The sequence below is a fragment of the Periophthalmus magnuspinnatus genome, chromosome 7 (genome assembly GCF_009829125.3).
Source record: "Periophthalmus magnuspinnatus isolate fPerMag1 chromosome 7, fPerMag1.2.pri, whole genome shotgun sequence".
Classification (NCBI taxonomy): Eukaryota; Metazoa; Chordata; class Actinopteri; order Gobiiformes; family Gobiidae; genus Periophthalmus; species Periophthalmus magnuspinnatus.
This window is the reverse complement of record NC_047132.1, coordinates 2,690,348-2,820,280: the sequence shown is the minus strand read 5'-3', so window position 1 is coordinate 2,820,280 and position 129,933 is coordinate 2,690,348. Positions and strand designations below refer to the sequence as shown.

General features: G+C 40.4%; 6 protein-coding genes across 8 annotated transcripts; 2 read left to right on the top strand and 4 right to left on the bottom strand.

Moving 5' to 3' along the window:
• The first annotated feature begins 9,868 nt into the window (after positions 1-9,868).
• On the top strand, positions 9,869-15,508 carry si:ch73-70k4.1 (uncharacterized). The gene is made up of 4 exons (XM_055223078.1): positions 9,869-10,060; positions 10,841-11,030; positions 11,783-12,477; positions 15,114-15,508. The coding sequence occupies exons 1-4, from the start codon at positions 9,933-9,935 to the stop codon at positions 15,184-15,186; spliced, it is 1,086 nt and encodes a 361-aa protein (XP_055079053.1). The 5' UTR covers positions 9,869-9,932; the 3' UTR covers positions 15,187-15,508.
• Positions 15,509-18,767: 3,259 nt separating this feature from the next.
• Positions 18,768-74,317, bottom strand: LOC117373556 (protein kinase C iota type). Of its 3 annotated transcripts, none has more exons than XM_033969612.2 (18): positions 74,075-74,316; positions 69,075-69,196; positions 67,725-67,814; positions 63,426-63,476; positions 43,358-43,443; positions 42,173-42,304; positions 40,890-40,971; positions 39,655-39,710; positions 36,955-37,317; positions 33,378-33,475; positions 33,074-33,160; positions 31,888-32,023; positions 31,076-31,163; positions 30,174-30,293; positions 29,069-29,148; positions 28,702-28,791; positions 23,718-23,833; positions 18,768-21,750 (listed from the first exon to the last, which is right to left on the bottom strand). In XM_033969612.2, exons 1-18 carry the CDS (start codon positions 74,146-74,148, stop codon positions 21,663-21,665), a joined length of 1,959 nt encoding a protein of 652 aa, XP_033825503.1. In that variant the 5' UTR covers positions 74,149-74,316; the 3' UTR covers positions 18,768-21,662. The 3 variants fall into 3 exon arrangements, 2 of the variants coding, with proteins under 2 accessions (XP_033825503.1, XP_055079052.1); XM_055223077.1 differs by having other exon boundaries at positions 18,800-21,750; positions 42,173-42,301; positions 74,075-74,317; XR_008648739.1 differs by having other exon boundaries at positions 21,664-21,746; positions 23,638-23,833; positions 74,075-74,317.
• A 7,176-nt stretch (positions 74,318-81,493) lies between these two features.
• On the bottom strand, positions 81,494-86,573 carry LOC129456392 (uncharacterized). The gene is made up of 4 exons (XM_055223079.1): positions 85,393-86,573; positions 85,266-85,316; positions 84,437-84,631; positions 81,494-82,079 (listed from the first exon to the last, which is right to left on the bottom strand). The coding sequence occupies exons 1-4, from the start codon at positions 85,454-85,456 to the stop codon at positions 81,565-81,567; spliced, it is 825 nt and encodes a 274-aa protein (XP_055079054.1). The 5' UTR covers positions 85,457-86,573; the 3' UTR covers positions 81,494-81,564.
• Positions 86,574-89,049: 2,476 nt separating this feature from the next.
• On the top strand, positions 89,050-103,976 carry renbp (renin binding protein). Its single transcript, XM_033969613.2, has 11 exons — positions 89,050-89,305; positions 91,111-91,222; positions 94,521-94,596; positions 94,670-94,745; positions 97,918-98,096; positions 98,326-98,553; positions 99,297-99,378; positions 101,376-101,551; positions 102,050-102,181; positions 103,409-103,496; positions 103,575-103,976. The coding sequence occupies exons 2-11, from the start codon at positions 91,122-91,124 to the stop codon at positions 103,685-103,687; spliced, it is 1,251 nt and encodes a 416-aa protein (XP_033825504.1). The 5' UTR covers positions 89,050-89,305; positions 91,111-91,121; the 3' UTR covers positions 103,688-103,976.
• Positions 103,977-110,518: 6,542 nt separating this feature from the next.
• Positions 110,519-114,743, bottom strand: igf3 (insulin-like growth factor 3). The gene is made up of 4 exons (XM_033969884.1): positions 114,711-114,743; positions 113,326-113,467; positions 111,034-111,200; positions 110,519-110,716 (listed from the first exon to the last, which is right to left on the bottom strand). Exons 1-4 carry the CDS (start codon positions 114,741-114,743, stop codon positions 110,519-110,521), a joined length of 540 nt encoding a protein of 179 aa, XP_033825775.1.
• A 765-nt stretch (positions 114,744-115,508) lies between these two features.
• si:dkeyp-110g5.4 (uncharacterized protein LOC561637 homolog) lies at positions 115,509-122,588 on the bottom strand. Its single transcript, XM_033969912.2, has 4 exons — positions 122,476-122,588; positions 120,536-120,808; positions 119,990-120,243; positions 115,509-116,874 (listed from the first exon to the last, which is right to left on the bottom strand). The coding sequence occupies exons 2-4, from the start codon at positions 120,804-120,806 to the stop codon at positions 116,491-116,493; spliced, it is 909 nt and encodes a 302-aa protein (XP_033825803.1). The 5' UTR covers positions 120,807-120,808; positions 122,476-122,588; the 3' UTR covers positions 115,509-116,490.
• Positions 122,589-129,933: the final 7,345 nt, after the last annotated feature.

The window sequence follows — 129,933 nt, the reverse complement described above, 5'->3', positions numbered from 1 at the left end:
CAGTCACCTTAATAAGCAATGTTTGCACTGTTGTTATGATGTTGTTGTATATATCTACCTCTAAGTATTTAATTTTATTTTTAAGCATATCTTTTTTAACTTGCATGCATGCCCCTATTTGTACTTATTCAGTGTTTTTATGTTGCACTTTATCACCAAAGAGAGTTCCTAGTTTGTGAGCTGTGTTCACGCACAATGGCAATAAAAAGTCTTCTGATTCTGATTTATACGTTATTGTGAATTTTAAAAAAGCATCTAATGTTCAGCTTGTTTTTAGACTAATAACTATGGGGGAGAAATCTTGATTGTGGGCGGCCTCCATAATCTCCTCTATTAATGGCAGACACTGGATTTTGTGTTCTGTTAAAGTGTGTTTAAAACATCCACCCCTTTAACATTTGATTTTATTTTATTTTTTCTAAATCTTAAAAAATAGGAAGGCTTGCATGGAGTTGTGTTGATTTGTTTTCATATTTTTATATTGTTCAAAAGTATTTTTTACAGTAGCACACACAGTTTCTTTGCAAATAAACTAAACTGTTTCCTGAATAGCTTTTCATTGTTCAAATGGCAAATATTTGCTGGTAGGCTAATAAAAGCTTAATCATAATAAAACATTTATTGAATTCATGATTAGGCATCATTACAACGCCATTTGAAGCATAGTTTGGTTTATTGTCGTCCATACATTGTTTTCAGTGGAGGCTTAAACATGGGCTACGTAGTCTTTAATATATTGAGTTGTCTTCAGAATCTGCACAGGCTCTTTAATAAGTCTACTCAGATTTGTTCAGATAATTAGATAATAGTTAATTGGTGTGCACTGTGCTGAGCATATTTTCACATTAGGTTAAAAGACAAAAGAATCAAGAGTAACACAGGACAGATGCAACAGCCCAAATCTAGACCACAGTTTGCATTACAACATATAAAGCAGACAAACCCACACACAACACCTGTATTGTTCTATATTGAGCTTGTTGCCTGTCGTGCACCATGCGCATTGAGAAGGTAGACTATCCTCTATGTCAGGGATGTCAAACACATTTTCACCGAGGGCCACATCAGCAAAATGGCTGCTCTCAAAGGGCCAGATGTAAAATAAATCTAACTACTTTTTAAACTTGTTAATTAAATATTTCTGTATTTATTACTTATTCAAGTTACAAATATTGTATATGCATTTTCCTGGATGTAAAAATATGTGTGTAACTGTGCATGTCCTGATAAAATTACATTTTAAGACCATCATACCTTTCAATTTACCTTGTCGAGGACCACATAAAATGATGTGGAGGGCCACATTTGGCCCACGGGCCTTGAGTTTGACACATGTGCTCTATGTGACTGTGAGAAATCATGGAAATTCTCTAAGTATAACAATCCTTCAGAGGCAGCAAAGCACAGTGTCACTCCACTTTGGCCCACGCTTGGCTCTGAGACAAATTGCAGTCAAACACGAAGTTTTAAACAGTCGATATATTATTCATTTCTGAATTTATAAAAGCTTAATTCTTTTATTAAGAGCCCACAAAACCCTCAGTACTCGTCCATACATTCACCAACATTCACGTTTATCTGTATTTTGCTTTTGGTTGCTTCTAAATCGAACGGGTGGGCGGGGGCAGACACTCCTCTACAACCACAACCAACAGGTGTGTGGAATACACCTGTGTGGGCTGTGCGGGCTGTGCATGCACACACCTGTGGGGGCGCACACCTACTAAACCCGCGGCCCCTCTCAGCTCTGCTTCATCTACACTAAAGCTGTCTCAATTCGCCAAATGCATAGTTCAAAATACTCCTCAAAGTATCATTCGAAGTACCCAGCCCAAAATGGGTAGTCCTCAGTGTAGCCGCCATCTTGCCGAAATAGGACAGGCCTACACCATGGATTGCATTTCCACCGCTGTCTTTGCTTTGTTACTTACGTCATTTTTAATTATTTATCATTTAATAGAAGAAGAGTAAAGGTGTTGTTGTCGCAGCTATTTATTTCTGTTTAGATTGAATGGAGTAAGGAATTAATCTTTCCCTTTGAATATCAATAGGGAAATATAACGTTCGAGGTGATTTTTTTTTCCCCAATTGTAACTAATTCATAACTTAATTCATAACAAAATATACCTTGTTAAAACATAACAGTATGGAGCCCCGCACAGGACATTTGGGAAATGTAACATTATCGCGTGGCCACAAAATAATATCACAGTCCCACACGATATTATTTTGAGGAAACTAATTATCATGAGGTAACAACTTAATTATCATGAGGGAACGAGATATTATTTTTATTTTTTAAGTTAAATATCTCGTGCGCACATGAAAATATATGTATAGAAATTAATATTAGATAATTTTGACAGGCAGGTACAGCAGGCAATCTTGGTGGTGCACATGTGCTAGAAGGTCCAAGAAAAGGGAAAAATGGTAAAAAGAAGGGAAGAGATGCTTGTATGCAATGGATCGGGACAGTCGGGACCTCAAAATCAAGCATTATTTTATGCTAGGGATGAGCTACAATGACATATTAGCAACGCTTGTTTCGGACGGTTATATTTTAAGCAAAAGAGGATATTATATAGTATATCATATATATTACGCACTTATGGACTCTACTGTCGTCAATATGCGAACTTAGAGCTAGGTTGATTTCATACTTGGGCAATTGGAAGGACCAGGAAGACTCAGTGGTTATCGCTGGATGTATGCCAAGTGTTTGGGATATGGTTTACATCAGGAAGGAAGATGTGAGATTTCTGCTTTCGCTTCTTGATCCAGTCAACGTTCACGCTTGCCAGGGAAGACATCTCATACAGCAACGCTATTTTTCATCTGGGCCCAACTTCATATGGCACGCTGATTCTTACAATAAATTGAAGACTTACGGAATTTGCATAAATGGATGCATAGACGGCTCCCAGAGGGTTATGTGGCTTAGAGCATCGTTCACCGAACGGGGTGCGTGCTCCGTAGCCTTGAGTGGACCGGGAATGAGGATGGTCATGCCGCGCCATATGGTCAGTGTGGGTTTAACATGACACCCCGCATACAGATGAACCAATGTGCCAGCCTCGGACAGTGAGTACCGTTCTGCCCCTTCTCTGTCTGAAGGGGATCGCAGAGCGCATATCCACGATCTGCCCAGATTTCCTCACCTGCCCGCGCTTTTGCCTCGCCGCTCACTGGGCACTTGGGCACGGGGCTTTTAACAAGGACAACATGAACAAAAACAAATATATCAAATTTCCAAACAACTTCACCACAAGGACTTGTTGTTTTGAATTTAAAACCAAACTTTGAAAACGAACAAATCCCCCCAAAATCCAGATTTTCTATTTAGTTTTGAGATCGGGGAAAACGGGCAACAGCAGTTTTTCTATTTTGGATTTACCGTTTCAAAAATACGACGGAGTATAAGGGTCACTTAAATAAAAAAAAATATGCGGGCGCTACGAGAATAAAGTTGTAGCATTTCGAGATTAAAATCGTAATTTTATGAGAATAAAGTCGAAGCCAGAAAAAGTCGTCATGTTACGAGAAAAAAGTCATAATATTACGAGGGGGAAAAAAATCGTAATATTACAAGAATAAAGTCGTATTTTTATGAGAATATAGGCTGCTGTGCGTGAATGAGTGACCAGTGCGTTATGAAGAATTTGGAGCATTTTGTTCAGATATAGCAATTTCTTCCAAATCTGTCTGGTTCCTCCGACTAAACAAACTCAAATGCTTGCAGTGTCCCTTCAAAGTACTTATACTAATGATAGTGTGGTGATGGTGGGCTAAAAGACACAGTATTTCATCGTGCGTAAACCCCTGTTGAAAGTTTATCTGAACAAAATGCTCCAAATTCTCCATAACGCATAACGCATTGGTCACTCATTCTCGCACAGCAGCCTATACCCTTATTTTTTTTAATTTAAGTGACCCTTATACTCCGTCATACAAAAATAAAATGTATGTATGATTACTCGCTGTGTAATCCAGAAACAATTTAACTACATAGTCCAATTGATTAACAAAATGAAACAGCTGTTTCAGTTTGGAATATGCATATCAAGTACAGTAACTCAAGAGACTAGCTCTTTTAAGCCTAAATATGTCACTTTTGAACGCACCAAGAACAAGTTTTAAGCATTTTTGGCCGCCTCGGTGCATGATGGGATATGGATGCAAGCTTCGGTTAGGGCAGATCTCCATGGAAACGCTGGAACCGCAGAGCACATGTGTCTGGCACATTTGTCGGGTGCATTGAAATGAGACAGCCCCTCTCGCACCGGAAGGTACGTAATTGCCCTTTGACAATCACTTCTAACCTTGCATTTAAGAGAGTTTTTATTGGGGGCGGTCCAAGATGGCGGCTTGAGCGGTAGCTTTTTTTCAATCGGCTGCGCCAAAACTCGTATTTTGCTATGGAAAACTGCTTTTAAACGCTACTTCAAATCTTTTCGGTACTGATAAACTGCTGGAACACTTTCTGAAATCTCAATGTTTTCTCGGGACAGGAAAAGATCCTCCAAAGAGAAAACAAAATCTAGCTACTTCCACGGCCATGGCTAAGGCTAGCAACAGCAAGACTACAGCCAGCGCGGAACACAACTACATCAAAATACCCGACGACAAAGATATGATGACGGGAGAAGAAGAATTTCCTTCCCTGCCTCTCTCAGTCGAAGGAACCCCCTCTAAAGAACCAGCACACAAAAAAGCTCTGTTTGCGATGCCTGGAGGAGAAGGGAAGAAAGAATGTGGCTGTGACCAAGATGTTATTGGAGTTCTGTCAAATCTGATTAACACCCGTTTTGACGACTTAGAAAAACTGATCAGTGCGAACACAATGAATATTGAGGGTCTTAAAAAATCTGTAGACTTCGCCTATGATCAGATTAAAGACATTAAACAAAGAGTTGATGTGATTGAAAATAGCACTATCCTCCAGCTAAAGGAACGACTTGTTGAATCTGAACGCTACTCTAGACGCTGGAATCTGAAACTTTACGGGGTACCAGAGACTGTGTTCTCCCTGAAGCTAAACAAAAGCTCCCCGATGTGATTGACACTGTGCACCGCTTAGGGAAATTGAAGGAGAACGAGAGCTGACCAAGAGGGATCATCCTGCAATTCTCGTCCAGAACCTACCGAGATACTGTATGGAAAGCTGCAAAAAATAATTCTTTCCTAAAAGAGCGCCATCTTTACTTCACGGAGGATCTTTGCCCAGCGGATCGCGAAAGGAGAGCAGCGCTATGGCCAGTGGTCCAGGCGGCCCGACGAGAGGGAAAGATCGCTTACTACGTTGGTCCCCGCGCGTACATCAACGGCAAAGAAGTCGGCCTCCCAGGAACCTGATTTTGTGAGGGTCTGATCTACACCCGGTATAAGCTCACGTTTGTTTTCAACTGTTTACAACTTGAAGAATGCTGACCACTTGTTCCAATATTCTTAATTTTTTTTATTTATTTATTTATTTTTTTTTTTTTTTTGTGGTCCTAGATGCAAACTTTTTGTTCTATATTATTGGTTTGAGCTTTTACCAAATCTCACTAGCAGCTAAAAGGTTGTGATGCACTTTGTTAGCATCTTTCATTACTTGGTATATGAGGTAACGTTAATTCTCTTCACTTTTTTTATATATTTTTTTTCTTCCACTCTATTTGTTAATAATGGTGCTGGATTGAAGTAACACAGCACTTCTGTACTCAGGTTCTTGCTCTTGTTTTTATGTCTTTATCCTTAGGTTCCTTGAATGCCAGGGGGTTAAAAAATGCCATAAAACGTAAAGCATTATTTCTGTTTGCTAAAAACTTAAATACAGACTTTTTCTTTTTCCAAGAATCCCACTCTACATGTGATGACACTAACTTTTGGAGGACTCAGTGGGGTGAAAATATTTTCCCTTCACATGGAAGTCAACATTCGGCTGGCACTCTCACGGTAAAGCACAAATTTGAAGGTGATATCCTCTCACACAAATGTGACAGTGAGGGACATTTTGTATTCATGGTGTTGGACTATTATAATAAGACTTTCATTATTATTAATATTTATGGTTACAACTTAAAACATAAAAATTCCGAACTCCTATCCACCATAGAAAATAATTTAATTGACTTACTAAACCAGTACCTAATGCAATAATAATTATAGGAGGAGATTTTAATATGGTACTGAATAATCAATTAGATAGATGGCCACCACAGACCAATAGTACTGATAATCAATTACTTACATTTATGCAACGTTTCAGTCTAAAAGACTTTTGGAGAGAAAAATTCCAAACAGATTTACTGTTTACATGGAGTAACAATAATGGTTCCAGGCAGTCACGAATTGACTACTGGCTGGTGTCTGATTGTCTAGATACAGATGATGTTAACATTGATATTCTCCCTACTCCACTCACTGATCATAAAGCTATCTACATTAACATCAAATTACCTCAAAGTAAATCCCAAAACAAGAAAGCCTACTGGATGCTAAATAATTCTTTACTTAGATTGGAGACGGTACAACAAAAGATTTCTGAAACTATCTCTTACTATTTTGATAAAGCTAACTCTGAAAACTGTTATAATAAAAACTGGGAACTTTTCAAATATGAAATAACAAAATACCTAAGAAAACATAGTTCAGAATTAAAGAAATATAGGAGAGCCGAAGAGGATAAAATTATCCAGGACATTATGACCTTATCCACAATAAATCCAAAAGATCTCTCAGAAGAAAACAAAATTAGTTTAGCCTCTTTACAAAATAAACTAGATTATCTTTATAAAAAACAAGCTGAAGGTGCCTTTGTAAGATCTAAATTAAAGTGGTTAGAAGAGGGTGAAAGTAACTCATCTTATTTCTTTCAATTGGAAAAGCATCGTGCCAAATCAAATACACTACATCAATTAAACATCGATGGCCAAGTAACTTTTGAACCCCCCAAAATTGCCAAATTTGTTAGTTCTTTTTACAGCAAACTGTATGCTCCAAATGATTCATCTGAAATTCCTGAACCATTCTTAAATAATATAAATTCTCAAACAATTCAACCTTCTGAACGTGATTTATGTGATCTTCCTGTTTCCACTCATGAGATACTCATTTCTATTAGTAAACTAAAAAATAATAAATCGCCTGGCCCAGATGGACTAACAGGAGAGTTTTATAAATTATTTAGTGACCGAATTGCTCCCTTTCTAATAAAAGTATTCTCAGAAAGCCTTGGCCAAGGCACACTTCCTCCAACATTAAACCAAGGAGTGATCACCCTGATACCAAAACCGAAAAAAGACATTCTTAATATTGATAACTGGCGACCTATTTGTCTACTAAATAATGATTACAAAATTTTTGCTTCAATTTTTGCACGACGATTAAAATCTGCGTTGGACTCTATCATTGGAGAAACACAATCTGGGTTCATGCAAAACAAACACATTTAAAATAACATTTGGCTTGTACTTGATATTTTAGATTATTCACATCTTATATCTGATGAGAGTTTTATTCTCTTCTTAGATTTCTACAAAGCTTTTGATTCAATTAATCACAATTTTATCTCCAGTTGCCTTCATAAATTTGGGTTTGGTCCTGTCTTCTGCAATGCAATTAAATTATTATACAACAATGCTAATTGCTCAGTTAAATTAAAACATGGTACTTCTCCGCGTTTCTATATTAACAGAGGAATACGGCAGGGTTGTCCGATTTCGCCATACCTATTTCTTTTAGCCACTCAATCCCTCGTCGATTACATATCCATGAGTCAATTAAAAGGTATTTCTGTATTTGGCAAAGACATTCTAATAAGTCAGTTAGCTGATGACTCCACTCTTTTCTTGAAAAACAGTAGCCAAATTTCTTGTGCACTAAGCCTAATACAAACATTCTCTAAAGCTTCAGGACTTCACCTTAACGTTAAAAAATGTCAACTCCTTCCAGTCAAAAACTGTACTTTAGGATTTATTTGTGAAATTCCAGTTAAAGAAAGTGTAACATACTTGGGTATTACTATTTCTAAAAATGAAAAGGATAGAACTTTATTAAACTTCAATCCTTTAATTGATAAGTCTCTTTGGAGCCATAAATTAAACTGTTTTTTAGTCTTAAGTTTAAAAGGCGGAGTATTACTCTCTAAGGCAGAGGGAATTTCTCGACTCACTTATCCCGCACTATCTCTGTATGTGGACAATCAGACACTTAAATCAATTGACCAAATTCTATATCATTTTATTTGGAAAAATCGCATACATTACTTAAGAAAATCAGTCTTAATGAACTCCTATGAAAATGGAGGGCTGAACTTCCTTGACTTCACAACCCTAAATAATACTTTTAAACTTAATTGGATTAAATCATATCTGAAAAACCCAACCTCCATCTGGAATATATTTCCTCACTACATCTTTTCAAACTTGGGTGGCCTTAATTTTCTACTTCTTTGCAATTATAATGTAGACAAAATTCCAATAAAACTCTCAGCATTTCACAAGCAGACTCTCTTAGCATGGGTACTTGCATACAAACATAATTTCTCTCCTCATAATTTTTTTATTTGGAATAATAAATACATTCTATACAAAAACAAATCATTATTTTATCCTCACTGGTTTAGCAAAGACATCCTACTGGTGGGTCAGTTATTTGACGGACATGGACACTTGCTGAGGTACAATGAGTTCAATTTGAAATACAACCTTGCTGTAACTCCTCGGGAATATGCCATTGTGTTTGATGCAGTGACCAAAGAAATATGTGAATTATTTAAAAATACTAACATTGATAAATATATGTAATCACTGAATGTAACTAAAACCACCGTAGGACAAATTTGTTTTTCTACTGTTTGTAAAAATAATCGAAAAATACGTACCCTACTACAACAAGATGTTATCTCTGTGCCCTCTGCTATTTTTTATTGGAGAAAATTTGTATTTGTATAATAAGATGAGAGATGTCTCCTTTAAACTAATGCATAGAATTTATCCGACAAATCAATTTATGCTCAGATATATCAAAACAATTGACCCCAATTGCACTTTTTGTAAAGAACACCCTGAAACACTATGTCATCTTTTTTGGGAATGCACTATTACAAAGTCCTTTTGGAAAGACTGCTTAAAATTTATAAAAGAACATATTGATTCTAAATTTTTACTAAAATTTGAACATATCATTTTTGGTATACATGATAAAAACTTAGATTCAAATAAAAAATAGCAATTAATTTAATTATTATATTTGGCAAATTTTATATTCATAAATCTAAATTTTCTTATGCATCCTTATTTTTTCCTGTTTTAATTAATCAAATAGAATCGTACATTTCCACTATTTCCAAAAGCTTAAACAAAAAAGCGATGTTAACATTTGAAAGCTGTATGTCTTTAAACATTTTTGTTAAATGTCACAGTGGATCAAATTTTTTTTTTTTTTTTTTGTATACCCCCCTGGCATTATGTATTCTGTGTTCTTTTGTTGTTCTGTACTTTCTATTGTTAACTGTTAATCTAATTGTATAATAATAATAATAATAATAATAATAATAATAATAATAATAATAATAATAATAATAATAATAATAATAATAATAATAATAATAATAATAATAAATAAATAAATAATAAAAATAAAAAAAACAACCTTGCATTTAAGGGCATTTTAGCGAATTGAGACATGGCTTAAGCGATGTTCGATAGTCGTTTGCATAAATGTTCAACATTTGACAGCTACCATACTCCATATGCCAGCATCAGCCTGCAGTGAGTCTAAAGGAAATAAATGAAATAAATTCCTGTGAGGCTTTTATTTTCTTATTTACTGGCGGAAATGGGCGATCTTAAATAAGAGACTAGAAACAGGATGCGGTGTACGCAGACGAACACGGAAGTTCTGTTTTGAAAAGAATCCGCGAAGTGTGCGCGCATGGAGAGGTGAAAATGAGCCAGATCCACCGCAAACTGAAGCTCAAACGAAAGAAGTCCTGTGCGAATCCCGAGCTGCCCTACCCGGAGAAACAGCGGGGTGTGAGACCGCGGTCAGAGAGAGAAGACGCGCAGGCTGCAGGGTAAGAGCCGCCTCAGACCCGGGGCAGACCCGGGGAAAATTGTGCTGGTTTTCAGTTTCCCAGATGAGGGCAGGAGACAGTTTTCTCCATTGATTACATTGCCATAAAATATCTGAAAGGTAAATGCACAAATGTTGAACCTGATAATTTCTATCAGTGGCTGGACCCAAGGTCTCACTCAACACAAATCTGCATTTTAACTGTAATACAGATGGGGGCAACTAAAATGATAAAATAGTATCAGTCAATAGAATGCCGTGATGTCATCTGAAACCCAGCTAAAGTTATGAATTACTTTTATTAAAGTTACGACTTTTGTTGTAATACAGTGAGTTCTTGGACCTAGTCACTGATAGAAATGATCCAGTTCAACATTAGTGAATTTACCTTTTGTATTTTTCTTTTGAAAATAGCATGCTAACAGCATTATTTCAGCGTTACTTTTTCCCAAAGTATGAACTATTTAGTTTTTAAATGTTTAATTGCTATGGCAACGGTCCTAATTTTCATATTTCTGGACTCATGGATAGGAAAGTTTGGCTCTCACCACCATTTGAGAATATGACATCACATTGAAAACAGAGATAGAGTGACTAGACCTAGGAACTCACTGGATTATAAATCAAATTCATGATTAATATTCATTTTAGCTGCCTCCATTTGCATTAAATATTATTATAGAATGTTGTGATGTCATCTAAAACCCACCAATAGAATAGGCCAAAGGAAAGACAAGAGTAGCCTCTGTTGTAAATGATGACATTTGTTGTTGTTCTCCAGGCCAGTGCTCCCCTCTGCTCCTGGCCCTGCCTGTGTCTCTGCCCCTGCCCCTGGCCCTGCTCCTGCGTCTGCTCTGGGCTCTCTCTGCTCTGGGGTGGACAGACTATGGGTGCTGTCACTCAGCTGGATCCTGCAGGAGCTTCATGACCCCTCGGGACAGGTGCCTGAGCTACCCCCTCCCTCTGCTGCTGTAAGCTGCACACAACTCACAGTTATAGTTGACAGTCACTTTATAAAAATTAAAGGAGACATAGTCTGCAAAATTTTCAGAGCTTTCAAGCATGTTATAGCTGTTTCCCCTCACCATTTAATCACTCAAAGTTGTATTTGGAGTGATTAATGCATGTTTGAGTAATCTTTATTCTCCTATATTCAAGACATCATTGCTTCGATCTACTCCCGTTTTGACCTCCACCACGTTTTTAACCGGCCACTGCTCTGTAAATACTTAGTGCTCCAATTTTATTTTCTTAATTGGTGATAAGCGTAAGATTCAGCAGTGTTGAATAGCCATTTTGTTACAAATGCTCGCTAATGTGATGTGGAGCTATCCATAGGAGGGGCCAAAAGCAAGCAGCAATTTGTTGTGATGCCATTCACAGTGTCGTATGTAAAGGGGTAGGCCGGAATCCGCTCCTAAATCCTCATTTGACACTGCAATTTTCCAACCTGAAAGTCACTGGATTTCTTTCTTTCTGGATTTATCACTATTGTGATTTAAAATATCCAAATTATAACATCATTATGTTATTATTTGGACATTTTAAATCCATGGGTGTAGTTTATAACAATAGCAGACACAACCATAATAGGTCTTCTTTAAACATTTCTTATATGAAGTAATCTATATGAGAAAGGTTTGAAGTATTGAGTTACATTTCAGTATTATAAAATGAAACGCACAGATTCACATTTATAACTTGTGTTTTGAACCTGTTTCAGACCCCCCTGCCTCGTCCCTCCCCTGCACACTGGGGCCTTACTGATGAGATCCCCCCCTTTCCAGAGCCCTCTTCCTCTGTCCAGTCATGTCCCGAGTCTGACGCACCCATGGACTGTTTGGACAGCCAAGACATATTCTTGTCCCCCGACACTGCTGCTGTGGCACCTTTAATCCAGCAGAGGGACACCTGCGCACCTAAAGCTCTACTTCCACAGAGCCAAAGGGGCAGAGATGCACCATGGACTTCGGGGAGGACAGAGGAGACAGGAACGACGGACGGGACAGGGATGATGGAGGGGCCATGGAGGAGGACTGGGAGGCTAGGAGTTACAGAGAGAACAGGGAGGATAGAGGAGGCACAAGGGGGGGCACGAGGGACGAATAAAAGAGGTGAGATGAAGGGGACATGGATAACAGGAGAGACAGGCAGGACAGAGGGGATAAAGGGGACTGGAGAGACGGGGAGAACAGAGATGTTGTATACAGATGGGACAGGAGGGAAAGGAAGAATAGAAAGCACAGGGGGGACAGAGGGGACAAGGAGGACCAGTCAGTTAGGGGGGACTGAGATGTTGTGTACTGAGGAAACAGGTAGGATAGGAAGGTTAGGGGGGGCAGGAGGGACAGGGGGGACAGAAGGAGCAGAGGAGCTGTTGGCGAGCTGCCCCATGTGCTTGATGGTCTTCAGTCTGGGGTAAGGACACGGGAGTGGTCAACAGGACAACAGAATGTAATTTTACAAGTTGAATTTATTATTTATGTTTTCAGTCAGTATTCAGTCAGCATAAATCTGAAACACCTCCAGCAGCTCATGAGAAATTCAATTTTATTTCCGTATGATCACTTGTGAAGTAGAAATGCAAGTAAAGGTTAGTAAAAAAAATTTTAACAATCACAAAAATAGTCAGTGATTAGTAGTCACCTAGTCAAACACTTATTTTAGCTAGAGAATTAGTCAACTGGCCAAATAAGGTCTTTGTCAGGTGCTGGGGAACAGCACCTTTATAAGAAATGGGCTACTAGAACAATACGGAAATGGAGAGAACAAGGCTCTGTTGGAATGCTACTACTCTATGAACCTGAGTCAGAGGGGTTAGGGTTACATGAACAGGATGTGGAAAAAGTGGTTACTTCGAAACCCACAGTCCAAGCTTACAGCTAAGCAACTAGTAGCTCAGTTTTCAAAAATCCACAAATCATGATTTGAGATTGATGAGGTACAACACAAATGCTACGGCAAGGGGGAGCTAGGACGCCAGGTCAGAGGGAAGTTAACATGAACTCCCCAACCAGAGATTGAAGCCTCTGCCTCATTCAGAGGCAGAGGCCTGAAAGATAAGTAAAGTAAAGTACCATCTGAAAGTCTCCTTGATGTGACCGCAGCATTTGAGAGCGATCCCTACCTCAACCATCACAGAAACCAATCAGCTAGTAAACAGTGATCCTAGAGATGCTTGGCTATAAGAGCAACCATGGGAGCCATGAGACACAAAACCCACCATGGGAACGACGGTTAGAGACTAAAATCAAGGCAGTGCAGCTAGAAGTGAGCCACCTGTCAAAGGAAAGGTGCAATGAAAGAACAAGTACCCAAGAGATATAGCTAGATGCCCATACCTGAAGCAATGGAAACTACCAAACAAAGGCTCCAAGTCTTGGCCAGCTGCCTAAAGAGGTACACACAAGATAATAGTTCGGAACACAACTGGTGAATGTATACGCTCAATGGCAGGGTAATGACACCACAGCAGACCCACCAAAGCTGGAAACAACAGTACTGGAAAGGCATATGGGAGATAGAGGCATCACATAACAACAATGCACAGTGACTGGGTGATCTGAGAGAAGACTACAGCAACCTCCGTGAACAGAATAAGTCACCATCACAATGGCAGACATCCAGGAAAGAGGCTCAGGTATGAAAAACTGGACTGCACCAGGCCCTGACATGATCCATGCCAACTGGCTAAAGAAACTCACTGCTCTCCACGAGCGTCTGGCAGCACAGATTAACCAGCTGCTAAGGGATGGGATTCACTCTAAATGGCTAACCAAAGTGTGTATGATCCTGATCCAGAAGGATCCCTCAAAGGTTACACTCCCATCCAACTATCAGCCAATAACCTGTCTCTCCACAACATGAAAGCTCATGTCAGGCATCATTGAGGCTAAGATAAGTGGGAACATGAATCAATACATGAGGACAGCACAGAAGGGCATCGACAAAGATACCAGGGGAGCTAAACACCAGCTCATGGTAGTCGAACAGTGGCCCGAGACTGCAGAACCCCTCAGACCAACCTGTACACTGCCTGGATTGATTACAAGAAAGCCTACGACTCAATGCCACACACATGCATCGTTAAATGCCTGGAGCTGAACATCAACAGGACTCTTAAGAGCTTTCATTATGAACTCGATGAGGTTGTGGAAAACAGCCCTTGAGGCCAATGGCAAGCCACAAGTGACCATAAAATGTGGCATATACCTAGCCCCCACTGCTGTTCTATTCTCTCAAAGTTCAAACCTTCGTAGGTGCCTTTGTCGGTGCACAATGTTTCATCGACATTGTGGATTTTGTCGGGGAAAAAACTTGCAAACATACAGCACTTCAGAGTCACACTGTGATCAAACATTTATGTAAATTTGGCTGAACACATTCTGTACTGTACAGGAGACGCGGCACAGAGGAGATTGATTGACAATGGTATACAGTCCCTTAGCCAATCCGGACGCAGAACACAATGCATGTTCATACGCTGTAAAAAAAGTATGCAAATTTTCAAATTCAAAAAAATCTGTGAAACAGTGATACCGCGAAAGTTGAACCATGTTATAGTGACTGACAACTGTATATCTCTCTACCAACATATCATGCTTCAACATTTGTTATTGTGACAGGCCTGGGTATGATCAGATCCAAACTACACTCACATGACCACAAACTCACAGGATTTGAGGCAAAAATAAATATTTATAGTGAAACTAGATATTTACATGTAATAGAAATTTTGGACGACTAAGACATCATGGACCAACAGACCTAGAGTCATGATTATTCACATGAATCTTTGCAGTACTATTGTCCAGAATCTAGGGCTGTGCAGTTAATCCGATTTTAATTAAGATTAAGATTCTATCATTTCTAATGCTCAGTGATCATGGTCTTTCCAAATGAGAGGTCTACAGCCAATCCTCTATTAGTAACTATTTTTGTTTTATATGGTAGTAGTTCGAAGTTTGTACATTGTACTGTTTATGTTAAAAAAGTACTATTGAAAGCCAAATAAAGTAAAACGTTGAACAATTGTGACCCTGTGCTCTCTGCAGACTCTCGCAGCTGGACCGGGATAGTCACCTGGCTCAGTGTCTGTCTGATGTCAACATTGACGTGACCTGGTGAGTAGCCCTGAGCACCAGGAGGGGGCGCTATGGAGGGACGTCCAAAGATGAAACTGCAAACTGTGAGAGGATGCCCTCAAGATGGAAATAAAACAAGACCTACAGACACAGAAGGAGACTGGGAATCACACAACCTTCTCTCTTAATAGTATATCCCTCTGTTTAAGTACTTCACAGGAGCCACATGTTACATGTCACTATAATTCAAACAGCTGACGAAGCTCGCTCAGAATCCTGAAACTAGTTACAACACTGTTCTGTTCCTTATTAGCCCTGACCAAAATATATTACTTGTTACAAATTAAAATATGACACGTGCCTTAATGGGCTCTCGTCGTTCTGTGAATGTCCCATGTAATGTCAATAAGGATGTCAGCATTATTCGATTAACTGGTCATCATGACTTGCACTGTATAATCATAAGAAATCAAAAATTATAACTGTAAGGAGCAAAATTATCTTAACCCTAAAATGTGTCTTTTTGTCACTTTAACTTTCTTCATTCAGAAAGTGTGATTTGATAAAACTGTTCACTAGAGGAATGCTGATCTATTAGAAAATCTGAATCAAAGTAAATTAAATACCGGTAATATATTGTTGTTTGGTCATGGTGTCAATAATTGTTGAAAAAAGTTTGATGCTTCTTTTCACAATATTTGTAATTAAATTACCTTTACATTCATACTTGGGGATTACTACATGATTATGACACGCTATGACTGTACTGTAATTATTATTTGATGTTTCTGCACAACCTGAGATTGGCCTCTTCTTTCAGAGGAGGGTTAATGTAAGGCAAAAGAAAGAGGGTGTAGGAGAGAGGGGCAGAGAGAAACGGTTCTCCTCTTCTCTCCCCTTTCCTTTCCCCTCTTCTCCTCTCCTCTCCCCTTCTCTCCTCTCTTCTCATCTTCCCTCCTCTTCTCTCCTGGCCCTGTGCTCCAGCTCACAGCCTGGAGCTACAGCCCTTTGACTCCAGATGGCCTCATTAATCCCATTATAAATCCCATTCGTAATCCCATTATGTTCTTATCAAACAAACCACGGTCGGATTTCATCACAGGCCTCCAGCTTCTCTGACGAACCAGCCAAGCCCAGCGCACACAATCAGTTTGAGTTCTTCTGATGAAAATTATACTTTAGTCAAGATTTTATCAATTATATTTACTTACTTAACTAACTAAACCCGTAACAACTTTTAATTTTAAGTTATTTTAGTCAAATGATAAAAATGTGTATAGCATTGTTTCATGGGTGGTCTTGTACACAGATTAAGGGCAGCTTGGATCTATTTTTTGATGGTATCTTATCTATCACAAATATATATAACACTGAAAATGAAGATTTAATAATTTAGTAAATTAAATTAAAGGAACTTTATGCAAGTTGTTCTAAAAACATACAATCACAACATAGCATTAATCTGCAGATAGAACACATTTTTTTCTCATTCTCAGTATATGGACAGGCCACACCTCATGTGAAAGCTCAGAACCTCCAGAATTCACTCACTGAGCTGCAGAGGCTGCACTAGCACTGATTCATGATTGGCTGCAGGTGCTGGAGGATAGCAACTCAAATCTTGATAGCCTCATGTGAGGCTGTCTGTTTTCTGCTGAAATGTAACTGCCATCATTCTTGGTGGTTGAATCCCCACTCACACTGATACTATTGCGTCCTTGGGCTTTTAAACCTTGTGCACAGTGGATAATGATGCAATTATGTTTTAATGGTTCAGTTCCTTAAAACAACAATATTAGACTGGAGATCAGGGCCATTTCTCAGTCCATGTACTTGTGTACACTTGCTTGTGGACTTGTGAAACTTCACACCTCGCGCCCTTAGTCTTGTTCCAGTTCAGTCCTTTGCCATTTCCTCCACACACAAAGTGTGTTTGCATGGAAATCAATGCCCTAACTAATGATCTAATGGTTTTACAATTCTCCTCAAAGCAGCACGTTTTTCACATAGTTTATTAAACCTATGTAGGCTTTGTTTGGAATAATACTTAGTTTCATTGCTTCCCTTTCCTCACAATTAGTTTACAATATCCAATTCTATGCAATATGAGGACAAATGCAGCAGGGTTTTCATCACGCCAGAAACTTTGAAACAATTTGTGTCTTAATGTGAATAGGGAATATATTGAAATAGTCTAAGGCTGAATATTTTCATTTTAGCATAATGTATTTAAATAATTATTCATATTTAAATGATTAATAACTAGCAGTATTACATTTCATTTATTTCAGCAATATTTATTGTACTATGTAGGCCCCAAGAGTACAGTATCCTAAATCCTTAAAACCAAATGAAACTACCTGTGTACCAGTTACTCAAAATGTTTTTATGTATTTGTATTTTGTATATATATTTTCCAAATATGTATTGAGACAATGCGTGCAATGTATATTAGCCTTATATTCCTACACAAGTTCAAATATAGTCTTTTCTGACCAGAGCAAACATAACTGAAGATGGCTCAAATATTTGGCCTAAATGATGAAGAGGGCCGATGGGTGAGAATATGTTTGGTTATATTATCGATAAGGCTCATGTTTTGCTTTATTAAGTACTTATGGAAGCCCGTTTCCGCCATGGAAAAAATAAATAAAAGCCCCACAGGAAGTTGAAATTTTGAGTTTAAAACTCATAATTACGAATTTTAAACTCATAATTAGGAGTTTAAAACTTATAATTAGAAGTTTTAATCTCTTAATTACGAGTTTTAAACTCAATTAGGAGTTTTAAAGTCTTAATTAAGCTTGTAGCCAATGCGCACATTGCAAGTCAGTGCACAGAGCAGAAGAGACAGGAGGAGGACTGTTGTGTTTATCACCTACATACTTTTATAAATGAATAAATTAAGCTCTAGTAAAGATTCTGGCATCTTGAACAAGTCAGTGGGCCGCTGATCTGACCACTGTTTTATGCCGTGAGCGCTATTCTGGCCACTCATGAGCTCTGGTCTGGGTCTGTGAGCGCTCATCTTCCGTGGTCTGAGCAGAGTGCTAGTTTGGTCACAACCCTTGCTGGTTTGAGGAAATTATTAAAATACCAAATTCATTTAATCAAAATTGATAAGGTTCATATTTTGTAAATGTTACATTCCCACAATTACGAGTTTTAAGCTTATAATTATGAGTTTTAAAACTCCTAATTACTCATAATTAGGACTTTAAAACTCATAATTTCGACTTCGGGCTTCCATAAGCACTTTTTAAGTAAATTTAGATTTTATTAAAACGAGTACCTACAGGAGCTTTATTTTTTGTCACGTCATCAAGTCTGCCTTTCCCAAAAGCTGAGAGAGCAGAGTGTGCTGGTGAAATCCTCAAGTCAGTCTGCAGGCTCCATACTCATGTACTCCTGGATACAAAGAACTGAGAAACAGCCAGGAGTACTCAGCTGAGGATTGCTCTAAAGTACATGATGTAGAAAACCCACCCACTTAGCTAGACTAAAGGGTCGCACACAGTCTGGGAACTGAGCTGGAGACCATCTTGCTGCGAGGACTCTAACCACTGTGCTACAGGCTATCAGAAAAGGTAGATTCAGTCATGGACAAATCATGCAGGAGGAAGTGAGCACTTAGACAGGCTTTAATAAAACAATGAGAAGCACCATGTCTGACTGCTCGGGAATGCACTCTTCTGTTCAAACGCTGCTTTAAAACACCTGTCACTACACTGCAAAAACAAGAGGTGCATAGTAAATGAATTCCGTTTAATCATAAATGCATATTATGATTGTGTGCATTTTTTGAGTCAATATCTGACATTTGCTAATTAAATCCATAGTCCATCCAAGTTAAAGAGGGGGTATTATACTTCTATAGAATATTAACTGCTAACACATAACACATTCAGATCATCATGTTACCTTTTATTGTTTTGAAACAACATATTAACCTGTTTTATTTTTATTTTCAGTTTAAGTTTTGACCCTTTGCTCTCCGCACCAAGTCAGTCCTACTGGCACATGGCATCAGGTTTGTGAAGATGTAGTTCATACGGTAAAGCAAGTTCGATTAGGGCCCGGGAGAGAGCTCTAAAATAGTCAAACATGCGTGGATGATATCTAAAACCTCTTCAGGTATGGTTTTGATGAGTGAACATTATAACATGGTAGAAAGCTCCAAAAAGTTAATTTTTACATATGTCGTCTTTAAATTCACAAATGAAGTTTTCTAACATATTAAATCATTTGTTGCATAATTGTGCAGGCAGCCATGTTTTAGTGCAACTGCTGCTAATTAGTCTATTCAAAAAGACGAATTTGATGAACTGAGGACTCTATAAATAACACAAAGGTACACAAGGACTTGTTTTCAATATCAGACTGATACCATCCTTAATTTGGCTTGTAAAAATATCTTGAAACCATTCCAAAATATCGTCAAAATCATGGTTATAATTGTGAGAATTTTAACTCATGTACACATATTGTTTTTGCAGTGTGCAGTTCATTCATCTATGCAAAAAATGTACTGTAAAAACTCACTTCACATATGAACAATCAGCTACTTCAGACATTTCTCTTTTGAAAGGTCCCATGTTATGTTAAACTGAGTGCATCAAACCAGTATTGACACAATATAAACATTTCAAACTCAATTTCGAGAGATACTCAATACCAATTCTGATACCACAGTTATAATAAGACACTTTTTCTTAAGACAAAAGAATGTGATTTTCAACATTAAATCATAGGACTCTACTTTATATTGTTTGCTCAAATGAGTATCTAGTTACGATACTAGTTTTAGTATTGATTCATATCTGATATTCAATATTATTGACAACCCTACATCAAACTCCTTACTATTACTAGCAGGTGGAGGAGCTATTTATTCGAGACGTTTAGCATTATTGTAGAAATACTAGTTTTCTCTAAAATTGACTGTGCTACTGTCATTTTCTCAGAGATTAAGATTTTAAAAGTTACTTTATGTTAGCTGAACTGAGACGAAACAAGGGATAATGGTCAATATAGTTGCTTTTTAGCAAGTTCAGTGACAAAACAACACAACTAGACCTGGAAGCTTGTATTTTGAGTTATCATAATAGTCTGAGAGGGGAGTCCTCGAGTATCCTTCTCAAGTATACTTTTACTTTTTAATAAAATAGAACACCAATCATTTACTCCTATGCAATACTCCATCTTATATTTTTGTTTATTTTTGGGCTAAAAGGTTACATTTTTTACATTTTTTTATTGCTACCCTCCCCAGCTGATCATAATGCTACAATATTAAAGCAGACAAATTGTGCTTGTGTCTGCTATTTAGTTATAATCTATGACACCTGTGGATCATTATATTATAATTTGCACATTTAAAATTGGAATATTAATCTAAAACAATTTAATAAAAGAAACGAGTCCACTGACTTCCACATTAAGAAACTGCAGTGCTCAATGGGAGCAAATATTGCCATAAACATCATCATAACAAAGATCTGTGAAGTTGTCAGCCCCTTCTATGCTACACATCACAGTAGCGCATACTGGATTTTTTTTTTCCATTTGTACCAAAATGCCGAATCCTATGTGTATCGCCAATTACAAAAATAAATAAAATTGGAGAAGGAATTAAATCGACAAAATGGCGTCTTAAAAATAAGTGATTAAAGACTGCTCAAACATGTATGAATCACAAATATAACTTTGAAAGGGTAAATGAGAAGGCGAAACAATTACAGCATGGCTAAAAGCTTTGAAAATACATTTAGCATAATAGGTCTGCTTTAACATTGCTAAACATTTCAAACAGTAAAAACTATTGCTAAAAGCCAGAACAGGTCATAACATGGGAACTTTCACTTTCTATTAGCATGGACATAGCCTCCGAACTAGCGTCACTACATTCTGGTGAAATAGTTTGAACATTTCTCCTTTTTCTCTGGGCAGCAGTGGACACGGGGCTGGAGCAGTGATGAGGCGTGGAGTGATACGGCAGGACTGTGCTCAGGTCAGCTGGCTCTTCTCTGGACAGCTCTTCAAACCTCCATGGACCCACATGTGGTCCCAAAGCAGGAACAAATACACTGGAGGCACTTCTTAAATTAAAATCCCACTGACATTTGAAATCGCTCAACAGTATTTAAAAAAAACAAAAATCTAAAAACAGACAAAGTGTGAGCATCGATGAAAAGGCATCATTCATTCCACTCATCCTTAACCATAATTTAAATTACACATTTATATCGGATTCTAGAGTACATTCTTATTGTGTGGACAAGGACAAAATAGAAAACGCAAAAGTGCAGTTGATGTTCAGGACGTGATGGGTGTGTCCAGCTCTGTCCTTCAAAGTCTGGGACATCTGGGACATCTGTGACATCTGGGACAAAGAACCCCCCAAACCTCAGCCACCCTCTCGGTACAGTATCCACAGTCTCACCCCAAAGACATGCGCCAGGCAGGTCCAGCAGAGTTCAGGAGGCTAGGGGGGACACGTGAGGACATGGGGGGTAGTCCTCAGACTGTGTCCTCTGAGGACATCAGCAGAGGGTTGATGTAGTCAAAGCCCTCAAACTCAGACTGGTCTATTCTCTTGATGATGTCCCTGAGGATAGGAAAAAAACAGTAAGTGACAGATTTTCATGGTTTTCCAATTCTGACTGGGTTTCGTGGGATAGTACCTGTGGTGAATATTTATTATAGTTTTAGATCAGTGAAGAAAAAAAAACACAGGAAGTAGCACTGCGTTTGAAGTGTTATTTATCAAATAAAATAGGATAAAACTGATCCAAGTGTGTTATTGACTCCAGTATCTGACACCAGCATCAGATTAGTGCATCCCTAATTCCAGGGTTGAAATGATCCAAATGATTCTAGTGAAGATGTATGGAGTTTAAAAACACGGTGGAGCACTTCTTGTATTACCACATCACATCACATGGTGGAGTGTTTTCTGTTTGAGGGAAGAACACATAGATCAGAAAACAGCGTCTTTAAAAAAAGACATGTTATGTTTTTCTGGTGCAGACAGAACAAAAGTAGATCATCATTTTACTTTGTGTCCTTTGCAAACTGGTATTATTGACTATTGAGTTAAAATGGCCTAATAGAAATGGGACAATTGACTTTAGCAAGTATCAGACCATTGTGGTAAAGGAGCTGAGTCGAAAAGCAAAGCTCTCGATTTACCGGTCAATCTATGTTCCTACCCTCACCTATGGTGATGAGCTTTGTGTACTGACCGAAAGGACAAGATACAAGTGTTTTGGAGTGGCCATCACAAGTGATACAAGTGGTCAAAATGAGTTTCCTCCGCAGGGTGGCTGGGCACACCCTCAGAGATAGGAATGCAGAATGCAGTTTTGAGTAGGCAAACTATTAGGGTAAACCCTAACCATTTTTTGAATCAATCTACTTAAGGTGTTCCTCTGGAAGGAGATGAGTTCTGTACCCCAGAGATGAATGTGTTTTGGTCTGAAATGTGCATATCAACCCAAGAACAAAAGCAAAAGACCTTGTGAAGATACTGGCTGAAGCTGGTAAGAGTGTGTCATTATCCACAGTGTAAAGATACTGTACCAACATGGGCTGAAAGGCCTCTCTTCAGAAAGAAGCCATTACTCCAAAAGAAAGATTTTTAAAAAAGCCAGATTACAGTTTGCAAATGCACAGGGACAAAAACCTAAATTTTTTTAGACATTTTTGGTATGACAAAACTAAAATTAAACTGTTTGGCCATAATGACTATCGTTATGTTTGGAAGACAAAGGGGGAAGCTTGCAAGCCTGAGAACACCATCCCAACTGTGAAATACGGGGGTGACAGCATCATGTTTTGCTGCAGGAGGGACTGGCGCACTTCACAAAATAGATGGCATCATGAGGAAAGAACATTATGTGGATACTGAAGCAACATCTCAAGACATCAGTCAGGAAGTTAAAGATAATGATAGTGAAAATGGGTCTTCCAAATGGACAATGACCTGAAGCATACTGCCAAACTGGTTACAAAGTGGATTGAGGATAACAAAGTCAGAGTTTCGGAGTGGCCATCACAAAGCCCTATTATACTTGGCTCAGTTACCCCAGTCCTGTCAGGAGGAATGGACCAAAATTCCTGTGAGAAACTATTGTGAGAAGCTTGTGGAAAGATATCCAAAACACTTGACCCAAGGCATACAGTTTAAAGGCAATGGTACCATTACTAATGAAATGTATGTAAACTTCTGACTTAGACAAATTTTCATTGCTTTACTAAACTTCATTACTAAAATAAATACTTCTCTTATTATTCTGAAATTTAGCAAATAGAAATTATTTTGGTAATCCCAATTGACCTAAAACAGGAGAGGTTTAATCTGATGTCTTGTCAGATGGTGAGAAAAAAAGGGAATGTGTCTTTTTATATAAAATTTTTACACATAAAATGCCTTATTTTTACATTTGGATTTTTGGGGGGATTTTGACATTTATGTGAGTAAACTACAGAAGAGGTAGCTTTAGCAGAGCAGAGGCAGCAGATAACTGGCTTTAGCATTAACATTAGGATTAGCAGAGGCAGGCGATAACTCACTGGTCGTCAGGTGTCAGCTGCACAGGCTCATTAGTGAACTGAGTGTCAAAGTTCTCCAGACCTAGCTCGTCTGAGATCTGAGGGACGAAGGGAGGCATCACCTGTTTCTTCTCCAGCTAAAGCACAAACACACACAAACATCATGTCAGTCACTTCATATCTGCTATTTACTATCTGCTATCTACTATCTAGGTAGTAGATATACTATCTACTTACTACTATCTACCATCTATCTACTACTAACTACTATAGATTACAGTTAACAGTTAACAACAGTTAATAACGTTAACTATGTTTTAGATTTTTTAAAAAGTAGTCTAATCTCATATACACTTTAATTTGGTATTTTAAAGTCTATACACATCTGCAGCAACTGTAATCTATGGCAGTTTAGAATATTGTGATGTGCCGTTAACCAAACCTATTGTGCACATCACCATAACCAAAACCAAGACTAAACTGGGCCCAACTAATGCTGGACCAAACCAGGACTAAGACTCCTCCTAAATAGTTTGAGCTCAGGGGCAGAAGCAGAACCACATGTTGAGAAGCAGACACCTTACAGAAGATACTCTCTCACACAGAGTCACATGTCTCTGGGTGCAGACAGTTCTGTGCTTGTTGTTGCTGTCCTTGTTTTTGTGGCGTTAAGAGGCCCCCTGCTGCTCCTGCTCACAGCGCTTCATTAGTGCCCTCCTAATGCATCCCAGCTCAGAGACAGCCCCAAACAAGCACCTCCTCTGCTGTGTGTGTGTATGTGGGGGTGTGTGTGCGTGTGTGTACCTACAGCTCACACAGTCATACTCTGGACCCCCACTGTGGTTTTATTATGGTTTGTATGTGTCTTGCAGCGCCTATATAGTCACGAAAGAATTCGGTATACGGATGAGCAGTACTGGTTCCATGATAAAATAAAAATCATGATCTGGCTCCATAAAAATCATGATATACATTTTGTCCCTCAAGGTGTTTTATTTACATATGAAGAGTCCTGACATATAGGATGAAATTGTTACATATTTATTTCTTTGTACCTGTAGGTAGGTGCAGTAGAGTGACACAACTAGTGCTGTGGCAGAGTTAGCACTTTGTCAGGATAAGCGCTGGACATAGCTAACGTGCTAACCGTTGCATTTAGTGAAGGGTGATATCACCATTTTTGGTATGGATACAATACCAACTACTTTTGGGGGCATTTTTTCAAAACCGCTACTTAATACCTCATGGGTGAAGGCATTTCAATAAATATATGTATACAAAGAGCTTCATACAGGCTCACAAATGCTGCTGGTGAAGGTGTGTTGACACAAAACAATGAAGAATCCCCCCCACTATGCCTAAAATTGATGCTACTACTTCACTGATAGTCCCATCCCTAGTCACGATCCAAATAGGAGGCAAGCATGGTCACGAATTACTTAATAATTTTCTATTGAAGAATGTTCTCTCCAGCTGCTGTTGATATTAAAATGTTCATATTGACCCATTATACATGATCCTGGTGTTATTATTTTGTAAATCAAAATATGGACAATAATAATGCTGAGGTTATTTCCTGATAGTGTTCAAAATAGGTTTGATTTACAGCTATCGTGCCTCGATGCTAAGTGCCTGCCCAGTGGAAACCAATGGTGCAAAACGGAAGAGGTGCGTTCAACAACCTCAATCCCGATTGGCTCTTTGGTTGCAATGAAATGCACGCTCAGAATTTCAAATATAGAACTTAAGATAAGATAAGATATGCCTTTATTAGTCCCACAGTTGGGAAATTCCAGTATTGTACCGCACAGTTAAAGAACAGAAGGAAAATGGTACATGCAATAAAACAAGATAATAGATAAATAGTTTAAAATAATTTAAAATATATACTTAAAAATAAACTAAAAATAGACTCTAATATAACATCTTCGGAAAGTGACTTAAGTATTGCACATAGGTGTGGATGAATGACACATGTTCAGTGTTAACAGTGTTGATTGTACAGTCTGACAGCAGCAGGAAGGAAAGACCTGCCAAACCTCTCCTTCACACAGCGAGGGTGAATCAGTCTGTCACTGAAGCTGCTCTCCAGGGCAGACAGAGCGTCCTGCAGGGGGTGAGACTCATAGCCCAGCATAGAAATGACCTTAGCCAGGACCCTCCTGTCCCCCGCCTCCTGCACTGAGTCCAGAGGACAGCCCAGGACAGAGCTGGACTTCTTGATGACCTTGTCCAGCTTCTTCCTCTCCCTCTCTGTGATGCTGCTGCTCCAGCAGACCACACCGTACAGGATGGCTGATGCCACCACAGAGTCATAGAAGGTCTTCAGGAGTGGCCCTCTCACTCCAAAAGACCTGAGTCTCCTCAGGAGATAGAGCCTGCTCTGGCCCTTCCTGTACAGTGCATTTGTGTTGTGAGTCCAGTCCAGTTTGTTGTTCAGATGAACACCCAGGTACTTGTATGAGTCCACTCTCTCAATGTCCCTTCCCTGAATGTTCACTGAGAGGGCAGTAGAGTGGCGTCTGCGGAAGTCCACCACCATCTCCTTGGTCTTCTCTGCATTGATGATCAGGTGGTTCTGCTGGCACCAGTCCACAAAGTCCTGTGTTAGTCCTCTGTACTCCACATCGTCATCATCCTTGATGAGGCCAATGATGGCAGAGTCATCAGAGAACTTCTGCAGGACGCAGCTGTCCGTGTTGTGTCTGAAGTCTGCAGTGTAAAGGGTGAAAAGAAAGGGCGCGAGGACAGTGCCCTGGGGCGCCCCCACACTACAGGTCATGAGATCAGACTTAGCTTGAAATTTACTCTTAGCGCTAACTGGCTTTAATTGGCTGGAGCTGAACAGAATGGCATCCCTCAGTCCACTGAGTTAGTGCTGTAGCAGAATTAGCGCTGTGACAGGTAAATGATATTTAAAGGTGTCATGTCTTCAGAGAGCTGCTCTCTCTGGACTGTCTAATGAATATTAATGCTGGTGTCAGGTTGAGACGTGCTGAGCTGCCAGGGCACGCAGCTCCAGCGCTGCCTTTGATTCGTTCCCGTCCGCCTTTGGTGCCTTTGGTGAACATATCAAATGCTCTCTGGCAGCTCTCATTAACACGGCGCCAATTGTTGTGCTGCAGTTTGACAGGTACACAGCCTTTCACCTGCAGTCCCGAGGGAGAGCAACAGTGTGCTCACTACTGTAGCTGTCACTGAGTAGGAGGAGGCTCTCATATCAAACATGATCCTTTTTCTTTTAAATGCCCTGTCAAGATTATTGTGAATCCAACAGGCATTACAGGGGCTCTATGTTGCAAAGTAAAATTTGCTTAAAGATATTTTAAAAGCATCTCATATGATCAAAATTAGACCATTGTGTGCCGCCTGCATCTAATTATGAAGCGTTTTTATCACTAGCATGCTAGTTGTTTTTTCTAGCACTGGATTTTTATCCCGCTATAGTCGGCGAATCAAACCACGATGTGGGCCAAGAATTTCTTATAGTGGACAACAGCCCACTTAATAATGATTTTGGTTGCTGGTATCTTGTAGATCATCCAATATCCAATATAATCCAGTCCTTTAGGCCTTTTTGGACTTCTGCTCTCAATGGTAAAAAAAAAATTAAAATACAATCAGAACCACCAGCATTGGCTGACTGGAGGTGCTCTCTGCTCTGAATACCCATACCTTATCTCCCCTGGGCTGTGGCTGACAGCTCCGTAGTACCATTGACGTCCACAGTGGAGTGGTGAGTGGAGGGAGCTTGTTCAAAGCAGCTCCTCGTCTGTGACACGCGGCGATAGACACTCCACTGTACAACATGAATATTGAATAACCTGTATTTTGCTTTCAACTACTTTGTGCATGAGACCGGCACAATTACCCACAGAGGCAGTACACCGCTCTGCTGGTCCTGTGATCAGGAATTCACTTTAGTCAGAGCTGAGGCACAGTCTGTACACACAGTCTGTACACACAGTGTACCACGACACAGAGCCAACAGCTCCAACCATGCCCTGCTATCACAGCCGGAACAAGGATTTAAGCAGGCCAAAAATCACTATATCTACTTTAAAGTATTGACTTTCAAAAGAACTGTGAGCACAAAAGTACTTGCATAGCACTCCAACCTATGCACGGCACACTTGCCGAATGCTTAAGCATCCTGCCTCACAGCATGAGGGTCCCCAGGGTGGTCTGGTTTCCCCCTAAAACATGCATAATCTAGGTAGGTAGTCCTGCAGTGGGCACTGCACTGTGGTCCACTGCACTTGACAGTTTAGCTAGCCTTTGAAGGATGGGTTAAAATGTCTTATAGTAAGTTGTCTTGCTGATCTCCCAAACCAGGTCTAAACCAGGTTTAAATCAGATCTAAACCAGGTCCAAATCAGGTCTAAGCCAGGTCTTAACCACATCTAACCACATCAGTAGAAGAGACTGAATTTGTAGCATTATTATTCTGATCTTTCTTGTCAGACCTACTTTACTGTTGCTTTTGTCATCAGCTGCTGCAGGTCTACAATGGGGATGGCCAGTGTTGGGAAGTGCACCAAAAATACCAGATCAGAATGCTAATTTTGAGTCAGTGTGCACAGCAAAAATGTTTGGTGGTATTCAGAATTAAGTTACTGGGGGGTCTTTGGGAGCTTAGATGACAGTTCGTCTGCAGTGTTTGTGCGTGAGATGGGCCTGTCGCTGAGCTTTATCCTAGCACAGAAGCAGCTCCTGTGGGTGTGCTCCTCTTGAGGACTGTTGTCACTCTTCCACCTCTGAACTCAGACATGTCATGTGTCAATCACGGACACGTTTGGGATCATACATAAACTACAATCAGAAAGAGCCAGTCACAATGTTCCATCACTGAGCCTATGCAACAGGATACACAATGTAACTGGAAAATGATCAAACCAAGGATGCCTCAGTCTGCAGATGATGCCCTTCGTGGTCCCATACTTCAGACAATGTAAGAAATACATGTGCAAGTGGTGTAAAACTGTAGACCTGACCAGAGACTTACTTGCTCCCAGTCTATACTGCGGAAGAACGTGTGTGACTTGATGTCTGTGTAGCCCGTTTGAACCTGGCACCCCAGCCGCTCCTTGGGATCCTGAGGACATCAACAGAACAGTTACTTCACAACTCACTCACATTACACAGATATAGATAGACAGACACAGAAAGTGCTCAGGTCCAGCTCAGACAGAGCTGTTAAGAAGTATAGCCACTGGGGCGAGCTCTTACTGTAAAACTTTCTGTTCGCATATTATACCTAATTTGTAGTAATTTGTGTGTAGTGAATGAGTATGACATGTGAGGTATGAGGTGTCCCTGAAATGGCACCATAACAATAGGAGTTCAAGGCTGTAGCTGCAGAGTGCACTCACCTTGTTGAGGAAGCCCTTGAGCACGCTGGCTGCCTTCACCGACAGAGACCTTGGAATCCGAATGGGCTTCTCCAGGATCACTGTGAACAATAGCCATACACACAACCACACGCACACACAACACACACACACAACCATGCGCAACCACACGGACACAACACACACATACAATGCATTGTTTGTGTGTGGTTGTGCATGTGGTTGTTTGCAAACAACCACAGGCACAACCCAACCACCCAAACAACCACACGCACATAACAGACACATACAACACAAACAACCACAGGCACAACCCAACCACACATGCACAACAAATACATACAACACAACCATTGTGCACAACCACACAGACAATGCAAACAACCACATGCACAACCACACACGCATTCAGGGGTTGGGGACAAGCAAAGGGAATCATTGTTGAAATGGCATGTCTTTGATAACCTAGTGGGGTAAATATGTCCTCCATGTCATCCCAGCTAAACAGAACTGGAAACAGCTCCAATAAAAGGAGATTTTGTGACTAATTCTAGTAAAGGCGCAGTTTATTGACATGCTGTGTGGACATGGACATATGCGGATGCAGCCATGTATGCTGTAACATAACTTCTGGCTGAAAACTGCCACTCTGATTTCAACCTGCATCTTTACAGCATGTCACAATAAACACCATCACAACAAACTGCTGCTCTGTTGGAGTGTGCTGACCGCCTCTCCTATGAAGATCACAGAAGTGAGGTTTTTTTTTACATTTGAACAATTTGGGGGGAAAATGTGATTGTGATTGTGACAAGTGCTGCTGATTTGCCTTTTAGTTTTAATAATAAGGTTTAAGTAGTAAGTGCACATATTAAATGCTAATAGACCTTTGAACTGACAAACTAATACAAGAATCATGTTTCAGAACATGTTTGTACAGCTTTGAACTAGAGTTAGCAGTTTTAGAACAGAAGAGTTTGTTGTGTGGGGAGGAAATTATGGAACTTCAAAAATTACAGCATTTGCTAACTCCATGCATTAAAATTGCAATTTTAATTTGATTGTGATTAATCTTGCGGCCTTAACACCATGAACTGCTGAATAGGAGAAGTGAGGGCAGACGTACCCTGAAAGAGGTACTCCTCTGTGTTCATGTCCGGGTTATCTGTGATGATGTCAAACGGAGAGCGCCCAGCCATCATCTCAAACATGAGGACACCCAGAGCCCACCAGTCCACACTAAAGCCTGAACACAGAGAAAGGTCAAACGTCAGTATACACACGCGTGTGCACACACACACACTGTCATTCACACACACAGACACACACACGGATGTTCAGACAGACTTCATCTGCTGAGATGCAGAGTGTCGGGTTTTTTGTACAAGTCCCTCCATTTATCCCACCCAGAGGTGATACCAGGTTTCCCGAGTATGGGTGGGTCAGCTGTTTGTCCAGCAGGAGCAGCTCCATGAGCAACACTTGTGCCAGAGGAGGGCACTGTGTATACAGTCTCCCCATGGCACATGGACAAACTTCCCCAACTCGCCATGGACTGGCTCCTCCCACTGTCCACAATACACACAGATTCACTCTCCCTGCAGCACACAAGACTCAATCCCCTCACTTCCTGTGCAGCACACAGATTCACTCCCCTCACTGCAACACACAAACTTGCTCCCCTTACTCCCTACATGGCACACAAATTCACTTCCCCCTTAGCAGGGGAGTGAGTGTGTCGCAGGGGAGCGAGTCTGTACTCATTCCACCTGCAGCACACAGACTCACTCTCCTCACTCCCCCTGAGGCACACGGACTCACTCCCCTGCGACACAGACTTACTCCCCTCACTCCCCTCACTCCTCCTGCAGCACACAGACTCACTCCCCTCATTCCCACCCGCAGCAACAAACTCACACTCCCGTCACTCCCCCAGTGGCACACAGACTCATCCCTCAAGCCAGGTTCTCATAATGTGAGTGTGTGCACAGATTGTTATAAATCCCAGCCCTCGCACACAGGCCTCACCATAGTCCTCTCCTCGGAGAATCTCAGGGGCAATGTAGTTTGGAGTTCCGCAGAATGTACTGGTGGTGTCTCCAGGCTGGATGCCTTCCTGAGGAGAGAGAAAGAGGTGAAAAAGGAGAGGAGAGAGAGGAGAGAGAGGAGAGAGGGAGAGGAGACAGAGAGGAAAGAGGTGAGAGAGTAGAGGGAGAAGAGAGGGAGGGGAGAGAGGAGAGAGGGACAGTATCATCAGGTCAGAACAGCTCATGTAACATCCCAGAGAAGAGCGTGTCACAGTTTTTGCCTGGTTTTATCTTATTGTTCAAATTGTACAATTTGAACAATTTGTGGGGGGCAGAAGTTAGGGTGGGAGGTAGGCCACGATAACAAATTTTGGAGTGTGATATATTGATGAATAAAATCTTGATGATAAACGATAATATTGAAACAAATTTATGACACTGACACCAAAACGTGAGAGCAGATTTAAACAGTAAAAACTATTCTAAATGTACAATATTGTAAAAAAAAAACATGAAACACTTCCATACTTAGTTTGTATCTATATCTATATTGTATCTATCTATATAGTTATAGAAGTGATTCAAGTTCATGGCTTAAAACTTAGCATACAGCCAAAAATAAATAAAATATAAAAAATATTGACCCAATAAAAATATTGTTCCAGCTTCCATATATTGAACAGTAAGTCGATACAGTAATTATCATGACAGGCCTCGTGAGAGGGTGGGGCAGGGGTTAGGGTGAGAGCATGTGGGGAAGGGCAGACCTTGCACATGGCATAGTGGAGGTTAGGGTGAGAGGAGCACTCAGACCTTGCACATGCCGTAGTCGGTGAGCTTGATGTGGCCGTCATGGTCCAGAAGAACGTTGTCCAGTTTCAGGTCACGGTAAATAATGCCTTTTTCGTGCAGGAAATTCAACGCTATACAGATCTCTGCTGCGTAGAACCTGCACACAGCAGAGGAGAGACACGGGGCACAAGGAGGTGAGAGAGAAATAGGAAAGGGGGCAGGAGGGAGAATTTAGAATAAGAACGAATCAAACTTGCTTTTTCACATTTCAGATATTTAAAGTGACAAATTCAGCATGTTTCCATTGATTCTGGTACCTTGTGTCCTGAGAACGTTTTCACAGTTAGCGGCCTACGTTTCCATGCTTCAGGCCTGACTGAGCATCCAAACATAACTAATCATTTCTTAGCAAAAAAATGCACATCTTACCTATATTATCACAAGAATAATTTAACAATTCCCCAAAAGACAATTAGTAATTTGAAATTCTGTTAAATAACATTTAACAGAAATTCTGTTAAATGTTATTTAACAGAATTTTAGGTTTATTGTCAACTTTTTCTGCATTTATTTCACTCTATGCTGTTTTTAAACATCTCTTTCTCTCTATGCACTGGAAATCTCTCTTTTTATTTTAATACGAGTGCAGTGCATCAGTGGGAGCAATTGCAAATTGTGAAACCTTAGTAACAAACACCTCTAATTATAGTATGAGGACTGTACAGTAGAGGGCATGAAGATTATGAATTCATTAATAATAAAGTTGAATTTCAGATAACTGGACTGAAAAACCATCACCCCTCTCTCTGTAACTGCTGCTGTCAGGCACGTCATTTTGGTCTTAAAATGTTTACATTAACCTGCTCTACATGATCCTGGTGTTTTCATTGTGCTATTTTGTCCTTAAACCAAGATATGAACATAACAACAGACAAATTCAGGTGCCCTCTTCAGCCAAGGTCTAGCGTTAGCAATGCTGTCAATTAAATCTGTTACTAAGCACCCGAATGAGCAACAACAGTCTTGTTCCCAATTGGCTCTTTGGATTATATGATAAACACCCTCGGTTTCCAAATATGGCCCCGACTGCAGATTAGACACTATAACTGCTAGACTCGATGGGCTTCATTTGGCTGTAGCCGAACACTGTGGGTAACGTCACACTCCATTAGTCCACTTCTTTATACTGCCTATGGCTGATACGCACCTGGCATGTTCCTCCGGGAGCTTCCTCTGTCGCTGCATATGGAACATCAGGTCTCCTCCGTTCACATACTCTATAACCAGGAATAACCTGCAGAGCATAGAGGTCACACAGGAAGAGAAGTCAGAGGTCCTAGCACAGAGGAGGAAAGGTCAGAGGTCACAGGGTAAAGGCACAGATGAAGAGAGGTCAGAGGTCACAGCACAGAGGAGGAGAGATCAGGGGTCATAGAAGGGGAGAGGTCACAGGTCCCAGTACAGTGGAGAAGAAGGCACAGCACAGCAGGAGTCAGAAAACAGAGGTTTACCTGCTGGGCGTTTGGAAACAGGAGTGCAATCCCACCAGAAAAGGGTTTGTGGAGGCCTGCTCAAACACATGCTTCTCCGTCTGCACCCAGTCAATGTCCTGCACACACAGGGCAGAAGTCTAAGATGTAAATAAATAGGTGACACAATAATGACTTGTTGACTTGTTGTTCAGTAAATGACAGAGGGAAATATATTTTGAGGGTCTTGGTTTCTTAAAGTAAAATATCCCCTCTTTAAAAATGTACCATTTTTGCAGTATCCATGAGCAAACATCTGCACCAAAAAGAAACCAAAACAATCATCTTTGCCAGATTCAAAGATTCTGACAGTGAGAAGAACCATATTCATGCCTTAACATATCTACGACTTTTCTGAGTGTGATTTGATGTCTTTTCAACCAATAGTGTGTGCAACATCTCAAAAAGATTGATTTAGTTAATTAAAATTTGCAAAGAACAAAATATCGTCTATTTAAAGGCCCGATATTTTGCAAAAATGACTCTACATCTCCAAAGTTAAAAATGCTCTGTTCCACCTTGTGATGTCATGAAGTGGTAGTTTTCAAGTTAACAGCTACTTTTTACCTTTTGTTCAGTAGAGGCAATTCCAGGGCTGAAATTATCCAAATGATTCTAGTGAAGGTGTATGGAGTTTAAAAACATGACATCGCAAGGAACAGAGTGATCCCTATACGAGAACAATACAGCCTAAATATGTTTGTGCATTAAACATGTGTGAATGAAACAAATACAGGTATGCTTTTGATGAGGATACATCATTATAACATAGGTCAGAATATAGCCTGATATAGGCCCTTTATTGAAAAATCTTGCTGTACCTATAGTTACCTATACAAACATGTTCTGAAATACATGGGAGTCTTGCATGAATTTATCAGTTCATATTTCTCTCTCAAATGTTAATGCTTCTTGTGTTGTTTACAATGTGCATTCTGAACAGAGCGCAAATCTTATCACAACTGCAATACTTTACCAATCCTTACACTGTCTATTTGTCTTACACATGCATTCTAATAACTTGGATAAGCACAATAATACTACTTGTACTACATCACCATGCTGGGTAAACACAGAGACACACCCATGTGGAGTAGATGCATACAGGAGGAGGCAGTGAGGGGCTTTGGTTGTTTGATGTCCCAGGCTGCCAGTGCTTAGCCCGAGGGCACATGTTTTATGCCCTTTCATACCAGCCATTCTGCTGCCGATACAAGGGAGCTGTCCACCCAGTGACGTCCACACGCTGCACCCACACTAAACCCAGGCCTCATACCAGCCCCAGAGCCTGCACCAACCCTTCACCACACCCCTCCTCATCCTGCACGGGAAGAAACATCGCTATGAGGATGTTGTGAATAGATTATGAGCTAATCACAGAGTTTCGGCAGTGAAAGTGCTCGGTCCTCACACATGCTGTTTGAAGTCCACTGTAAACTACTACACCCATGGATTATTTACAAGGCGCCGTGCATATAAAAGTGAAAATATAACGTGATTATAACTTTATTATGAATGCATTATGCTGATTTGGGTCTGTTTTGACACAACATTTTACCTTTAAATCACCCATATCACATGGATAAGAAAACCAACAGACCTGGAGTTGTGTTTTGTTTCATTCACACATGTTTAACACACAATCTCTACATATTTAGGCTTAGTTCTTCTCTCAAAGAGAAAACAGTCTGTTCCACCTTGTGATGTCATGTGGTAATACAGGACATGCTCCACTGTGTTTTTTAAAGTCCACACACCTTCACTACAATCATTTGGATAATTTCAGTCCTGGAATTTCCAATCTCTATTGAACTAAAGGTAAAAGGAGCTGTTAACTTGAAAACTACCATTTCATTACATCACAAGGTGGAAGTAGTTTGAGTTTTGGAGATGTAGACATACTAATATTAAAGGGTTACTCAAACATGTGTAAATGAATCAAAACACAACTCCAGGTATGTTTTTGATGAGGTAACCCCATTCTAACCTGGCTTAGCTCACAGGAATCAATTTCTCATAAGACAGGACTTTTAATAAAGCAGCAGGGTTGACTTCCACTTCAAAGTGCCAAAGGAGGGAAGGCTCATAGACCTCAGTGCCAGGCTATACAGCAGCTCCATCTACTGGTCATTTGCTGCTATGACAGTTTAATCAGGGTGTGTTCGTTGGTGGTTCATTAGGCCATATGATATCCTGGTGTCCCTCTTTCTCATGAGGAAAGAGCTCTTGTATCCGTCATGTTATTTTCAGGACTATCTACACATTTTGATCCTCACTGTTGCATGTAATCTTTCCAAAATACATCACAGTGTGCAGAGTTGCTCACACAGTTTATATGCTAAACTTGTCAAGTAAATTTAAGTTCTATTTCGTCTATACAGTGCAATTTTAAGTAAAACAAGCTTGAAGTGTACTTTATTAAACAAAGACTAAGTGGACGTAGCTAACCTGCCAGCCACCGCGTTACAAACAGGAAGTGAGGACAGCCATGAATTGGCTCCAATTCACTTTCTATTGAAAAAACGTACCTCCTCTCTCTGTAACCGCTGTTGTCAAGCTTGTTATTATGTTATTATGTGTAAATCAGTATGTTTATGTAAATGTTTGTTTCAACCTGCTCTTCATGATCATGGGGATTTACTTCAATAAATCAACCCCCCCCCCCCCCCCCCCCCCGCTCACATTTGTTTTCGCAAAACTGCTGAACACTGTATGTATACATGCATTTGCTATTTTACTTTTCTTATACATAAGCTCTGTTGTAAATATATTGTGTACGTGCTCTGAGAGGTTTGACACTGGTAATGATGGCGGTGTAGATGCAGTTTGGGTTTGCCAACGTTCCTAACTATAATCTGAAACACAAAGTTGTTGAAAGTAAACACTATGTAAATAAATAATAACATTCAAAAGTCCCCCTGAAATCTCAAACAGGTTAATCTAACCAAAATGCGTTACTGACTCGGGCTGACTTTACATCGAGGCTAAAGTTGCTCATTGCTACTTTTACAGACTGACTGACAACGCTGACTGCCAACAAAGAAGGCACCCAGCTGCTAAAACATATAACCTTACTGCACACAAATGAAAGATCAGTCTGTCAATTACAGAAGAAATCTTGACGTGACAAGCAGTTTTATCACATGCAAATGCGTTACCCGTTTGATGCTGGGCTTGAAATTTGCCCTTGCCAGATAGCAAGCACATCAGGGATAAATTTGCACATTGCTCTTGTTTACGCACTGACAACTGTTTTAATAACAGACTGATCAGGTGTTTTCTTTCCCTGAGGTCTGCTCTTGCTACCATTAGCAATGGGTTTGGTAGATAGTATGCCAAACCAGCATTGTGAGCAGGAAGGGGCGTGTGCCTTTAACAACCTCGCTCCTAATTGGCTCTTTGGTTGCTATGAAACTTTCACTCGGAATTCCATTGTTTTATTTAATATTTTATTTGAGTTTTTTTTAGATTTTGTATCAGCTCTCTTTTGCATCCATCCAAAACAACAGCCACTCCTGCCTCCAGTGAGCTTGAGAGCAATGTGTCCCTGTGCACTGACCTCATCATCGTGCACCAGCTCCTTTTTGACCACCTTCATGGCGTACAGTTGCTCGTCCTTCTTTAGCCGCACCAGCAGGACTTTGGCGTAGCTCCCCCTCCCAATCACCCGCACCAACTCGAAATCCGCCAGCCCCAGAGACACACCTGGGGACAGGCTCTGAGACAAGCCTGGGGACAGACTCTGGGACAGTCCTGGAGAGAGCCCAGGAGACATTCCAGGGGACAGGGCAGGGGACAAGGCAGGGGACAGGCCAGGGGACAGGCCAGGGGATAGACCAGGGGACAGGCCAGGGGACAGGCCAGGGGACAGGCCAGGGGAGAGCTTAATGCCATCGATACCGTCCACCACTGCTGAGAGCTCCTGCAGGGTAGAAAGATGCTTTATTAAACCCCAACGGGTAAAACTAAAATGCCATGGACTCACATACAAACCACTTACACACAACTTACACACAATACATGAATATAGACAGGAACAGACACTAGACACAAGATTATGGACTCTGCTACAGACCCATTGCAACATCAACGAACAAAGATATAGCATGTCAACACCACACTTTCAGACAAAGTACTTGTCATAAAAATGCACAGTGGCTGGTATACAAGTGTTTTTGAGCTATAGAACTCTGGGACATCAACATTCACTGAGGACTAGACTAATCCAGACTCATGTAACATATGATGAAAATTACTGAGCAAAATTATTGGAGAACTGGATGTCATAATTGCAGATAGAGGACAGAGACATGGCCAATCCATGAGTTTCAGAAACATTAAATATTAGAAATATTGCTATAGTGATTATCGGTCCAGCACCAGAGTTTTTCCATATATTTGGGCAAAATGTATCCTGCTCCAGTAGAGACATATTGAATAAGCAGCTCTTCGAAATTATTTAAAAATAAGTCTGCTGTGTACTGTCTGCATCTAATTATAAAATGTTTTATTGTCCGAAAATCAGGAAGTGCACGTAAATAATAATAATAATAATAATAATAATAATAATAATAATATTGCCCTACACTTGTTATGTGCTTTATAGGCTTGTTGAAGCCTTTTAAAGGGCTACACTCTAGTCATTATTCATTCATTCGTATTATACCACAGCTGCGCTGGGACAGACTGATGGAAGCAAGGCGCAATCAGCCCCTCCATCCACCTCAAGCACACACCACTTTCATCCTAGGCAATCTGGTGAAGTGTCTTGCCTGAGAACACATTGCCAGAACTTGGTCTGAGAGGGAACTGATCCTCCGACCTTTGGGTTGGGGGACCACTAGCCAATGAACCACTAATCACTGAGCCTCGTCACAGTAAAGCTAACAACAACTAGCATTAGCATGCTAGTTGTTGTTAGCTTTACTGTGACGGCTCTGGTCTCTGAGAGTTGTGAAAAGTACAAACTCATTGCGGTAAGTGACGAATAACTTTGGGTCACTGCAAACTGCTCAAAATTAACTAGTCCTGTTCTGTTTCTTGATCTTAAGATCATAAAAAACAGGTACAGCACTTTTAACAATTTAAAAAAATATATTAAATCTTAGGAATGGGAAAAAATTTTCTCAAAATGTTGCATATAACAGGAAGCTGAGACCCATGAATACAACTGTATGTATCTGTATATAACAGTATGTGGGATTCATGGTTCAAGGATTTTTTTTTATTTATTTATTTTTTCAGTCAGTAAAACTAGTTAATTTCACTTTGACACATTGCTAGTATTCACATTTTTGGGACGACTATATAGCTTCAGAACAGATTTTTCAGACAATGGAGTGACGCAATTTGGATAAAATACTTCACTCGTATTAAATGCAGACAGTGCACAAAGGTTTGATTTTGTCACATTAAGCTATAATTAACATTAAACCTGGAGACCTTGGAGAAGAAAAATGTGCTAATCTATAAGAAGAGCTTTAAACACATATGACGGGTTAGACTACACATTTCAGCAGATATGACATATATAGAGGTAAGTACCTAACTGTAACCTAGCAACCATACTGTAAACAAGCTCCTTTAATTCACAAAATAGTTACTATATGAAAAAATGACAGCCCTGAGTTTTGGGCCCTTATTTTGCTTGATGAATGTTTAAACCAGGGACGTCAAACACATTTTTACCAAGGGCCACATCAGCAAAATGGCTGCCATCAAAGGGCCAGATTTAAAATAAATCTAAAAAATTAAAAATAAATAAACTACTTTTTTAACTGTTTAATTAACTGTTTCTGTATTTATTACTTATTACTTACTTAAGTTGCAAATATTAAATATGCATTTGTCTAGATGTTAAAATATGTCTGTAACTGCGTATCTCCTTGACACATGTGGTTTAAACTGTCAGTAAAATGTGTTCCCTGTGCTTCTTTGCATTTTGGATGGAATTTTGAATATTGGTCCTTTAAAAACTCAGTGCTTCTTGTATTTCTTCAAGTTTTTAGGTTCAACATTTCTTCGCAAACTGCCACTGGACTGATGTATAACTATGAACACGTACAATTCCACCAAACAGAAAAGCATACTTAAAACATGATTAAAAACATAATTAGAAAAACACGAAACCCTTTTGTATGCATTCATATGATCATTTGTGCTAACAGAGAAGACATTTACTTTGTGACAGATTTTGTTTCATCATAGGCCCAATTATTATAGAAAACATATACTATAAATATAACTTAAGTCGTCTCACCTGAGTGTTCTGATCCTCCGTTTTGTCCACGGTGCAGTTGTGTGGTATAAACGAGACTGAAAGAGAAAGAAACAAAAAGATACATTTTAATATCATTCATATTAATATAAATTGGGTGAAGCTGTAGCAGCACATACACAGAGATTGTGAATGGCTGTCATTGTTATTGTTGTTCCTCATTCTGTCCACCAGAGAAAGCAATCTAGCTGTGTTTCACTTGAGAACCAATCTTATGCTTCATGTTCCATAAAAGTGTTCATGAATTGAAGGCTGGCACTAGTATTTATAATTTTCCCACTTAAAGGTGTTACCTATTGTGCAACTCTTAGGTTGATGGAAACCAAAGTGTAAACATAGTGTGAGCATGCAAACTCTGGGAGGCAAACCTTCTCTCATCCACTCGAAAAGTTACATAGTGCAGTTTTAAAATGAGTGTATAAGTATGAGTCAAGTTTATCAGTACTTATACAGTGCTATTAGCCAAACAAGCTGTTGTCAGCGGACTTGTTACTTTTAGTTTATTTTGATAAATGTTGCAATTTAAAAAGTAATAGTTTATATGGCAGCAACACCGTTGGTAGAGCAGTCAGATTTACTGGCCCACAGATGAATCCTGCCATTGGGCCCTGGGGCAAGACACTTAATAACCCACTTCATGCCCAGTGTATGCTGTTGTATGAATGTGTGAGTGGTTCCTTGATGTAAAGCGTTTTGAGTGCCTTGAAGGTAGAAAAGTGCTGTATAAATGTGACCATTGATATTGAATTAGCAGAAAGGAATGCAATATATGTTCTTTAAAACACAGATTAGTAACTGTCAGGATGTAACATGAAGTTGATTTAATACTAAGGACAAAACATTAAATATGCAAAATCCGGGATTTTCAAACTAAACTAAACAAACTAAAACATATCTGAAGGAGCGGTGCAAGAAACACAAATGTTCAAATCATTTCATATCGTCAACATAAAGCTTTTGTCACTTGTAGACTTACTCACAGTGGGAAGAGCAACCACAACCTTTACTCAAGTAACAGTACTGTTTCACAATTGATTACTCAAGTATGAGTAAAGGTATGTGGTCTGAAAACTGTTCTGAATAGTACCATTTCTTTGAAAAGTTACACAAGAAAATTTAACTCAGTAAATGTAATTGAGTACTACCCACCTCTAATAATCATTCCTATCATTCCTGTTTACTCCATACACAATCATCAGCCTGAGCTTCTGACTTACTTCCATCTCTACCATCCATGTGCTCCGGGGGGATGTCCACCTCCTCGGCCCTGGAGTCTGCAGGAGAGGGCATGCCTGGATCCTGGAGGAACACATTCAACAATGTGTGGAGATGTGTGGATGTGTGTGAATGTGTGTGGTGGTGTGTGGAGGTGGGTGGATGTGTGTGGAGCGGTGTTGAGGTGTGGAGGGGTGTGGAGGTCTTTGGAGCTGTGTGGAAGTGTGAGGCTAGTAAGAGCTCAGGGGTCCTGAGCTGTCTCTCAGATCCAGCCCCTGTGCCTGTCACATACTGGTCAATAATGCACTCATTTCACATTGATTATTCAATCAAGAGTACCTTTGTGTCATGTGGAGGAGGTTTGGGAGAGGAGAGCTGTTATGGGACAAGCAAATGTGTCAAATGCCTGTGGAGACTGTGTGGTACTGTCTTTAAGGTCATTTCAATAAGGTACTCTCTGTGTGGTATTCTGTGATGTATTTTCATTTTATTTAATCTTTATTAAGGACACAGGTGCAGACACATAATCACAGAGGTACTTTATATAAGGAACACTCTGTGAGTTACTTTCCATGAGGTCAACTTAATAAATAAAATGTAAATCGTACCTGAATTATGTATTATCATATACTGTTCTATCATAAGGCCTATCTCAGCAATTAACAAAATTGTGTATTGTAATCTTATGCACTGGAAATATAACTTTTTCGATCTTGGAGAGACTGCAGTGAACCAATAAACAGGAAACCGCTGTTGCCAACATACACTAGCTTTGTTTTACTAAGCATGTTGGTTGAAAATATGGCAGCATGACAGTTCATCACAAGATAAAGTCAGTGTTTGGTGAGAAATTAGGATTTTCTCTTTATATCTGCTTTTTGTATTTGTTCACTTATCCAAACATCTCACTGTGATGTGTAGCACCTCCATACGTTAAGCATACTTGGAGCTGAAGAAAAGGCCATCTGAGGGGGGACCCTTAAAACAGGCCAATAGGGTTCACTTAGGACGGTGGAAACACTTTCAGACCAAGCCGATCTAATCCCAAGTAAACTAGTGGAACAATTTTTTGTAGTGCTCTCTTTGAGGCACTCTCTGTGTATTACTCCGTGCTGTAGTCTGTAAGCTACTCTTTTTTTTTTGTAACTTATATTTTATTATGTGAGCTACTCTTGATGTGGTACTCTCGATGTAATATTCTCTTGATGTAGTACTCTCTTTGTTATACTGTATGTGGTACTCTCCGTGTAATACTCAGGCGGTGCTTCTAGATGCGGGTACTCACCATGCGCCCAGGGCAGGTCTGGGAGTAGAGTCGGTGGCAGCGCTTATGCAGTAGCAGTCTGCAGCTGATACACTTGTAGCCCTGAGCGGTCAGCCCCCATATCCTCTCAGCGCAGTGGGCACACGGAGCCTTCTGAAACAGAAGGCACACACAGGACAGGTCAGGACCTCTTCACAACATAAGTTCATAAATACTCTCAACAACAACGCAGGTTCTCAGGGACAGACACCCACAACATCACAGGGGAGGGAGATATAAACATCTGTGTGTGGTACTGTCAGTGTGGTACTCCCAGTGTGGTACTCCCAGTGTGATACTCCCAGTGAGCTACTCCCAGTGAGCTACTCCCAGTGAGCTACTCCCAGTGAGGTACTCCCAGCGAGGTACTCCCTGTGTGGTACTCTGTGTTGTGCTCTTAATTTAGCCCTGTGTGTCATTATGCCTCCCTCTGTACAGACAGGATGATAATCAGCACACTTGAGCTTGTGAGCTAGTGCAGAGATGATGGCTTTAAGTACTCACATATCACGGTTGAAATACTTATTGCTTACTGGTTTGTTCCTTTATTTTTTATTTGAATTAGGACAGTGAACAGTGAGTAAGAACTGTCTGAGGTGGACAAATTGTGTTGTTGCCACTTCAGGGCGATAATAATGTTGCACTAACCCTGAATCGCTGTGTGCACCGAAGTCGAGTCCTGGGTGAGATCGGGTTTAGTCCTTGTTTAGTCCTGGGTGAGATCAGGTTTAGTCCTGATTTAGTGCTGGTTTAGCCCTAGGTTAGCCCTGGTTGATCCCTGCACTAGCCTAGCCCTTTGTTTGTCCCGAATTAGACTTTGTTTAACCATAGGTTAGCCCCGAGTTAGAACTGGTTTAGTCCTGGTTTAGTCCTAGCTCTGGGTTTAGTCCTGGGTTAGTCCTGGGTTAGTCCTATGTTAGTCCTGGGTTAGTCCTGGGTTAGTCCTGGGTTAGTTCTGGGTTAGTTCTGGGTTAGTCCTGGGTTACCCTAATTGCTAATTACTAATTGATAATGTTTAGTATTAGATTTAAGGTGTTTGAATCCAAAGGTTAGTAGTAACATGGCTGTATCATATCTGAGTATGTAGCTGAATGGTTACAAGGCACTCATGGACAGAGGTCATTGCGTGCTAGTGAAGAGAGGTCAGTGATGCGGTCAGTGGCTCACCCTGTTAAAGCGCTTGGCCTGGAAGAGATGTCCATGCACGTGGTACAGTTTCCTCCATCTCCGAGCTCCACGCCGGTAGATGGACTCTGCACATACACAATGCACAGTGGTCAGCAGATCAGTAGGCAGTAATGTCAGGAACTATACAACAAGATCAGAGTTCCAACTTTGAACTTCTTCAGGGTCAATTCTTCTGACTGAGGATGGCTGCTTTACTGTGTTGTCTCCCTGAACAGTAGTGTGTCCTTTTTTACTAGAGAGAGCCCTCTGCTCTGCACCACTGTCTGAGCTCCACTGTAACGAGCGTTTCTATTTTTAGCAGTGGTGCAGCTACTGGAGCATAAGCTGAGCTCCCTGTGGAGCAGGAGAGGTCCTCTTCACAGAGGCCAGAGCACAGTGTCACCGTCATTGCTATCACACTGTTCTCATATACTGTACAGCGGTCTCATACACAGCGCTTTCACAAACATGAAAACATGATTAGGATTATTTAAAGCACCATCTGCCTGAACAGATGCAGAACACAGAGCCTTTTCTTAGAGGAGCAGCAGGTGAAGTGAAACTGACATACAGAGCAAGCGCACCCTCTGCTGCTCACTCTCATGAGTGAACTTGAATAGTGCTCTGTGTACCTCTTCTCTGTTATTGCTCTGTCTGAATGTTCCACATTAAACAATACCTTTAAAAACATGCATTCTCTGCCAATCCACAGATCTAACCAGTAAATTGTCCTGGTGGTATCACCTGCTTGTCTCCATGGAGACAGACACGTTTAATGCATGCATTGGAGGTTTGGCACATTGGTAACAACATTCAAATATTATGTCAATCCAATAGAAATGTGCTGAAATGTAAGATAAGGTATACTTTATTGATCCCTCATGAGGGAAATTCATCCTCTGTGTTTGACCCCCTCTTCTCTACTCCTCCTGCTCCTCCCCCTGCTGCTCCTTCTTCATCTCCACTTCCCCCTGCTCCTCTGTCTTGGTGTATATCAGCTGGCTGTGGACACTGGGAGGCTGTGTAAGCATTTTCAGCATTCTTTCACACTGAGTCTGACTCTACTCCAACATAAAAGTGTGTTTTATCAGCGAAGCCTTCAAACATGAGACACTGGCACTGTTCACATGTGCAGAAGACAAGGCTTCCCTTAAGGTCCTGAACAGTGCATTTATCTTTAATATCCGTGGATAATAATGCATGGAAAACACTGTATAAAAGGTTTATCCCATTTACATTTACTTGAGTAATGTTTGTACATTTCAGAATGTTACTTGTGATGAGAATGTAATTATTGATGTCACAACCTTTACTTCTACTTGAGTGTTTTTATAGAAACACTTACATCTTACTCAAGTAAAAATTTTGGCTCTTTACCCACCTCTATTTATACATACATAAGGCTGTTGTTGCAGGAAAAGGACATGGACTGGAGTGAATCACATAAGGCACATTCAGCTGATGAAATGCTTTGGAGGCATTTTCAGCTCAAAAATAATCAGGTGGAAAAGAAGGACACCACCTCATGACATCAGCAGGTGGAACAAAACATTTACAGTACATAAATTAAGGGCTATTGGATTGTGTGATTTGAGCAATTATTTTTTCCTTTATCCATGGCGACCCTGCGTGGAGCCAGCTATGCTAACCAGCTAGCTCTGAAAAGCTACAGACTTTTTACAACAATGCAACAAGATTTCTACATCAAAGAAGATGTTATAGAGGAAACACTGCTGTGATGCTGCAGGACACAAAGGAGGGACACGTTTGTCCTGAGGGCAATTGCACCTCTCAAACTGCCCTGACACTGGATTTGATGACCCTACCTGTTGAGACTTTTGTTTGAGCTTTTCTATTATTATTATATTTTACTGCTCAGTGTGTTTAAACTGACCCTCAGGAACAAATAAAGTAATACTGATTGATTGATGAAAGTGTAGAAGAGGCACAACCAAAGTCCGGCCCGGGGGCCAATTGCGGCCCGTGTAGAAATTTCCACTGGCCCGCAGCCTCTGGAATAAAAATGATTATGTGTGGTCCATCAGAACTGTTGCCCAGTGTAAAATACACATGTACAAGCAATATTATATTTCACCAATAGATGGCAGCAGATCCGAGCTGTCCTCTGAGACTGCGCTCCGAGGCTGAGCTCCGAGGCCGTGCTCCACGGCTGCTCTCATTGACTTTTATCATCAACTGGATGAACAGGTTTAAAGAGATTTAAACCTTAGCTAAGAAAATGCTGAGTTTGTTTGTTTCAACATATTTGTGTGAGAAGACATTCTCACTCTCACCTGCGTTACGTTTTGGTGACGTTTTGCGCCTCAAAACTACTGTCTTTGAGCCAGACCAGTCTATTTACCACAGTCCAGATCTCAGTTTCAGCTTCACATTAGTGTAGTTATTTGTTGCCTTCTGAGGTGAATACGTTCTAAAATCACAGTGAATTTATTTTATTGTGATTATCAAAACCACAATTTAAATGTTCACTTTTTCATATTTATAATCTGCGTATCATTCATTTCATTTTTGAAAGGTAAAAGCCATTTGCAATAAAAAGTAAAAAATAATGAAATAGTTCATTTGCATTTAATATTAATGGTTCAAAGAATGATCAGGCCCCCACACATTTTCACCTCACCAAATCTGGCCCTCTTTGCAAAAAGTTTGGACACCCCTGGCTTAGAAGGTTTAGAGCAAGACTTTGTAGGAAAAAATTGTGTTTTTTTTGTTGTTTTTTTAAGGCCCTGGTAATTACATTTGTTCATATCGTGAAAATCTATACTAAAAGTTTTTATTTTGTTTTAGGAAAAAAGGTAGAGATGGATCTAAGGAGGAACATTTGTAGAGCTGTAGTCAACTAAAAAAAAGACGTCGTGCCAGTTGATTAGCTGACTAAAAACAGGGTGTGGCAAAAGCTCTCAAAGCCAGTGTGTATCTCTGTGTATCTGACCCAAACTGCACTCACAAGACTACACCTGTATGAAAGTTCATGCAAAAACAATCATTTATGCAGAAAAAAGTGCTACAAAACAATGCATTTACATAAAGCACCTTGAATCATGAGTTTAATGTCTTTTTGTATATAAATACAGAAAAATACAAAATCTTTAGTTAACTCGCAACAAGAAAAAAACATTTTGGTCAACCAAGACACCATCGCCATATAGCCAGTCCCTCTCTTTGGGCGCAATGTTTCTTATTAAAATAGCTCCAGAACAATTGTGTGTATGGTGCCATTGTCCTGAGAGTGACACAGTCTGTTTCATAAGGGCCTGCTCTACCTGGGTGTTCTCACTCTAAACACTGGTACAGAGAGCTACCCGGTCTCTCAGGTCTGCCAGGCTGGTCAGGGTCAAATATGGGCTCTAGATACTTACTGATACTAAAACTGGTAAAGAAACTGGATACTAATCTGAACATACTGAAAAGTCAGATTCACAGGACAGAAATTAACCTTTCCTGAATAGCTTTAGAATGATCGTGAGCTGTATCAGAACAAGTATAAGACACATAGAGTAGTATACACACATGGACCACTATGGAACCTGCCTGGACAACTGACGGATTACACAGATATAAGGCCACATGGTAATACAAAAGAAAGTACTATGATTTCTGTTACTGTTCAAACAGAAAACACTACTCCACCTTGTTGTCATGTACAGGGAATGCTCCAATGTGTTTTTAAAACTCCATACACCTTCACTAGAATCATTCGAATCATTTGCAAATCTCTACTGAACGAAAGGTAACTGTTAACTTGAAAACTATCACTACATGACATCACTAGGTAGAACAGAACATTTTGAGTTTTGGAGTAAATAAATAGACTAATAATAAACACAACTCCAGGTATGTTTTTGAGGAGGTAACATTCTAATGTGGCTTAAAGCTCACAAGAATCAATTTTATTTTGCATAATACCTTTAAGGTTAAGGTACACTTTATTGTCCCCGTGGGGAAATTTGTTCTCTGCACTTGACCCATCCTTCAGTCCTACTGGGCTGGGCCACCTCATTAACAATATTCATTTTAGCTATACCCCTCTGTCTTAAATATTACTGGCCAGTAGAATGTTGTGATGTCATCTGAAACCCAGCACTTCACTAATTGGACATTACTGTGTTTAGATACCAGAAACCCTGCCTCTCCAGGAAGAGTCACAGTGCTTTTCCAAAACATGTGTCACCACCAGTACTAAGCTAGACCTCCAGTAACATTATCACTTCACCTGGGTCCTGCAGTATAGGCTGGGATCCAGGCTGGTTCTCTCTATATTTTCTAGAGAAGATCTCTCAGTCTGGTCACCACCTCCTCCTATGTGTATCAAACCAAAGTCAGACAGAGCCATCCAATCAGGTTTGTTTATTTCAGTCACACATGGGAAGCAGAGGAGCTCATTGGTCCACTATCATTTAGAACAAACTTTGCTGGCCTTAGATTACAGTGCTAAAAGCTAAGAGGTCAGAGAATTGAATGACATGTTACAACTCAGTACAACATGATAGAACAATATCACAAAATGATGGAGATTCTGAAATAATCCATTCTAATATATGTGATGGCATAACGACTCAGACAAGTTTCCATTTTCCTATCCATGGGTTTCAGAATGATCAGGAAAAAAGTCTGCAAAATGTGAAACCAACAACAAAATGTCAAAATGTAGACTGTAAAATGAAACGTCCGAGAACCACCCCTTCCAACCTGCCTTTTTCTTACTCTTATTATGTCATGGATAACGGGTTTGGAGTCTTCTATTTCAACTCTGCCCCGTTTGGATCGAGCTTCAGATGGAATTCTGTGAGTGAGTGAAAAGTGGTGCTTCAGTCATAAACAGTGCCACATAGTAATGAAGGTTGGAATGCAAAATACCCATATAATGGGGATTAGAGCAATATAACATAAGGGTTTATGCAATTCATGTAATAGCCCAAGGAATATACTAACGATACTAATTAAAAATAATAATGGTGGCGGAGGGGTCTGGCTCAGGGACTGAAAGTCATGTTGAAAGTGTCATACTAATTCAGTGTGCTACTGGAAAATGTGTATGTGTATGTGTGCTGTATCACAATATATACAAACAGTGATGTTTGGCACGGCAGTCTTTTTATGACAAATGTAAAACATCTGATTTAGGACTGAAACCATGAACATGTACTTTTTTAATGTCCTACATGTAAAGATTCTCTATGATACCGAGTTCACTCAGTGGCATCCAAAACACACCAAATGCCTCTAGTTGGACTTTTGTTTGAGCTTTTCTATTATTAATGCATTTTACTGCTTCAATGTGCTTAAACTGCCCCTCAGGAACACATAAAGTGATATTGCTTCATTGATTGATCAATAAAAGCATGTGGTTTAGAGCAGATGCAAGACTTTGTAGGAAGAAATTCAGTTTTTTGTTTTTGTTTTGTTTTTTTAAATGGCACTGGTAATTTCATTTGATTACTAAAAGCTATTTTTATTTTGTCCCACTCACTCTCTTCTCCTTTCTGTCGTTGTCTCATATTAATCCTTATAATGTAAATATCTAAAATGTTGTGAATGTATTTGAAGGCGATATTATATTGTGATGCCAAGTGCACCATGCCATGTCAAAATCAGGCCATCTTGTCAGGCATCTTGTTGGAAACGTTTGCATTTAAGGGTCATATGGCAAGGCAAGGCAAGGCAAGTTTATTTGTATAGCACAATTCGTACACAAGGTAATTCAAAGTGCTTTACAGAATAAGAAATACATTAAAATCACACAAATCAAAACATAAATAATCACCCAATCTGCAACTCTCTCACCCACTCGCTTGCACCCTTTAAAAACTCTCTCTCGCACTCTTTAAACACTGTCTTGCTCAGTTTAAGAACTTTCCCATTACTTTACAAAAAACTTTCTTGTCACTTCTCAAATACTTTCCTGTCACTTTACTATGTCTAATAAAAGTCCGTCAGTCCATGTTTCTTTTGTCATCATAAAATTACCATTAAAGGAGAAGAGTGCAGAATAAAAACCTTTCAGTCGTATGCACAGCTAAACAGAACCGTTTTGAGCCTGGATTTAAACATTGTCAAAGTAGAGGCCTGTCTCACATCTTCAGGAAGACTGTTCCAAGTTTTAGCTGCATAAAACTGAAACGCTGATTCCCCATGTTTAGTCCTGACTCTGGGCACCAGCAGGAGGCCCCTGAAGTCCTCAAATTGCGAGATGATTCATATGGCACTAACATGTCGGAGATGTACTTTGGACCTAGGCCATGGAGAGACTTATACACAAGCAGAGCTGCTTTAAAGTCTATTCTTTGAGCTACAGGAAGCCAGTGCAGAGACCTGAGCACAGGACTTATGTGCTCGTATTTCCTGGTTCTAGTCAGGACCTGAGCAGCAGCGTTCTGGATGTACTGCAGCTGTGTTAAGGCTCGTTTGGAGAGGCCAGTGAGCAGGCCGTTTCAGTAGTCTAACCTACTGGAGACAAATGCACGGATAAGTCTCTCTAAGTCAGTCTCTTTGACAGTATACATTTGATTTTTGCAATGTTTTTAGGTGGTAAAAAGCTGCAGATGTTATTGATTTGATGTGGCTGTTAAAGTTCAAGTCTGAGTCCATAGTTACTTGCTTGAAACTCATTGACACATGGCAAATTTGGCAGAAAGGTCAAAATTGTGAGCTTTGACATTTGACACCTGTGGCATCGGCGCTCAAATGTGCCACATGAACACGGCGCAGAAATGTTGGCTTGCCTAGATGCGCGTCCCCTGTAAACTTTGCATGTAAACTCAAAGCCCCTGACACAGTGGTCTGAATATAGCATGAGGAAAAATGTCCTCTGCATTTGACCCATCCTTCGATCATAGCAATGAAACTCGGTAGCTTCTGTGCCTGTGGCTCATGGCTAGTGGGCAGTGGATCTGCATCCGGGTGACACCACACATTTCTATCTTCCACTCAACATCCACTCACATCTGTCTGATATGTGAAATTATTATGAATTTGAAAAACAAGACCAACAAGAAGAGCCACCAATCTGCCGAGCCTGAAGGAAAAAAGTTGTGGCTCAGAGGGCAAACACGAGCAACTTACAAGCACATTCGTAAAACAACCATCCTGCACTGTTTGACAAACTTGAGCTGAAAACATCCATCGTCAGTAACATACCATCTGAAATAAACTACTGAATGTAGTATGGGTTAGTTTGGATTTGTATGATAGATGGTACGTGTTTGTGTTGACTTTGCTATCGCTAGGTTACCGCTAACTAAATAGCATTTTGCACAGCTGATGGCTGCGATGCCAGCATGTCCTTTATCATATCCTTTTTTGTGGCTTTCTCAGGTTGGTTCATGTGTCAATTGTATAACTCCTGACTATACAAAACACATTTATTACTCATCCATTGTTAATTTCACTTGCAGCAAAAAAAAAAAAAACAATAATCACTCAGATACCAGCAAATTGTATGGTAATTGATGATTTAGTGACTTTTAAAAACTGTAAACCTTGGTTTAATAATTATTGTGATAATATCGTTAATAGCAATTATTTTGGTCAAAATATTCTAAAGTCTAAATTTTAGTATTGTGCCATCCCAATTAACAATAATAATAATGCAATAATAGCAGTTTCACTAACAGTTTCCATTTCATGGTTATGGTAAGCTTATATGACAGTTTGGTGGTCATTAGTGTAGAGCAGTTCATCATCTCAGAGAAATGACATGATGTGATAGCACTTTGGTTCTCCCCATTACATCATAATCCTGCATGTACGTATATATTACATAACGCCAGCACTGTGGTGGTCAGGGCAGTACTGTGGTTAAAACTTGTTGTAGATTCGGTTCACAGTAGGTTTGTCAAAAATATTGATAATTTATACTAAAAGTAGTATCAAAACTAGATACTCATTTGAGCAAGTGAAACTAACCATTCCTGAATAGCTTTAGAATGATCTTGAACTGTATCAGAACAATTATAAGACCACACGGGCTAGTATTCCCCATGGACTACTATACGGCTGAGGGAGTACACAGATATAAGGCCACAGGTAATATAAAACAGTGCTATTATTTAATGCTGAAAGCCACATTCTATTGTCTAAAGAAAGAGTGTTCTTTATTATTAGTCTCAACTCACTAACAGAGCACTAAGGTCTGTCTCAAGGGGTGACTGCAATGTTCCCAAAAGAAAGTCTGCTTTTTCCCAATCTGCCTTCTCCTACAAAGCCATTAAAGAATGGAACAGGCTCCCAGACAACTTAAAGAACATGGCAGATTTTCACAGCTTCTCACAGGCCGTCAAAGATTGGCTTTTAGAGCACCAGTCTTGTGCTCACTAACAATACCAGACGGGTATCCAGACTATCAGACGACTCTTATTATACTGCTGTATCCACACCAGTTGGATATATAGCTACCGGATGCTACCCTCGTGGGTACATCTGGTAGCTATTGTTATTGCTATTGTTTTTTCTGACACACTTTAAACATACTGAGGCACTTTACTTACCTCTTGCACTTTAAATAATACTGACCCCCTGCACTTTAAGTAACTGCTGCAGTTTTACTTCTATTTGACTATTTTATTGTTGCTTTATTACTTGTTTTATTAGTCTGTTGAACATTGAATAATCTGTACTTTTGAATTCTTGCACCGATCTGTACTGTATTGTTTTTACATTGTACATGTTAATTGTTGTTTTAATTGCTGTTTAACTGTTATATTAGTTGTTTTTTAGGACTACAGATGGAAAGTAGCATTATGCTAAATCTGATGCAGCCATCTTTTAATGTAACTGCACATTGTCCTTTAAATAAATAAATAAATAAGTCATAGTAGCATTAAATGTTGAAAGATAAACTATTGAAAACAACAACCTGAACATGAGACATTTAGTTTGCAGTTTGTCATTTTTGAGAAGGATGAGCCCAAAGAAAGTGGAACTTGAAAATTTGACTTCTAACTAACAGCGTAGAATCCCATCTACCACCACTGGTACATGCACCACACATCTGCCACCACTGGTACATGCACCAGAGTACCAGAAAACCACTGGCCTAAATAACAGCAGCCTTTATCATTAGCTGATTGCACCATTCTAAATGTAATTGTGTATTGTATTGCTGTTAATCTTTGTGAGTGGCCTGGTGATGTCACAGGAAGTGTACTCTGGAGGAATGGATGGTCACACAGATCCTTGTTTTGTTCCAGACCCCTCCTCTTGGCTATTACGTCAACAGTATCTTTGTCCTCATAGGTATAGTATAAAAATCAAATAATGCTTTTATCAATTGTAATGTTGATTTATTCACATGTTCAAACACAGTTTACAGAGAAAAGTTGTTTATCCATTTTGTGTTTTGGTTCTTAACATAGATGTTGTATTAGCTGTGTACTGTCTGCATGTAAGTATGAAGCATTTTATTTTTCGAGAATCAGGAAATGCATGTTAGCATGCTAGTAGTTGTTAGCTTTACCAAGCAAGGAGTTGCATGAAGTATCATGTTGTATGAACAAGTTCTGTTTTTCTTTTTTTTTTTAAAGAGCAAAAATCAGCTAAACCACCTTTAAGCCTCTTATCCAATCAAAAAGCAGAATGAGCTCCTGACTTTAGCTTAGAGCCAGTTTGTGATGATGAACTGTGCCGATAGCTAATGGCCTCCCAGGTTCTGTTGTGACTGTGATGTTACGGGAGAAATGCAGGGCATAGCTGTTACTATACACTTATTGTGATGCAAAATGATGTCATTATGGTCTATGGAAATGTCAATCATGAAATTTCTGAGGAACCATATTCACCGGGATGAGTTTACAAATGCTTTTCATAACTTTCAGAGAACAGACCAGAGAGTTTTGCCATGACGGTAAAGCTAAAAGCAACTAGCCAGCTAACATGCACTTCCTGATTATCATAGAATAAACGCCATGATTAGATGCTGATGCACAGCTGACTTATTTTGACCTCAAGAGCTGCTTATACAATAGCTCTGTAAGGGGGAAAGACCTGTTTTGTTCAAATACATGAGAAAAATCTGGTACAGGCCCTGTAATGCAAGTCTTAAATGCAATCATGCAGTTAACCATGCTGTACCACTTACTTTAACGATGCACTAACAGTACATAAAGGCTGGGAGATCAGTTTGTTAAATTGTCTACAAACATAGAGATCACAGAGCATCAACCTAAACTGTGAATAAAAGAAAACAGACACTGGAGTGAATGCCCCCAAACACACACACACACACACCCCAACACACCCCCACTAGCCCTCACACACACACACACACACACAAACTGGACAGAACCAGTGGCACTCCACAAAGAGCTGCTGTGACTGTCCCACACCAGCACAGAGGACACATGTGGAGACCAGAGTCATGCTTTAGAGACACAAAGACCCAATATGTGCACGATTTAGTATCAGCTATAGGCCTTAAAATGAACTGTATGTAAGATTTTGATTTTAAACTTCATAAAAATTTACCAATCTGTGTCGCCAAATGCTAGGTAGACTTGTCCAAATCAAATATAGCTTTTACTGATAAAAATAAATCAGCATTAGAATTGTTCATTACAAAAACATTGGACATGATGGACAAGTTGTTTATGTTATAATTTTGCCACATGAGTCTCTTATTTGGGTTGCCAGTTTCAACGCTGAAATCCAGTTGGTTTAAACCTGAAATGCCTCTCTCTGATCTGAATGGTCACTACCTAAACCCCAGTACCTGCAGCCAATCATGACTCAGTGCTAGTGCAGCCTGTACAGCTCAGTGAGTGAATTCTGGAGGTTCTGAGCTTTCACATGAGGCATGGCTGAGAATGAAAATCTTGTATGTGTCCTCCATCTGCAGATTGAGGCACAAGCAAACCAGGTTCAGTTGTGATTGCTGTACATTTTAAAAACAGTAAGAGCACAGGCTCAAAGTTTAATGAGTTAATTTGCTTAACAGATTGTTCAATACATAGCCCTAAAGTTCAGTGCTTGGTACACTTGGTAAGTGGTACAATCAGACAGAAGGCTAGTCTTGAAATGCCTCACCTCAGACACTCCACTGAGAAAGGCACTGTGCAGTCAAGGAATCAAAATCAGAACCCGCTTGCTGTGAGCAATAATGTTTAGCAACAATAAGCCCCTTACCAGTCCTGACCTGAGCACACAGTCTGAGGATGCATCCTCCCACTGATATAAACCACTGTAAACGTTCTCAAATGACATGACTGCACTGCAGCACACACTAGATTCTACTCAAGCCTCTATTAATAGTGCAGAGTCCAGTCAGAACAGAGAGGTCACACCATCACTGGACACATGAGTTACACAGCACTTTTAGGACTTGGTAAGATTCTATGGTGTCCAAGCTACCTGGGGCAGACGATACCTATAATCACTTCAGCTATCACACAGTGACACAGACACATTCATAAAGGCAATGGTGAGTGTCTTGCTCAATGACAGTAAGCAAAGCTGGTAGTAGGACTCAAATCTCCAAGCAAAAGTTGGTTCTGCCCCTGGACCCAAACAACAGAACTACTGAGCACCAATTTGTTTAATCTCATAGCACTTTGTACTACCTGGTTGGCAGTCACATTAACTGTAAAGAAATGAGTGTAGTCCCTGTCATCCTCATAAGGTTATCAATTCTATAAGATTGTGAGACCTTAGTAAGATGTCAGAAAACTTAAAGCAGCCCTATTGTGCTTGTGTCTACATTGTAATTATAATCTATGATATCCATGGATCATTCTGTTATAATCTGGATATGTTAAATCGCAATATTCATCTAAAATTACTAAATCCGTTGACTTCCGCATTAGAAAACAATGGTGCTTAATGGTAGCTGACATTGCTGTAAATATCATCACAACAAAGAGTCAACAACGCCCCGTCTAGCTGCACATCACACGAGCAAGCAGTGGATAATTCCATTTTAACAATTTATATCTTTGGTCAGTGAAAATTTTAGCAAGTACCATTTAACGATTGTATAGCTGATACACTGGGCACAGTGGTTTCACAACAACGACGTCCTGTGTTCTATTCCTGGGCCATGTGAGTTTTTCTGAGTGTTCTCCCTGTGTAAAGAGGCTTCATTTGTAATACATACAAGGACATGGCAATGATCCACTGCAACCGTGTTGCAACCTGTGTTGTTTGGCTGAAGTGGAAACTGGAACACCCAGAAGAAACCAAAATGGGGAGAACATGCAAACTCCACAGGCTCTTGGAAGTCCAACCTGGGACCTCCTAGCTTTAAATTCCCAACCACTAAAATGGGTCTTACCCCAGTACAGATATGTTGTATAAGCAGCTCTTGAGGTCAAAATAAGGCCGCTGCATGCTGTCCACATCTAATTACAAAGCATTTTGATATCCTATTTTCAGGAAGTGTGCATCAGCATGGTAGTTGTTGTAAACTCTACTCTGGTTTCTGAAAGCATATAATCTAACCCTAATCATTATCGCCATTATCATTTTGACTATATCTTGCTTCATTTATCCCATAATCATGTTTCTTCTCATAACAGTTCACCAAAACATATTACTGTAACATCTCTCTTCTCAACATGCCAATCCAAGTCTGAGATAAGACTGTCATTACTGCTGTCTTCTATCTCCGATTAGTGTCATCGGTACTGAAGGTCAAACTGTCTACACTGTATCCCTCCATCACTCCACACAGCGCCATACAGTCCTCCATCCTACCCCACAAACAGTCCCTTCATGCAGGCTACAGCTCTCCGGTCTCCCCCGAGTGTGGCCTTCAGGCTGCAACTACAGGCACAATCACAGGTGCAGCTGCTAGCCAACAGCACACCTCCATGCTAAAAGCGCTAACGGGGCTAACAGGGCTGCAGAGGGTGACGCGGCATCCAGACTCCTCCAGGCGGGAAGAAGGTGAGAGTGATTGGGATGGGAGGGAGGGTGGTGGATGGATGAAGGGGGGAAGGATGGCAGGGCGTGTGGGGCTCACCGGGGCAGGCTGCAGGCTCCGGTGGTCCTCTTCGCTCAGCACATGATCTTGGGAGCGGAGAGCGTGGATGCTACATCCCCCGTCTCCTCTCCTCTCTCAGCCTCCCTCCTCTCGGCTGCCTGCTCTGCTGTGGGATTAATTTAGCAGCTGGTGGCTAGCTAGCTGTCCCCGCATTAGCCCGCTTTCCAGTCACAGCCTGCTCACTCTGGGCCCGTCTGCCATGGCTCCTTCGTGAAGTGAAGCTTTCTCACATTTTTTTTTTTATTCTGAGGCGAACACAAAAAGCTGCATTGAGAGGAGAGCAGAGCCGTGTCTGATGCAGCTGAGCAGAGCTGGCTCCTCCCGAGAGACAGAGCAGAGGGAGGAGGGAGGGAGGGGCTTTGGGGAGCTGGTGCCTGGTGGTGGAGGGGATTCTGTCCAATGACTTGAATAGAAAATATTAGGAATGCACTAATTCTGGTATCGATTTCAGTGCAGATGTCTGTGTAATCCCTCAGTCGTCCAGGTCTGATCCATAGCAAAAGACGAAGTTAAATCTGTCAACTGGACAGATTGTTGTAGGAGTGAAGACGTTTCGCTGCTCATCCAAGTTCTGGTCAGATTGCTGGTGGACACTGCCATATATCTATCTGAAGGGAGGGACTAACTACACTGAAACTGTAAACAGCTTTTATCTCCAGTTTCAGCTGAAACTACCCTATTCAACCTTTAACGACCGTGCTATTGTTCTCCTTTTTTTTGGGTCTGAGGATAGAGTTATAGATGGGGGAGAGATGATGTCTAAGGCAACCCCCATTAGACAGATGTCTTTTGCTTTGGTGCAGATCCAGAAGAAATTGGTGGATCGGTCTCAAGATATTACAGCTCATATTGTAGTTGAACCTTAAAGCTAATGACTATTTACTGAATGTCTCATGATTGAACTTTAATTTATATGAAGCTGTCGTGCATAATGGAACTGTTCAAATATGTTATTTATGTTTTAAGGAAATAAATGTTATTTTCAGTCTCTGCTCTGGTATTGGTGGATATTGGTACTATGGGCACTCACTTAAAAGGGACAGTATATAAGAATGAGATTTTAAATTTCATAAACTTGGTCTATACGCATCCATAGATAGAAGACAGGTTAAAATTAAATATAGAGCATACTGATAATAATTACATTGCTTATGTATTCTTAATCAAAAAAACATTAGACATGATGGGCAAGTCTTTTCTGGTTATAATTTGGAGTTTTGGTTTTCAAGATGACCGTCCAATCAGAAAGCAGAATGGTCAGTCTCTCATTTGGGTTGCCGGTTTCAATGAATTTTAGTTAGTTTAAACCTAAAAGGACTCTCTCTGATCTGAAGTGTCACTACCAAAACCCCAGCAGCTGCAGTCATTCAGTGCTAGTGCAGCCTCAGCAGCTCCGTGAGTGAATTCTGGAGGTTCTGAGCTTTCACATGAGGCATGGTAGATTAAGGCAGCACAGGTTCAAGCCTGGCATTTCAACCACAAACGTGTTTTGTCCCTGAGCCACAATAAAGTGCCTCGAATTTAAATATTTGTTGTTTCTTCAATCGGCTGCATACCTTTTGATCCTTTGAAGAGCGCTGATCTTTGGCCTTTCTATATGATTAAAAAATTGTTTCCCAAGAAAGGAAAAATGTAGATTTAAATGAGATCATAATGTCATAAAAATGTCAATCTTATAAAACTATTTTGAAACATTAAATGGGGAAAAGGTTTACAAATTCCAAATACTGACTGAAGTAAATCCTTTATAATCAACATGATGTAAAGTTCATAAAGTTCAGATATGGGTTAAATATGGTTTGGGTTTAGGTTAAGATTCAGTTTCAGTTTCAGTTTCAATGTCCACGCCACAGAGAGTCTCTGTTCACAGCCTGATAGTGAAGGCACAGCTCCTCTCTCGGTACAAATACACATCTGTATCCATTCATTGCAGCATGTAGGTTTACGAGGAGGCATTTTACTTCTGTGGGGTATTAACAGCTCACATATAACATATTTAGATTGCCAGATTACCTTTTATTCTTTCAAAAATGCTGTATTTGGCCAAAGCAATGTATTAACATGTTTTATGAGTTTCACTTACATTTTTACCTTTGTCAAAGTCGAGTTTTGTACCATAATTGAGGGAGAGATCGTTAGATCGCTCTTCAGGCATGTTTTTGATGAGGGAACAACGTAAAACAAGCTTAAAAAAAAGAAAAGAAAAAAAAAAGAGCATAATACCCCTATATGTACTGTATGAGAGCTTTACACCCACATATCTGAGGGCAATGGTCAATACTGATTGGGAAAGCCAAGAAGTAGTAATCAAGAAGTAGTCAATCACAGGATTACTTACTTTAAGCCCCTCCCATTGTCTTCATATGAGCAGTTAAGACTTCTCTAAAGTCTAAGCAGGTATGAGGCTAGGGTGGGTTATTGTGAGGAAGTTTCACTAGACCAGTAATTTTCAACCTTTTTAGTCACAACCCTCATAACCTATAATATTTGTGTCCCCTAATGTGTGCAGCGTGTATACCACAAAGCCTCAGTTTAATTATCTTCTTGAATAAGGATGGGCGATGGTGACAAAAATTTATATCTTTATTTCTTTGGATTATCTGATATTTATTTTAAAGGGCTTGTACCCGATTCAAATGTATTCTTGTCAAGATAAATGCTCTTTACATCATGCATTGTATGGTAAAAGCTGCTAAATAACAAAAAAAAAAAATGAAGCCCTCACATAGTATTTTACTATAGAAGCTACTGAGGGGGACACCGTTTTTATCCAATCAGGCACACTGTTCCTAAGAATTATGGGAAACCAGATATATGATTCTGACATTTTGCATTTTCAAGAGTTACAAAAAACAAACAATAGCAGGGATCGCAGAACTATAAGGAAACAGCTCCAGGACTCTACCCCGACAGTAGTTTCTGTGTCATGGTACAATATCAAAGCAGCAGAAATGTTGAAGTGGGTGGGGTTAACAGTTCAAGCTGAAACATGTTTATTTTGAAACATAGTTGAAAACACTCATGGTTTGAAATAAGGTACAGACCCTTTAAGGTACACCTATTATGCAAAATCAACTTTTCACAGCTTTTAACTCTTGTAGGAGCCATATGGGTGTTTGGTTGCCATGGCAATGTGTAAGGGGCGGGGTTCATGGGTGATATGCTGGGCTATTCAAATGCACCGGGTTTCCTGCTGTCTGGGAGGTGGAGAGGGGAGACGCCGGGTAGCCGTATTTTTCGTTGACTGCTTTGTTTTTTGCTTGTTAGCATACCATTTTTTGTGTAGGCCTCCAATTCAACATCTCTGTATGTGTAAACTGCTTAGACACTGATAAAACCAACTGATAAAACCACCAGAAAACGCACTTCGTGAGTCATTCCATTTTTCCAAACAGCAGCGCGTCAGATCGAGACTGGACCCGGACTCCTCTCAAAGCGACACAGGCTTAAGGTCGCTACAACTCTGCTAGTAGTTCCCCCTCACCATTTACTCACCTGATGTTGTATTTGGAGTGATTTGTGCATGTTTGAGCATAAGCAATGGCTTATTTTCAAGACACAATTATGTCAATCAACTCCCGCTTTCACCGCCACTAGTACAATCTCACTGCTCTGGATTAATTTACTGTGGTAATTTTATTTTCTTAATCAGTGTACATAGGATTTGGCAGCATTGCATAGACATTTTTGTGCAAATCACAAAAAATCTGACTATCGGCTCTTTGTTGTGATGCCATTTATGGTGATGTCAGCGCCCACTGGCACCGCAGTTTTCTAACATGGAAGCCAGTGGACATGTTTCTTTTATTAAGTCGTTTTAGATTAATATTGCAATTTAAAATGTCCAAAATATTATAATAATCCACAGGAGTGTCATGGAGTACAAATATAGAGCACAATATGTCTGCTTTAATGTAACCTATTAGAGAAGTGCCTGTAAATGTCTTTGTTGAGGTTCAAGTATTGCACAAAAATGAATGGAGTGATGTGGTTTATCACAAAAGTGTAGAGATATCACCTTATACCCATTCGTATGAAAACCTCCAGTAGCCTCCATGCGATCATCAGCTGACATAGAACAATATTGAATACACTGTTCTTATCGCATAAGATGTTATCTCATGTATTTGCATAGTTGAATCCAGGTAGTGGTATTTCTGACCACTGAATGACTCTAGTTTGTGACTGTGAACATGTATTAGCCCATTGAGAACAAACGCATCATTGACCTGACCAATGCTCTGTTGCTATAGTAACATCTGTGTATTCCCTCAGGAAGTGTTTGGTTTGACTGTGCAGGTGCTATTTCATTTGTTCCTATCACTAAAGACAGCTGATAATTACGTCATCTGATATTACATTGGCCAATCAATGGTGGAGCTTTTTAGATGATTCAAGACAAGACATTGGTTAGGCAAACTCCTGATTCTAAATCAAACTGAAATTGACATGAAGTGAAACTGAAGACTGCATGGTCAGTCAGTAATACTCGCTTCTCCAATACTTTACAAAGATCAGTAGTCTGTAGTTTGTAGTAGTTCAGATGAGCATGATTGACAAGTCAATCACTCAGCCAAAGACATGCATGATCCATACATATGGTTACTTTCAAGGAAAAAATATCATAGGGGCCTGAAAAACATTGTGGATGTCTGCAGACTGAATGAATGAAGTTCTAAGTTCTTACTTTAAAAGCAAACATCTACTTCTTATGCTATGGTTGGAGTGATTTGGAGTGATTCGTGCAATCACTTCAAATGCTCCAATTTAATTGCTTATTTTCAAGACACTATTTTGCCAATCAACTACCATTTTCACTGCCACCGGCATACAACCACTGCTCTGTACCAACTTCATTTTCCAGTTCTATTTTCTTAATCAGTCATAAATGCAAGATTCTGCAGAGTTGTGTAGTTATGATGTGCAGTGACCCATAAGAGGTGCCAACAACATCATGGTTCTTTGTTTTGATGATATCTATAGTGACATCAGCTCCCATTGGGCACTGCAGTTTTCTAACATGGAAGTCAGAGGACTTGTTTCTTTTATGACATTGTTTTAGATGAATATTTGCAAATTATAACATAAATGATTCACAGGTGTCATAGATCATAGCAGACACATGCACAATATGTCTGAGATGAGAGAAGTTTCTAAATTGTAAATGAAAGATTTATAGACCAATGAGCTCCTCACTTTCCCAGGTGCCACTGAAATAAACAAACCTGATTGAATGGCTCTGAGTTTGGCCTGAGATGCAGAGGAGGAGGTGGTGACCAGCCTGAGTTATTAATGTCTAACTTTCAGCTCCATTTTATTAAGTTATATATATAAAGTAAAACAAAACTTTATATATATAAAGTTTAATGATTTGTGGAGCTTGCATACACTGCATATATAAGTAAGCATAGTTGGCATGTTCGCTACGATGTTCCAAACAGAAGGTAAACCTGGGTATGAATCTGTTCTATTGAGGTCTGGTTCCAACTGACTTCAATGCCCCTCTGTCTCAGTAACTGCTGCTGTCAGGCTCATCATTCTGACCTTAAAATATCAATTTTAACCTACTCTATAAGATCCTTGGTTGTCCTTTTAATTATTAATTATTAATCAATCAGCCTTTCATTCTCGAGGTTGGCTCCATCTACTGTTAGCAGGTTTGATAGACCGCAATCACGGCTCATTGCTAAACCAGTGGTGTGGACAGAAAGGAATTTGTACTTTCAACAACCTCGCTCCTGATTGGCCCACTATACTTTTTTTTTTTAAGTGATTTAAATGTGAATGGTTATTTATGGCTGTTACAATTTATTCTTATTGAAAAAATGTGTTAATACTAAAAGAGAGCATGTCTTATTCTGTATAAAAACTACTAACACAGTAGTTCATGCTTCTTCAAACATGTTCTGAAATGCATGGGATTCTTTTATTCGATCAGCAGTTCAGATTTCAGTCTACCCTCAACTGCTCCTGGACATGTGTAAAACGTGAACTTTGAAATGAATCTGACTAAAAACATGAACTGCAAATCTACAACACGTCAGAAGATTTACTAAATCTTTCAGCCTCATTGTAGTTTATGTTCAAAATTAATTATTTCAACATTACCATAATGATCTGTTATGTCTAAGATAATACTGCACAGGCCTCAGTACTAAGTATCTGAGGAATGTTAACCATGAAGGTGGCTACATTAGAGAGACAATGGCAGATAAAGTGCAGCAGATACAGCCCTGGTACACAACAAACACGTGACAAAGTTTTTACAGGACACAGGGACAGTCAGGAGACGCTGCACCACCAGCACGCCCAGCCCTCTCCTTCAGGGCTCCCAACAACACCAGTAACATGGCACGGTAGTCAAATCATACAATTTCACCAAGTGTTAGTACATCCTAAAGATAAAATCCCACAAGAACAAAAATACAATGCAATATACGAGATTCAATGTAAATCATGCAGTAAACATAGGGCATTTCATATTTGAAAAAAAGAATACGAAAAGGAATGTGAGAAAGAAACATCAGGGAGACTCGCCAGAATAAAAAAAGACAGAAGAACAGGAAAATCTAAAATCAGCCATTTTATGGACTGTCATTCATGCTTACGTTTGAATAATATAAGCCTCATTTCCATAGGTCTGGTACAGGGCAGTACGGTGCAGACCCTGAGCGTTTCCACTGCATAAAGCGATCCATACAACCCCCTTTTAGGGGTCCAAAGCAGACCACTGGAAGTACTACCTTCCAAAGGTGTCTGGAACACATGGGACCTGGGACCAGCTTGTGGTCCTTGGATATCTTCTGCTGCACTGTGGGCTGAAGAAGTTTCAAAAAGGCTAAAACAATAGCTGTATCTTCAAAGTTTGGCTGCATTTTAATAAACACTTTCCAGCCTCAGTATTTGTTAATTTCTCCCAAAAATGTGCAATTTTGACTTTGCTGACTTTTGCTAACTATCTCCATAAGAAAGAAGCCTAACAAAAAATCTTCTGCACACCAGTGGAGCAGTGCTCCAGCCTGCAGCCCAGTGTGAAGAAGGGGGAATGTGAGTGTGTGGGTGTGGGGTACTCACTGTCCTCTCCGGGGCAAGGCAGACCAGGCCTCTCTGGAGCACTGGGGAACACTGAAACACATCCACATGACTGTCAGTAGAGTGGTCCCAGAACCACAGGCATCACTACCATCTCAGTCCTCCTCCAAGCATTCTACAGAAACATCACTTTCTCTGCCTTTTTTTAATATTTTCAATCACCAAGTGAATAGATATAAAGAATTATACTGTACAAAATACAGTGAGGTGAAGTTGTGTGTGTGTGTGTGTGTGTGTGTGTGTGTGTGGGGGTGTGTGTGTGTGTGTGTGTGTGTGTGTGTGCAGTGTAACTGGGAGAAATAGAGAAGGAAGACAACAAAAATGAGAAGAATAATGAGGAAAAATAATGCCATTTTCTTCGCATGTGTGAAGTAGAGATGTATGGGAGGGGTGGAGTCAGCACAGTAGCAGTGGTGAATGAGGATAAATTAGAGCTGCTGATCTTTGGATTTGTTTTGATATATGGTGAATTATGGTTATTAACAGTACAGTCTTGCTGTCAGACAATTGTAGCTTTATTTTAATTTTATTTTAAATGTGTGGTGATTCTAGTGAGGGTGTATGGAGTTTTAAAACACAGAGCACTTCTTGTATTGCCATGTACGTTCCTGTATTGCCATGTATGTTGTATGTGTCCTAGGTATACGGTAGTCTTGTGTTACAAAAAGAGATTTTTTTGGACCGGCATGTGCGTGGTCTGTCCCCTAAACTGGCAGTGCATTAAAAACAAAGGATTTTGGGGGTGTTGATTGGAGGTGTACAACCTCTAGTCACTGACCCTGCTTGCCCTATTCTGCTGGTATTGATTTTTTTGATTTTTTTTTTAGTTTTGTAATTATTGTTGTTGCTTAGATGCCCTTTTCCAAATTTATTTAACAGCAAGAAACATAAATAATTAAATACATTTAATTTTTTAACTTGAATTGTCATTTAGAAGTGTTGTTAGCATGGTGACTTACTTATAAAAAAGTAGAGAATGATGGAGGAAGTGTTCGAGTTTTTGTGTGTTTGAGTCTAGGCTGTTATGACTACTGGAAGGTTATGAGTTGCTTTCATAGGAGTTGTGTTCTGATATAAGGGTTTTCCAAGTGGTAATGTGCATCTGGAATTTGTTACTAAATGAATTATTTTAGGATGTCTCTTTTTTCTGATCTGTTATAATGTTTTGTCATTTAAAAAACACCTGGAGTTGTGTTTTGTTGCATTCAGACATGTTTAACACACAAATCCTGCGTATTTAGGCTAAGTTCTTCTCTCAACTTGAAAACACTTCCACTTTCCACCTTGTGATGTCATGTGGTAATATAGGAAATGCTCCACTGTGTTTTTAAACACCATACATCTTCACTAGAATCATTTACATTTGAATTACTGAACAAAAGGAACATGGTAGCTGCGAACCGCTGCATGACATCACAAGGTGGAACAGAACATTTTGAGCTTTGGAGATGTAGACAGACTAATAATAAAGGATTATTCAAACATCTGTGAATGAAACAAAACACAACCAGGTTTGTTTTTAATTCGGTGTATACGATGACTGTATAAGATGACTAAAGAGACGATGCATTTCACTAAAACATAGTTAACGTCATTATATATAAGATTTTATTTAGATTTGTTTTTTTCTAAATTTGTAATTTCAGTGAAGTTTATAAATTTACTTCCTGGTTGGACAGGGGCAACAGATATGACATACACAGGTAATGCTGTGTTCCGGTCACCCTCGGAGACCAGAGCTCAAAATGACATAATCTCCAAGTTAAACATGTCAAGTCGGAAAACCAGTAGACTAGACACGTGGACAAAATTGTTGGTACCCTTCAGTTAATGAAAGAAAATCTCACAATGGTCACAGAAATAACTTGAATCTGACAAAAGTAATAATAAACATTCTATGAAATTTAACCAGTGAAAGTCAGACATTGCTTTTCAACCATGCTTCAACAGAATTATTTAAAAGAATAAACTCATGAAACATTCCTGGACAAAAATGATAGGACCCTTAACTTAATATTTTGTTGCGCGACCTTTTGAGGCAATCACTGCAATCAAACCTTCTTTCCTGTAACTGTCAATGAGACTTCTGCACCTCTCAGAAGTATTTTAGCCCACTCCTCATGAGCAAACTGCTCCAGTTGTCTCAGGTTTGAAGGGTGACTTTTCCAGACGGCATGTTTCAGCTCATTCCAAAGATGTTCGATAGGATTTAGGTCAGGGCTCATAGGAGTCCACTTTAGAATAGTCCAATGTTCCTCTTAGCTATTCTTGGGTGTTTTTAGCTGTGTGTTTTGTCATTGTTGTGTTGCAAGACCCATGACCTGCGACTGAGACCAAGCTTTCTGACACTGGCCAACACATTTCTCTCTAGAATCCCTTGATAGTCTTGACATTTCATTGTACCCAGCACAGATTCAAGACACCCTGTGCCAGATGCAGCAAAGCAGCTCCAGAACATAACGGAGCCTCCTCCATGTTTCACAGTTGGGACAGTGTTCTTTTCTTGATATCCTTCATTTTTCCGTCTGTGAGCAGAGAGCTGATGTGCCTTGCCAAAAAGTTCAATTTTTGTCTCATCTGTCCATAGGACATTCTCCCAGAAGCTTTGTGGCTTGTCAACATGGAGTTTGGCAAATTCTAATCTGGTCTTTTTATGATTTGTTTTCAACAATGGTGTCCTCCTTGGTCGTCTCCCGTTGTGTGAGCCCCACTTTGGCTCAAACAACGACGGATGGTGTGATCTGACACCGATGTTCTTTGAGCTTGAAGTTCACCTTTAATCTCTTTAGAAGCTTTTCTGGGCTTTTTTGTTACCATTCGTATTATCTGTCTCTTTGATTTATCATCAGTTTTCCTCCTGTGGCCATGTCTAGGGAGGTTGGCTACAGTCTTAAATTTTTGAATAATATGTGCAACTGCAGTCACAGGAACATCAAGCTGCTTGGAGATGGTCTTATAGCCTTTACCTTTAACATGTTTGTCTATAATTTTCTTTCTAATCTCCTGAGACAACTCTTTCCTCTGGTCCATGTTGAGTGTGGTACACACCATGTCACCAAACAGCACAGTGACAACCTGTAGCCCTATATATAGGCCCGTTGATTGATTACAAGATTGTAGACACCTGTGATGTTAATTAGTGGACACACCTTGGATTAACATGTCCCTTTGGTCACATTATTTTGAAATCTTTTCTAGGGGTACTATTATTTTTGTCCAGGCCTGTTTCATGAGTTACATTTTTATGTAATTTTAACTAATTCTGTTGAAGCATTATTGAAAAGCAATGTCTGACTTTCTCTGGTTAAATTTCATATAATTTTTTATTTATTATTACTTTTGTCAGATTCAAGTTATTTCTGTGACCATTGTGAGTTTTTCTTTCATTAACTGAAGGGTACCAACAATTTTGTCCACATGTGAATATATGTATAGGCTCAATCAAGCAATAAAAACTAGGAAAGTGTTCAAATCTGTCAAAATGCAGATCCAGTTCAGCTAATTCCGTGACCTGAACAATGATACTAATGATACTATGATAATACATATTAGTGCTGTGTACCCATTAACAACATTAGCATAAAAGAGCGTAACAGCACATGTATAACTGCAGAGGTTCAGCGGCTGTGCAGGCACAGGTTCACTGAAACTGGTGGACAATAGGGAGTACCTAAAATAGGGTGACCAGACATCCCCATTTACCTGGAACAGTCCCAGTTTTGAGCCCTGTGTCCCATGTTCCAGCAGATTTATCCAAAACCACTGTCCCAGTTTAATAAAAGAAATGTCCCAGGTGTCCCTAATTTTGAGCAATTTGATACCTGCCAACAGTATAGAGTGGATTATATTGTCATTTGTTAAGATAAAATACAGAAAAACATGCTTAAAAATGACAATAAAGGCAAAAAGGTACTCTAGATAGTATTATGTGCTCTTTTCATAACTGTATTTATACCAGCCATCTCAACTCGGGTGTGTCCCACAGTCAGGTTTTTTTTGTTTTTGTTTCACCAAATATAGGGGGGCATCCATGTTGGATTTCTAACTCAGGCTCTGAAATGTTCTCAGACTTTGAGTAAAATTCCAAGATCACAGGGCATTCCCAGATCTGCGAGGACAACTGAAACATACTATAATTCCATAATTCCAATTACCAAAACAGCCAAAATGTTTTTACATTACACAATAGATATGATTAATCTAATAAAAATAAATGACAACACCTGCATTTTGTTAAATCAATGTTTATAATGTCAGAAAAATGCCTTCCTGGGGTCTGACCGTGCAGCTGGAGTCCAGTCCTCTTGGAGCGGCTGTGGATGCGATAGGCCTCCTCCCACTCCATCTGAGAGGACACGGTGCACGGGTCTCCTGCCAGCACACACAGGGAATCACCCAGTTTTAATATTATTTGGTCACTTTCGACGGGCCGGATTAATAAACCCAAAGGGCCGTAGTTTGCCCATGTCTGGTCTATATGATGAGTGTTTTAATGAAGTGTTTCATTCTGCTATTTATTTATTGCAGCTCATAGGCCTGTCATAATAATACATTTTGCTGAACAAAGTATAGACGATAAGCAATAATGTTGGATTGATTGACTTTTTTAAATTTTTTACAATATTTTGGATTTAGAATAGTGTTTGCGGTTTAAATCTGCTCTTGGGTGAGTGTGTCAAAGACATAAATAAGTTTCAATATTATATGTTATCGTTTATATTACACATAAAGTGCATTTCAACTGACAACAATAACATCTTGGGGCTTGAATAATGGCATCACTTTCTGAAGCTATTGTCAAAAAATCATTTCAGTTTTTCCAACTTCAGTTCAAACTAGAGATTCTACAATGTCGTGATGTCACTTGAATGCGACCAATAGGCTTTCACCCTGTATGACAAATATCCAGGTCTACTCTCTGTATTATGTAGGGTTTATGATGAAACAAGCTCAAATGTCCCATCTTTTTATTCAGTTATTTTCTCAACTATTCTTTTCTCAAATAGTGTGAGCTAAAAGGTCAATGAGGTTATTATATTGGGCTCCCTTCAGATTTAAAGAAGGAGTATTATGCAAAATTGGTGCTTTCTTCTGTGTTATAACATCATTTCCTCATCAAAAACATGCCTGAAGGGGTTTTAGAAGTCATCCATGTACGTTTGAGTAGTCTAGCAATCTCTTCCACACTATTCAAATCCTCCTTATGATAGCAGTACGATGCTGTATAATAGTCAGCCCACAGGACCGTTTTCCATAAATATACAGAGGCATGATGCAAAACAATACACAATAAAGTTATAAACCTGATGCACTGTGCGTTCCTTTCATTAGTTAAATGCTCGGTAATTGTAATGTGATAGCACTAGGTTGAGGATATAGGGGAGACTCAACGCATTAAGAGCGAAAGTTAAACGCATTAAACATGTTGCTATGTGGTTTACAGCAAATATAGCATTTTCAAAACTATAAAAGGTAACATGGTGAGCTAAATATGTTAGTTAAAGTTGCCTTACTTTTTATGTTTAATCACAAATGGTTAAATGGCTGAACTCAGGCTATGGCATGTTATTTTCCAGCTCAAATCCTACCAATCTATTCTTTTTTTTCTGTCTTGTCTCTCCTCTGACCCACCTTCATCATCGATCCACTTGAGGGTTAGGGGGCGCTGTAGAGCTAGGCTGCACATGCTGCGCACTTTTGCACACAGCTGAGCAAAGGAGAGGGAGGAGTCCAGCTCAGTGATAAATATGTCTCTGTCAAACATACAAGAGTCAGATACACACAGGCAGCAAAAGAGGGCATTTAACACTAATTTAATACATTTAATACTAATACTACTTGAGCAGAACTATGCTGAGGAATTGTGCAGTTCCTGTTGGTTATTCTCATGTTCAGCCCTAAGAAGCAACTGCTGCTGTGATTTTGGGTGATTCAATAAATTGAATTGAATGTACCAAAACTGTCAAAAACACATGGAACAATACAAGAGGAGAGTTTAACACACTGTACCTGATTTTTACCATCTTAAAAATGTGAAAAAAAAACAGAACTAGTTCATTTTGCAGTGGTTCAAAGTTTTTTTCTCACTTATCTTATGTATTCTGAGCATCCTAATTATTCACCATGATTTATAAGAAAGCAAACAATAAAACACTTTAAAATGATATACAGAGCACACAGTGTACTTATTCTGACCTCAAGAGCTGCTTATACAACATTTATGTAGTGGGGAAGGACATATTTACTCAAATACATGAAAAAAATCAGGTACCAGGCCTCTAACACTACAACTACTAATAATACTAATAATACTCAGTCATGAAAAACATTTATCATAATAAACCATGAATACGCTGATGTCTGATTATTAGTTTATTTAATAAGTCCATGCGGGTTTACACATGTGTGTAGGCCTGTCACCATGATTACTATACACTTCAATATATGTTAGAAACAATGTTTTTCAGGCTCAATAAATATCACATGTACCTTTCTTTGCGCTGGAAAGGAATATTATTATTATTAGTTTTTTTTGTTTTTTTGTTTTTTTTGTTTTTTTGCAGTATTAGGTCAATATTATAATATGTAGCTGTAGTTATTATGATAAAAAAAAATCATTGTCATATTTTGATAGTAGTAATTGTTATTTTTACTATACAGACTCTAAGCACATATGAAAATACCTTTTATAATAAAGCTATGGTATTAATAAAAGTATAGTATGTAACTTTCTGGAGGTGGCATGTCACCTGCATGATTCTACAGAAATAGAAAGTTAAAACCAAACTTTGGAACGTTCTCCATGGACATAGATGTTTTATGCCATACTGTGAAATATTATAGCCAAGGAACAAAATTTCCATGGAAACAAGCAGGAGGAAGCCTTCCTCCAGGTCAAAGAAGTCAAGTTTATGGAGATGCAAGCTCGCTTATAGTAAGGACACGTTTTTCCTTTTCATTGAAATAAATACAATCAAAATGGGAAAAAAAACAATAAAACAAAGCACGCTTTTATTTCAGTCTAATTTTTGGCATATAAGCTACATCAATCAAATCAAAATGTAAAAAAAAAAAAAAAAGAATGAACAACTCTGAAGCTCATTAATAATACACTTTATTCGTAAATATTTTCTATTTAGAAGCCATATTTCAGCCTTTATTTAGTTCATAACATTTTTTAAAAGGCCTTAGCATACAACAGAAGTAATGTTTTGAATGGTCGAATAATCAAAAAATGAATCAGTGTCTAGTTGACTCCTAAAAGCCCCATTATACATAGAAATAACTCATAACGATTATATAATTGTGCTATTCATCTATTGCTGGCCACATTGCTTACTTAGAAAAATATTATCCTGCTTTAGGGTTATTGCTTCAATGGTAAAGTAGTTACTGTATTATCATGTTCCAAGATATATTTCTATAGCAATATATTGTACTGCTAAATGTGTTATCATGACAGGTCTAGAGACAAGTTTGTGTGGAATTATTATATAAGGAAAAGCATTTTGATTTAAAGAATATAAACTGCAGAGGGGCAGATGTGATGGCATTTGTAGGAGTTTGTGCCATATACATCAGTTCTAAATATGAGTGTGTACAAGCAGGCGTGTGGTTAATGAGTGACAGGAGAATCAAGGCGGCCCTGACCCTTGCTCTGTTTGCCCAGCTCTGCTTAGGGTTTGTCCAAAAGCTCAAGAAGATCACCTGCTCTGCCTTATTACAGATATTGCCGACTGCACAACACAGCCGACTGACACTTATTTGGGCCTCAAGAGCAACTTAGAAAGCATTTTATTGTCCGATAATCAAATGCATGTTATGATGCTAATTGTTATAGTTTTTGTTTGTTTGTTTGTTTTTGAGCCAATACTGATAGGCGATATTTTACCTGCAGCTGTGGCCGATGACAATATAAATATTTAACTTTTAAAATCCATAGGCCCACAAATTAATCTTAAGCCGAAGTAAAGATCACAAATGAATACACACAGAGAACGAGGCAGTACCGAAGAATATCAGTATCAAGTATCACTATTGGCCAATGCCAATATAGAAGAATTCAATATCAGCTGATACCGATACTGGAATCCATATATCACCCATTCCTAGTAAAATGTAAGGTACACTTTACTGTCCCCATAGGGAAATTTGTCCTCTGCATTTGACTCACTCCTAAATGACACTGGGCTGGAGCAACCTGTTACCATCAGTAGGACCCATCTCCAGACCTTGAGCTAGTCTTGGTCAGGACTAAATAGCTGGAGGATTTGACTGTGCATGTTAGCTTTACCATCATGGCAAAACTCCAGTCTTGCCTCTGAAAATTGTGAAAAGCTCTGAATGCATAAGGTAAGTGAGGGACAACCTCGGACCACTGCAAACACCATTTAAAATGTTTTTCACATTTTTAAGACAGTAAAAATCAGGATCAGCTTAAAGTTAAGAGTAAGTAGCACGAGTGAGAGCTCAGCATAAAAAAGTCATTTGGCATCAAAATTATCATTTGTTTTCTTATTCTTCTAATGTTAAAGATTACACATGATTTCAAAGGGGAGACACACTGACACTCACCGATTACTTTTTGTATAAAATGAGTTATCACATTGATCTGACAGCTTCAGATCATACTAAAGAGCCAAATGTCCTATCATCCTCCACTGTACACTGCGCCCAAACTTACCCTTATGTAATAGAAAGCCCTCTGTCATGTGAAATCATGATTTCATCTTTGCACTCAGTACATTTACATGTACATGAGAATTCAAAGTGTGCTAAACAACCAAATTCAAATCATCTTTGCCCCAAAATCTGTCAGACCACTCTTGTCCCAGTCTACAGCAGGTCAGAGAACCAAATAGGTATGAAAAGGGGGCTACTGTGAGACACTTGTAGTAATTTAGCATTAGCACCAACTTTCCCGCTAAATTACAAATAAAAACGACTATCATACATATAACCTCATGTCACGGCCCCTGTTGTTCAGTGTTTTTAATATAACTAATATTGTCTGTTTTTGGAGGTGATCCAAATGCACTAGGGCCCAGCCCATCCAGCCGCCTATAAAAGAGACCCGCCCATGGATCTACTAAAATAATTGGATAGGGTATTGCTATCTTAAAGCTGTCGAGAGTTGGATTAGTGGCCATTCATTGGTACTACAATGTGTGTTTTAAAAAACGCTTTTTAACCATTAGCTTCGGCTATGCTTTATGTGCACTCTAGCTAAGCTGAATGCTGAATGGTTACATGAAAATGAACATGAGCATGTGAGTGATGCGAACGAGCCGAACTGTCATGAACGAGCCGCAGGTTTAAAAATATGGTTCAGAAGCGCCCTATAAACATAAACATTATAATTAATAATTTATTTATTATTAATTATAATGTTTATGCCTCTGTCGTTAGCACAATTTGCACATAGTTATTCAACATTATTGAATAAATGCTCCAGTAGAGATAAAACCTTTACGGTCGTATCTGCCACCTTTCTTTGTTGCGGTCAAACGAGCCGGGCTGCACCGGAACACCTCACTTTTATTTTGTCATCGCTGATCAAAAATGAGTAAGTAAATGCCCAACTTGTGGAGTTGAACGCTTCTTCTAGTCTGTGCCCAATGTAAATCGGACTGTGCTGTTACATGCAGCAGGTATTCAAGTACCAGTTTCTCCAGATATATTATTGGGATATTTGAAATTAGATCCACAACACCTCTTTCGTAGTTCCCAGGTTTACATAGATTTTGATAAATCTGTTTAAATTGGACTAGGGCAGTTATCCATGCATGTTAAGGTAGTTTCTCATTACTCCACCTCTTGTATAGCCTAGATGTATTTTGTACTTAATACTGTTTGTGGATGAATAGAGTGTCTCTGTCACTCACATTCTGACAAACAGGACATAATTAGTTAGAAATAGTGCTGTGTACAATGTACATGTACAATAGCCAGTTGTTGTTTTAAAAGTAAATAATAGAACCTATACTCTATACTACCCTAATGTTTCAAATAGAATATGCTACTACTACTACTACTACATACATATACTAGTTGATGAGGTTTAAAGAAAAAGCTACACAATGTAATTATGAAACGTTATAAACTGCTGCTAAATAGGTCTAAGGTGTTTAATTTTTTTTTATTATTTTTTTTTACATTCAGTAGTTAAAGATGAAGTTACCATGTTTTCAAATTAGTGTCTGGCCCGTGCCTTTAAACTCTTACTTTTTTAATGAAGCACCAATACGCTCAAGTTCATAAGAACAGGTGGCAACTAGATGCATGATTAAATCACATATTGTTGTGTCACTGGGCAAGACACTTCCCAGTAATCATAGTAATGAAGTTGTGAGGAAGGGTCATTGGCATAGAAAATCGATTGATAAATAACCTTAAAACCGGAAAACTACGGGCTTTGAAGCGAAACAGAAAGACACTTCACTGTATAGGCCCATGACATCCGCAGAGTTCATTTAGAGCGATTGAAATGAAAAGATAGAAACTGAGATAGAAGAAGTAGAACTTTAGAACTGGATTAAAAACACTAGAAGACACTGAAAAAGCGTATGCTATGTCCTATCTGAGCGCCCAGGCTCCACAGGTGTCCCTCCGGTCGCACAGCGCGCACTTACCCGCAGTAATGCGCCTTCACTTTGACCCGCTCCCCGCGCAGATCCATGGTTCCGTTAGGCGCTGGGGTGTGCATGGTACGACACGGCTCGGTTTACTCCGTCTGACTTCGACTGTACCCGATGATAACGGAACACGACAGACCGTCCGACACTCCCAGGAGCCCTTCCAGACCTGACGCCTCCCCACCGGGACAAACCTTCCGCCAAGTTGCATGAACTCCACTCCTCCAGAAACTTTGAAGCTGCTTCACGTAGGCGACATCAAATGCACAGATCAGGTGCAAAAGCGATTGAGACGAGCTGGATAACACGTGTATTTCCGCCAATATATTTCAAAATAAAGTGTGTTTCTGAGCGCACGAGCTACGCCACGAGATGCGGGCTTTTACTGCGCGCGTGTCGTGTTCCGGGGGAGACTGAACTCACCTGTCCCACTGCCCCCCCTTACCTGCACATGAACGAGCCCAGTCAACTATCTAATAGTTTTTGGGGTCTTTTTCCCCGATGAATCACGACTGATTGAAGACGTTTAGGGTGGAAAGGTTATTTGGAAACTTCAGTTTCAAATTTAACATGAATTCGTCTTGAAGTTGAAAACTTTTTTTTTTCCTCAAATCATTAAGTTCCACTTTTTAATTTGTATTTCGATCCGTAGGCCTTCATTTTATTTAATTTTAGGTTATATTGTGGTGTGCCTTTTGGCTGATGAACATACTATCTCACAATGTCATTATGTCATAACCTTTAACTGAAAATATATATTTTTAAAAAGGCTATAGTTTAGCAAAAGAAAAATTCAACCCTGTCAAAAGACTTGACAGGAATTGACAGAACGGATTTTTTTTATTTATTTTTTTGCTTTGGATCATACCTGTACGACTGAGGATTACACAAACACATGGCCTATGTCGTGATGCCATCTAGTGGCTTAAAGTAGTAGCTTAATACAATTTTCCAAATGTGGGTGTTTTTTGTTTTTTGTTTTTATTAATTCATTCATTTATTTATGTATTTATTTAATTGCATCGTTATTTTATTTATTTATTTAATTGTATCATTATTATTATTATTATTATTATTATTATTATTATTATTATTATTATTATTATTATTAATTTGTTTGTTTGTTTTTGTTTGTTTTTTTACCAAATCAGCATTCTGGATTATCACTTAAATCATCTTCATGTTTAGCTTTTTCTAAATCTGACACACCCAACTTTAGAAATTATAGGGATCCTAGTTGTGGTAGAACAAAATCTGTCAGTATTTGCAACAGTGTTTATCAAACTAATAACAGTCTGTAATAAAATGTGCGTGTAATAAAATTGTCTTGGGAGAAAGATGTACAAAAATTGGCTGCCCAGCAAGTGCCCCTTTTATTTACCACGATACACACGATAACCCCGTGGGATGCATCATTTCCAAGTACATTTCAACTTTCTTACAATTGTTCTTCCACTATAGTTGTCCCAAACTTAATTCTTAAAAATAACAATTTGTTGTGAACTGTCCTTTTCCACCGATCATCACAGCATCACAACTCGTGAGGTTTCCAGGATTCTCATTACTCACATTTGTTCACGTACAACGTCCGTTCAAAAACTGCTTACAATCAACAAGTGGAACAAAGGTATAGTGACCCACATGATGCAGGTAAAAGGGGCGGGGTTTACAGTGAAACACGTGATACAGATAAAAGGGGCGGGGTTTACAGTGAAGCACGTGACACAGATAATAGGGGCGGGGTTTACAGTGACGCACATGATTCAGATAAAAGGGGCGGGATTTACAGTGAATCACATGAATGAAACAGGTAAAAAGGGCGGGGCTTAGCATGAGCATGAGTCACATGACTGGCAGAGAAAAGGAGCAGAACGAAGCTTGAATCACATGACCAATCAGAAGGAAGGGGCGGGGCTTAGCGTGGATGTCATCAGAGAAAGGGGCGGGGCTCAGCGTGAATCACACAACTGTCAGAGAGAAAAGGGGCGGGGCTTATCATGAATCACACGAATGTCATACAAGAAAAGGGGTGGGGCTTAGCATGAATCACATAACTGCCACACAGAAAAAGGAGGGGCTTAGCGTGAATGTCGTCTGAGAAAAGGGGCGGGTTTAGCATAAATCACACGACTGTCATACAAGAAAAGGGGCGGGGCTTAGCGTGAACCACATGACCGTCATATGAGAAAAGGGGCGGGACTTAGCGTGAATCACATGACTGTCATATGAGAAAAGGGGCGGGGCTTAGCGTGAAACACATGACTGTCATATGAGAAAAGGGGCGTTACTTAGCGTAAATCACACAACTCAGAGAAAAGGGGCAAGGCTTAGCGTGAATCACACGATTGTCACAAAGAAAAGGGGCGGGGCTTAGCGTGAACGTCGTCAGAGAAAAGGGGCGGGGCTTAGCATGAACCACATGACTGTCACATGAAAAAAACGGGTGGGATTTAGTGTGAATCACACAACTCATCAGAGAAAAGGGGCAAGGCTTAGTGTGAATCACACAACTGTCACACAAGAAAAGGGGTGGGGCTTAGTATGAACCACATGACTGTCATATGAGAAAAGGGGCGGGACTTAGCGTGAATCACACGACTGTCACACAGAAAAAGGCCGGGGCTTAGTGTGAACGTCGTCTGAGAAAAGGGCGGGGTTTACAGTGAATCACATGAATGAAACAGGTAAAAAGGGCGGGGCTTAGCATGAGCATGAGTCACATGACTGACAGAGAAAAGGAGAAGTTAACGTAAATCACATGACTAATCAGAGGGAAGGGGCGGAGCTTAGCGTGAATGTCGTCAGAGAAAGGGGTGGGGCTCAGCGTGAATCACACAACTGTCATACAAGAAAAGGGGCAGGGCTTAGCGTGAACCACATGACTGTCACACAGAAAAAGGGCGGGGCTTAGCGTGAACGTTGTCTGAGAAAAGTGCGGGGTTTACAGTGAAGCACATGAATGAAACAGGTAAAAAGGGCGGGCTTAGCATGAGCATGAGTCACATGACTGGCAGAGAAAAGGAGCAGAACTTAGCGTGAATCACATGACTAATCAGAGGGAAGGGGCAGGGCTTAGCGTGAACGTTTTCAGAGAAAGGGGCGGATCTTAGCGTGAATCACACAACTGCCAGAGGAAAGAGGCGGGGCTTAGCGTGAGCATGAGTCACATAACTGTGGCAGAGAAAAGGGGCAAGGCTTAGCGTGAATTACATGACTGTCACACAGAAAAGGGGCGGGGTTTAGCGTGAACGTCGTCAGAGAAAAGGGGCGGGGCTTAGCCTGAATCACATAACTGTCAAACGAGAAAAGGGGCGGGGCTTTGCGTGATTGTCGTCAGGGAAAGGGGGTGGGGCTTAGCGTAAATGTCAGAGAAAAGGGGCGATGCTTTGCGTGTATGACACAAATGTCAGAGAAAATGGGCAGATTTTACAGTGGACTACATGAATGTCAGTTTTCAGCGACGCATGTGAAAAGTGAGAGCTCACTGGTCATACATGCATCATGTACATCTTATATGTATATCTTATATATACATACATATGTATCATTATATATATCATTTTTATATCATTCACATTAAATGTTCTATTTTTCTCCCTTCAATAAGAGTTTGGTGCTTTGCTCATTTTCTGTAGAAATCTGCTATGTCTTTCGGCCCCGTGTGACATTTCTTTTCTTTGCCTTTACCAGACTCAAATTTTCATAGTTTTGAAGAAATGTGTATTCTGTCATCTCATCTGGCATACAATGTTGGAGTCCCCCAGGGATCTATCCTGGGACCAATTCTGTTCAGTCTTTACATCAATGATTTGCCAACAGTGTGCACTGGATGTGAGGTACAAATGTACGCAGACGACACTGTGATCTATGTACATGGAAAAAACAAAGATGAAACTGCTAAAAAACTGTCTGAATCTATGGCCCATATTTCAAATTGGCTGACTGGATCATGTCTTCATCTCAATGTAAAAAAAACTGAATGCATGTTTTTTACAAAAAGACCATCAACTTCCCCAAATCCTGATGTTGTTGTTGCGGGTAAGAAAATAAGTATCGTGACACAATATAAATATTTGGGTGTTGTGTTAGATTCAAATCTTACTTTTAAACAACATGTAAAGAAGGCCACCCAAACAGTGAAACTAAATATAGCAAATTTTAGACATATCAGGCATAATTTAAACCAATTTACCAACCATTTATTTTTTAATGCAATGATAATGCCTCACCTGACCTACTGTGTCACCTCCTGGTCTCAGGGCTGCAAGACAACAATGAAACCAATCCAGTCAGCCTATAAACAGGCTCTCAAAGTCCTGGATATGAAACCTTTTCGCCATCACCATTGTAAAGTCTTGAGCAAACATAAACTTTTAAATTGGGACAATCTAGTAAAATTTCAGGATGCTAACTTGGTCTTCAAAATTCTTCATGGCCTTGCCTCCTCCACTCTCTAAATATTTTACACAGAGTGGTAGAAACACCAGAGCTGCTGCCTCAAACAATCTAGTTGTGCCTCTGAGAAAAAGCTCATTTAGCCAATCTGCTTTCTCAGTTCGAGCGGTCCAGTTTTGGAACACTGTCCCGCCTCACATCAGGAGCGTGGAGTCACTCAGGACTTTTAAAATCATGGTAAAAAAATGGTTACTTCTGAATCAAGCCTGTGATCATCAAATGTGAAATTGTGCTGCCATGTGCTGCCTGCCAGCCTCATCTGTTCTGTGTTGTCTGTAGATTTTGTCTGTCTGTATCACAGTGTTTTACTAATTGCCTAGTTACCTGTACTAACTTTTAAAACATTTTACTAATTACCAAACTAACTTTTTATAATCTTGTATTTTATGTGTGGTGGCATTTTACATCTTGCCATAGGGACTGCAGTTGGAAACTAGCTGTATAGCTAATACTGGCGCATTTACAGAAATGTCGATTAATGTGCTTTGTCCCTATTCAAATAAACTAATATATAAAATAAATAAATAGACTAAGGAAGCATTGATCCAGCTTCTTCAGTTCCAATACCAATATTGATTACTTTGTCTTTATATATCTGCCAATATTAACCTTTACCAGTATAAGGACTGAGAATGGCACTTATTTCTTAAAAAAAAAAAAAAAATTGTTACAGATCATAGAGATCTAATTGTGTTATGTAAATGTTATATATTCTTCAAATATCTACTGAACAGCTTTGTATCCCCAAAGCAAACGCGCCACTTGTGGTTTATTTCTGGTTTTGGCTGTACTTGTCACTAAACAAATGTCAAGACACATTGAAAGCACTGATGCACTAAAAAGGAATAATATGGGTATTTCCAGGTATCGCCATGGCAACACCATGCAAAATACAAAAAATAGGTCATGGTTTTATTGACTTTTTTTGATTGGGATGACCCAATGGAATTTTCTGTGAAATTTTGTAACATTTCAGAAAACAAAATTTTCGATCATCCATACAAATGTATTTGTTATTCTGTAGGAGGCGCTATCGCGGCAATGTGGTTTCTTTCAGAATGAGTAGGTAAAGGTAAGAAAGTTTTTCAACTGATTCGAAATTGAACCCAAACGGGAGCAGATTTTTTCATTGGAAAATGTGAAAAGTCCTGAAGGAAAATTGCGGTTTCGCCGCACACAAACCGTGATAGGCATCAAAATTGTTTAGATAACTTTTGATGCCCACCTCTTTAGATGATGTAGATGAGGAGGAGGAGCTATTGTCTTGTTTAAATAGGCCTAATATATGATATATATGATATAATTTTTTAAAATGTACAATGAACATTTTTTCTTCAAATCTGAAGAACCCTAGGAGCTTGTAAAGCCTACACCAGTCCAGTAGAAGGCGCTATAAGACCACAAAAGCCATTCCGTTAACCCCCTTCTGTCCTTTGGTCCGTTTGTAGCTGTTAGTTTAGAGTCTGAACACAAAATAAAGACCTGCTATAGAAATCCCCACAAAAGATGTGAGTTGAAGGTACACCTTTATTTTGTCCATGCCACACTCATATTTGGAAAAAAAAAAAAAAAAAAAAAAATTTTTGTGCCAATCGAGGGGTTAACAATTTGGGATAGTACTACAAAAATATGAGTGTAGCAACAACACTACCCTATTTAGTTTGAGGAATAGAACCTAAGTATAAGGCACACAGGTAAGCATATCAGAATAGAAGAGCCAGGTTCCACTTAATTTACATCATGTTTATTAGACATATTAAAGAAAAAAGGTTTAATTTCATTAACAACAACTACAACATATAAAATCTGAGCTCAGGTGCACCAGTCCACGCTCTGCCCAGAACAGCGCCACTAAAAAGAGGCAACCTCACCGTGGACCAAATGAAATTGTAAATTGAGCATAACAAAAAAAAAAAAAGGTGAGGCAAGAAAGCAGAACAAAACAAGACAAAGCAAAGAAAGACAAAGCAAAGGAAGGCAACGCAAGACAAAAGAAAACAGCAGAGGTGGCGTGCCCTGTGCCGCTACTGACCACACCTAAAATGAATGGGGAGTTACCATTAGTCCTAAGCACAATGTAACTGAACCCAGCTAAGGAGGGACATGCCGTTGACTGAGTAGGGTGAGCACACAATCCCAGGGTTGATGGCTGGGAGTTACGCAGCTCACTTTCTGGAGTTTAAAATGATGAGATGTAAGATGACTCATTTCGTCCTTGGTACAATGCCAACTACACAACCAAACTAACAGAGGATTTATGCTTTGAGTTGAAATTACATTTGGGATGCGTTTCCCTTTTTCTATTGGTGAAAGCGCACCACAGATGAAGGCACACAGCGACGCGCACTTGGCACAAGGTGCTTATGGCCAAGCGGAGAAGCTACATGAAACATGGACTTTAGTTTGGACAGTTTTGTGAATGGACAGGGGTGGATATTAATTACCTGTCGCCAAAGACAATGCGCTGTGAAGTTCATCGTATTGAGAAAGTGAAGCGGTGCCGAGCTGCAGTCAGACGGTGGCACTAAAAGTGTTGATTTACGAATTTGGATATTTTCATGAATGAAGTGTAACGGATTAGGACTTTGGGCATGGAGGACAGAGCTGCCTGTACAGGGAGCCGGAAATGCGTGTGGGCAAAAGGGGGAGCAATGAGAAAGGGAGCGCTTATATAGTCCACCAGACCACACCGCGGGAAACCAGGTAAGTGCACCTGATGCACAGGCCTCAACAGATGTCTTACCACACTTACATAGAACAATGTAAATGCTTTAATTAGCTCTCTCAAGGCGATTAACAACAGGCTATACCACCTCCAGACCTTTTTCAGAAAAGCTTTTATTGACATGCAGTGAAGAAGCTTTACAAACCAGCAATAAAAGAGTAAGTACTTTACTCTAAGAAAGAGTAAAATTACAACAGGATATATAATAATATTATATTATAATATTACAATAGAGTGTGAGCCCATATGATAATACTAAAACCCTGGGTACAGTTTTAATCTCAGTCTGGTCTTCTCAGTCTGGTCTTCAGGTGGTGAGATGTTTGACCACCAGATCAGAGACCTTCATGAAGCAGCAGAGACACAGCAGCAGGACCAGAGCATTGCCTGCAAACACGTACACCAGTGTATGGCTCCAGAAGGCAAACAGGTACATAGAGCGGTGACAGTGGAGCCCTGAATTTACTGCTGTTGAGGGCCCCCCAACAGAGGACCCTGTGCGATGCGAGTGCAATACTGCAGAGAGCCCTGCACGTGTAGGCCTCTGACCAGAACTGACCACTGCAGAGGGCCCTGAATGTGTGGGCCTCTGACCAGAGCTGACCTCTACAGAGGGCCCTGAGGGTGTGGGCCCCGGACCAGAGCTGACCACTACAGAGGCCCCTGAGGGTGTGGGCCCCGGACCAGAGCTGACCACTACAGAGGCCCCTGAGGGTGTGGGTCCCGGACCAGAGCTGACCACTGCATTGGATGTGGAGTTTCTGGGGATACTGGGGCTGTCGGTGTACTGCGGTGGGTACACTGAGTAGATGAGATAGCTCCCTGAGATCAAAAACACAGTTATTTATACAATTGCTTATAAAAGGAAAATTACTTTTCACATTTCACTGGCCCTAAGTGTTCCAAGAGCTTCCACTACTGGACACATGCAGTGGTGGAAATAGTACTAACATTAGTACAGTTACATAAAAATCCTATATTACACCAAACTTACTCATGTGAGCTTTTACCCAAGTTATAATGTTGTTACCTCCTCAAAAACATACCTGGAGTTTTATTTTGTTTCATTCAAAATGTAATCCTGAATTTTAGGCTGTCTGCAAACCTAAAAATGCTCCGTTTCACCTTGTGACAGTGGTGGCAGGTCCATATTGGGAGGTGCGCACACGCTCGTTGCCCCTGTACGCAGTGGTCTTTTTGTTCACCTGTGGCTAAATACATCATGAGGGTTGTACGCAGAGGAGGCGTAATGAAGAGAAAAAGCTTTTGGAACGACACACAGACAGACCAAGGCTTATCTGCGCAGAGGCACAGGGAGACTAGCCTCCCTCTGTATATTAAGTTGATCCAAAATGCCTCGTCAGACGAACGTGCCGAACAGCAGCTCTGCAGTGTCTGTTCACAGAAATATACGTTATCTGCTTTTTTGGAGCTGCTCCAGAGTGAGACAGGTTCAGCCCGGCCCAAGAACCCAGCTCTGGGAGCGAATGCTCTTTTACGTCGACCTAACTAGTAGCAGTGTGAAAACGGCCTTATTGTTTAAATCAGTTGTGTCAAACACATTTTCACCGAAGGCCACATCAGCAAAATGGCTGCTCTCAAAGGGCCAGATGTAAAATAGATGGAGCTACTTTTTAAACTTGTTAATTAACTGTTTGTGTATTTATTACTTATTCAATGTCAATGTCATATTGCATATTCATTTGCATAAATGTAAAAATGTCTGTGTAACAACATATCTCTTGATAAAATGACATGTTAAGACCATCATACCTTTTAATTTATCATGTCGAGGGCCACATAAAATGATGTGGAGGGCCACATTTGGCCCCCGGGCCTTGAGTTTGACACATGTGGTATAAATGATACACAAATCTTGATTACAATAACATAACTCACAGAAAAATAGGCTGGCAGAGTTTAGCATTGAGTTGAGCAGCTGTGCTGGCTTTAAGATGAACTGGGACATGAAACTTACAGTATGATAGAGGAAATAAGGATTAGACCAACACGGTTCCTTCAGCATTAGCTTTGCTGAAGGAATCGTTCAGTTACAGATTGCTTTCCCTCTTGCCTCAGTGGCATTTCGTGTTACAATAAAATATTTTTTTCAGATTTTTAGCCTCAATTGAACTGCTTTAATCTTCAATATCTGTGGTGCACAAAGCAGTGAAGCAGTTTGAATGAGGCTAAAACAATAGCTGTAACTTCAAAGTTTGGCATCTCACGGAGAAACAGAGTGTTTTCAGTTTGGGAATGAAACGAAGTCTAAATATGCAGGATGAAACAAAACACAACTCTAGGTATGTTTGTGATGAGGAAAACAACAGAATAACATAGATCAGAAATATTGTAACCTAAACCATTTAAAGGTTCACTGCGTATTTTTTCTGGTACAAGGTCCAGTATTAGAGGTGTTATTGTAGTGCCTTCAATGTTCCACTATGACGCATTTATTTGTCCTTTATGTCACTGAAGACACATTCTTACTGTGAGCGGGCTCACCTCTCCACAGATCTGACCTGTAACTTGGCCTGATGGGACCACCTGCTTTTCTCCATGGAGATGCCATACTGTGGAACATTCCAGGAGAAGCAATAACATCTCCATGAAGACAAGCATTTGGTGGACCTTCCACCAGAAGAGCGCAAAGTACAAATGATAAATCTGCTCAAAGTACTAATTACTTACAGAAGTTTTAGTTGAATTTTAGAGTAATATTTTATATAAGATTTGATGGCTCTGATTTGATGAATCAGAGCAGGTGCTGCAGAGTGTCATTATATGTGTTTGGTTCGGGACTATTAGGATTTGTCCAGTGGCTTAATGACAGGTTTATTAATCTACTCAAAATAGTACAACAAATCTACTCAGTTACATTTAGGGTTCTCAGAACAAAAATCAAATACTATTCAATACTAAAACTAGTATTGAAACTAAATACTCATCTGAGCATATGTCAATACACCCATGGACCACTATGGAACACACGTGGATGACTGAGGAATTACACAGACATAAGGTCGTATGTTTTTTAAAAACGATAGTACTACCATTTAAAAATCACAATATATTGTCTGAATAAAGAGTGTGTTTGTATTGTTATTGTGGTATCAGAATTGGTATTGAATATCAAGTGTATTGCTGAGTATCAAAATCGAGTTTGAAATTTTACTGACCATAGAGGAACCAGACCAAGTAGAGCAGGCCCAGGCTGATCATCCACAGGGTCCAGAGGGAGTTGGTGTGGCGCTCTGGACACAGCAGATGAGGAAGGGCCAGAAGGCTCATGATGAGGAGAGCCCCCACTCCACTGACCAGCAGGTGTACAGGCAGGACAGGGGACAGGGGACAGGAACCCATGTACACTACACCTGCATACAAGGGCCAGAACAGGGCTAAAACCGGACTGAATAAGGACTACACCAGGGCTGAAACTGGACTCAACAACCAGGACTAAACCAGGACTGAACCAGGACGGAAACAAAACTAAACCAGGACCGAAACAAGACTAAATCAGCACTGAACCAGGACTATGCCAGGACTGAAACAAGACTAAACCAGGACTGAAACAAGATTAAACTAGGACTAAACCAGGACTAAACCAGGACTGAACCAGGACTAAACCAGAAGTGAAGAAGGACTGAACCAGAAGTAAATCAGGACTAATCTAGGACTGAATCAGGATTAAACCAATACTGAATCAGGACCAAACCAGAACTGAACCAAGACCAAACCAGTACTAAACAAGAATTAAAACAGGTTTAAACCAGGACATAACTAGGACAACTAGGATTAAAAGAAGACTGAACACTGAACTAAGACTAAACCAAGACTAAACCAGCACTGAACCAGGACTATAAAAAGGATTGAAATATTACTAAACCTAGACTAAACCAAGATTGAACCAGGGTGAAAAGAGTACTAAACCAGAACTTAAGGACTGTGCATTTATATGTAAAATAACACAATTCCATAACATCCAACAAAATGACATGATTCGCTCACCCATCACAATTTGCACCACAGGGAACGCAGCCACCACAAGTATGGTGCAACCTGAGGATCAAAAAGCAAAAGCTCTCAGACTTTGACAAATGCTTGAGATTAATTATTATTTTTTTCGATATCTCACCTGCGACAAACACCCCCGCTCTGAGCAGAGTACACAGGCAGTTCTCCTGGAAGTTTGGAGCCATTTTTAGTTGGAATAGTCCACTGTCCTCTGTGCTCTTCCACAAGTTCTCAGTCTTCTACTGTGTCTTCTGCTCTCTTTCTCTTTCTCTCTCAGTGTCCTTTGCTCTCTATCTCTGTGTGTGTGTCTTCTTTTGCTAGATGTGTGTCCTCTGCTTTCTTTCTCCTCTCTATGTCCTCTACTGTCTCTCTCTTTCTCTCTCTGTGTCCTCTGCTCTTGTCTCTTCTCTCTCTCAGTGTCCTTTGCTCCCTCTCTCTCTCTCTCTCTCTCTCTCTGTGTGTGTGTGTGTGTGTCCTCTGCTCTGTCTCTTCTCTGTGTGTGTGTGTGTCCTCTGCTCTGTCTCTTCTTTCTCTCAGTTTTCTTTGCTCTTTATCTCTCTCTGTGTGTCTTCGTTTGCTAGATCTGTGTGTACTCTGCTTTCTTTCTTCTCTCTGTGTCCTCTACTGTCTCGTTCTCTTTTCCTCGCTTTATCTCTCTCTGTGTGCCCTCTGCTCTCTCTCCTCTCTCTCCTCTCTTTCTCTATGTCCTTTGCTCTCTCTCTTCCTGTGTCCTGTCTCTCTCTGTGTGCGAGCGTCCTTTGCTGTCTGTGTCCTCTGCCGTTTGTCCACCTTCACTGTCCTCTATCTCCTCTCTCTCTCCCTATCTGTCCTGTTCTCCATGCACTCTCTTCACTCTCTCCCCCCCTCTCTAGCTATCTCTATCTCTGTGTAGAGTTGTCTTTTGACCACTTTCCTCCCTTCACAGTCATATATCTTCTCCTTATGTCCTCTGCTCTCCCCTCTCTCTCCTCTTGTCCTTGTCCCTTGTTCTCTCTTTTTGCTCCTCTTTCCTCTCTCTCACCCCCTGTCACTCACTCTCTAACTATCTAACTATCTCTCTGTGTGTGTCCTCTGCTATCCTGTCCTCTTCTCTGTGTCCCCTGTCCTCTCCCTTTCTCTCTTTCTCTCTATCTGAGCCCATATCCTGTCTCTAGGGTGTGTCTCTCTCCTCTAAGAGCAGAGGTGTAATAGAGGACTTTCCACTCTTGTGCAGACTTGTGAGGACAGGATTAACATATTAACACACTATTGACAAACAGAGATTACAAAATGTGTGGCTCTACTTTCTCACATGAGCACAGGAAGTGACTCTCACTCTGGGTTGTGCTATGGTCTCATAACTTTAGTAATACATCATCATACCCGATCTGTGCTGGGCAGCTGTACTTTATCTGATTTACTTAAAGGTTCTATGTTATGCAAAATAAACTCTTGTGAACTTTGAGACATGTTATAACATTGTTATGTCCTCAAAAACAGACCTGGAATTGTGTTTCGTTTCATTCACAGATATTTCAGTAATACTAGTTTTACTGATGTAGTCTATCTACATCTCCAAAGTTCAAAATGCTCTGTTCCACCTTGTGATGTCATGAAGGGGTAGTTTTCAAGTTAACAGCTCCTTTTACCTTTAGTTCAGCAGAGTTTACCAGTCCCAGGGATGAAATCATCCAAATAATTAAAAGGTGTATGGAGTTTAAAAACACAATGGAGTACTTCCTGTATTACCACATGACATCACAAGGTGGAACAGAGAGATGTGTGAGAGAAGAACTCAGCCTAAATATAAAGAGTTTGTCTGAATTAAACAAAATGCAAATCCGGGTATGTTTTTGATGAGGAAACAACATTGTAACATAGATCAGAAAATTACATAATATGGGCCCTTTAAAAAAGTTCTTCACATATTTACATTTTAACTTTATAGAATAATACCAGATTGAGATTTATTAAAAATAATAATAATAATAATTTAGAATTTTGGCATGTATACTTCTTAGTAATTCATCAGATTTATATCACGCCTCTCAAGACACCAAAAGCATTCACTCTCATTCATTCACACTTGGTGGTGGTAAGCTCCTTGTTGTAGCAGAGTGAAGTGTCTTGCCAAAGAACACAACAACTGAACTAGTCAGAGTAAGAACCGTAACCACTCAGCCAATTTTGCCCTTGCCCTTGGTTGAACATGGGCTGTGATAGAAAGTAGAGGCGTGTAATAAGATCCTCCAATTTACATAACAATTATAATTTGACAACTAAAATACATGAAAATGTTATTTTGTTAAAGCAATGTTTCACTGGGTAAAAAAAATTATTTCATGTGCGTATTTTTAAAAGAACTGTATATAGCCTGTGCTCTTACTGTACTACCACCACAACTGAACCTGTGTTGCCAGTGCCTTAAACTGCAGATAGAGGACACACGTAAGTTTTTTCTCATTCTCAGTGTGTGGACAGACCATGCCTCATGTGGAAGCTCAGAACTTCCAGAATTCACTCACTGAGCTGCAGAGGCTGCACTAGCACTGATTAATGATTCATTGTAGGTGTAGGGCTTTAATGGCGATTATCAGCAAAAACCTACATTTGGGACAGATAGGTAATGTTTATGTATATCTTACATAAACTATGGTCCCTTGAACTTATTAAAGATACAATTCTGTCCTGTATGGAATATGTCACATACATTTTCAATTTTTTCTCTCTTTTCTTTACACTGCAACTTAACTGGACATTCACATTTGCCACGGATGTTACCCCACCAAATTATAACTGAAAACATAAAACAATGCCATTTTCAAAATGGCAAAAGACAGATTTAGATCTGTCAACTGCACAAATTGTTGTAGGAGTGAAGACGTTTCGTTGCTTATCCAAGCCGCTTCTTCAGTTCTGGTCAGATTACTGGTGGCCACTGCCTTATATCTTATCTGAAGCGAGGGACTAAGTACATTGAAACTGTAAACATCTATTGTCTCCAGTTTCATCTTAAACGACCCTATTCAACCTTTAACGACCCTGCTATTGTTGTCTTTGTTTTGGGTCTGAGGACAGTGTTGTAGTTCGGTGAGAGATTATGTCTCAGGCCCCCATCACTGTTTAAGGAAGGACTGTCTTTCCCAACAAAAATAGCTTCTTTAACTTCCCTCTCAAACCATTCCTTTTCTCTGGCTAAGACAAACTGACACCGGACCAAATCTGCAAGCTGCTGGAAAATTGTTTAAATACCACATATTTCCAGTTTAGAGGAAAATTATACAGGCAAATCCTCAGTTGTTAACCGGCCTCTCCTATTGTGGCAAATTTATACATGAAATAATTTGAACAGGATGCATTGGCCTCATTGGCACTCCACCCACACATTGGTATCGATACGTGGATGACAAGTGGACTAAGATCAAAATTCAAGATCTGGACCTCATTATTGCACATATTACTGCATAAGAAGGCCAGTTTGTTCCACAGCATTAACTATTGGAGAGGAACGGTGTCTCCAGGTAGAAGTATGGATCAGGACGACCGAGGACGACTGAGGAATTACAGAGACATCATTTGAAAAACATATGCAAAACTTACATTTCCAACACCACTCACAGTAAACTGGGTTTACTGTGGCGTATTTCGTCGAAACTCAGCCAAACATGCGCCAGGGTTTATCTCCACCAGTCCAAGCGCGCCCCCGCTGCAGATGCGCTCAGTGAGACGCGCGCTCACACACTGCTCTCGTTGTTTATGCGCGCAACTCCCCTGTCACATGACCGACACTTCGCATTCTACTCTGCATACACGCAGCTCCAGCCGACACAGAAGCACTCACTCACCCCGAGATAGGAGCGCGTCTTCGGGCTGACACCGAGGGGACAAGTCAGGGGACAGCGGGACACAGCGGGACACACCGGGACTCAGCGGCATTGGACTTCGGATGCACTGCACAGACTCAGATCAGATTAGCGGAACAGGCTCTTTACTGAATCGTTAAACTCTTTCAAGCGACACTTCTGCAGAGACATTTAAGTTCTCATCAGTTTTGAGTAAGTACTTTTACATTCAAATCTTGCAACAGTGCGCAGCTTGTAGGCCAGCTTACTTTTATCATACACGTGACATCCAGGAATATGTAAAAGTCCCCAGTCAGCTGTTTCAGAGATGTGTTAGGAAGTCAGATGGTCAAGTCAAATACTGCACTGTCATCAGGATTTTGGAGAGATGTGGCTGCTGAGACAATGCCACATGGTAAAGGTCCTATATTATGCAATCTGACTCCTGAGCTTTTAGTCATATTGGAATGTTGTTACCTCCCGCACAACATACCTGGAGTTGTGTTTTGTTTCACTCACATATGTTTGAGTAATCCTGCATTATTACCCAGTCTACATCCCCAAAGCTTAAAATGATCTGTTCAACCATGTGATGTCACTAAGAGGTAGCCTAGTTTTAAATGTTTCTCTGTCAGTTAACTATTGGCAAATTATTGGATTCGCTAATTATTTAAACAAGTAACTTTGGAGATGCCGGGCCTCTCACATGCTCTTAACCATCCACACATGTACACCTGTGACGGGGGTAGACATGCGACAGGAGGAGTAAAGTAAAGCTGCAGTCATTTAACAAGCTGCGCAGTGCTTCAAATTCCTTTTTCTAAACCTGCGTCCTGTGTTCCAATCTCTGATCAGAGCCTTTTGATGCTCTACCTGTGTCGGAAAAGGTATCCTCGAGGTGCTCTGGTGCCCCTCATCTAACCAAAACATGGCCAATAGGTTATACTCCTCCAGCTAGGTACTCCTGAGCAGCATCTGTCCCTGATGGTTCCTTTCTATGAGGTATGATACAATTGCCACAGCCATCTTGTGATTGTGGGAGTAGAAAAATTCTAAAATAGAAAATAATGTACACTATCAGTCAAAACTTTGGACAGACCTTATGCTTTTTTCTTTATTTCCATGATTATTTACGTCCTAGACTCTCACTGAAGGCTTCAAAACTCTGAATAAACATGTGTGGAATGTAGTAAACAAAAGATAAACTCAAAATAACTATCAACTTGTTTTAGATTTAAAAAAATAGCCACTCTTTGTTTTGACCACTGTTTTGCATTGTTGGCATTTCTTGATCCAGATAAGGCACAGCTGTAAAGTGAAAAGCATTTCATGAGACTGCATCAAGAAACTAATTGAAAGAAGGCCATATTTAGTTATGTAACTTTTTTTCTTTGCTACACAATTCCCTATATCTTGCATCATACATTTGATATCTACTGTGTTTATATAAAATGTAGAATGTAGTAGACTTACAGAAAAATACACTGAAAAAAAGCAACACAAAATGGACATTTTCAGCAGGGTTGTGATAAATGCAAGCATTCATGGATCTTTTTAGAAACTGAAAACTATTGGCCAATGCGAGCTAGCTTGTGAGTGTAATGTTATTTGAGAGGGACTTATTTAACTGCAAAATCAGCTCATAAGTTGTAGTTACAGATAAATCAGTTCTTTATGGTCAGTATAGTCAGCCGTGTTAAAATAAAGCTCAGAATAAAGTCTAACTTAAGTAACAGAGCTTCAGACAGAGCAGTACAGACAGTTAGCCTCACCTCCCAGGGCATGTTGATGACATCAGCTGCAAAATATCAATTAGTTTGCATGAGTCCTTGAGTAGAATTACACAGTCAGAGCATGGCTGCTGTTGTTTACTACAGGTTACCATCAATCTGAGTTTTCTTATACCGCATTAGCTAAAGAAACATGTTGCTTGTGCTATCTTCTGCTATGGATCAAACCTGGACGACTGAGGGATTACACAGATAGTTTACACCTCATTGGTTCCTCCCTGTGTCCAGCAGGTGGTGTCATGTCTGTGCAGAGGCTGGAGCAGTTCAGAGAGCGCATCCGCCAAGAGCTGGACCGAACTGTGGACTTCTGGGTCAAGCACTCCCATGATCCTGAACACGGGTACACTCACTCCCATGATTCTGAACACGGGTACACTCACTCCCATGATTCTGAACACTGGTACACACACTCCCATGATCCTGAACACGGGTACACTCACTCCCATGATCCTGTACACAGGTCCACTCACTCCCATGATCCTGAACACTGGTACACTCACTCCTATGATTCTGAACACGGGTACACAGACTCCCATGATTCTGAACACGGGTACACTCACTCCCATGATCCTGTACACAGGTCTACTCACTCCCGTGATCCTGAACACGGGTACACACACTCCCATGATCCTGTACACAGGTCCACTCACTCCCGTGATCCTGAAAATGGGTACACACACTCCCATGATCCTGAACACGGGTACACTCACTCCCATGATCCTGTACACAGGTCCACTCACTCCCATGATCCTGAACACGGGTACACATACTACCATGATCCTGAACACAGGTACAAACACTCTCATGATCCTGTACACAGGTCCACTCACTCCTGTGATCCTGAACACGGGTACACACACTCCCATGATCCTGAACACGGGTACACTCATTCCCATGATTCTGAACACGGGTACACAGACTCCCATGATTCTGAACACGGGTACACAGACTCCCATGATTCTGAACACGGGTACACTCACTCCCATGATCCTGTACACAGGTCCACTCACTCCCATGATCCTGAACACGGGTACACATACTACCATGATCCTGAACACAGGTACAAACACTCTCATGATCCTGTACACAGGTCCACTCACTCCTGTGATCCTGAACACGGGTACACACACTCCCATGATCCTGAACACGGGTACACTCATTCCCATGATTCTGAACACGGGTACACAGACTCCCATGATTCTGAACACGGGTACACTCACTCCCATGATCCTGTACACAGGTCCACTCACTCCCATGATCCTGAACACGGGTACACATACTACCATGATCCTGAACACAGGTACAAACACTCTCATGATCCTGTACACAGGTCCACTCACTCCCGTGATCCTGAACACGGGTACACACACTCCCATGATCCTGAACACGGGTACACTCACTCCCATGATTCTGAACACGGGTACACTCACTCCCATGATCCTGTACACAGGTCCATTCACTCCCATGATCCTGAATACGGGTACACACACTCCCATGATCCTGAACACAGGTACACACACTCCCATCATCCTGAACACGGGTACACACACCCATGATTCTGAACACGGATACTCACACTCTCATGATCCTGAACACGAGTACACACACTCCCATGATCTTGAACAGGAGTACACACACTCCCATGATCTTGAACAGGAGTACACACACTCCCATGATCTTGAACAGGAGTACACACACTCCCATGATCCTGAACATGGGTACACACACTCCCATGATCCTGAACATGGGTACACACACTCCCATGATCCTGAACATGGGTACACTCCACATTCTCCTCCACCTGTCTCTTTTTGTCTCCACCTTTCCCTCTGTCTCTCTCCACCTCTCTCAGGAAGCAGCTCCATTGAGTAGCAATGTAAACCAAACAGGAGTGGATTAAACTGTTTACTACCACTACTCATAAATATATTCAGCTCGCTGTGGTGTCAGTACTTTACTTGGTACACCATGTAACTTTCCTGGTGAAAGGTCCGCCACCTTCTTGTCTCTATGCATGGAGATTTTATTGCTTTGCTTGTAATTGTACCACAGTATGGCATTAAAGGTCCTGTACCTGATTTTTTCCCATTTATCTGAGCAAAAGTTGTCTTACCCCAGTACAGATATATATTAGCTCTTGAGGTCAAAATAAGTACACTGCAGGACTTTGTTGTCTGAGAATCAGGAAGCCTGCTAGTTGTTGTTAGCTGTACCATGACACTATTTCACTATGGTCTCGGAGAGTTGTGAAAACACATATACATTAATTGCAGTGAATACTTAGGATGCTTAAGGTATGTGAGGAATAACTGTAAACTGTGAACCGTTTAATATGAACTAGTTCTTATTTCCATGTTTATAAGACAGTAAAAATCAGGTACCTATCTAGTAGGTGGAGGACCCTTCATTAGAACAGTTACATAGTCCACCTTTATTTATTTATTTTTGTCTTAATGTTATACTTGTGGATAGACTGGTGTTAGTTGAGATTTAATGACAGTTCTGACCATGCAGTCTACACATGTGCAGAAACGTATGTTTTTAGCTTTCATTTTCACTGAGAACTACTGGATTTGCTGTCTGATGGTCTCTATTAGCTGTAGAGGGGAGTGAAACGCTTGGCTATTGTCAACATGGGGCTAAAAGAGAGGAGTCAGTCTAGTCTTTCACTGTGGGAAATGGGCCTGGGGCTCTTCAGTGGGAGAGGTCTCACCAAACTGGATTGTAAACATGGGGATGTGGAAAGATAATACTCATTTTCTTAACATGAAATACTATGCAAATTCTATTTTTATTAAATTTTATAACAGTGTTCCCTCATCATAGCTTACTCAAAGTGTTATTTTGAGTGATTTGTGTATGTTTGAGAAATCCTGCTTTGTCCTGCATTTGAGGCTTAAGTACTCCTGTCTCCCCTGTCGCCCTTGCTCAGCTCACTGCTTTGTATTTTTTATCGTCTTAAAAAAGTGGAAAAACGGAACTAGATCATTTTAAAAGGTTTGCAGTGGTCCAGAGTTATTCCTCACTGACCTTATGCATTCTGAGCATCCTAACCCGGGAGAACCCACAGGATCAAATTTGACCGCAGTTAATTGCTGCTACCCAAAATGAACAAACAAAAAAAAAAGTCAAATTTAACTTCAAAAGCCCAGAGTGCCACTTCTGGCCCCTGCATAGAGACACCTAGTAGCTGAGTATTGGACTAAAATGAGCCAGAGTGGTAGTGACAAGGTGGCTGACCACATGCGGTTTTGTTGAGCTGGAAAACTTCCCAAACAAAGTGGTCTTCTCAGCAAACCAGCGGTTGGTAAAATTGTGTGTTGTTTTTTTTTGCTAATCTTTTTAGTAATAGCTTGCAGAATGTCTAGAAGTACATTTTATATTCTTTTTGGATAAATTATATTCTTTAAGGGCCAAATTTGGCCCTGATTCTAAATTAGGGAATATATAGTTAAAATTGAAAAAGTGGATATTTCAGTGTTCAGTGAACCTATAGCAGTCATTTAATGCATTGTTCATAATTTTTCAAAGAAGAAAAGGCTTCTTGGGTTCTCCAGGGCTAATTATTCACCACAATGAGCTTATAAGTGCCACTCAGTGTATGGATTCACTTTGTCTATGTGTGTGTGTATGTGCAGTGGTTTCTTCACGTGTCTGAGCAGAGATGGCCGGGTGTATGATGAGCTCAAGTACGTGTGGCTCCAGGGTCGGCAGGTAGGTAACACTGCCCAAGTATACCCTGTCACGGCCTGTATCTGGGCTGTGTGACTGATGCAGTGCCCCTCAGGTCTGGATGTACTGTCGCTTGTACCGGACTGTACCACGCTTTCACACGGAGGAGATCCTGGAGGCTGCCAAAGCAGGTGAGGGACAATCTAAAATTACCTTGTGTTTAATCTGTTGTAAATCATTTTAAAAGTAAGCTACTATAAGATAAATGAATCTACATAGCAATTTTGATTTAAAGGTGGACTTCATAACTTTCTATAACTTTTTGAGTATACCACCTATCTATTGCCATAACATCTATTGAGATGTGGCTTTGCCCAGAGTGTTCCACAGTATGGCATTGATATGCCATGATCTAGGTCCATTAAGTCTAGCCTGTAGGAACATAAGGCAGGTCAGATTAGAGCAATAAAAAATGTAATTTCATAAATGCAGGAAACATTAAGTGGCATACTGTGGAACATTCCAGGCAAAGCACTGACTATATATTAGAGGTGGGACCAATTTATTGTTTTGCAAGTCTGAAGTAAGTCTCAAGTTCTTGTTCATGTGCTCAGGTTCATAGGTGAGCAGTACTCAGTTACATTTACTCAGTTACGGCAAACAACAAAGTTAAATCTGTCAACTGGACAAATCTTGTAGGAGTGAAGACGTTTCGCTGCTCATCCAAGGCGCTTCTTCAGTTCTAGTCAGAATGCTGGTGGCCACTGCCTTTAAATCTATCTGAGGGGAGGAGCTAACCACACTGAAACTGTAAACAGCTAAATAGCTAAACTGCTATTGTCTCCAGTTTTAGCTGCGACTAACCTATTCAGCCCTTAACGACCCTGCTGTTGTTCTCATTGTTCTGGGTCTGAGGATGGTGTTATAGATGGGGGAGAGATTTCTGTTTCTGTCCATTTCTGTTTAAGGAAGGATTCTCTTTCCTAACAAAACTAGCTTCTTTAACTCCCCTTTCAAACCATTTCTTTTCTCTGGCTAAGATCTGAACTTCACTATCTTAAAAGGAGTGGTGTGTGGCTTTGAGATGGAGATGCACGGCAGACTGGGGTCCAGAGGAACTCTCACGCCGGTGTTGGTACATCCTCTTATAGAGTAGCTGTTTAGTTTCTCCAATGTAAAGCTCACTGCACTCTTCACTACACTGAATGGAATAGACTACATTACTTTGTTTATGGCTCGGGGTTTTGTCCTTAGGGTGAATCAGTTTTTACCTTAAAGTGTTTGTGGGTTTGAAAAAGACAGGAATCTCATACTGTCTGAAGATTCTCTGAAGTTTTTCAGACACACCCGCTGTGTAAGGAAACATAACACCTTTCCTTCTAGGTTCAGATTCCCTGTTGTCCTGTTTTTTAGTTCTCTTCGATCTATTGAAGGCCCATTTTGGATATCCACAAGCAGAGAGGGCTTTCTCCACATGTTGCTCCTCCTTTACTTTTCCCTCTGTGTTTGTAGGCACCATTTGAGCTCTGGTTCACCCTAAGGACAAAACCCCGAGCCATAAACAAAGCCACAAACTATCAGCCCCTCCAACCAGCATTCACACACATGCCATATTCATACTAGACAATGTAGGTTAAGTGTCTTGCCTACAAACATAACAGTTTTTGCTACTGGTGCCCCCTGTGGCACTTGGTAGTCCCACTGGTCTCCTATCCAAGTATAAAGAAGGCTGAGCCCTGTTTAGCTTCTGAGATTTGATAACATCAGGCTTTGGCATGCCGGTATGGAAGACTACTAGTTTTCCCAAATACTTTTTTTACTCTTATTTTTTCTTGGCCCACTATGTTTACTTCTACTTGAGTATCGATATTATTTTGAAGTGACGATACTCTTACGCGTATAATTTTTGGCTATTATACTTTAGGTAAGTCCAAAGTCCTATGCTTTGAGTTCAAGTCTCTATACCAAATTACTGAATACTGCTCCTACTTTTTACAACTGACATGTTTTTGTGTATCTGGTGCTTCTCAAACTCTTGGTCATGAATAGAGAAATGGGAGGGACCTTCTCCACTTTGTTCTGTAAAATGAAGCACTGAAACTACAACTTACCATGTGGTGTTCAGAGAGATCACCTCCTCTCAAAGCCCGGGGTTCAAGTCCAAGTCAAATCCCAGATCTTAGTTCATTTTAATGAAAGCAAGTCTTAAAGTTGATCTAATTGAACAGTATTTTTTTTTTATGTGAATATCATCTAGCACTTAGTGATTCCATCCTTGCTCCTTGTTGTTGTGTCTTTGTGTTCATGGTGGTTTTATCTAGAAAATTGCACTCTAAATGAGTCTTGTACTCCCCTGAGGTTTGAACATCATAAAGTAGCCATGCAGAGGTGGGCAGCTTTTAGAAGTTTGTACTTTAAAGGTCCTACATTATGTGAAATTGACTCTTGTGAGCTTTAAGCCATGTTAGAATGTGGCTACCTACTCAAAAACATACCCGGAGTTTGTTTTGTTTGTGTTTTGAATCATTCATGCGTTTAAGTAACTTTTTATTATTATATAGTTTGCCTACATCCCCAAAGGTCAAAATGCACTGTTCCACCTTGTGATGTCACAAAGCAGTAGTTTTCAAGTTAATAGCTCCTTTTACCTTTTGTTCAATAGAGTTTAGCAAGGCCGAAATTATCCCAATGATTCTAGTGAAGGTGTATGGAGTTTAAAAACACAGTTGCGCACTTCCCGTATTACCACATGACATTACAAGGTGGAACCGAGTGTTTGCCATTGTTTACCAGAGAAGAACTAGACATGTGAATGAAACAAAACACAGCTCCAGGTATGTTTTTGATGAGGGAATATTATAGCATACATCAGAAAATAGCTAAAACATTTCAGTCAAACACATTCACATCCAAACAATACTTACCTGGTTCACCACAGGGTCTAGAAACAAACATTTAATTTAAGTCATCTTGTGTTTAATACATTTGTTAAGGGACTAAATCATTGATGTATCTCCTAGAGTTACACAGTTAAGTTAAAGTACACAGACATCTCCTAACGTTAACACTGACCTAAGACTTACCTGTAGAGACAATGGACTTACCTGATTAAGTTTAAAAGCTGTCTGTTTGGGCTCATTGGGGGTAGATTTCAGTGTAGTTGTGTGCATGTGGTTGTTGTGCTAGATTTAGTTTTAAGTTTTATATTTTCTGTTTAGTTGTGTCAACAGTTTATGTTGTTTTCTTATTTTGCATTTCAACCAAAGTCATCTTTTAATGCATTTTGTCAGATTTTGTTGTCCATCTGCCTCCTATTTTGACCAACTTCCCCACAATCTATACTGTACTGCACTTGTGTTGCAGGTGGAGCATTCCTCAGAAAGCATGCTCGTGTGGGGGGCAGCAGTGGTCTGTGGAAGTGTGCCTTCTGTCTGACCAGAGATGGGAGAGCTGTGAAGATCCAGAGAACCATTTTCAGCGAATGCTTCTATGTCTTGGGCCTGGATGAACTGAGCAGGGTCACAGGAGACAGGGACATGCAGGTGTGTGTTGATGTTCAAGGGTTAATCTGTAGCTCACCATCCGAGAATGAGAACCTGGCCAATTCCCCTTTATATCACAAAATCAAATCTCATTCCTGATGTGGCATTGCCTCGATGATCAGTACTTTGCTATTTGATAATTGTAAACATTCATAGAGCAGCTTCATGTTGCAGTTTGCTATAGTACTATAGTACAGCACCTTTGGCCCACACTCACTGCTCTCTGCAGGTTGAGGCTGAGCAGATGATGGAGAAGGTGGTGCACTGGGTGCAGGAGGACCCCTCAGGCCTGGGTCGCCCTCAACTCCCTGGGGACACTCCGTCCAGCAGCATGGCCGTGCCCATGATGCTGTTGTGTCTGGTGCAGCAGCTGAGCGAGGGCCGGGGCCCCCCGACGGCCCTCAAGTACCAGAGAGTGGGCCAATGGTGTGTGCAGCAGATATTAATGCATCTACAGGTAGGTCATACAACATGTCCAGGTCCAACATACAACATGTGCAGGTACAACTTACAACATGCAGTCGTCCAACATACAACGTAGAACATGTGGAGGTGCAACATTTGCAAATCCAACATATAACATGTGCAGGCCCAACATACAACATGTATAGATCCAACATACAACATGTGCAGGCCCAACATACAACATGTATTGATCCAACATACAACATGTGCAGGCCCAACATACAACATGTATAGATCCAACATACAACATGTGCAGGCCCAACATACAACATGTATAGATCCAACATACAACATGTGCAGGCCCAACATACAACATGTATAGATCCAACATACAACATGTGCAGATCCAAACATTCAAGTAGTAAAACCTTGTGGTTTGTGAGCCTTGCCTGTGTGAGTAGAGGTGTTCACAGAGACTGCTGGCCCAGAAAGACAAAGACCACGGCAGACTGACATGGAGGTTTACTGGGATCATCCATGGAGGTCCAAGCAAGGTCTTATTATTGGTTATACCTGACGGAGGGGGAAGGGAACTGGACTCAGAGCTTGAGCGAAGAAAAAAAAATGTGTTTAGTGCCATCTACAGGAGAAGTATAAACCAAAGGCATTAGACTGGTTCTCATATTCTTTAGAGTTCTAAAGAACTCTTTGGTATGGAAATGTTTCTTGCATATTTTGGGCATGAAGAGAATGAACTAGTATTCATTTGTTCTGTGCCATTGTCATGATTTCCAGAGAGGAGGGATGGCCGTGCTGGAGAACGTGTCTGTGGATGGGGCCGAGCTGCAGGGCTGTCAAGGCCGACTGCAGAATCCAGGTGAGCTCCCTCCAGGGGCCCGCTCCAAGTGAGTTCCCTCTAGGGGCCCGCTCCAGGTCACAACAATTAATAGACTTAAAAAAAGTATTCATAGTAATATTTTGATAATTGTAATCACTCTCTGGACTGTACAGACTCTAAAATACAAATATATCTTCTATAACACAGTGGCATTATTAAAGAGGAGGTATTATGCAAAATCAACTTTTTTTCACTACCATGTTGTAATGTTGTTCCCTCATAAAAAAATACAAAAAAATGCCTGAAGAAGTTTTATGTTATCTATAGATTTTATAGGTTTTATATAGATATCCATTAGATGTTTTATTCAAACCCCCTTGTTTTGGTAAATATAGCATTTTCAAAATAATAAAATGTAACATGGTGATCTGAATACAGTTTAAACCAGACACATATGCTTTTTTCTCACTGTCTGAGATTAAATCAGACTCAATTTTTCTTGTTTTAGGTCAGGCCAGAATAATGGGAGAAGTATTTTTTTAGACAATCTTTCATTACTTTCTTCAAAGTCAGATGTTTACATACATTTCATTAGTATGTGGTATCATTTCCTGTATGACTTGGGTAAAGAGTTTTGGATATTGTTGCTCAGGTTGTCCATTTGGAAGACCCATCTGTGCCCAAGCTTTAACTCCAAAAATGAAGGCCTTTGTCCCTGTGCATTTGCAAACTGTAATCTGGCTTTTTTATGTTTCTTTTGGAGTAATGGCTTCTTCCTGCAGAGTGGCCTTTCAGCCCATGTCAATAAACACTCGTACTCGTTTCACTGTGGATAATGACACACTCTTACCAGCTTCAGCAGCATCTTCAGTCACAAGGTTCACAAGGTCTTTTGCTTTTGCTCATGGGTTGATATGTACAAACCAAAGCACGTTCATCTCTGGGACACAGAGCCCGTCTCTTTCCTGAGCGGTGTGATGGCTGGACATTCCCATGGTGTTTATACTTGATTATAATTCTTTGAACAGATGAATGTGGCACCTTCAGGCATCTGGAAATTGCATTTAAGGGTGAACCAGACTTAAGCAAGTCCACAATTCTCTTCCTGATATCTTGGCTTTATTTTGACTTTCCCATGATGCTACACAAAGAAAGGTAAATGGTCACATTTTATATAGCGTTTTTCCAACTTCAAAGTACTCTAAGCACTTTACATCAAGGAACCATCATCCATTCACACACACATTCAAACACCAGTGTACACAGACACTGGGGTTGGTGTGGGTTAAGTGTCTTGCCCAAGGAGACAACAACAGTATTCATCTGTGGGAGCTGGAATTGCACCAATTAAAATGCCAAAAAGTACTATTTATTTCAGATTTTTAATCAGTTGATAATGTGTTTAAAAGTCTGTACTTGTCGTAACCAGCGTGGCGTAAGCACCAAGGGTGCAGACTCACGAAGGTTTAACAATGTCTTTATTCAAACACGTGATAACAAAGGTAATAGTTCAAAACTTAGTTCGTAGTCCTAACAAGTCGTGAATCAAAATCCATAGGAGCTGGGGAGCGTAGATGCGGGACCGTGGACGTGGAGAGACAGAGGTGCACGACGAACAAGACGACACAAGACCATACCAGAGCTGAGGTGCAGGGACAGGGGAGATCCGGAGCTGGTTCTCGGCGGATTCCTGGAGAAGGGCAGAAAAGTTCCAATAAGCACGAGCATACAGCGATCAAAAAGAAGTGTAAAGCCAAGAGCATATTCACGTGGAGTACGCGGACGTTCCGGCGCCGAGTGACTCGTCCAGACCCCTCTTATCTGCGGCAGGTGGTGTTGATTGCGTTGATGGAAGGCAGGTGCGCGCGGGAGGAGTCAGGATTCCGCCCAGCTCCGGAGACAGACAGGTGAGGGAGGGGGGAGACGAGGGTGCAGGGAGAGCAGGACAGGGATCATGACAGTACTATATAAATGATAATTTGCCTTGTTGACTAATCAAAAAATCGCTGGCTAATTCCAAAATAATGTGTGCTCAGGACATGCTCTAGAGGCTGGCTGGTTCCTGCTGCAGTACACCTCACAGTGGGGGCTCCAGGACCTCCAGGACACGGCCATCAGAAGCTTCATTGAGGGGCCCTTCCACAGCGGCTGGGACCCGGACCATGGGGGCCTGTTCTACTTCAGGGACGTGGACGGTCACTGCCCCACACAGGTGAGAGAGGGGGAAGGGGCTAGGGGCTCACGATGAACTCATTTGGAGCTTTCTAACATGTTAAAATGTTGTTCCCTCATCAAAAGCATACCTGAAGAGGTTTGAGATGTCATCCATGCATGTTTGAGTAATGTAGCAATCTCTCACAGGCCCTATTTGAACCCTCCTTACGGTTAGCAGTAGGATTCTATCCAAAGTTCACAAGCCTGCATCACCATGTATATGCCATAAATATACAAGAGCCTGATACAAGACCAACACTGATTGTAATGTTATAGTTCTGAAGGGACAAGGGGCAGCATGGAGAGCAAAGGGAGGGCTGTGTCAGAGAGTCAAAAACAAAACAGAAACTTATTAAGCATTTTGGTGAATATAGCATTCTCTGTCTTCTTTCCTCTGTCACCCTCCCCCTCTGTCTCTTTCTCTCCCTCTCCCTCTCTTCCTCCCTATCCCTCTCTCTTCTCCCCCCTCCTTCCCGTTCTCTCTCTCTCCATACAGTTGGAGTGGAGTATGAAATTGTGGTGGCCGCACTGTGAGGCCCTGGTGGCCTTCCTTATGGCATATGCACACACCCGGCGCCCGGAGCTGCTGGAGTGCTTCTCCCAGGTCTATGACTACACCTTTAAACATGTGAGTCTGCTTCTTCTCTTAGGGCCTGTGCACACTTGATCCTATTAAACCAAATTAATTATTCATTAATGGATGCATTTCCTGCTCACTTTTATTTGTTTGTGGAGACGTAAACACCAATCCGAACCAGATCTGCACCAAACACACATCTGGTTCATTTGAAATCAGAGGTCTCAGTGCAGTACACCTCCAGCCTCACAACTCTGCTAGAGCGCACCCAAGTGCACAAAAACTAAACTAAAGATTTACGTGGAAAATAACATAAAAACACAAATATAAGGCTGCACCTAACAAAAGCATGTGTGGAAAATTAGACCAATGAGCTCAAAAGCACTCCAAAGTCCTCCAGAGCAATAAGTGTAAACACACCCCTTACACTGGCTGAGTCTGTGGTAGAGCATTTTGGGTCTGTGGCTGCACCTTTAAACATGTGAGTTCTTTTTTACACTCAGTCTGGGACTACACTTTTAAACATGTGAGCCCTCTCATACACTGGGTCTACATAGTACTACGTGATATCCTGCATGATTGCCATTACAGCCAGGTATTTCTAATACAGGGGTAACAGTGGCTCAGTGAACCTGAAACTGTAATTGTGAAGAAGTGATTGCAGACCAGGTAGAGAGTTGAAAGACATTTTATCTGATATCAGAGGGGGAAGTACAGACAGCAGGCACATGCGTTACATTACAAAGGAGCCTCCAGTACTTATACTCTGAGAAAGGTACAATCTATAGAAGGCTGGTCCTATAAGGACTTAAATTAATTTTACACACTGGTCACAAATAGGTAGGCCGTTAACTGTTACCAAAAGGTCACTGTCACTGAAAGAATGCCCGCAGTTGCTGAAAAGATGGATTGCAAAACCTCTTGTCACATAAGTAACAGGTGGCAGGAAGGACATCTTAAAATAAGAATGTATAGCAATCCTCAGCATTTTAGACACACAGTATTCAATACAAGATTTTAAAGTAAAGGAATAAAACAAAAATCATGCTTTCAAAAGCCTTTACCCATCTTGCCTAATGTGAACGTGGTGTGTGCATGAGTGATTGGTGTGGCATGTTTTCAAGCCGGTATAAGCGCATTGCAAGAGTAACCATAATTATTATTATAATAAACAATTTGTTCATTATAAATCAAGTCTTTGTTTTAGCTTTATTAAGTGTAATTATAGTGCATTATATGTGGTGAATAGAAGTGCTTTGTTTGTTCTGTCTGGTGCAGTTCCCAGACGCTCAGAGTGGAGAGTGGTTTGGGTACCTCACTCAGGAGGGCAAGGTGGTTCTGGACTTTAAAGGAGGACCCTTTAAAGGTGAGGAGCACCCCCTGAGTTTACTCTGAACCTCCTAAAGCATATGAACAATGTGAGCTCTCTGTGTATGTGCTGCAGGGTTCTTCCATGTGCCACGCTGTCTCCTCATGTGCGAGAACATGTTGGACCAGATCCTGGGTCGAGACCAGGACCAGGTCCCAGACCAGGACCAAGTGAAGAGCCAGAACTAAGATCAGGACTAAGGTCAGAACCAGGCCTAAGACCAGGACTAAGATCAGAACAAGACCTAAGACCAGGACTAAGATCAGAACCAGACCTAAGACCAGGACTAAAATCAGAACTAGGACTAAGATCAGAACCAGGACTAAGACCAGGACTAAGATCAGAACCAGACCTAAGACCAGGACTAAGATCAGAACGAGATCTGCTCTCTCTTTTATAATGGCCAACATTACATGATATTTTATATAATTAAATAATGATTATAATGTTATGTAAATAAATAAAAGAATGACCAGCAATCTTTCGCTAACTGATGATATGATACTTTGTAGTACTGTTTATATTTGGTCTATATTGTTGTGATATGATTCTAGTTCTGTTGTGTAGTAAAAACATTTGCAATTAATGTTAATAATTTTAACTGTAATTCTGACTTGACACTGTACACAAATATACAGTGATATTATAACATTGTGAGTGAGAGCTTATGAGTCTAAACAGGACAAAAAGAGATTTTTTACACATATGGACAATTTGTAAAAAATGGACCTTTATATTAGAACAACACCCTACCCCCGTCTTCCCCTTCTCCTCTCCTTCCTCCTCTCTCTCTGCCACCTCGCTCCCCCTCTATACTCCTTCTCCTCCTCCTCTGCTACCCTCTTCTTCTTTCTGTCTTTCTCTCACTGTCTCCTCCTCTCTCCCTTCTCTTGTCTCCTCTCCCTTACTCATCCTCTCCCTTTCTCCTCTTCTTGAACTCCTCTCTCCATCTCCTCTCTTAATTGTCTGCTCTCTTTCTCTCATCTTTCCTCACCCTCCTCTCTCTCTCTCTGCTTTTCTTTTCACCCCCACCCTCTCCTCTTATACTCCTCTTTCCCCCCTCTTCTCCTCAGGTCACTGGGTCACTCCTATCTCCCGACTTATCTACAGATGTGATAGGGGCCACATCTTGTAGAAGAGCGTGTTAAATCTAATCTGCGAGTCCTTGTCCCACATCAGCCGAATCAGGCTTGGGATCCACAGGCCTGACCGGAGACTCGGGATCTGTTTGTGCTCATCTGTTCGAAACACAACATGCTGCTTACATGTGTGATAGACTGATAAACACGGTACAGTACAGTGGAAACAACACTATGTGGCTGTGTTTATATCTGACAGATTGGATTATTTTAACGAATATTGTGTAGTGTGCATAATCAACTTTTCAAACCCTTTAAACATGTTGTAGTAGTCTCCCATATTATTTACCCTTTCGAAGTTGTATTTAGTGTGATTCGTGCATGTTTGAGGAATCTTTATTTTCCTGTAGACATCATTGCTTTGTACTTTGTTCTTCGATTTTATTTTCTTAACTTGTGATACATGCAGGATTCGGCAGCATCACATAGCCATTTTGGTACAAATGAAAAAATATCTTTGCTTGCTAATTTGGCACACACTGTTATGATAATGTTTACGGCAAAGCACTTTAAAGAGGCAAGGCAAAACTTTCCAACTTTTTAAATTTTAGATCACTATTGGGAAATATAATATAATGATCCACAGGCGTCATAGATTACAACTATATAGCAGACCAAGCACAATACGTCTGCAGTACTTGTTGTAAGCACTTCTCTTTTCTCTAGATTTTGACCTGTAGTGAAGTTTACTTGTTACCTGACCATCCCGCAGACAACAGTTTTATTTCTGCTCATTCACTGCTTGGCCAAAAAAAAGTCGCCACCAAAAAATGGTCACACACTCTAATATTTGGTTGGACTGCCTTTAACTTTGATTATGACATGCATTCGCTGTGGCATAAACGTCTGCAATGTCACAAGATCTATTTCTATTCAGTGTTGCATAAATTTTTCACCAAAATCTTGCATTGACCGCTGCACAAAGCGTTCTCCAGCACATCCCAAAGATTCTCAATGGGGTTAAGGTCTGGACTCTGTGGTGGCCAATCCATGTGTGAAAACGATGTCTCATGCTCCCTGAACCACTCTTTCACAATTTGAACCCGATGAATCCTGGCATTGTCATCTTGGAATATGCCTGTGCCATCAGGGAAGAAAAAATCCATTGATGGAATAACCTGGTCATTCAGTATATTCAGGTGTAAGCTGACCTCATTTTTTTGAGCACATACTGTTGCTGAACTTAGACCTGACCAACTGAAGCAACTCCAACGTCTTTGCTTAGTTAAATCCAGATGCAGCCTTTTTTTTGGCCAGGCATTTATTCATGTTATTCATTTAAACCCTAAAAATGCCTCTTTCCGGCGGTGACAGTACTCGATTGGTTGGTTGTGTTTGTCCAGTGATCCAAAGTTGACTCCAGCTCGAACAGAAGAATGCTGTTTTTGTGTCCTTGGGCAAGACGCTTAAGCTCCTATGAATGTATTATGAATTGTGTGTGTGAATGGCTCCTTGATGTAAAGTATTGTGAGGTCCTTGAAGGTGGAGGAGAGCTCTATAAATGTGACCCTTTACCAAAATGTTGGTATCTGAATATGATGTTCCTTTGCTTATAGCTCGTTCCCACTTATAATGAGACTGGATCAAACATGGGGCCAAAACTCTCACAAGTCTCATTTTAGTCAGGCATTTTAAAGCCCCCTAAGATTATTTAAAGCCTCTGTATCTGATTTTTAACTAGACTTTTAAGTTTTAAACAGTTTGCAGTGGTCCAAAGTTATTCCTCAGTTTCTGCATTCTGAGCATCCTAATTATTCACCATTTCAAGCTGCTGTATATATATATATATATATATATATATATATATATATATATATATATATATAGAGAGAGAGAGAGAGAGATCACTCAGATGAATATACAGACTATAAGTGACTTAAAATATGTCCCATTCTTCATGTCTGATGTGACGTTTGCGTTTATCAGAGGACACTATCAGAATGTGCTGTGAGGGAGGACTTTTAGACCTGATGATAGGTTGATAGATGATAGATATTAGTGTATCATCCACACTCTTTGTTCTGAGGAAATGTGCAGGAAATGGCTGAGACGACCCATGATATTGTCTTCATAAAGATGATTATTGCATTGCTTTTACCATGAGAGTTTTATATTATTTCCAGGGAGATAAACAGTTAACACTAGGTTAAGTTACAGGTCGGATCTGACAGTAAGACCTCACAGTAAGAATGTGGAGTTTTCAAGGCACTTTTTTTCGCAAAAAACCCAGAAAGGACTATAGTTTAATGCATGGAACATTTCAGGGAAAGCAATTGCATCTCCATATAGACAAATACCCACCCCACTGGAAAAAGTTACATAGTGCACCTTCAATATGAATGCTTTAGTTTTATGTAGCTCAAAGTCACTTTACAATTTTGTATATTATTAATTTACTCCACACTTGGTGATAGTAAGCGGAACTGTCAATCTGCACCATCAGCCCTCCAACAACCACCAAAACTCACACACCACATTCATACTAGGCAATGTGGGTGAAATGTCTTGCCTAAGAACACAACAACAGTATGCATAAGAGTCACGGCTTCTCCACTGCAACAGCTGGTATTCACAGCGGTTTCCTGTTTAAGTACTAACCAGGCCTAAACCTGCTTAGCTTTTGGCTAAGGCTTTGACAAGCAGGTATGGCAACAGTTATTCCATTTCAGACAATGTATTCCAAGTAGAGCTTATTTGATCCTGCACAGTGCCCCCGCATGGGGAGGCCAGCCTTGCTCGCCATTCGTCCTGCCCAGTCCACTGGGCTTTCTGAGGGGGCATGTGTGTATGCATTCAGCCTGTACACGTGGGGAGTGCATGCCTGCTGCCTGGTCCTGCAGGTGGAGATAGACTGATAGAGCAGTGAGGCCTTGAGCACTGCCCACACACACCACACACACTGCAGAACAGCAGAGTGTACAAGCGAACAAACCAGGGACAACCCAACAAAATGAGGTATCTACAGATGAAGAGTGTGAATCCTGCACAGATTTTAAATCTATAGCTTGTATTTCAAAACCTCCTAAAAACTAGAAATCACTTGTTTTAGTAACAGTAACAGTAGTTATAGTATTTATTCAGTATTAGTACAGTATAATTTATTATTTACTCATTGTAGGACTGAGGACAAACTGGGCCTGACACATGGGCACAGAGACAGCAGAGCCCTAAACCAAATATGAGTCCAATATAAAAAGGAACTCATATGTCCATATGGGACCCTCACTGATATGAAAAATCTCCCATCAGGCGGTAACCAGATTAATACTGATATTGTAGCCAGGTGCTTCTCAGTGGAGATAGACTTTGGTAACTATGCAGCAGTGTGTCCTGACAAAGTATCTGATCCACAGCTCGAGCGTAAAACACAAAAGGACAGTTACAGTGTGAGTGACATCACAGACACAGACAGCCATATCTTATTAATGGGGCCACAGTGGCTCAGTAGAGCATTCATCCACCAACCCGAAGGGTGGAGGTTTGATTCTAGCCTTCACCATTTTCTATCATTGTTCGAGAATGAGTATTATTGGTGGTGGGAGGTCCATGGTGCAGATTGGCAGCCTCATTTTAGTCAGTCTGTTCCAGGGCAGCTGTGGCTACAATAGTAGCTTACCACCACTGAGTGTGGACAAGCCTGACAAGCAATGACAAGCCTGTAAAGCAGATTACACATGTATGTGCATGTATGCAGCTATTCTACTGAGCCCAATTTAAAGCAGCACTGTGTAAGATTCCTGGTGGTGGGCATGCCGCATGCAGGTTTCCATGGAGGTAGACAGTTAATACTTAACAGGAACATTTTGGATGCAGATAAATCAAATTCATGCATTCTTTAAAATATTTCAAGCAAGACCATCTCCATGGAGACATGGAGGTTGTACCGTTCCCAAGAAAAGTTACAAGTCAGGTCCAAGCCTTGGCCTTTAACACTTTAAATGCATTTACAGTGAAAGTGCACAATAAGCACAATTCATCCAGACAGCTACAGTATGCTCCAGCTGCAGCCCTGAGCATCAAAGGTGATCAAAGGTAGGTGTGTGTGTGTGGGGGGGGGGGGGGGGGGGGGGGGGGGGGGGGGGGGGGGGGGGGGGGGGGGTCACTAGCAACCTGTGTCACTATGTGACACAGGTTGCTTTCTTTGCCTTATCTCTGCTCTGAATCCTGATACTTTGTTGTGAGGTACAGGCCTTCTGGTGTTTCCTCATGGCATGTCAGAGGGCTTTAAAGATGCTTACCTGGTTTTTGCCTTCTGTCATGATCCTGCATTTTCCGTCTCCCTGTGTGCTTTCCCCTCCCTCATCTGTCTGAGCCTGGAGTTGGGCGGAGTTCCTGGCTCCTCCCGCGCGCACCTGGAGCGCATCAGGGCAATTACCTCCACCTGCTGCGGAGCGTAAGTGGAGCCAGGACTAGACATTCGGCGCAAGATCGTTGTCGTTCCTGCGTTTCTACATCCTGTTTCGGTGCTGGATCCTACGTGTGTCTTCACCCTGCTTGCTGGACCGTCCCTGCTCCGACCCTGCTTCTACCCTGCTTCCCAGCCCTGGTACTGTCTTGGCTTATCTCTGCACTCCACGTTACTGAACCCTGGTTTGCAATCTGCTCCCTGCCCTGGTGCTACCTGCATCGTTGTCTCCGCTGCACTCTATGCTCCGCTCCTGGATCCTGGCCCGCACCTGGCTTCCTGCTCTCCACCAGATCAACCCTCGGTTCTGTATTTTGTGTCACAAACTGTAAATAAACACTGTAAATCTGCCCGAGTCTGCACTCTTTGGTCCGCTACATCCACCATTACGACACCTTCTTAAAAGTGTAAAAAACACAACTAGTTCATTTTAAACGGTTTGCAGTGGCCCAAAGTTATTCCTCACTTGTAAGCTGACAAGCTGTACAAAACATCTGTACAAAAGGTAAAAAGAAAAAATAAAAGCAACAACTTAAGGTTATTTTAGAGTATTGAAGAGTAAAGCAATTCAATTGAGGCTAAAATAGCTACCACTAAATGACATCACAAGGTGGAACAGAGCATTTTGAACTTTGGGCATGCGAACAGCCTAATAATGCAGAATTACTCATGTGTGAATAAACAAAACATAACTCCTGATGTGTTTGAGCAGGTAACAACATTATAACATGACTAAAAGCTCACATAAGTCATTTTTACATAATATAGGACCTTTAAGAAAAAGACTGATGAGGATGCTGTTATTTGGTTGGTGCAGTGCCTTCCCACAGCCCCTTCACTGGGACACAGTTCAAGGACCAATGAGATTTAACCTTCACATCGGAGTTGCTTTTATTTTACAACACACTTAAAATACACCTTGAAAATGAAATAATGAAATAAATAATTTGCATTGAAATAACATTTAACTTAGAACAAAGATATAAAAGTGTATGGCATGAAAACATGGGCTTACATTTGTTCCACACATTGGCACACAGGGTCATGGACATCCAGCATCTCTCTGCACTGTTCACAACAGGTCACCATTTAGATCTTCACATATGTACCTCCAGAGCAGGAACAGGGAGGGCAGGGGGTCAGGAGGCCGGGCTAGAGTCCCAGACTGAAGCAGCTCTAAGCAGAGAGCTGTGACACTAACACCTGGCGTGCATCGTGGTCCAACAGGTTCAAGTGTTTTCACATGACTTTCATTCAGAAACAGAATAGAAAATGTGCTCCTTAAGGCCACAAGTACACCAGTGCAGAGTCCCCAGTGCCATCCTACCTGGGGCTGTCAGTCTCTGTTCTACAGTAGCTCCATCAAAGCCTAGTTCCTTAGTCTTTATACAAAGCACATACTCTCAGTGTTCAGTGCAACAAATCCTTTTGTAGTCCCTCGGGGTGAAGGGGCCAGTGCGGGCCCCTCAGCAGTGTCATGAATTTGTGGAGCTACTGGGATCCGCAGATGGATAGCCCGTGGAGCCCCTCATTCTAGTCCTTCTGTGAGGAGTTGTCAGGGGCCTGTGCTCTGAGGGCTTTGAGCTCTTTCTGTAGGCATCTCTGTGCGGGCTCCCAGGGACCCCCAACCTCTCCACCAGCTTTTTCTGGAACAGGGCCTGGAACTGCTGCTCCTGAAATACAGAGAAGGCTTGTCTGACACCAGTGGCACAGAAGCAAGAAACAGGAATCCTGCCTGAAACATGCCAAAAAAGACCCAAAACCTGACCCAAAACGTGACTAAACCCAGACTACACGGGACTAAACCTGGATTACATGGGATTAAGCACTCACACTCTTATGGAGGAGTTCCTGTAGCCATCACTATGCTGCCAGTGGTTGTCATTTTTAGGACACACATATAAAGTATGCACTAACCTCACATGGAAAAGGTCAACAAGACCCCCATGCAGACATAATGACTGAGGCCTGTGTGGCCCTTGGTTCTTACCGCTGTGGGTGCCTGTGTGCTGCTGCTGGTGGTGGTGGTGGAGAGGTCCTTGGCTTTGGCACAGTACTTCTCTAAGTGATGCAGGTCACAGCCGGGGCCCAGGCAGCACTGGTCTACTATGCCTCTGCCCCGGGGCCGTGGGCCGTACCCAGACCAGCCACGCTTCCCTGCACACAAGAGAGCCACAAGGTTAGGCCAGTTTGGTGACTACCAATAAAAAAAGAGTTCAAATTAGCGTACTCTGGCACATTCATATTGATTAAAGTTGATTAAAGGGCCTATATTACACTCATTTCTGATTTATGTAATAATTTTGTTCCCTCAACCAAAACACACCTGGAGTTGTTTGTTTTTTTTCATTCAAATATGTAACACACAGACTGTTTAGGCCGAGTTCTCTCAAACAGAAAACACCTGGTTCCACCTTGTGATGTCATGTGTTAATACAGAAGTGCTCCATTGTGTTTTTAAATTCCACACACCTTCACTCGAATCATTTAGATCATTTCAGACTTGGAATGGCCAATTTCTACTAAACTAAAGGTAAAAGGAGCTGTTAACGTGAAAATGAATGCCTCATGACATCACAAGGTGGAACAGAGCATTTTGAGCTTTGGAGATGTAGACAGACTAATAATAAAGGATAACATGTGTGAATGAAGCAAAACAACTTTTTTGAGGAGGAAACATTATAATATGGCTTAAAACTCACAATTAAAATAATCCAACCATAGAGAGAGAGTCTAATCTGAGCATGGAGGGAGAATGGAGCTATGACATAGTGCAGGGACAGACTTTTTTTTTTATTTGTGTAGATTTTATAAAGTCTTACTTTATAAAATCTTACTATCTTCTACTAACTACTATTTGCCATTGGGGTCCAGTTTAGTTTCTCTGCTGGCAGACAATGTAACCTTTGTGGTGGTGTCAAATTACCAGTTTAGACCTGGTACTGGGAAAGCCAAATCTTTTCTATGGTGGCACTTTGTGTGAAAGGTTTGAGACCTTCTGGTCTAAGCAAAGCAACATCTCCTTGGAGACAAGCAGGTGGTAGATCCCACTGCCAGAAAGTTACATATTATTGATTTATATTAAAAGTCAGATACAGATTTGATGAAGAGTTAAATGTAGGTTCAAACTCTACACTCGCCCAGTGCAAATGAACTTTTGAATAGTCATTGTTCCTCTGTGTGCAGTTTGGGCAGATAAAGTTTGTTTTCACTCTATCTGAGCGAGGCTGCCCCAACCCTGGAGGTGATAGCAGCTCTATGGCCTTGGCCTGTCATAGAGAGGAAACCAGGGGAAGGGCTGTCTACTCTGTACTGCACCAGAATGCAGAGGGTCAGAGGAGCAGAGAAGCAGAGGAGGCAGAGGAAGAATGTCAGATGGAGCAGAGGGTCAGATGGAACAGAGGTAGCAGAGGAGAGGCACAGATGGAGATAATACAAAGGAGAAGATCACATGGAACAGCGGACGGAGAAGAGAGGGTCAGATGGATCAAAGGAGAGGGTCGGAGGAATAGAGGCACGGAGGATGCAGAAGGGAGGGTCAAATGGAGCAGAGGATGCAGAGGAGAGGGTCAGATGGAGCAGAAGATGCAGAGGAAAGGGTCAGATGGAGCAGAGGAGGAACTCCCCAACCCAATTTTAAAATAAGTAAAATATAGAACGCTTGTTGGTTCAGATTCATTATTTATTTTGGCTAATGGAAAAACAAATACATTCACTTTCACTAATGCTTCACTAATGTCTATATCCCCAAAGCTCAAAATACTCTGTTCCATGTTGTGATGTCATGTAGTGGTAGTTTTTAAGTCAACAGCTACATTTTACCTTTAGTTCAGTAGCGATTGGCAATTCCAAAGCTCAAATTATCCAAATGATTCTAGTGAAGGTGTGTGGATTTTAAAAACTCCTGTATTATCACATGACATCACAAGGCGGAAGAGAGTGTTTTCTGTTTAGAGAAGAACTCGGCCTAAATATGGAGGGTTTATGTGTTAAATGCATAAATGAAGCAAAACACAACTCCAGGTCTGTTTGTGATGAGGAAGCAACATCATAACAGATCAGAAAATAGCATATGTGGGCCATTTAAGTATTGACTTTGAGCAGGCAGGTTAATGCGCCCTGGCTGAGAGAGTGAGATATCTGCTGTTGTTTCTGTGGCTGTGGCCCTGAGCTGATGTACTCCTCATGTAAACACAGGCTACAGTAACCTGATAGAATCAGTATCGCTCAGTCCCATTCCTAACCCACACTTATGTAACCATGCAGGGGCCGAAACACTTGCCTAAGTAGATGCCACGGTCCCCACACACGAAGATCAGGTCCCCTAGGAGCTCGGAGCCACAGCGTAGGCGGGCTCCATCGGCACACAGGGGGCCCAGGCTGATAGAGCAGTGCAGCACGCAGAGCCATTTTTGTATCCATCCCTTAAATAATGCACAACATCTGTTATGCTTCCAATTACATTCACTTCAAATTATAAATCAGATGTTATGTCCTGAAAATAACTGTTCAAGTTACTCTTACTTGAGTAGTTCTTTCCCCAAAGACGTTTTACTCTTACTGGAATAATTTATTGGACTGCTACTTTGTACTTCTACTTGAATAATATTATTTAGAAGTAACATTACTCTTAAGTACATTACTCTTAAGCTATTCTACCCACCTGTTAACACCCATTTGTTAACAGGACTAAATTTGATCTTTCCTAAACGTTTCCTGAGTTTTATCATAACTATAAAGATCTTGTGGTAAACGTTGTGTTTTATGTATGAAATGTACATTCTGTTAGTAAATTGGAGTATGTCTAATCTTCATTGTGGTATTATAATCAGGAACGAGTATTGCGTCAACCTAATGAGGTGATTTGGGATTTAATCAGTAAAATTACATTACAAATACATTTTACCTTTTATAAAGAAGAACATATCAAAAAACAATAATAAATTGTATCAGCATTCTACTCAAAATACTCTGATCTCTGAAGGGCCGAGCACTCTAAATGAATAAACCTACGTATACTTAAAAATTATTTTACATCATTATTACATACATTTTTAAACAGAGGTGGGTAGTAATCAGTTACATTTACTCAAGTAACTTTTTTAAGAAATTGCACTTTTCAGTCCTTTTCTAGCAGTATAGTTTAACTCTACTTGAGTAATAGTTTAAATTAAAGTAACAGCACTCTTACTTGAGAGCAAGTCTACAAGTGACAAAAGCTTTATGATGCCAATATGAAATGATATGAACATTTGTTTCTTGTACCGTTGCCTCAGATATGATTGTTTGTCAAATCTTTGTGTCTATTTTGTGTAAGATTTTGTGCATTATTTAATGTATTGAAATTAAATGACTCTTACTTGAGTAGAAGTTTTTCCAAACTCTTTTCTCTTTCCCAAGTAATTTCTTTGACCACTGCTTTGCACTTCTTAAGTAATATTATTTTGTACTTGTTGTTGTAGTAGTAGTAGTATTTTGTACTATTTTGAAGTAACATTACTCTTACTTGAGTACAAATTTTGGCTTCTACACTCACCTGTGTTAATTGTGATTTATTCCCAAACTATACTAGTACTAGTATCAGCTGTTGCATAAATGACATTTATGTTCAATAAGAAAACTAAACATAAGTTAGTTTAGAGGGCCAGGTCCAGGCCAGGGACTTACCTGAGTGTGCGCTGAGGGTGAGCGGCGTGCCATCACCATTCTGTGTGATTGCCTGGCTGTGAGCAAGGTGCCACTTATACGGGCTGACAGCACCCAAGGGTGGGGGTGGGAGGGGGTGGGTGTACTCCCGTTATCTCTGTATCCTCCTGAAGTACAGACACTAGCATTTGTGTTTGGGATAGAGCACTCACTGATAACAGAAAAACACCCACTGCAAGCACTGGCACAGCGCCCTCTAGTGGTACACCAGCTTGTACCTGTCAACTCTTTTCTAACCTTGGGGTCCAGGGTGACAGCAAATGCCAATGCTTATTATAGTTGTCACAACAACTGACATATAAAGACTGCAGATTTGCCTCACATGATCTGTACATCGAAACAACTTTACATCAGGGTTAGAAAATCACAATTACAAAACACAGTTATAGCCTAAGACTCAATGGTCTGATTCAGACAACTATTTTCAGTTAAGGGTTGTCAAAAATACTGAAACGGAGATGCTAATCGATACTACAACTAGTACAGAAACTAGACACTCATTTGAGCAGATATCGATACTAAAAAGGCCACATTCACAGGACAGTAATGAACCTTTCCAGAATAGTTTCACAAAAATCTTGAGCTGTCAGAACAAGTATAAGACACAAAGACTAATCCCTGGACCACTATGAACCTAGTGGGTTTTTTGTTTTTTTTTTTACCATTATTGTGATATTGGAATCAGTACTGAATATCAAGTTTATTCCTTAGTCTGAGACCAAGTCGAGTCTGAAATTTTAGTATTGTGACAAGAGTATTGAAGTCATCCAAAATAAAGAGGTTTATTGTGAAAAAGGACCCAGTATTTTGTGTGCTTTACAATAATATATTACCTATTTTCTATAAAATCTGAATGTAATTATCTGTTCAAACAAAGCTTTTGTCAAACATACACTTTCTTTCAATGAGTAGACGAGCAAAGGAAAGAGATAACCAAATAATTAAAGCCAAATTTTTTAAACACAAGTTCTCTATGGAGCTCACCTCCAGGAAAAGTTACATGGAGTCTACCTACCTAATCTATGGAGAAGCAAGCAGTTTCACAGCATTTTTTTTTCTTTTTAAACACAAACTAAAGTGACAAAGATCAGATGTAGGAGTGATATTGTATTCAAAATAATTGGCAGATTATTTTTATTCAGTTAGGTTATACAGGTATAAATAATCTGGGCTCAATAGTCTTCCAACTTCCAAGTCTGTGTCGATTCTGGAGGTACATTTCTCATTCATTTTTCCATACTTTTTGAAAAATTCAAATATTAAGAGGTCAAAGGCATCGCAGAGGCTAACCAGCTATGTGCTAACTAATATCACTCAAGGAATAATAATTTGTACATAAGATAGTACACCAGACTATTCAGGATGACCACATGGGCCACCAATACTAATATCAAATACTAGTACTGATCCAGCTAAATTTGTAAGATCGAGTATTGGTATCACTATCCTGGTAGGGCCTTTAATTTACTGACTGATGCAGGACCACATCTCATAATGTTCTTGCAGGATAAATAACAGTTACAAAACACAACTGAACCAATTTTGTAATAAATTAACCATTTTGTGAGAGAAAATGCCATTTTCAATCCCTACACTGAGTATTTACTGATATCAACTGCTACCAAAACCATAGTTTCGATATACTGGATCAGTGCACCCTACTTTTTTGCTCAACATGTTTCCACAAACCAAGTCAGAATTAGAAAAACATGACAACCTATAATATGCACTGGCCCTTTGTTCACTGAGAGTCCAATTTGGACTTTATCACAGCGATCCTCTCTCTGCTCGCCAACTCATCAAAGTCAATGTTCATCTTTGAGCCCGAGCTGTGAAGGGCCAAAAGCGCGGAGCTCTCAGTGTGGCTGTGCTGATCGCTGTAAGGGGCCAGGGCCAGGCCCAGGCGCTGATCACTGGATTCCTCTGGTGGCTCCTGGTCCTTGCTGCCTCCGTCGCTGCAACCAGCCCACACACTGTCACTGTGGCATTGAGTGGCCACCGCACTGGACCCCTGGCTCTGAGTCGCCCTTTGCTGGCTTCCTGAGGGTTTGGGTTGAGACTTATTTGTGCCCTCACATAGAGAGTCCTGCCTCCTCTTGAGCTTATTGTGGATGACTGGCGCCACCTAAAGACACAAAATCAACTTACACAAAGCTCTTACAACACTTGATAATGTAAAACACACAGAGCATGATCATAGGAGTATACCTAGAAGCTGGTTGGACATAGGAGGTATTCCATGAGGCGAGCTAAAGCCAGGCTTATTTCCAGGCTCAACAAATCCGTTTCACAAAAGTGGCTAACCAGAGTTGGCACCGAGTTGCTGTAGTAACAAGTACCTGGGTGCAAACCTGGTCAGGACCAAGCTAAGCTGGGAAGATTTTTTTTAGCTTTGTCTCCAAGAATGTCAAAAGAAACATTTTAATCCAATGTTTCAGCACATGCACACCTCATCATCTGTGTTTAATCCATTTATCTCTGTCTGCATAAAGTTTAAAATTGACTTCATGTAACTTTATTCCCTGCAACTAGGCTATGCACTACGCAGCCAGCCTCCTCTCTGCCTGTGGAGTGACCAGAAGGAGAGGAGAAAGCGAACAGTAGACTTGTCACAAAAACACTCTTTAAAGCACCATATATCACTACAGAGAATTTTTGCGATAAACTATAACATTAAAAGCACTTTATGCCAGTGACACAGCACAGGATAATCCCAGTAAAAAAAATTTAAATAGTCAATAAATTGCCTGAACTTCAGCAAATTAATAGCAGAATTAACTAATAATAAACAACTGAAGTTATTTATTCTACCCTCTACTGCTCAAGTTTTATCGCATTACATAAAAATGGCAAATGTCTCCCCTCTTCTGCAAAGAAATTATACATGTCATTAATATTAAGCTCCAATAGTATTGAGATCACCCCAAATAAGCTTTCAGATTTTGGAATGATAAGTCTGCAATGGAAATGTATTTGTATTCATGTTGTGAAGAAAATATTCTTATCATATGTCTTTGTGTAAATCGCATTTGATCTGTGTCAGGCCAGAAATTAAGATGTGAGGTAGGCATTGTGTTTTTTCCTGTCTTCAAGTGTAAACAAATATTAATACATGACTGAACCCTGTTCAGTGACCCTGCTTTTGTAATGCATGATATTTGTCGTTCTGGTACTCAGAGCTCACCGGAAGGGTGCCCGTCGGTAACCAGGGCAAGGCTAAACCCTTTCCATATCTGTTGTAATAAGTACTCACCAGGCTTCACAAATGGATAATTATTCATCAAAATATATTATTTTTCCACAACAAGTCGCAATTATCGTGGCAGGCTTGGCGAACAAGAGAGGTGGAGGGAGTCACTTCTTTGCCCTCACTCCTCAGATCAGAATGAACAGAAAAGTTCTACATACCATATCAAACTATTGCCTGTGCACTAGGGCTGGGTGATATGGTGAGATTGAATCGAAAACTTGGATCAATCTCACTTTTCAATTCAATCTTCTACCATCTGAAAACACAGACTTCAGGCATAAACAGCAAGGTGGCAAGATCAGCACGGTTTTTCATTTTGTGTTGATAGGACAAATAATTCCAGAGAAATATACATTTAAAGTTTGGAATGAGTTTGTACTATAGCACAGCCCTACCGTGCACACTCTGCCTCCTCTCTCATTTAGTCAGATCATAAAAAACATCACAACTGATGCACATTTTGAGCCTCTCGATTTGAGGTTTAAACTGGAGACGGGGCTGGTTAAACTGGAGACGGGGCTGGTTAAACTGGAGACGGGGCTGGTTAAACTGGAGACGGGGCTGGTTAAACTGGAGACGGGGCTGGTTAAACTGGAGACGGGGCTGGATAAACTGGAGACGGGGCTGGATAAACTGGAGACGGGGCTGGATAAACTGGAGACGGGGCTGGATAAACTGGAGACGGGGCTGGATAAACTGGAGACGGGGCTGGTTTCAGCTCAGCATTTCAGGATAAGCCTGGACTTGTTAAGCCACTTTGATGGAATACCCCATAGCCAGGTTTTACTTCAGTGAGCTGGCTTCTCAAGGCCTGAACTTCAATGTTGTAAAGCTCTGAAGAGCAGTGTGTTAGAGTGCCCCCTCTGGTGACCTCCGTGCCCTTGAGCATGGGTGAGTTAAAGCTCCGTCTGCACGCTTGTGTTTGCAAGTGATTACATGCATATAACCACTGTGCACACACTCAGATCAGATCTGCCTATCTTTGAACAAGTCTTTCTGCATTTATTATTGATCAGTGCTATAGTGTAAGTCCTAACTCGGGCTCTTAAAGATGGGGCATTATACTTCTTCCACAGGGGTGTCAAACATATTTTCATCGAAGGCCACATCAGCAAAATGGCTGCTCTCAAAGGGCCAGATATAAAATAAATCTAACTACTTTTTTAACTTGGTAATTAACTGTTTCTGTATTTATTACTTATTCAAGTTACAGTTATTGTATATGTATTTGTCTAGATGTAAACTAGGCACAGGATAAATTAAAAGGTATGATGATGTGGAGGGCCACATTTGGCCTCCGGGCTTTGAGTTTGACATACTTGGATCACCAAGATACCTTTTACAGTTGCAAAGTTGCTATATTCACTGAAAACAACATATTAAATGTTTAATAGGTTTTAGTTTCACTTTTGATGCTCTCAACCTCCCTTCACTCTCCATGCCAAGTCATTCTCCCTTTCACACAGACATCATAACACAGTCAGAGTGTATCCCACTAATGAGGGTACTGCATATCGCATCAGGTTTGTGAAGTCGTTGTGTACAGTTTTGCATCTTGCTTTCATACATTTATGGAGAATTGTTATGTGGGAGCATGGATGACGTAGACTTGTGAACAGCATCATACTGCTAATCGTTAGGGGAGTTCAAGTAGTGCACAAGAGGGCTCTCTAAATTACTCAAACATGCATGGACGACATCTAAAAGCTATTCAGACATGTTTTTGATAAATCTTGCAAAATATCCACTTCTTTAACCTGCTCTACATCGGGTTAGCTCTGCTACATCTGTTACTCACGTGATTCAACCATGCTGAAAATGAGCCACCTTCGTAATAGAGGAAATCCAGGGTTTGAGCTTGACTAACCCATCTTAACCACACAACTCACTTTGTAATACACCTCTCAAGACTGACCAGCCATTATGACATTAGTGTGCACATGTAACCACGGAAAAGAGGCGTGTGTACAGGTGAGTGTGTCGAACTCACCTGGCCCGTGACAGTACTGCAGGCTCCAGCAGAGCTATGAGGTCTGGCTATCCGTTTCTTGGCTTTTTTCACAGACAGGTAAACTCGACCCTGGTGAATGATGACCGCGTCCTGTTCAGTGTCAGGCAGTGCCCCCAGAGGGACTGTGGGGGCACTGCAGAGCCGTGTGTTTGGAATCATTGGGAGAGTCTCCTTCAGGACCTTGTATGCTGTAGAGTGAGCAGTCACAAAGGTCATCTTACACTGGCCATAACCTAGGAGAGACATGGAAAATTGGAATATGAAATATGAATGGGAGCTTTGGTGGTTTTCAGATTGTAGAATGTGATAATGTCCTAGTCGCAGATGGGGGCAAGAGCCAGTTTTTCCTATTCACAAATGCTTAACTTTTGAACTGTTCATTTCTATCGGTGACTCGACCCTATAACTCACTGAATTACAACAGAAAATCTGCATTTGAACAATATTTATTTTAGTTGCCTCCATCTGTAGTAAATAGCCTTATAGAATGTTGTGATGTCATCTGAAACCCAGCAATAGACCCACCTTTAGTTAAGCTGGGGCAGGCCTGGCGGTTGCCGAGCATACTCAACACCTGCTGCCTGGCCCCATCTTTGCCCTGGGGCAGGTCCTTCTGGCCTTTCCTTTGGAAGAGTGCGGGACTGATCCACATACAGAGAGGGGAGTCTGGGAGGGAGTCCAGCCCTGCAGACAGGCCCATCTTACGGCGCACGGAGCTGGAGAGAGCGAGCAGAGGCACGCTCTTCACCTCAGCCTCAGGTGGGATATAGACCTCCAGACCCTGCAGCAACTCCATACCTATAGGTAAAACCTTTTTTTCAGTTTTTTGGCCAGTTCTGTCTCTTCACATACAAGCTTTTTTTTGTGAAAACAAGAAAATTGTCCATTCTGCATCAAAACATATTTTAATATTTAATCAACCTGCAGCCACAGAGTTATATTGGACATTATAACGTCAAAGGCTGTTTTCTCAAATGCATTTTCCCCCCATAGGGACATAACAATCACTTCTTAAAGCAGAACTTACATGCATCAAAGTTTACAATGTTGTACTTGATAAAATTTTGACAAATCATCCAGAACCATTTTTTGATATCTAATTTCAAGTCTAATTTATTGAAGATATACAAAATCCCCTCTGTGTATTTTTTAGTATCTAATATGACAAACAAAATGAAGCAATAAATTTAAACCACAATAGGCCTCTTTTCATGTTTCTGCTTAAATGTCCCAAAATGGGTCATTTTTACTCACAAAACGCCTTATTATGAAAACATTACATAATGAAACACTTGTTATACATGTTTTTTTCTAACATTTTTGTAAGTACACTACAGAAGAAGTTTCAAAGTGATATTTCTAAACTTAAGATTTTTCCTATTCCGCTGCAGTATCGCACCTTAAATCATGTTGTTGAGCCAATAATAAAGATTGACACCATGGGGACATGATTTTTGTCCCTATAAAAGAGATAAGTGTGAGCGTGTCGTCTTAGTCCCCTCAGTATGTTAAATACTTGGTGCACACATACTGCACACATATTGCTGGAAACAGGTACTTTACTGAGATTTATTCTGTTTATATTCTGCATTGTTACTTTTACTGTACATAATAAGAAACGATGTGTTACATTAGAGTCTATTTTTAGTTTATTTTTAAATTATTTTAAGCTATTATCTTGTTTTATTGCATGTTACCATTTTCCTGCTGTTCCTGAACTGTGCGGTGCAATACTGGAATTTCCCCATTGTGGGACTAATAAAGGCATATCTTATCTTATCTTATCTTATCTTATCTGGTCTGTGGATGTGCAAGAGCAAAGCCGGACTCAGTTTCAGTCTGTGCTGCAGCTGAATTCTAATTCAATCCAAATCACGAACACGTGGTCGGTTTCAAAATGTGGTCGTTTCGCTTTCACTCCACAATCCCCAAAACTAAAATGCAACTGACCAGGAGTTATTTATTCAAGTAGTCTGCACTGCACTGAGGTTTTGCACTGTTGTTCTGCCCATGTGCATTTTGTGTTGGTAAATCAAAGTTTGTTTCATATTTACAAATAAATGCTCTTATTTTTTAATCCCAGTTTACACTTCCTATTGTTATTCACTGTTTTATACTGTACAATATCACAAGATACTAGTTTCTGAATTTTGTTTACTGAAGTGGAGCAAAGCATCTTGGTCTATGTAGTTTCATCTGTTTTTGGCTGCAATAATGCTTTTAAGAAACGAGCTTCTGGATATATAGTGACAGACCACGATACAGACTTTTAACGATACAATATCATGTCGGTCTTTGCGCCCATAGATTTTAAACTCCACGCAGTGTTACTCTTCCTTACACCGCGTGTGCCCGACGAAAGTCCTGTAACAGTAAGGGAAGAGCCAAAGCACAAGCACGGGTCGCACCTCACAGCACAGACTTTGGCAAGAGTTAAGAAGTTTAAATATCCACAGTCATCTTACCTTAGGACGGAGTGGTACACAGAGAAAAGCGCAATACGGGCGGCTGCGGTGGGGAGAGTTTGAGGAAGCGCGACTGTCCGCCTACACCCACATTTCACAATAAAAGCACGACCATGAGCGTCCGCCCCCTTTCACAATAAAATACTTTGGAGCTGATGTCCTCAACATTTCCTGGAAGTGTGATGGTAACTGAAGGCTCTACAGCACATGTGTCAAACTCAAGGCCCGGGGGCCAAATGTGGCCCTCCACATCATTTTATGTGGCCCTCGACATGATAAATTAAAAGGTATGATGGTCTTAACATGTCATTTTATCAAGAGATATGTTGTTACACAGACATTTTTACATTTATGCATATGAATATGCAATATGACATTGACATTGAATAAGTAATAAATACACAAACAGTTAATTAACAAGTTTAAAAAGTAGCTCCATCTATTTTACATCTGGCCCTTTGAGAGCAGCCATTTTGCTGATGTGGCTTTCGGTGAAAATGTGTTTGACACCCCTGCTCTACAGTGTCTGAAGTTCTGTTACTGAAGTTAAATAATCTGAGCTTTGTTTTAACACAATCTGACCATAAAGAATTTACTTAAATTCAACAGGTGAGCTGATTTGGGCTGTTAAACAAGTCCCTCTCACATAACATTACAGTTGTGAGCTATTGTGAGATTTTTTGTTAGTCCCGCTCACCTTTTTGTTGAAAATCAAGCATTTAAATAGGACCACGAATGCTCATATTGATCACAGGCTCCTGAAAATTTGTTGTGTAAAGCCATTTTGTATTTTTTTTTTCTTGAATAGACTGTTTAAAACACATCAGTAAACTCAGGCTGTTTGCTGATGTGTGCATTGTGTCACCATGGTAACTGCTGAACACCCCCAGCGTGCCAAGTATGCCAAGTATCAATAAAAGAAGATCATGATGCTCCAGCCCCTTTCACAATAAAATCACAATTGCTCCCCATTTTGGAATCAAAATTTTTTCCTCCACACACCAAAAATAAATGTGCATTAGTGGGTTGAGGGCCAATCCTAATGGCAGTTTGTACATAAAAACATTCTTCTGAAATGTATCATTAAATTGACTTTAAATATTAAGAAATAGACAAACACGGCTGGACAGAATTGAATTAAAATAGATTATTCTTTTAAAACCTCAGAGCCTCTTTGCAGGCCAAATTGGAGCTCCAGTAGGGACAAGTTTGGCCTGCTGGCTCCACTTTAGATATCCCTGGTTTAAAAGTAGCCAAAAAGTTACTAGACATTACAGCTACCATCCGTAGTTAGATTACAGTTAGTTATATACAGTTATAGTTGCATTGTTATATCTCTGCTACATGTCTGCCCCCTGAACTCTTACTGATATTTCCTCCATGGTTTCCTTCCCTTGCCTCCTCTGAGCTTTGCAACACCACTTAAAATGGCATATTTGGTTGACAGCTGAAAGTAGAGGAACAAGGAGAGGAGGAGAGGGAAGGAAGAAAGGAGAGAACTGAGATGTGGCCCAGACCTTAAGTGGGGGCTGACCATCAGTTGCATCATCAAGAAGGCCCAGCAGAGGATTTGCAATGAAAGCTAGAAATTTAAATATTCATTTTGAAGTCAGAATACAAAAAGAAAGTAATTGAGAAAAGGTCGTTATAAAAGGTTACATAAACTTTAGTCTGTAAGCAGCGTAAACTGTAATGAAGTGGACTAAGTGAGTGATGTCACCCGTAGTGTTTGGGTCTAGCCAAATGAAGCTCATTGAGGCAGGGGGCTGAGCTGAGTTCCTTATTTGGAATTCTAACCATGAGTATCATAGCAACCAAAGAGCCAAGCCGGAGCGAGGTAATGTCCCTTCCACCCACACTCTCTCTTCAAGGTTGTGTGTGTGTAATGTATAGAGCTGAACATAATGTTGCTCTCATAAGCGATTTACCTTTTAATTTTGCAGGTATGGCAGGTTTTGTGTGTACTGTATTGGAGAGTACAGCTAAGCTAAATGCAACTCTCAAATGTAATTAACCCTTTGATTTCACAGGTTTTGCAGCTTTTGTGTTTGAGAGTACAGCTGAGCTTATTGAAACTCATATTTGAACATTCTTTGCAGATTTTGTGTACTATATTATGACTAACATCCCCTTTTTCATTGCAGGTTCTCAGTGCATATTCAGATTAACTACTAACACTACTAATGCCACTCACTAACCTTGCACAAGCACTGGGCGATGGGTTTAATCCAGCCACAAAGGGGCGATGTGTGTCTCCTTTGTGCCAGTCCCCACAATTGGAAAAAGTTGCCTCATTTTAAAACCTACCTCTTCTCTCAGTCTTTGTGGAACATTCATGTGATTCGGTGTAAAAAGTAGATAGGCCACTGTGTCTCCTCTTGACTTTGTTAACATAACCCTTCCACAGGTTCCAGTTTGTGTTCGAGACCCAGGTCATCGGGCTTTTCGGTGTGAGTTTGTATGTTTCGCCATTAACCCAAAAAATGCACAATAGGTCATATTCTGCAGGTGAAAATGTGAGACAGGTACTCTGACAATGTACAAAATGGTTGTGTTTAGCTGTGCATATGACTGAAAGGTTTTTATTCTGCTCTTTTCTCTTTTAATAAGTGTGAAACCAATCATTAGGGGCTTGAATGACTATGCTAAGTAGGACTCAGGCACAGTGCACACTTAGGGTAGCACAATAGGCCAAGCCTACAAACAGAAACTGTAAACAATAGGTTTTGAGTTTCAGTGTAGTTAGCTCCTCCCTTCAGATGGACATAAGGCAGTGTTCACCAGTAATCTGACCAGAACTGAAGAAGCAGCTTGGACAGCTTACATTTTGTCCAGTACAAGTTTTATTTCTCTTTTGCTATGGATTGGACCTGGACAACTGATGGATTACACAGATATCTTCTCTCTCAATGTTAAAATCACATAGTATTAGTATAAAATTATTTGCTTGTATTTTTAATGTTTTGATTTATTCTGTAAAGAACTTTGAAATAAGTGAATTGTGCTATATTCAAATGCTAGTGTTCTCCCCGCAAAACAGGTAGTTGTTAGGGTCAGGGTCAAGGGCAATGAAAGGTCATAGGTCACAAAACAACCTTGTCTTCTTCAAACTTAAAAACAAGGTTTGCAGGTTTTGTGAATTGTGCCAAAATGGTACCACAAATCATAAGTTCAAATATCACAAGAATTCCTCTTACTGCGCCAGGTTACTACACTGCTATATTGCACATATTGTGGAAAAATTACAATTCTAGATGAAAAGTAATCTATTTGCGAAGCTCGATGAGTTTTGAAATACAGAAAAAAAGATTTATCCCTTGTTGCAGCAGATACAGACAGGACAGGGCCCAGGCCTGCCCTGACGACAGACTGGCATCCTTTCAGCATCTCCCCCAGTCCCCATTTCAAGCATCTGAGCTTTGACTATTTATGCCAGAATGACAATGCTACATACATTTCAGAGCAGAGTGACTTTTGTTTCACACCCATTAGACAATGAATTTTTACACTTAGACAGGTAGAACAACAACAAGTTTCTTGTGGGATGGAGAGAGACCCTTCACACATGTTAATGTCTGGTCCGGATCTGACAGAGAGACATAGAACAAATGCTTTTAAAGACAGAACATGAATATACTTAAATTTCTTCCACACTTTCTCCCTTTTGATTATTCATTAATCATACTCTATAAAAAAAATCATTGTCACAAACAGAACATGTAGAGAAATGTTCATGGAGATGTTCCAGTAGTTTGTTGATGGAGGCAAATTCAACAGTTCATTGTTGTGTTCAGTTCAGTTTGTCCATATCCAATATGATTTGTAAGATGTATGTTAGTTAAATCTTTCCCATCACCTGTTCTCTGTCCCTTTGTCCTCCCTCTGACTGCACATGACTGTACTCTCCGTCCGCACGCAGCTTGGCATCTCTCTGGCCACAGCTCGTCTCTGGAGTTGTCCTTCAGCCCATGTATGAATTTCAGGGCTGTGGTTTGGGACACAAGGAACAGGTCGAGTTCTTTTGAGTCAAATGAAAAGAAGTGAATGGCTGAACTTTTCTGAAGCCTTCCTCCAGTGACAATGAAACAGAAGGATGGATTTAATGATGCAGGTCTGGTTCTGTCAAGGAGAAGACCATGTGTCCTCCTGCTCAGGAGGTGTTTTTGGTTCAGGTCCAGGTGGAAAGTTATCTCCTGCTTCAAATGTTGTCAGGTTACAGGTCTTGTCGTCAATGAAAAACAGTCTCTAAATGATAACACCTGTTTTCTCACAATTCAGTTTTGAAACCCCCCCCCCCCCCCCCCCCCCCCCCCCCCCTTTGACACATTTATATATTTGTATATATACATGTGTCAATTTTGTTGTTCAGAGATGGCTTAGTTGTCTTCTGCTGTAATAGAAAACTTTGAGTAAATTGCAGTTCTGAAAGAAGCATTTTGTAAACCACAGAACTGTTATTGGTTAGTTGTTAGTGCTGTTAGTGCTGTTAGTGTGTGATTATTTTATAAGAGCATGGAAAGCAAAAGAAGAGAAATTATGCAGCATCCGGATATTCTGTAACAAAAAAAATAAATAAATAAATTATTGACGAAATTGCAGGCGCATAGTCGTCAAGGATGGTCAAGTCAGTCAAGTCAGTTTGGATTTGTGATCACTACCAGCTTTGATTAGGCCTTCATTTTGTTTTTAAGAGAGCTTATTAAAATTTTTGGGAATTCATGAAATAATTAGGCCCGAGCCCCTACAGGGCGTAAACAATAGTAAGCATACTTTTACTTTTCAGCTCAGTTCAAAAATGTAGTAGAGTAGAAAGTACAGATACCTGCTCTCAAAGTGAAGTACAGGTAAAAAGTATCTACTTTAAACTTTACTTACTTATTTTCCACCAGTGTATATAACCCAAAGCCTGTTAAATATGATCAATAGCTCCTATTACATGGCATCATAGGCCGACCTGTCTCGATGTCGGGACAGCAGACTCTCTTTAGGTGCGTTCACACCGGTGCGTCAGGTGCGTCCAGTTTACATGTAAAGTCAATGGTGGACGCGCGTCTTGACCACGCTGCGTTTAACACGCGCGTCCACCATTGACTTTACATGTGAACGCGACGCACCTGACGCACCGGTGTGAACGTACCATTTGACAATTTGCTGAATGTCCCTCTCTGTTCAAAGTCCACTAGCTTAAAATATCCAGGCTGAAATTAATAAATGTGTCAGATTTCTAATGTGGCCTGTTCATCTTTGTTTCCCAAACTAAAATAATCCAAGTTCCCTGTTAATACTACTGACGGATTGTACTTTGCTCCAGTAGAGGTGACAGCTGTGCAGATACCTGCTCTGATGTCCTCTGTGCTGTGGACACCTGTGCAGATGAACATGTGGACAAAGTTGTTGGTTCCCTTCGATAAGGAAGGTTGTCCAGACTTCTTATATACGTTTATTTTTAAAATAGTTCTGTTGAAGCATGGCTGAAAAGTAATGTCTGACTTTCATTGGTTAAATTTCATAGAATTTTTATTTATTATTACTTTTGTCAGATTCAAGTTATTTTTGTGACCATTGTGAGTTTTTCCTTCATTAACTGCACCTTTCATTAACTTTCATTTTCATTAGAAAATGACAAAAGACCATTTTAGAAAACAAATACATTTCATTTAAATTTGAGAAAATACACAAAGAAACCATGTACAATCTATATAGTAGTAGATTTTTATTTTATTTTTTGTTTGTATCAAAATTACTATGTGTATCACTGATTAAGAAAATAAAATTGAAGGTTGAAGTAAGTACAGAGCAGTGGGTGTAAGCCAGTAGCGGTGAAAACGAGAGTTGATTGGCAAGATGGTGACAATAAATAATGAAAGTAAGAGATTAAAGACATGCACAAACCACTTCAAAAACAAATTTGAGAGGGGAAATGAGAAGGAGAAACAACTATAACATGATTAGAAGCTCTGAAAAAACTATTTTGCAGAATAGGTCTACTTTAAAGAACACTTTATTGTCCCCATAGAGAAATTTGTCCTCTACCTCTAACCCATCCATTTACACCTCTTATGCAAGCTTCCAGGAGCAGTGGGCGCACAGTGCAGCACTTGGTGAGCCATTTCCAGATCTCCAGAGTTAGTTTTCGTCAGGGCCTTAGCTGTGCATGTGTGTGCTCTGTGTTGATAGTGGAAACCAGAATCAAATCCATAACCTTCTTGTTGTGAGGCATGAGTGCGAGCCACTCAGCCACCATGACACACTATAGTTTGTCAGGCCGTGCTGTCAGAAACAGTCTATCTACAACAAGGGAATGTTCTGTCACGGCTGACCCGGCACACCCACAGGGAGTGCCGGGTCGGCCGAGTGCGAAGCACGGCCCGCGAGGGCCATTCGATGCCGCTTGCGGCTTTAATTTGGTTTCTTCTTTCTAATTACAATTGAGGAGGGTTTTTTGGTACCAGCTGGACTTTTCTTAGGACATGCATGTCATTAAACTCACTGCAGTGATGAGGCAAAAAACACAAAATAAATACAAAAGTTTTGAAATAGGAAAAATAAAGGAAATATAAAGAAAAAAGAAATTACACCATACAGTTTGGCTCAATCAGGTCTAAAGACACACAAATGTACAGTTTGTGGTGTACAATCTGCACTTAACCATTTTCTTTCTTTTCTTTTTTTCAGATTTTTTTTCTTTTTTTTCTCCACTGTTTTTTTTTTCACACTTATCATTGTGAGTGAATTAGAGCATAGTGGCATTATGTAAATTTGTCTGCAATTGCATTTTGCAATTACATAATATCTCCATTCTTAGACCTAGGTGCACTGCTGAATTTACTCTCCCTTACGAAAATAAAAGTTCAGCTGTCTTTACGCTCAACTTCACAGGGACTCTCATCCTTTCGCCTTTTACCAGTTAGTAACCCTAGATGGGAGTTTCACCTAGTGACTGTTCGTTAAATAGCAGGGACTTCCACCCATTTGACTGTTTACTAGTTACAACTAGAGGGGACTTTCCTCCATGACTGTTTGGTAGTTAACCGTAATGACCCCTAAACCTCACTCTGGAGAATCATTTCACGTATGTCCCAATACTAGATATTATATAAAGCAAAAAGTAGTGCAACTAAGCCCATGTTGAAGAGAAGATGCTGCTGCTGTGTTGTACCCTTTCATTGACTTACATGGCATTTGCAGGAAACTAAAGAGAAGAGGATAATGCACAGAAATTGAACTTAAACTGACTTACTTAAATTTTATGCTTTACATAAAAAGCTACTCTACTGTGTGTTTTTTTTTTTTTTTTTTTTTTTAAGGAAGCTGCCTTTTAATTGCAGGCTGTTTTATTACTCGTTTGCAATTGTAGCCTATTCATTTGTGTCTGTTGCCGCCATAAGGGGGAAAAGGGAAAAGGATTGTTCTGCCTTTTTTCATTTGCACTGACTTAGGCTACTTAACTCGGCATTT

Coding starts and splice junctions, on each gene's coding strand:
- si:ch73-70k4.1 (XM_055223078.1), top strand. CDS start 9,933: ATGAGCCAGATCCACCGCAAACTGAAGCTCAAACGAAAGAAGTCCTGT. Junction 10,061..10,840: donor GAAGACGCGCAGGCTGCAGG/GTAAGAGCCGCC, acceptor GTTGTTCTCCAG/GCCAGTGCTCCCCTCTGCTC. Junction 12,478..15,113: donor TTGATGGTCTTCAGTCTGGG/GTAAGGACACGG, acceptor TGCTCTCTGCAG/ACTCTCGCAGCTGGACCGGG.
- LOC117373556 (XM_033969612.2), bottom strand. CDS start 74,148: ATGCACACCCCAGCGCCTAACGGAACCATGGATCTGCGCGGGGAGCGG. Junction 43,444..63,425: donor GCCTTGCCCCGGAGAGGACA/GTGAGTACCCCA, acceptor GTGTATGTGCAG/AGTCCATCTACCGGCGTGGA. Junction 42,305..43,357: donor AGGCCAAGCGCTTTAACAGG/GTGAGCCACTGA, acceptor CTTCTGTTTCAG/AAGGCTCCGTGTGCCCACTG.
- LOC129456392 (XM_055223079.1), bottom strand. CDS start 85,456: ATGGCTCCAAACTTCCAGGAGAACTGCCTGTGTACTCTGCTCAGAGCG. Junction 84,632..85,265: donor TGTGGTGCAAATTGTGATGG/GTGAGCGAATCA, acceptor CCTTGTATGCAG/GTGTAGTGTACATGGGTTCC. Junction 82,080..84,436: donor CTTGGTCTGGTTCCTCTATG/GTCAGTAAAATT, acceptor TTTTGATCTCAG/GGAGCTATCTCATCTACTCA.
- renbp (XM_033969613.2), top strand. CDS start 91,122: ATGTCTGTGCAGAGGCTGGAGCAGTTCAGAGAGCGCATCCGCCAAGAG. Junction 91,223..94,520: donor TCCCATGATCCTGAACACGG/GTACACTCACTC, acceptor GTGTATGTGCAG/TGGTTTCTTCACGTGTCTGA. Junction 94,597..94,669: donor TGTGGCTCCAGGGTCGGCAG/GTAGGTAACACT, acceptor AGTGCCCCTCAG/GTCTGGATGTACTGTCGCTT.
- igf3 (XM_033969884.1), bottom strand. CDS start 114,743: ATGGCACGCCGCTCACCCTCAGCGCACACTCAG. Junction 111,201..113,325: donor GGACCGTGGCATCTACTTAG/GCAAGTGTTTCG, acceptor TCTTGTGTGCAG/GGAAGCGTGGCTGGTCTGGG. Junction 110,717..111,033: donor GCACACAGGCACCCACAGCG/GTAAGAACCAAG, acceptor TCTGTATTTCAG/GAGCAGCAGTTCCAGGCCCT.
- si:dkeyp-110g5.4 (XM_033969912.2), bottom strand. CDS start 120,806: ATGGAGTTGCTGCAGGGTCTGGAGGTCTATATCCCACCTGAGGCTGAG. Junction 120,244..120,535: donor CTGCCCCAGCTTAACTAAAG/GTGGGTCTATTG, acceptor TGTCTCTCCTAG/GTTATGGCCAGTGTAAGATG. Junction 116,875..119,989: donor GCAGTACTGTCACGGGCCAG/GTGAGTTCGACA, acceptor TTGTGTCTTTAG/GTGGCGCCAGTCATCCACAA.